General features: G+C 38.0%; 1 protein-coding gene across 2 annotated transcripts; it reads left to right on the forward strand.

Moving 5' to 3' along the window:
* Positions 1–31,020: 31,020 nt before the first annotated feature.
* Positions 31,021–81,221, forward strand: epha4l (eph receptor A4, like). Of its 2 annotated transcripts, none has more exons than XM_087794968.1 (17): positions 31,021–31,160; positions 32,205–32,272; positions 34,491–35,154; positions 52,266–52,421; positions 58,863–59,198; positions 64,885–65,009; positions 65,091–65,250; positions 66,891–67,002; positions 68,943–69,001; positions 69,370–69,483; positions 69,856–70,041; positions 74,744–74,805; positions 75,815–76,024; positions 76,101–76,250; positions 76,316–76,512; positions 79,623–79,787; positions 80,899–81,221. In XM_087794968.1, the coding sequence occupies exons 1-17, from the start codon at positions 31,070–31,072 to the stop codon at positions 81,011–81,013; spliced, it is 2,970 nt and encodes a 989-aa protein (XP_087651094.1). In that variant the 5' UTR covers positions 31,021–31,069; the 3' UTR covers positions 81,014–81,221. The 2 variants fall into 2 exon arrangements, with proteins under 2 accessions (XP_087651094.1, XP_087651095.1); XM_087794969.1 differs by having other exon boundaries at positions 31,022–31,160; positions 79,626–79,787.
* Positions 81,222–144,179: the final 62,958 nt, after the last annotated feature.

The following is a 144,179-nucleotide window of genomic DNA, read 5'->3' on the forward strand; positions in this document are numbered from 1 at the left end:
TGGGGGTGCTTGAGTTTCATCCATCCAGAGAGAGGGATCGATGGGCTGGGAGATTACCCCATTTACCTGCAACCTATGAGGGGGGAACTGGAGAGGAGCGAGGGGCTTGTTTAAAGGAAAGAGGTTGTTGGATGTGGGGGGGGGGGGGGGGGTTCTTTTTTTGGGTCCGATGGGATTCCACTCCAGCGCTGTATCTGAAGGTACAGAGGAGGCTGTGTGGATGGAACCTGCTTTCAGCCGTGAGAGGATTCTGAAGTGGTTTAATGCAGGTTTCACTCTGTGAGGACTGAACAGCCACAATGGTGCTAAAAAAAAGTTGCGCATCTTGGAATAAATTGTTCACAATCTACACCATTAGTATCCCTTGTGTTATCTCAGGGTCAAGGTGACCCGAAGGCCCTGGCTTCCATAAATACATATGCAGTGTTGGAGGTCGTTCATCTTGACCCGGAGACAACACAAGGGATACCACAAACAAATTTATACTCTGACCTTCGGGTCACCTTGACCCTAAGACAACACAAGGGGTACCACAAACACATTTGTTTTCAGGGCTTCGGGTCACCTCAAGCCTGAGATAACACAAGGGATACAACAAACACATTTGCATCCGGTTCACCTTGACCCAGAGACAACACAAGGGGTACCACAAACACATTTGCTTTCTGGCCTTCGGGTCACCATGACCAAGAGACAACACAAAGGGTTACTACAAACACATTTGGTCTCGGGCCAACAGGTCACCTTGACCCAGAGACAACATAAGGGATACCACAAACACATTAGTTTTTGGGCCTTCGGGTCACCATGACCCAGAGACAATACAAAGGATACCACAAACACATTTGTTCTCGGGGCCTTCCGGTCACCTTGACCAAGAAACAATACAAGGGATACCACAAACACATTTGTTTTCAGGCCTTCGGGTCACCTTGACCAAGAGACAACACAAGGGATACCACAAACAAATTTATACTCTGACCTTCGGGTCACCTTGACCCTAAGACAACACAAGGGGTACCACAAACACATTTGTTTTCAGGGCTTCGGGTCACCTCAAGCCTGAGATAACACAAGGGATACAACAAACACATTTGCATCCGGTTCACCTTGACCCAGAGAAAACACAAGGGGTACCACAAACACATTTGTTTTCTGGCCTTCGGGTCACCATGACCAAGAGACAACACAAAGGATACCACAAACACATTTGGTCTCGGGCCAACAGGTCACCTTGACCCAGAGACAACATAAGGGATACCATAAACACATTAGTTTTTGGGCCTTCGGGTCACCATGACCCAGAGACAATACAAAGGATCCAACAAACACATTTGTTCTCGGGGCCTTCCGGTCACCTTGACCAAGAAACAATACAAGGGATACCACAAACACATTTGTTTTCGGGCCTTCGGGTCACCTTGACCAAGAGACAACACAAGGATGCCACAAACACATTCGTTTTTAAGGCCTTCAGGTCACTTTAACCCAGAAACAATAAAAGGGATACCACAAACACATTTGTTCTCAGGCCTTCAGGTCACCTTGACCGGGAGATAACATAATGGTTATGACTATAACAACTTGAGTAGTAAATCTTTTTTGAAAATTGTTTATTTACTTTCTACAAATTCAAAATTGAACAAGAGTTCAAATTTAATTCAAATCATTTATTTTGTACTTTTGTGTTTGTTTGGTTTTTAATCCATAATTTAAGAAAAATATTTTTACTCACCTTCCATCGTTTTGAATATTTAACATGAGGTCGAATCTTATGAATAAATATTAAAGCTACTCTTTGTGAAGTTAAGTTTCATGAAGATGTAAAAAGCATATTACAATTTATAATTAATAAAAAATGAATATATTAACATTATTTAATGAGAATTTTCCCGACCAAAATAACTTAAAAATTCAAAACAGGAACAAATAACTGCAATAATCTGATTATTGTCTCATGAACATGATGAAACTACAAAGATAGATTCAAAATAAAACTATATAAAGTTAAAGTTAAAGTGTTAAGTTAAACATCTGTTGCAAAACACGGGTCATTTCCCAATTTTTCATACTTGGCTATTTTTCTGAATTTAAATATTCACAACAAATAGTTCCCTTTAGGAAATGTATTTTGTGTTTCCCTGAGTCAGTCTTAGCTTAAGAAGATCTTTCACTAAGAAGGGAATGTAAGATCGAGCTGACACATTGGCTCGATCTTAAGAAGGCAGTTAAGAAGGCGTCTTGGAAAACACCCATATATTAGTGCTCCTTTTTTGGCGAAATCCTTCTTAAGAATCTTCTTACGTCATTAGGAACGATTGAATCTTGGAAACTCTGCCAAAATCATTAGACTAATAAAGAAGACGGGCTTTAAGATAAGAGTGGTTAAATGTCAACAATATTTCTAAGACTTACAATAAGTGTTAAATGAATAGATCATTTAAATAATTACAGCGCTCCAAAGAAGATCGTTGCACTTTTCTTATGAACTGTGTGAAAGAAGGATGTTTTTTCCAGAGTCACTCTTAAGATCTTTAACTAAGAAGGAAATGTAAATTGACCCATTGGTTTATTTTAGAAGGCAGTTAAGAAGGCGTCTTGGAAAACACCCGTATCTTAGCGCTCCTTTTTTTTTTAGCCAAAGCCTTCTTAAGAACCTTCTTACGTCATTAAGAACGGTCAAATCTTGGAAACTCTGCCAAAATCATTAGACTAATAAAGAAGACGGACTTTAAGTTAAGTGTGGTTGGATGAAACACGGGTCATTTCTCAGGGTCTTGTTTGAGAACTTAATGGAAAACATGGTGGTGGTCACATGACGAAGGTCAGAGGTCACGAGGACAAGAGTCGATTATTGACCAGCATCACTTCTCTCTTCCATATGCTTTTGTTGACATGTTTCCATCACGTTCTCTACATACAAACATCATCATATGCCGCTTTTGTTTCGCTAAATTGCTTTTTTTTCCCCCTCCTTTCCACAGACACACGACAGGGATTTGATTTTCCACAGATCTTCTCTCGCCGGGTCGCACCTGTCATGGGCGAGAATCCCATTTTCACACGTTTTTTTTTTTTTTTCCCCTCGACTCGAACCCATTTCTATTCTAAATACATGAATCTCTCTCTCCGTCTCTCCCCGAGCATGATCTCCTTCATCACGTCTTTTTTTCTCTCTCTCTCCAATTCCCCGAGAATGAAATGACTGCGAGTATCCCCGGTTGCTCTCACACACACTCACACACACACACACACACACACACACACACACACACACACACACACACACACACTGTAGTCGTACCTTTATCCTCATGCAGATGAAGCTCGCGAACACACACCAACTGTCATTCTCTTCCAAATTGGATGGAGACACTGGCTGGTGATATTTACATAAGTAATACCCGGCAGCTGCTGCAGGCCAGGACGCTTCTCTCTCTCCGGCTGCACAGGTAATTGTTATTTTAGCTCAGAGGTGCTACCTGTTCGCTTTTTTGTTTACGACGATGCCTCTCGCTTGTCTTTTTTGTAGCATCTGGCTCAGAGATTGCTCGTGGTTTTCGGGTTGGGATTTGAAGTGAAGTTTTTTAGGAACTGAGAAATTGTTGTTTTTTTAGGACAGAGTGATGAAGAGCTGGTTGTAAAAATGAGTGAAAACTACACAAGATCCTTTTCAAAACTAAAATATATGAATAAAAATACAATAATGAAGTGCTAATTGTTGTAAGTAAGTAAGTAATATTTATTTATATAGCGCTTTTCCAGACCAGGGTCACACAGCGCTTTAACAATCAAAACAATACTCAAAAAAGTACATACTTTAAAGATCAAGATAATACTGAGAACAACACAGGAGTTCCAGAAATTCAAGGAAAAGCCTGAACAAATAGAAACGTCTTAAGATGTTTCTTAAAGGAGTCAGTAGATCCATCAAGCGCAAAGAGAGAGGAAGATCGTTCCAAAGCTTAGGAGCAACAGCCTGAAAATATTTCTCTCCTCTGGTCCTGAACCGTATGCGTGGAACCATAAGTAGATTCTGATACACAGACCTCAGAGCCCGAGCTGGGGTGTAAGTCTGGATCAGATCACTGATGTAAGGAGGAGCCTGACCATGAATAGATCTGAAAGTAAGAACCAGAATTTTAAAGTTGTCCTGTTGTGTTATCAGTATTATCTTGATCTTTAAAGTATATACTTTATTGAGTATTGTTTTGATTGTTTAAGCGCTTTGTTACCCTGGTCTGGAAAAGCGCTATATAAATAAATATTACTTACTTACTTACGTACTAATTAAAGATATGGTTGGATCAAATATAACTGCTATTTGTTGTTAAAAACAAAACTAGAATTTTTGTTGTTGTTGTTGTTGGGTAGTTTGATCCGTGTCGAGTGTTTTAATAAGATGTGTCTCACTTTTAACTATGGATACAAAATAAATGTATTATTCATCAAGTCCATTTTGTTGCTCAAAACTCTTGAATTGTGGGTCAAAAAACACATAACAGATGTTATATCAAACAATTTTCAACTGTAATCAAACATTTTCAACTGTAATCAAAGAATTTTCAACTATAATCAAACATTTTTCAACTATAATCAAAGAATTTTCAACAACAACCAAACAGTTTTCAACTTTAACCAAACAATTTTAAACTGAAATCAAAAAAATGTCAACTATAATCAAACATTTTCAACTATAATCAAACATTTTCAACTATAATCAAACATTTTCAACTATAATCAAACATTTTCAACTACAATCAAACATTTTTCAACTATAATCAAAGAATTTTCAACTATAATCAAAGAATTTTCAACTATAATCAAAGAATTTTCAACTATAATCAAACAATTTTCAACTATAATCAAACAATTTTCAACAACAACCAAACAGTTTTAAACTAAAATCAAAAAAATGTCAACTATAATCAAACATTTTAAACTATAATCAAACAATTTTCAACTATAATCAAACAATTTTCAACTATAATCAAACTATTTTCAACTATAATCAAACAGTTTTCAACTATAATCAAACAAATTCAACTATAATCAAACATTTTCAACTATAATCAAACATTTTTCAACTATAATCCAAGAATTATCAACTATAATCAAACAATTTTCAACTATAATCAAAGAATTTTCAACTATAATCAAACAATTTTCAACTATAATCAAAGAATTTTCAACAACAACCAAACAGTTTTAAACTATAATCAAAGAATTTTCAACTAAAATCAAACAATTTTCAACAGTAAAATCAGATAAAATCTAAACACATATATTAAAAACGGTTCTTCATAAATCTTCCTTTTAAGTCGTGACTTATATTCACCAGATAAATGGATAAAAATGTGACGCCCGTCAATAAACGTGCAGAAAGAAAGAATGTAAATCCGAGTGTTGTTAGTGAGCGAACATGTTTGAATCCAGCGGGAGAGAAGCACTGCGTCTGCAGAACACAATCTTTCATCAGGAGCCACAGTTTGTTGTCGCTCACTCGCCGCTGAACTTGTGTTTGTGAAGGTGAGCATGACTGGGTTTCAATCCATCGCTTCTGCTTGAATATTCCTATTTAAAGCTAATGTGTGGGAAGATGTCAGTGGTTCTGGTCGATCTGCTGCGGATATCTATCTTTTATTTCCGTGTACTCGGGTGTGTCTTTCAGTATGATGGTGTCAGATCTCAGAGCAGTTACTTTATAGACAAAAGTATTTTGATTATACTGTACATCCACGTACTTTTAGTGAATTGTTGGGGTTTTTGTTCCGACGAGTAAAACATTTTTATACTTGTTTTATTTACTCTTTTAAAAACATAAAACAAGTTGGAAAATAGTCCCTCGTGAGGTCCAGGACTACAAATAAAAACGTTTATAGCAGCAACAATTTATCAGTATTTCACCTGTAAATATAACTGGTTTACATTTTAAACTTTACATTTTAAGTTTGTCTTGCGTTAAGAAAAAAGTAAAAAAAAAAAATCAATTTCATAAAATATATTCACGTGTTTCCTACATTTCTTTTAGGAGTTTTATTAATTTCATCATTCATCATAAAACAACAACAATACAATTATTTTATTTAAAAAACAACAACTTTACTAACATTGTTTATTTCGATCTTTACAATATTTCATTTTATATTCCCAATTTTTCATATTTTTATACTTTTTTTTTTCATACTTGGCTATTTTTCTGAATTTAAACATTCACAACAAATAGTTCCCTTTAGGAAATGTATTTTGTGTTTCCCTGAGTCAGTCTTAGCTTAAGAAGATCTTTCACTAAGAAGGGAATGTAAGATCGAGCTGACACATTGGCTCGATCTTAAGAAGGCAGTTAAGAAGGCATCTTGGAAAACACCCATACCTTAGTGCTCCTTTTTTGGCCAAATCCTTCTTAAGAATCTTCTTACGTCATCAGGAACGATTTAATCTTGGAAACTCTGCCAAAAATCATTAGACCAATAAAGAAGACAGACTTTAAGATAAGAGTGGTTAAATGTCAACAATATTTCCAAGACTTACAATAAGTGTTAAATGAATGAATCAATGAAATAATTAGAGCGCTCCAAAGAAGATCGTAGCACTTAAGAGTTTCTTATGAACGCTGTGAAAGAAGGATGTTTTTTCCAGAGTCACTCTTAAGATCTTTTACTAAGAAGTAAATTTAAATTGACCCGTTGGTTTATTTTAGAAGGCAGTTAAGAAGGCGTCTTGGAAAACACCCGTATCATAGCGCTCCTTTTTTTTTAGCCAAAGCCTTCTTAAGAACCTTTTTACGTTATTAAGAACGGTCAAATCTTGGAGACTCTGTCAAAATCATTAGACCAATGAAGAAGAGGGACTTTAAGTTAAGAGTGGTTGGATGTCAACAATATTTCTGAGGCTTCCAATAAGAGCTATTAATTAAGATGAATTTAACCACCAACAATAAAAATACATTGGCCTGGTTAAGAGTGCTCCAAAGAAGATCGTAGCACTGAAAGAATGTTGATTTCTAGAGTCACTCTTATTTGAAGATCTTTCACTAAGAAGGAAATGTAAGATCGAGCTGACACATTGGCTCGATCTTAAGAAGGCAGTTAAGAAGGCATCTTGGAAAACACCCATACCTTAGTGCTCCTTTTTTGGCCAAATCCTTCTTAAGAATCTTCTTACGTCATCAGGAACGATTTAATCTTGGAAACTCTGCCAAAAATCATTAGACCAATAAAGAAGACAGACTTTAAGATAAGAGTGGTTAAATGTCAACAATATTTCCAAGACTTACAATAAGTGTTAAATGAATGAATCAATGAAATAATTAGAGCGCTCCAAAGAAGATCGTAGCACTTAAGAGTTTCTTATGAACGCTGTGAAAGAAGGATGTTTTTTCCAGAGTCACTCTTAAGATCTTTTACTAAGAAGTAAATTTAAATTGACCCGTTGGTTTATTTTAGAAGGCAGTTAAGAAGGCGTCTTGGAAAACACCCGTATCATAGCGCTCCTTTTTTTTTAGCCAAAGCCTTCTTAAGAACCTTTTTACGTTATTAAGAACGGTCAAATCTTGGAGACTCTGTCAAAATCATTAGACCAATGAAGAAGAGGGACTTTAAGTTAAGAGTGGTTGGATGTCAACAATATTTCTGAGGCTTCCAATAAGAGCTATTAATTAAGATGAATTTAACCACCAACAATAAAAATACATTGGCCTGGTTAAGAGTGCTCCAAAGAAGATCGTAGCACTGAAAGAATGTTGATTTCTAGAGTCACTCTTATTTGAAGATCTTTCACTAAGAAGGAAATGTAAATTGACCCATTGGCTCGATTTTAGAAGGCAGTTAAGAACGTGTCTTAGAAACACCCGTATGTTAGCTGAATCCTTCTTAAGAGTCTTCTTACGTCCTTAAGAACGATCGACTCTGTGAAACATGGCCGATATCATCATCAGACTCACACTTACACTCACATTACAGGTATTTAAAGGTTAATTTGCGTTCAAACCGTCGACAAAACACTTTATTTCTCACCACATCACTGCGTCACAGAGTTTCTACGATCAAGATGTTTGATGTTATTATTGTTTAATGAAGCGACGGATGTCAAATAATGTAATTACTCGTTTAAAACATGAACGATGAAGTGACTTTCGTCTCCTGTCAGCGTTAATAAAAATCATCCCAGAAGATGAATAACTGATAGCAGCGGGTCTTCAAAGAGCAGGAGTCAAACTGTGGTGTGTGTGTGTGTGTGTGTGTGTGTGTGTGTGTGTAGGTGTGTGTGTGTGTGTTTAACACTCAGTGCTCTCGACAGCTCGACAGCTCTCTCCTCCTCTTGCGCAACTCAATAAGCTCTCGCTGCTGTCGCTCCAGCAGTGGGACGCCATAGCAACCATCCCACCTTGAGGTGATTACCATGTTCGACCCAACCTCACCCCCCACTCACTCACCCCCCTACACCCGCCTACACCCACCCTCCCCCATCGACACCCGCGGTGCGTTCGCAGCCCACTCCTGCCAGGACAGGAAGGGGGAGGAGCCAGTGACAAAAAAGAGGAACTGAAAGAAAATGTTTAGTTTCCTGCTTTAGTTGCATCAAGATTCAAATATAATTATATGTGAGAAAATGTATGATATACCAAAGAAAGGTATAATAAATACCTAAAGAATTAGTTTGTTTGTTTAATTTTTAAATATATATTTTTTAAAAAGCTGACGAGTAGAAGTGTAAGAAAATATATCTTTACACTTCAATATCTCAGTATATATTCACGATACTGCATCACTGTTAAAAAGTACTATATCAACTTTTTTTTTGATAATTAACAACACAACATTAAAATCACTTTTGAAATGTGTTGTTTTTTCATTTTGTTAACCAAAACAATTCTGCAAAGGCTTGTATTTTGGTAATGAAACGATTTTAAACTATAAAAAAAAAACCATTTTCTACTATAATGAAACAATTTTCACTTATAATTAAACAATTTCTACTACAATCAAACAATTTTCATATGTAATCAAACAATTTTAACTTTAATCAAACAATTTTCAAAAAAAAATTCTGCATTATTGTATTTATTATCTTATGAAATACAAATATGGTTAATTTGTCGTCTTCTTTACAATGTCGTCCTTAAAAAAAATACTTGTTTTCACTAGAGTATTGCAATGTATTGTATTTTTACATATTATACAGGGACCATCAAGCGAAAATAAAGGAGCGAAAAGTACAAATTGAAGTAATACATCAAGCTGAAAGCAACTTTTTCCGCAGAAAAGTTTTTAAATTCAATTAAATATTTAATAAATACTTTTTTAAAGTAAAATATAATATAAAGGCTTTTCCTTGATTTTCTGGAACTCCTGTGTTGTTCTCAGTATTGTCTTGATCTTTAAAGTATGTACTTTTTTGAGTATTGTTTTGATTGTTAAAGCGCTTTGTGACCCTGGTCTGGAAAAGCGCTCTATAAATAAATATTACTTACTTACTTACTTACAAAAAGAGACAGTTTGTCCTAAAAGAAAAACAATGTATTGTATAGATAATGGAAATAAATGAAAAATAGAATTGTGAGTTTGTACATGAGCTTTGACTAAATGGAGACAATTTATTGGCTGTAGTTTTATTTTGAAACTATTTTTCGGCGTTAGTGGGATTAGGAAGATGTTTTCAAGAAGTGCTTTCGTGATGATAGTTTTTAAATAAAGGAGCAAAAAGTATAAATTGAAGTAATACATCAAGCTGAAAGCAACTTTTTCCGCAGAAAAGTTTTTAAATTCAATTAAATATTTAATAAATACTTTTTTAAAGTAAAATATAATATAAAGGCTTTCCCTTGATTTTCTGGAACTCCTGTGTTGTTCTCAGTATTGTCTTGATCTTTAAAATATATACTTTTTTGAGTATTGTTTTGATTGTTAAAGCACTTTGTGACCCTGGTCTGGAAAAGCGCTATATAAATAAATATTACTTACTTACTTACTTACAAAAAGAGACAGTTTGTCCTAAAAGAAAAACAATGTATTGTATAGATAATGGAAATAAATGAAAAATAGAATTGTGAGTTTGTACATGAGCTTTGACTTTAGGAGTGTCATTCTTCTTTTATTGCGCTTTTATTTTGAACAGTTACTTCCTGTTTCCTTCTTTTCTTCCCACATGAACCTGTCTAATGGCACCTGGTCATTGGCTGCGTTTCTTCCTGGTTGTATTTGGATTTGCCTTCCTAGTACTTTTCAATATTGTTCCTAGGAATGTTTTGACCTCTTTGTTTTTTTTTCTGTCGTTTCCAGTTTTCCCTGTTCTTTCTATTCCTGTTTTATTCCCCGGTTTGCTTGATGTTTTTGGCTTTTGGACTTTTGGACATTTTGTGAGATACTGGACTCTTTTATTTATGAAATTGTGGACTTTTTGTGAAAGACTGCTTTATATACAAAATGATTTATTTATGTAATGTAACAGTAAGTAAATAAGTAAGTAATATTTATTTATATAGCGCTTTTCCAGACCAGGGTCACAAAGCGCTTTAACAATCAAAACAATACTCAAAAAAGTATATACTTTAAAGATCAAGATAATACTGAGAACAACACAGGAGTTCCAGAAAATCAAGGAAAAGCCTTTTTCTCAGTTGAAGGAAACAGTTTCTGGTCAGTTTTCTGCAGTGTTGAACAAGAGACATGTCTTTATCAAATACAACACCCAGGTTTCTCAGGCTCAGTTTGACAGACTGACCTAAGTCACCCAAGTACTGACTCAACCCTGGAACCTTATCATCAGGAGCAATCACCAGTGTTTCAGTTTTGTCCACATTTAGCTGTAGAGTGTTTTCACTCATTGTTTGATTTCTTGCAAACAATTGACTAAGCTGTTCAGCCTCTGGGGCTCAGTTGGATCAAAAGAGCAGTAGAGCTGGATGTCATCAGCAAAAATGTGATAAGAAACATCTGGAAATCTCTGAATGATTTTACCGAGGGGAATCAAGTACAGCAAAAACAATAAAGGACCCAGAACAGAACCTTGAGGGACTCCACACAACAGATCTGCCGATTCAGACCTCATTTGATTGGCAGATACACCAAAACTGCGCCTAGAAAGGTAAGATGAGAACCATTCTATCCATTCAATCCAGTGCAGATTGGAATCCAGTAGGATCTGGAATCCTACTAGTCAAGATTGGAATTATAATCTGATGAGTGTCAGAGACAAACACCAGAAGCTTCAGGTGTTTCCTTCACGACCTGAAGGGCGGCGTCACACGATGAGGATGTTTGAAATCTGTCGGATACACTTCGCCCGCTGACAATATTAGCAGAAGTTGAAAGCAGAAATGAAAGCTGACAACCTGAGTGTGGACTCGCTGAGATGTGACTCAGCTTATTTTTGAGTTTGTTGTGAAATGCAACGTGTAACACAAAATTAACGCCTACAGTGGAGCTTGAAATAGACTCGAAGAACTTTCATTTAATCCTGTTCTTTCTTCATTTGTGAGTAAGTAAGTAAGTAATGTATATTTATAGAGCGCTTTTCTAGACCAGGGTCACAAAGCGCTTAAACTATCAAAACAATACTCCATAAAATATATACTAAAAGGTCAAGATAACACCAAGACAAACACAGGAGTCTCAGAAAATCAAAGCAAAGCCTGAACCTGATGTAAGGAGGAGCCTGACCATAAATAGATCTGAAAAAGGAACCAGAATTTTAATTAATCCTGAAAGAAACTGGCAGCCAGTGAAGAGATTTAAGGAATCTGAGAAATGTGAGTTCTTCTACTAGAGCAGCTCAGAATTCTTGTTACAGAGTTTTGTATCAACTTCAGCCGAGATTGAAGTTCATGTTTATAGGTTTAAGATGTTTAAAATAAGATTAGGAACATATAATCGTGGGTTGAAGAAAATATTTTCTTTTTTTTAATTAAACCTGAAAGAAAAGGAAGATCTGTTAATAAAATGTATTATAATTGCTGTTGAAAATTCTCATATTTCCTGGTTATGTCTTAACATAATATATTATATGTACTTTGTAAAAATATGTGTGTGGTTTGTCAAAAAAAAAAGAAAATGGAAAAAGAAAATTGGGGGGGGGTTTACCAGATGGAATTTCTCAACCATGGAACAAAAATTCTGAGGAAGAAAATTCTGCAGAAAATGACAATAATTTTCCTTTTTAAATAATTGAAGGTCAGTTCTTACAGTGTTAAACAACATTTGTTTTGTGTATTTATTGTTTTTAGTTGTGCGAATTATCTTACTTGTTATTTGTGTATGTATTGTTTTTGTCGTGTGATTAAGAAGAATAATACAAATTGGAACATTGTAATTTTTGACGAAAGTAAAGGAATTTTTTTGATCGGCCCACGACTTACATGGCTGAATTAAAAAAAACCCCATAATATTTCTAAATGATCAACCACTGAATGACGCTAACATTCTTCAACTTAAGTAAGAAATTGTGTTTATTATGCGAGAACTATAGCATTTTTTCTCGACCGAGGGGTTCTAGTTGTTTTATTTTTTCTTTCGCAACACTCCGAAAATTCTCCTTGACACATGTGAAATCACTTTGGTAGCATTTGACACTAAGTTGTGAAGCAAGGACAGCTTTTACTTTTGGCCCGTGTGTGTTTTATTGTGGTTGGAATTCTCTCAAACGGGCCTTGGGCCAGATTTCCATTTAGTTTGTTTTATGCATCTTTTTGAGAAATAAAACCCGGCTCTCTCACAACTGTATACGTCTGTTTTTCAGCTGCTTTTCACGGGAAAAAGGAAAAGTCTATGTGTTTGCACGGGTCATTAATGGAGACAATTTATTGGCTGTAGTTTTATTTTGAAACTATTTTTCGGCGTTAGTGGGATTAGGAAGATGTTTTCAAGAAGTGCTTTCGTGATGATAGTTGTAAATAAAGGAGCAAAAAGTACAAATTGAAGTAATACATCAAGCTGAAAGCAACTTTTTCCGCAGAAAAGTTTTTAAATTCAATTAAATATTTAATAAATACTTTTTTAAAGTAAAATATAATATAAAGGCTTTTCCTTGATTTTCTGGAACTCCTGTGTTGTTCTCAGTATTGTCTTGATCTTTAAAATATATACTTTTTTGAGTATTGTTTTGATTGTTAAAGCACTTTGTGACCCTGGTCTGGAAAAGCGCTATATAAATAAATATTACTTACTTACTTACTTACAAAAAGAGACAGTTTGTCCTAAAAGAAAAACAATGTATTGTATAGATAATGGAAATAAATGAAAAATAGAATTGTGAGTTTGTACATGAGCTTTGACTTAATGGAGACAATTTATTGGCTGTAGTTTTATTTTGAAACAATTTTTCGGCGTTAGTGGGATTAGGAAGATGTTTTCAAGAAGTGCTTTCGTGATGATAGTTGTACGCGAGAGTTAATGTGACATTTTCTGAACCCTTTTTTTTTTTATAATGCAAGATCTTTTCTTTTTACATCCCACGTTGTTTATTTTTATTTCTCCAAGTTCGACTGCTCAGAGCGGCTGAAGCTCTCATCGTGTTCTTTGAGACTCCCACATCCTTCTGTGGCGCTTCTTGCCTCTCGCTTCTTTCAGGAAAGAAATCAATTGGAACAAGAAAACTTCAAATCACACCAGAGATGTTTCCAATTGTGCGGCAGCTGCGACCGAAAGCGACGACGCTGATGACGTGAAGACGGTGGAAGAGAAGATATTTGATTGATTTCAATCTAGTCTTGTTCTTCACTTTAGATGAGATCTGTGACTTATATACACTTGTACTCCTCAAAGTATACAGTACACTCTTTTTGTATCGTCTACATTCTTTTGTCTAATAATTGTCCAATTTTCAACCATAATCAAACAAATATTAACTGTAATCAAAAAGGATTCTAATGAAATCAAATAATTTTTAAACTTTAGTCAAACAATTTTTTAACTGAAATCAAACAATTTTCAACTATAATCAATCAATTTTCAACTATAATCAAACAATTTTCAACTATAATCAATCAATTTTCAACTATAATCAAACAATATTTAACTGAAATCAAACAATTTTCAACGGAAAACAAACAATTTTTAACTGAAATCAAACAATTTTCAACTATAATCAAAATATTTTCAACTGAAATCAATCAATTTTCAACTATAATCAAACAATATTTAACTGAAATCAAACAATTTTCAACTATAATCAATCAATTTTCAACTATAATCAAACAATTTTCAACTATAATCAATCAATTTTCAACTATAATCAAACAATATTTAACTGAAATCAAACAATTTTCAACTATAATCAAACAATTTTCAACTATAATCAAACAATTTTCAACTGTAATCAAACAATTTTCAACTATAATCAATCAATTTTCAACTATAATCAATCAATATTCAACTATAATCAAACAATATTTAACTGAAATCAAACAATTTTCAACGGAAAACAAACAATTTTCAACTATAATCAAACAATTTTCAACTATAATCAAACAATTTTCAACTGTAATCAAACAATTTTCAACTATAATCAAACAATTTACAACTATAATTAAACAATTTTTGACTGAAATCAAGCAATTTTCAACTGTAATCAAACAATTTCAACTATAATCAAACAATATTTAACTGAAATCAAACAATTTTCAATGGAAAACAAACAATTTTTAACTGAAATCAAACAATTTTCAACTATAATCAAAATATTTTCAACTGAAATCAATCAATTTTCAACTATAATCAAACAATATTTAACTGAAATCAAACAATTTTCAACTACAATCAAACAATTTTCAACTATAATCAATCAATTTTCAACTATAATCAAACAATATTTAACTGAAATCAAACAATTTTCAACTATAATCAAACAATTTTCAACTATAATCAAACAATTTTCAACTGTAATCAAACAATTTTCAACTATAATCAATCAATTTTCAACTATAATCAATCAATTTTCAACTATAATCAAACAATATTTAACTGAAATCAAACAATTTTCAACGGAAAACAAACAATTTTCAACTATAATCAATCAATTTACAACTATAATTAAACAATTTTTGACTGAAATCAAACAATTTTCAACTGTAATCAAACAATTTTCAACTATAATCAAACAATATTTAACTGAAATCAAACAATTTTCAACGGAAAACAAACAATTTTTAACTGAAATCAAACAATTTTCAACTATAATCAATCAATTTTCAACTATAATCAAACAATTTTCAACTATAATCAATCAATTTTCAACTATAATCAAACAATATTTAACTGAAATCAAACAATTTTCAACTATAATCAAACAATTTTCAACTATATTCAAACAATTTTCAACTGTAATCAAACAATTTTCAACTATAATCAATCAATTTTCAACTATAATCAATCAATTTTCAACTATAATCAAACAATATTTAACTGAAATCAAACAATTTTCAACGGAAAACAAACAATTTTCAACTGTAATCAAACAATTTTCAACTATAATCAATCAATTTACAACTATAATTAAACAATTTTTTTACTGAAATCAAACAATTTTCAACTGTAATCAAACAATTTTCAACTATAATTAAACAATTTTCAACTATAATCAAACAATTTTCAACTATAATCAATCAATTTTCAACTGTCATCAAACAATTTTGTATTGTATTTTTTAAAATTGTATTTTTAACTGTATTCAAAATGTATTATCAAATGCAAACTTTGTCAATGTTATAATAATTAACATAAAAAGGAATTAAAAAATAATAATGAACATAAAATAGAATAACAGAAGCGGTAAAAGTGGATCTAAAACCTGCGTCAACGCCTCCTTTCTTGCGCCTTCACAACAAAGACGATTCTCAAAAAGCCATAAAAAGTAAGAGGCACCTGAGCTCGGCCTCCCCTCGGTGCTCATCGTTCTCTTGCTGCCAAATGTCTCCGCCGAGCTGTGCTTCACATAAAACTTCCTGGGCTGCCTAGAGATGCTGCTGATTTGTAGCTGCTGTTGATGCTCGGAGCGTTGAGTGACTGCACTGTCGCAGACTTTAAAAGCGTCTAATGGCAGGAGCTTAATCTGGCAGCCAGATGAGACGTCGCTGGATCGTTACCCAGCATCCTCCAGTCCAAAAGACTCACTTTTAACTTTCTTACTCAAGTTTTATGCTTCGAAAACCAAGACCTTCGCTCATCTGGAACAATTTTCTGAAGCTTTTTTTTTCTACATGTAAAACATGTAACGTTAGTCAGCACATAGAAATAGGACCGATACGATTTTTGCGGATTCATTTCTTTTTTCTAATTTTTACTGATCAATATGATATTTATTAACTACAATAAAACTGAACAACAGTGTATCAAAGCACAACTGCCTTTAAAAGAAAATAAAACAAATACAAATTTAAAAATTAATAAAATGAATTGATTATTGATTATTTTAATTGATTATAATGATTAAAATTGATTAAGGTTGAATATTGTTTGATTATAGTTAAAAAATCTTTGATTATTGTAGAAAATTGTTTGATTATAGTTGAAAATTATTTGATTAAAGTAGAAAATTGTTGGATTATAGTTAAAAATTGTTTGATTATAGTGGAAAATTATTTGATTAAAGTAGAAAATTGTTGGATTATAGTTGAAAATTGTTGGATTATAGTTAAAAATTGTTGGATTATAGTTTAAAATTGTTTGATTATAGTTAAAAATTGTTTGATTTCAGTTGCAAATTCTTTGATTATAGTTGAAAATTGTTTGATTATAGTTGAAAATTGTTTGATTATAGTTGAAAATTGTTTGATTATTGTAGAAAATTGTTTGATTATAGTTGAAAATGATTTGATTTAAGTAGAAAATTGTTGGATTATAGTTGAAAATTGTTGGATTATAGTTAAAAATTGTTTGATTATAGTTGAAAATTATTTGATTAAAGTAGAAAATTGTTGGATTATAGTTGAAAATTGTTGGATTATAGTTAAAAATTGTTTGATTATAGTTGAAAATTATTTGATTAAAGTAGAAAATTGTTGGATTATAGTTAAAAATTGTTTGATTATAGTTAAGAATTGTTGGATTATAGTTTAAAATAGTTTGATTATAGTTGAAAATTGTTGGATTATAGTTAAAATTTGTTTGATTATAGTTGAAAATTATTTGATTAAAGTAGAAAATTGTTGGATTATAGTTAAAAATTGTTTGATTATAGTTAAGAATTTTTGGATTATAGTTAAAAATTGTTTGATTATAGTTGAAAATTGTTTGATTATAGTTAAGAATTGTTGGATTATAGTTAAAAATTGTTTGATTATAGTTAAAAATTGTTTGATTATAGTTGAAAATTGTTTGATCAAGTGAATTGAAACTAAATTGGTCAAGTTGTAGTTTAACAAGTCAATTACAGTCATTCTAAGATTAGATGAATTTATAATGACATTATTTTATCATCATATCATGTTCTGTTAGACAGAGAGAAGATATTAAGCATTATATCTCAAATTAAAAGCATCTCATCCCTTCTAAGCTGGTGACAAATGTATCTTAATTAATATTAATGTAAGAATATTTTCCAGGTCACACGTGTCTTATATTAAGTCTTTAAACATTTTTGGATCAATTTACATCTTAAAGTGCAGAGTTTCCTACACTTTTATATTTTAATATAAACTCTTAAATCAACAGTGAACTTGTTCTTCATCCAACAGTTTCCCCTTTTTTTTCCTGCCACTCCAGGGAACTCCTTCTGATGGAGTCGTTCCGAAGATTTAGTTTTCAAATGGATCCTAGAAACTCCCTCCAGAGGAGATGATCACGAAAATCTCAAAAGAGAATTTTAAACTATAAGAAAAACCAGACTACGAGTTGTCAGATTTAAAGTCACCTTCATGTTTCCTGATCGGAACGTTATATAAAAACCCTCGGCGTCAGAGAAAAAACCCCTCGGCTGGAGCTCAGACCTCCTGCTGGTTGTGTCTCCAACAAGTGCCATTTCCTGGAACAACAACCCGGAACGGCGAAGTGAACGCCGGGGCGAACAGCGAGGCGGATACAACAAAAAACCTCCCGACACAAAGGGTCTCTCGCCGCTCTGTCGCTTTTTCCACGACCACACGGAGAGTCCTGCTCCCGCCGGGCGCCGACTGTCCGACCCACGGGAGGTGCATCGACTCGCTGGGGGGAAAAAGTGGGAGGTCGCGCCGGGAATAGGTCACGACTCGTGACGTGGCGTCACAGTTGGCTTCAGATGCGAAACAGTTTTTTCATCGGAACAATTTTCCAACACTGGATTAGTGTCATCAATATTATAACACTGACGAAAACTGACCAGAAACTGTTTCCTTCAACTGAGAAAAATCTCTAAACTTCTGGATTTTATAATCCATGTGTTTGTTTCTTCTCGTTTAGACTATTGCAACAGTTTATTTTGGTGTCTAAACAAGAAGGATGTGTCTCGCCTGCAGTTCATACAAAACTCTGCAGCGAGAATTCTGAGCTGCTCTAGTAGAAGAACTCACATTTCCCCCGATCATTAAAACTCTTCACTGGCTGCCAGTTTCTTTCAGGATCAACTTTAAAATTCTGGTTCTTACTTTCAGATCTATTCATGGTCAGACCTTCCATCAGTGATCTGATCTAGACTTACACCCCAGCTCGGGCTCTGAGGTCTCGCCTCCTGCCCCAGGTAGCTGGGATAGTCAAAAGTAAATAGATGGTGAAATATTTCCTGATTCACCAAAGATCATTTTGAGCCACACTTGATAATAGACGCAGGTGATAGTTTGAAGATGATGTTGCTGTGAATGTGTAGAAACTTTGACACATTTGAACACAAAAAATGCTGAAGACATGACTGTGATGGATTCGTGGATTCTTTTCAACTTTAGAACTGAAGATATTTTTGTTTGTTCGTTCAATTTGAAGTGCACGAGTGGGAATTTTTCACTGAAAAAATATTTGTTATTATTCCTCTGGAAGATGAAGCGTGTGTTTGCGTACGTCTTATTTGAGTATAGTGTGTTTGAAAGTGTGTATATGTGTGTATGGCATATATGTATATGTTTATGTGTGACCGTGTGCATGCGCACATGTATGTGTTCATGTGCATGTACACGTTTGTGCTTGTGTATGTGTGCATGTGTGTGTGTGTTTGCATGAGTGTATTTGCGTGTGAAGCTTGGGTTGGTGTGTGTGTGTGTCCGTGTGTTTGCATATGAGTGTGTGTATGAATATGAATTCATGTGTGTGTGTGTGGCATTTGTCAGTATGTATGTGTGTGCATGTTCATAATAGTGTGTGTCAGTGTGTGTGTCTAAGTGTGTGCATATTTGTGTAGGTGTGTGTACATACATGTGTGTGTGTGTGTGTTCATACTAGTGTGTAGGTGTGTTTTCTTATGAGTTTGTGTATGTGTGTGCATTCATATGTATATGTGTGTGTGGCTTTTGTCAGTATATATGTGTGTGCATGTTCATACAAGTGTGTGTTAGTGTGTGTGTGTGTCTAAGTGTGTGGATGTTTGTGTAGGAATGTGTACATATGTAGATGTGTGTGTATTTGTGTTCATACATGTGTGTAGGTGTGTTTGCTTATGAGTTTGTGTATGTGTGTGCATTTATGTGTATATGTGTGTGTGGCTTTTGTCAGTATATATGTGTGTGCATGTTCATACAAGTGTGTGTTAGTGTGTGTGTGTGTGTCTAAGTGTGTGGATATTTGTGTAGGAATGTGTACATATGTAGATGTGTGTGTATTTGTGTTCATACATGTGTGTAGGTGTGTTTGCTTAGGAGTTTGTGTATGTGTGTGCATTCATGTGTATATGTGTGTGCATGTTCATACAATTGTGTGTTAGTGTGTGTGTGTGTCTAAGTGTGTGGATATTTGTGTAGGAATGTGTACATATGTAGATGTGTGTGTATATGTGTTCATACATGTGTGTAGGTGTGTTTGCTTAGGAGTTTGTGTATGTGTGTGCATTCATGTGTATGTGTGTGTGGCTTTTGTCAGTATATATGTGTGTGCATGTTCATACAATTGTCTGTTAGTGTGTGTGTGTAGTTCTGTTTGCTTATGAGTGTGTGTATGTGTGTGCATTCACGTGTATATGTGTGTGTGTGACATTTTTTCAGTATACATGATTCATACACGTGAGGGTGTGTATGTCTGTGCCAAAGTGTGTGTAGGTGTGTGCATGTGTGTGTGTGTGTGTGTATGTGTGTGTTTGCTAAAGAGTGTGTGTCTGTACGTGCACAAATGTGTATATGTGTTTGTGTGTGTGTTTGTGTGTGTGTGTGGGGGTGTGTTTGTGTGTGTGTGTGTGTGTGCTTGTGTGTAGATCCCAGTTGTGCGATGACACCTCCGAGACTTTCCTTCTCTGCTCCGACTCCCACTCGCTGTGACCTCCAGAGACCCTCTAACTGCCTCCGGAGCGTCCCTGCATGGTGCTGTGGATCCGGAGGTGGTGGGCAGAGCCGCCTGCCTCGGGGGCGGTCACGGGCCAGCAGGGGGGACTCCGGGGGCTTCGGTCCAAACAATGGTGCGAACTGTAGGAAGATGAGGAGGAGGATTCTCGCTGACTCGACTATAAATGCCCTGATGCCCGGTGATTGATTGATCACGAAATGTTGCCGTTTGATTGATGGATCCGCTGTCGGTTCGAAGACGGACACTTCCTGATTGAACCACCAGCAGGCGGTTCTTATTCAGGGATCGGACTGGGATCGGAACTTGTATCGGAGTCGACAGGAGCAGCGGAAGTTACTATCAGATCAACTATCAAAGCACGATCTGACTCACGCTTCCTGTTAAAGACAGTTCGGTAAACATGAAGTTTGACACATGATTGATTGACAATCAGGGAACCGACCCGATAACTTTCAACCTTAGGTTCTATCGACACTGGAACAATTAAAAAATAAATAAATATATAAATAAAATACATTGTTTTTAGGCTCACAAATGTTTTGGCGTTTTAGGTTGAAAAGATTGTTCTGGTTGTTCAATATTATATATGAAATCATATATATTAATACTTTTTTCTAGACCTGGTGATTTCTACACACTTAAAAAATTGAAGTGTACGACTATTATTAATTTAAGAAAATATTGATGATTTATTTTTCAAGTAACATTGTATCAATATGCAGTTTTCCAGTTACAACATCCAAATGTTTACTGCGTTTCTTTATTCAAGTGTTTCAATTTAACTGCAGCTAAAGGAACAATGAAAACCTGTGAGATCCCTGGGGATGAGAGGATACAGTCGACTCCAGCAGATTTTAAAGCTGATGTTTCAACATATTTTTGTTACGTTAAGTTACGACTTCCTCAAGAGTCATGTGGTCTGTAAATTCTGCAACACGAGGGATGTGCCTCAAAAAGCGCACTTCTCTAAGTGCACTGCTTTACAGTACACTGTAAGACAATGCACAGTGCGCACATTTTGACAGGGTAGTACTGTCTCAAATCAAACACTGCTGCTGCGATTTATTGTATCGTTGGACATATTTTGGTTGCAAAACAAACAAAAGCAGTTACGACTTCGTCAAGAGTCATGTGGTCTGTAAATTCTACAACACCAGAGTCAAGTACTCGACAATACTACACATATATACTTGATACCACAGTTTCACTGTATATTTTTTCGTTTCCCCTGTATCGTTATATGTATTGTATCGCTAGATTCTTGCCAATACACATCAAAGTATCAATACAATAACAAATTAACTGTGATTCTGGCAATGACTGAGGACAAGAGGATACAGTGACTGCAGCAGCTTTTAAAGCTGATGTTTGGACATATTTTGGTTTCAAAACAAATGAAAGCAGTTACGACTTCATCAGGAGTCATGTGGTCTGTAAATTCTGTAACACCAGAGTCAAGTACTCGACAATACTACACATATATACTTGTTACCACAGTTTCACTGTATATTTTTTCGTTTCCCCTGTATCGTTATATGTATTGTATCGCTAGATTCTTGCCAATACACATCATAGTATCAATACAATAACAAATGAACTGTGATTCTGGCAATGACTGAGGACGAGAGGATACAGTCAACTCCAGCAGCTTTTAAAGCTGATGTTTGGACATATTTTGGTTTGAAAACAAATGAAAGCAGTTACGACTTCGTCAAGAGTCATGTGGTCTGTAAATACTACAACACCAGAGTCAAGTACTCGACAATACTACACATATATACTTGATACCACAGTTTCACTGTATATTTTTTCGTTTCCCCTGTATCGTTATATGTATTGTATCGCTAGATTCTTGCCAATACACATCAAAGTATCAATACAATAACAAATTAACTGTGATTCTGGCAATGACTGAGGACGAGAGGATACAGTGAATCCAGCAGCTTTTAAAGCAGATGTTTGGACATATTTTGGTTTGAAAACAAATGAAAGCAGTTACGACTTCATCAAGAGTCATGTGGTCTGTAAATACTGCAACACCACAGTCAAGTACTCGACAATACTACACATATATCCTTGTTACCACAGTTTCACTGTATATTTTTTCGTTTCCCCTGTATCGTTATATGTATTGTATCGCTAGATTCTTGCCAATACACATCATAGTATCAATACAATAACAAATGAACTGTGATTCTGGCAATGACTGAGGACGAGAGGATACAGTCAACTCCAGCAGCTTTTAAAGCTGATGTTTGGACATATTTTGGTTTGAAAACAAATGAAAGCAGTTACGACTTCATCAAGAGTCATGTGGTCTGTAAATTCTGCAACACCAGAGTCAAGTACTCGACAATACTACACATATATCCTTGTTACTACAGACGCGATATATCGTATCGTTGACACTGTATTGTGATACGTATCTACCATTGGATTCTTGACGATACACACCCCTCACGACTATACTATCTTATATATTTTCCAGGGCTTTTATGGTAGACTTTCTTGGCTTTCATCTCAAATATTTCAAAGCTATTTCATAAATTAAATCCCATCAACTTCCTCAGTGATGGTGAATTCATGTAAATGACACCTGGTTCCATTCACACGCTGCACATTATATTTAATGATGCGTATATATATATATGGACTGTTGAATTATTCCAATGGCTGACATTTAATAATAAGACATCTTCTGAGGACACCACTGAAGGTCAGTCAGAGGTCAAGACCCAAAAGTACCTGATGATATTTATAAAGTTCATGTTATGTAATCTTCTTGTCGATAGGGTGTATTTATATATTCCGCCATGAAAGTGTTTTTTTGTGTGTGTTTGTGTTTGTGTTGCGTCCAAATGAAAGAACTTAGATGAGTGTGCGTGATTGGCACACAATGCAGATGTGTGGGCAGCAGATGCCATCTGGAGAAAGCGGAATGTGGGCTCGTGCAGGGAGGGGAAGAAAAGGGTGTGTGTCCTGCTCCACTCACACACTCCTGAATAAAAATAAAAAAAAGCCTCCAGGATGACAGCGAGATAAAGGAAACTATGGAAATGTAATCAATCAAAAACACAGTGACACAAACGAAGCGACAGAATCGCTGCCCACTCGCGCCTCATCCCGACCACCGCCGTCGCAGCTGTGCACCAACAGACCTCCACCACTGTGGCTCTGACACACACACACACACACACAACAACAAAAAAAAAACCATTAGAAGATTAGAGGAGATCAAAAGCTCCGTCACTCAGTCCCCCCTCTGGGTTTCTAAGGTTGCCAGGCGTGTTGTCAGGGGGCAACAAGGCTTTCATCTGAGGATGTAGTTTTGGGGCGAATCGTGTTTAGGAGTAAATTGGCCAATTTTGTCGCGGGACCATATGCTGGGCCTGCATCATTAGGTCGGTCTGGATGGTTTGGTTTGAAAGACGGGAGACCAAGAGAGACAAGTCACTTCATCGCTCTTTGATTTTATCTGGGATTATACAAGTCGGACAAGACGATGACAAATATGACATAAGTTTTCTACGTATACAGTCGCCAGTTTAAAGACTGTGGGACATATATTTAGGGTGTGTTTTGGCAGGAATGTGGCGATACAATGCGTGTCAAGATACAGTAGCAAAGATACAATATTTGTTGATACTGTAGGCACAAGGATTTACGTATTGTCGAGTACTTGACTCTGGTGTTGCAGAATTTACAGACCACATGACTCTTGATGAAGTCGTAACTGCTTTCATTTGTTTTGAAACCAAAATATGTCCAAACATCAGCTTTAAAAGCTGCTGGAGTCACTGTATCCTCTCGTCCTCAGTCATCGCCAGGATCACAGTTAATGTCTTATTGTATCGATACTATGATGTGTATTAGCAACAATCTAGCGATACAATACATATCACGATACAGGGGCAACGATACGATATATGGTGATACTGTAGTAACAAGGATATACTTGAAGTATTGTCAAGTACTTGACTCTGGTGTTGCAGTATTTACAGACCACATGACTCTTGACGAAGTCGTAACTGCTTTAATTTGTTTTGAAACCAAAATATGTCCAAACATCAGCTTTAAAACCTGCTGGAGTCGACTGTATCCTCTCGTCCTCAGTCATCTCGCTAGATTTTACTGTTCCTTTAGCTCTGTAGGGCAATATTTGCATCTTAATAGTAAGGTAAGGTAAGGTAAAACTTTATAGTACGGTGAATGTCTTCCCTGGCTTCCAGAAATACATGTGCAGTGGTGGGGGCCGTTCACCTTGACCCAGAGACAACAAAGGGGATACCACAAACACATTTGTTTTGGGGCCATCGGGTCACCTTGACCCAGAGACAACACAAGGGATACCTCAAACACATTTGTTTTGGGGCCATCGGGTCACCTTGACCCAGAGACAACACAAGGGATACCACAAACACATTTGTTTTGGGGCCATCGGGTCACCTTGACCCAGAGACAACACAAGGGATACCACAAACACATTTGTTTTTGGGCCATCGGGTCACCTTGACCCAGAGACAACACAAGGGATACCACAAACACATTTGTTTTTGGGCCGTCAGGTCACCTTGGCCCAGAAACAACACAAGGGATACCACAAACACATTTGTTTTTGGGCCATCGGGTCACCTTGACCCAGAGACAACACAAGGGTCTTGTTAATTAAATAATATACAATAAATGTTTCTAAATGCAGTTTGCCGTGTCCTGTCTTTTATGTTAAATATTATATTTTAAGTTTTTTATATTCCGCCTAATTTGGCTTGATGCCCCCTCTCAGCAGTACTTGTATATAATTTGGGTCCTTTTGGAAATTGAAATACCCACCGCTGGTTGGCTCGCAGCTGGAAAAGGTTGCGGGTTCAATCCCAGCTCTGGATTAAATTTAACCCAGATTGCTGCCAATAGTGAGTTGGCAGTGTGCATCGCAGCCTACTCCCGTCAGTGTGTGATTGTTTGGGTGGATGGATGACTTAGTGTAAAGTGCTCTAAGTGCTGATAAAGCAGAGATAGCTCCGTATAAGTAAGTGCCATTTACCAAACCATTGCATCGCTAAACACTTTTTTTTCCTTCGGCGCCATCTTAACGTTAGAAATGCTTAAGATCTAAAGATCAACTCTTGAAAACTCAACCCTCCTGACTTGATATGTTAAAGTCTTCCTCTCCAAGATGCAGTAAGTCCCTCATCGTGACCATGTTTTAAACATATTACTTTATAAAGTTTGTCTGAAATCTGGGCGAACGAGAGGTTACGAGAGCTGGTGTCCATTATGACGTAATAATGGCTTCACTCCTCCTACGGCCAGCTGTAATCACGCCCCGCTTTGTTTATACAACGAGTCCCTTGGAGGTGGAGACTTCCGGGATGGATGACGCGCGGTGACAAACCTTGAGGCTCGACCAATCACAGCAGAGTGGCCGAGATTTCATCTCCAGGAAGTGTTTTCAGTGGGCGGGACTTAAGATCATTTTCTAATGTAACTATTTAAATGAAAAGAGAGTTTTGTACAAACAAACAATGATAGTACAATAGAGTCTAACATCTATTTAAGACACACTTAAATAACCACTTTAGTTGCATTTGAAACAAAAATTGCTCTCTTTTGATATTGAAATAAACCCCAAAAGTCCATTAGAAACCACAACATTTCTCACCAAATTGCAATGAGACAATTGATGAGAACGAAATCTGGGCGAACGAGAGGTTACGAGAGCGGAGTCCATTATGACGTAATAATGGCTTCACTCCTCCTCCAGCAAGCTGTAATGACAGCCCACTTTGTTTACACAACGAGTCCCTTGGAGAGTTATGGGATTGATGACGTGCGGTGACAATGATTGATGCTCGACCAATCACAGCAGAGTGGGTGTGGTTATGGTCAACAAGATTTCATCTCCAGAAAAAAAAGTGGAGCTTAAGATCATTCTCTAATGTTAATATTTTAATGAAAAGATAGTTTTGTACAAACAGACACTGATGATACAATAAATTTAACACACACTTAAATCAACACTTTAGTTGCTCTTTAATAGAAACAAATATTGCAAAACCTTCATCTTTTGAAGTTGAAATAAACCTCAAAAGTCCATTAGAAACAAGAACATTTCTCACCAAATTGCAACAAGACAATAGATTCGACTTCCTCACTGGATCAAACCATCTTCCCTGTGCGTCTTCAGGGGCCAAAAAAAAAAAAACGAAACCGGACTCTCACACTAACTGTGTCAGTGGTTGAAACAAAGCCCGGTCTATTTGCTCCAAGATCGCTGGTGCGTTGAAAAAAAAAGTCTTGGCCGTTTCCTCGTGTCGGGGAGAGAAATAAATATATGGCCAAGTCCTGGAAGGGCTGAAGGAGGTGCGACAGCATGAGTGCTGCCAGAGGTGGAACAGCCGAAAAAAAAGGGCCAGACACAATATTTTCCACACAAAGACACGTTCATGTACGAGGGGGAGAAACATTCACCTGCTGCCTGTCGTTAAACATTACGACCGGAGCCTGCGTTGTATCAATAACACAAGTAGCTAATCAAAGTTGTTTTTTCATCCCTTTTTTCCTTAATGATCGTTTGGTATTTCGATGGCGTCGTCAAGGACAGCGAAGTGAACTCTTTGGTCGTCTGAACGGGGGATTGTAAACGGTGATGCGTCGGCGTGCTTTTGTTGCCGAGGCCTCACTAACCTGCCCACGCCGAGGTGACCGTTAACCCCTCGCGGGTCATCGAGCGACGGCCGGACTCCCCGCTGCACCGGGCACGTCTCTGGGGAGGGAATAATAGAGATAGCACGGCGGCTAGAACACCTTCAAACCTGGACACAGCTGCCTCTTCTTCACAACAATGAAGCCTTTTGTTTAAGGACACACACACACACACACACACACACACACACACACACACACACACACTCACACTATCACCTCATGATAATATTATCGATCTGTTGAGAATCATCGCCTCTAAGATTGAACGATAGCGACTCTTAAAAAAAAAGTCCAACCTTGGACATTCCCAGATGCTTTTACAATCCCAGAGTCTCCTCAAACGAAAACACGTGTAGACGCAATAATAGATATTGTTGGAACTGACAACCATGAGAAAAGTAAATTGTTCATATTTATCGTAAATTCAATTGAAATCTCCCCCCCCCCCCCTAAATTTTGGGACATTCCGTGTAACACTAGATTGTTTCTGTTTTCGGAACTTTTCAGTGTTGAAGTTGAGGTAAAAATCTGACGATGAGAAAATATGTTTTCTGATACTGGACTAGTTTCTAATACTGGACTAGTTTCTGATACTGGACTAGTTTCTGATACTCGACTAGTTTCTGATACTGGACTAGTTTCTAATACTCGACTAGTTTCTGATACTGGACTAGTTTCTAATACTCGACTAGTTTCTGATACTGGACTAGTTTCTAATACTGGACTAGTTTCTGATACTGGACTAGTTTCTAATACTGGACTAGTTTCTGATACTGGACTAGTTTCTGATACTGGACTAGTTTCTAATACTGGACTAGTTTCTGATACTGGACTCGTTTCTGATACTGGACTAGTTTCTAATACTGGACTAGTTTCTGATACTGGACTAGTTTCTAATACTGGACTAGTTTCTGATACTGGACTAGTTTCTAATACTGGACTAGTTTCTGATACTGGACTAGTTTCTAATACTGGACTAGTTTCTGATACTGGACTAGTTTCTGATACTGGACTAGTTTCTAATACTGGACTAGTTTCTGATACTGGACTAGTTTCTGATACTGGACTAGTTTCTGATACTGGACTAGTTTCTGATACTGGACTAGTTTCTGATACTGGACTAGTTTCTAATACTGGACTAGTTTCTGATACTGGACTAGTTTCTGATACTGGACTAGTTTCTAATACTGGACTAGTTTCTGATACTGGACTAGTTTCTGATACTGGACTAGTTTCTGATACTGGACTAGTTTCTAATACTGGACTAGTTTCTGATACTGGACTAGTTTCTAATACTGGACTAGTTTCTGATACTGGACTAGTTTCTGATACTGGACTAGTTTCTAATACTGGACTAGTTTCTGATACTGGACTAGTTTCTAATACTGGACTAGTTTCTGATACTGGACTAGTTGCTGGAACATCTTTTATTGGGTTGTATTATGCTGTCGCCCAGTGAAAATAATTCATATATAGTTTGTGTTTCACTCATTTTAACTAGTTTACTGGTTTATTTTTTGGAGTAAACTTGACCCAAACAAGTGTCAAGAGTCACAAAATGATGTAACTATAGAGAAAAGACCGTATTTTCAGACAGTAATAATCTACAGAACAAACTATATACATGTGTTTTTCTTTCTGTATGGCCTTTGTAACAAACGCCTCACGGACCAGTACTGTGGTATATTTCTTCAGGGCTATAAGTTAAGAATCATAAGAGAATCCACAGTCATGTGTTGTCTTGCTAATGGGTCGGTTTCGTTGTCCTACATATATATATATATATATATATATATATATATATATATATTTGTAGCGTAAGTAGTGATGACTTCTATATACTGGCTCCTAACCCCAGCTCATTTGGAACTGAAGAAGCTTCTTCCTAGAAAGTCTACTCAGTCCAGTTGACTCATTTTTGAACCTCTTGGATAACCATGACCTGGATGAATTAGAACCTTCACGGTTAGTGATAACTTAAGTTGAAAGTTAACAAGGTCATGGAAATAACAACACATACGTTTTGCTTTTTCATCCTTCTTTGGCGAGAGGTGAGAATGAAACCATTGAAAATCTGATGATAGTGTCGAGGTCTGTCTTCGGATTTAACAAAGATATGCTTGGATTAAGTTGTTGTAACTTTTATATTTCAAGATAGTCAGTTAACCCAGTATTCTTTGCATGACAGTATTTGTTATTCTTCGCTTCAGGATCGTGTGTTTAGTTTGAATGTGTAATTTGAACCGTCATTCTTGTTCAAATAAGCTGCACATGCACCGTTACACATCATGACGACCCCAAAACTATCAGTATTTTTCTTTTTTTTTTAAACAATGCTTGAAACATACACCAAAAACACATTAATATACCTCTTGTTGTATTAAAGTAAAAATAACTTAATTAAAAATAAAAAAAAGTGGAGCAGAGTCTGATGGGTCGATCTATAAAACCAGTGCATTATTACTTCCATTTTTACCCATTTTTATTTAAAATATTTACCCAGACTTTTCTTTACGAACCACCAACAGAACTACCTCACATAATGACTTATCCACCAGCTAAGCTAGAAAGTATACCATTGACTTCACGACTGACCACGCATCACATCAAAAACACTTTTTGCATCCGATACAAGGTAGTCAAGTTTAGCTTAACGGACACTAGCTACTAAAAAGAGCAAAAAAAATGTGTGTGTGTGCTTGAGACCTTGGCTCCTGTAAGGGTTTGAGTGATGTCATCTGCTGTCAGTGATGTCTTTGTGATAACCTGAGATATACAGGGTGTCAAACTGTAAAATTAAATTATAATTTGGTGGGAAAAAAAGAAAATATTGAAGGCTAATGTATATAGGATTGTCTAGACATGGGACCGTAGTTCCTGTTTTTGTTAAAATTGAAAAAAAACCCCGTTGAATTATATAAATAAAGTTATTTAAGACACAGTATTTAACCTTTTAAATACATGTTTTAATTATTTTTGAAAAGCTCTTGAAGTCAACCAGACGTAAAATGTGTTTCATAATGTCACCCAAATAAAAATGCTCAAATTCATTGATTATTTTTCTCAAGCCACTGATGCATAAATCTCCACTAGAGCAAGAGAAACCTGCTCAAAACCAAACACTCAAGTGCTACAAACAAAACCCCTCTCCATCATTAACACCTTCAAGTCCTTCACCTCCGGCCCCGACACACGGGCCCCTGAACCTCCTCCCCGTAAATCCCTCGCTAACATTGAAATAATGCCGGGCGACAATAATCTAATACTGACTCCACACCGATCACTCAATGGACCCTCGTCAATCCCACAAAGTGCAGGAGCATGTAATGGTGACGACGGGGTCACGCTCTTAATCCAATCTCAGGGCCCGGGACAGGAGTCGACGCTTCGCCGCTAGGTGGCGACCTTGGTCCGGTGTGGGTTTGACGCGGACATGAGGCTCCAGCGCTTGAGTTTTTTTTTAGTTTTTTTTTTTTTAAGAGAAGCAGCAGGACAGAAGTGATGCTTTGGATTCTGCTGCAAAGTGATTCTATAGATCCAAGGAACGTGCGTAAAATTCTTTAAAACTCAAGCCTACGTGACGCATTTTCTGAGGCAAGGAAAACTTGGATTTTACAGGAGTTGGAGGGTGAAGTTGTCGCTTGTGTGTGTGTGTGTATTGGAAGTGTTAAAGAAGGGGTTGGTAATGATTGCCCCCCCATAGACCCCCCCCCCCCGCGTTTTCCCATATGGATTGACGCGTCAGAGACCACTCACAAGACCCGCCTCCAGACTCTGGTGCGCATCGTTCGTGTCTCTCTTTCTGGTCCGCTTCAGTCCACTGGGATAGTAGAGAGAGAGAGGGAGTGCTGGAGAGAGTGTGTGTGTGTGTGTGAGAGAGAGAGGGAGAGAGAGAGAGAGAGAGAGAGCAAGTAGGACCTGGGAGAAGAGCAACCCAAAAGGAAGACCAGGAGAGAGTCAAAAAACGACGCGCAATAATGGCACTCATGGCAGGGATTTTGTTCGCGGTTCTTATTCTGGGGATTTATACGATTGTTTCCACGGCGCGGATTTACCCTCCGAATGAAGGTAAGGAAATGCTGCGAGGATCGTGGACTTGTTGGCTGCGTTTGCGCTCCACGGTGCGCGCCGACTGCGGAGATCCACTTTTTTTGTACCTTAAAAAAAAAAAAAAAAAAACTCTGGATGGATTGGAAACGACCGAGAAAAGTGTCTCAGGTGATCGCGATGAGACTTTCGTGGAGGAAAATCTGGACTGAAGTGGATGTCCGAGCGTTTTTTTTTGTTTTGGTTTTTGCGCACCGTCGGACTTGGAGCTGTCGCGGGCACCGGGATTGAATACTTGTCCCGAGCTATTTGAATGTATAAATCGTCCTGGAAAATAAGTGCACCTTGACTGTATTTCAACGCGAATCCAACTCCAGAACTCAACTTGATCGATTTAAATAGTAAAAAAAAAAGGAAAAAGACGCGGAATAAATTGAAATCAGTTCCAAAATGACGCTCGCTCGGACACGAAAATCTCTCTTCTTCTTTTTTTTAAATAAATCAATCTTTGCGAATTTCAATTGTGTATAAAACGTCTAAAAAGTCTGACTACTATGATTTTTTTATAATAATGTCGACTTTTATTTTTACAATTTTCAACGCGTTTACGCACTCAAATTTAACCTTTAATAAAACATATAATTCTTCTTTTTTTATAGTCTGTAAATGTGTTGGACGTGGACTGTCTTATTTTAGAGGAAGAAGAAGAAGAAGTGAAAGCGATCAAACATCAGGGCATTGAGAACAAATGTGTTTGCGCTTCAGCTTCACACCGACGGCGCCGTAACGGATTGAAACCACATCAAACAGACGCAGATCTTATGGCGATTTAAAAAAAAACAACATTATTTTAAAGCCACAGGAGGATGAAATATTTGTCGTAAAGAAATGTTTTTCTTCAATCAATCAATCAATCAAAAAGACACGCGTAAAGATCAATAGGCGATTACGCACAGCGTCATATATTGTGGTTTATTTTAAATGAATTTTTTAAATCTCTGTTTTTCTCTTCATATCAATGCAGACAGAGTTCTTACTTCTGCTCCTTTTTTGTGTGTTTTCCAGTCACGTTACTGGACTCCAGATCTGTACAGGGGGAGCTAGGATGGGTCGCCAACCCGACAGAAGGAGGGGTGAGTACGAGCGAGAACTGTCTCCCCCCTTGTTCGGGCGCATGATCATCCATTGAGCAAAAGTGGATAGATTATAATCCGAGTCTGGCACGATGTCCTCACTAATATGAGGGTTTAAAACCGATTACTGTGTCAGCCTGAAAGAGTACGCCCAGAGGGGTTATAATGTGTATTCATAAATGGAATTTGTGTTGATGATATATTTTTTATTTAGATTTATGAAAAAAACTATGATGAAAATAGTTGGATGAAACTGAGCAGGGTTAATTTGATTTATTCATGATTTCATAGATGATAGTCACGTCTGAGTTAAGGTAAAATGATTCTGTGTTACTGTTTGAATAAATACAAATAATGTTTATTCTGTTTTAAGTATGTACCTCTAATTTAAGTGAAACTGAAGTTTTGAAATGACCAGATTTCAAATTAAATATCGCAAAATTGTGCATATAATGGTATGAGACTTTCATAAATGGTTAGTCCTGATTTAATTCTCTGGGGAAAACACAGAAGGAGTAGTTCAGATGAAAGTTGTTAAACCTTGCATTTTTATAAGACAAACCAAATAAATAAGGATTTTGGCAAAATCTAAATCTTCCTAAAAGTCCAGGACTCAAGTCCCTGCCATCTTTAACCCAAATATGAACCAATAAAAACGCATTTCGGGACTTGGCGACCTCTTCAAATCTCCATGGGGTCCTCAGAATCCACCTTAAGAACCACCAGTCAACAGGCACCCCATCGTCCCCCCCTCCACCCTCGCTCCCCCGTCCTTCTAACTGCTCTGTAATGGTCAGATGCAGGGGCAGATACTGCAGCGGGCGTCAGGTTTCCTGAATAGCCGGTGGGTTGAATCGGCCTTTGTGGAGAAACTTTATATCCCTTTCCACCATTGAGTGGAAGAGCGAGAGAGGAGGGTGAGAGTTGCTGGTATGGGGGTGATCCTGGCAGCTGAGAAAGGGGTCTCCTGGAATGGCTGAATAAAAACTGGAAAGTGCAACAGGGTTCAAGCTCATCCCGGGCCGGCGACCGCATCCAGAAGTAGACATGAACTCACATAAATACCAGGCTTGTGTTTGATGGTAGAGCACGAGGAGATCCTTCTGGACGTCGCCACCGACGATCAATCCCAGGCAGCATTTGGCGTCCGTCACAGTCGTGGAAAGGCGATGCCGCCCCCTGTCGAGCAGCCCCATGTTTAAAGAAAATCAATTCAAATTAGTAGCAATTACCTTGTCTAATGAATACGCCGTCGTGGGATCCGAACTACATATTGTGCGTCTGTCGCAGTATCTGCTGCCGAGCCTCCACGTTAATGAACTTGGCTCGCCGTTTTTTGTTCTGTTTTCCTGCTCAGGTCCTCCCCTCAGCCATTTTGTTAGCAACAAGTGAGTGACAGGGTCCTGGCAGCAACCGGCAAGTCTGCATTCACCCTCTCATGACCACCAATTGGTTTTTTTTTTATCCGCACTCTTTCCTACAATCGGGGTGAAGCCTTATCTCAGTGCTGCTTGATCACACAACAAAAGAGAGAGGGATGGCCCAGAACGAAGCAGTAGGGAATGACGGACAGTTCGCTTTTTTCCAGACGAGAGAATATGCGTTTTATTTCTTGCGTAAAGCAGGGGTGTCGAACTCTATCACACAAAATATCCTAGCCCTCAGGATACCAATTTTATATTTACCTGGCAGTATCATATTCCATTCAACCCCAGTTTCTTCTCATAATAATAATATACTGGCATCTAAATATGACACCGAAATAAACCATTAAATACTTTTATTTTGAGTCAATCATCCGGCGGGACACATAAAAATGACTTGGCGGGCAAGATTTGGCCTTAAGTTTGAAACATATGTTGTAAATAAATCAAATGTAGCACCAAAATTGTATCGTATAATTAAAACTCTGGAGCAAAAAAAACGACTTAGAGAACATCCAGATCTCCTCCCGTGTGTTAATGTGTTTCTATCATTGCACCACAGTTATTACTCAGCTATTAAATTCATTTTCCTCCTGCAGTCATGAGCGAAAACATGAATATTCATCTGTCTCCGGTTCTATGTTAAGATCTAACAAGGCTATTAGGTGCTCCTCATAAAATATGCATGTAGTTTAGGCATCAATTAATAGCTCTACTGAGACTCAAATATTGATACTTCTCCCAGCTTCCTCTTGAATTTTCATGATGAAGTTTAAACGTATTTGTTTCCCCAGTGGGAGGAGGTGAGCATCATGGACGAGAAGAACATCCCCATCCGGACGTACCAAGTGTGCAACGTGATGGAGCCCAACCAGAACAACTGGCTCCGCACGGACTGGATCCCCCGCGGAGGGGCTCAGCGCGTCTACATCGAGATCAAGTTCACGCTCAGAGACTGCAACAGCCTCCCGGGGGTCATGGGAACCTGCAAGGAAACCTTCAACCTCTACTACTACGAGTCCAACAACGACAAAGAGCGCTACATACGCGAGAACCAGTTCAGCAAGATCGACACCATCGCGGCCGACGAGAGCTTCACCCAGGTGGACATCGGAGATCGCATCATGAAGCTGAACACGGAGGTGCGGGACGTTGGCGCCTTGAACAGGAAGGGGTTCTATTTGGCCTTCCAGGATGTTGGAGCTTGCATCGCCCTCGTGTCCGTGAGGGTCTTTTACAAGAAGTGCCCTTTGGCCGTACGAAACCTGGCCCAGTTTCCGGACACCATCACTGGAGCTGATACCTCCTCGCTTGTGGAAGTTCGTGGATCGTGCGTGGATAATTCCGAGGAGAAGGAGGTTCCAAAGATGTACTGCGGAGCCGACGGCGAGTGGCTGGTGCCCATCGGGAACTGCTTGTGCAACACTGGATATGAGGAGCGCAATTCCGAATGCCAAGGTACAGAATTGATCACTAATCTGCAGGTTTCACAGATTTTCAACTCTTTGTCTTTAACGCTATTGTTCTCTTTGGATCACTGCCTGGTACTTTTCTCCTTGCTTGCCTGCTTTTGTGTCTCCAGTGTGTGGTTGGGTGATAGAACCAATGATGGCTGTAAATGAAGTAATTAGTTGCCCCGGTGGGAGGTGTTGCTCAATGGTATGGATCCCATGAGAATAGAGGACACCAGTAAAACAATCATCATGCCTTTCTCCTTGGACGAAGGTCTAAAGAATAGGAGGATTTATCAGTGATAGTTGTGAGGGGTAGTGAAAATGTGCTGCCCTGAGATGGAGGTGAAATTGCAAGCTTGCTCTTCTTTTAGGCCATTATTCTTATTCCGTCCGACAGATACTTAAGCAGGCTATTTTGATGGAAGAGCGAAGGAAACCTTATCCGTTGATCCAAGTACCGCCGTGGTGTCAAAATCAAACTTTTCTATTGACGTTTTGAATTCAAGAGGATCCATTCAACTTGTTTCATCTGGTTATTTGGCAAGTGTGAACCGCTCAGCCCCGAGCCAAGGTGCCGTTGTTCAGCGGCCAGACCTTAAGATGCCGGTCTGGGTTTACCGATACACCCTCTCCGCCCACCCGCCACCCACCACCTAAAAGCAGTGAAGGGGTCAAAGGCTGGGCATGGGTGATTAACACAAGGACAGACAACTACACCTCTCCTAATTTACGAGGGAAGCCTTTATCTTGGACGACTAATTGCCTGACAAACCGGGGGCCGGTGATTTAGGGGCGCTGCTGGCTGCTTGGGAGGCAAACAGGGCGAGAGCAAGCGCAGATGGCGCTGTGTTTTTAGTTGTGTTTGTTTGAGAAGACGTAACATTTCAGTCGTAAAAATTCTCCAAGAATGTCGTCTCCCTCTTTCGGACACCAGGCGGTGGGGGGTTGGGGGGGGGGGGATGGTCAGTGCCAGGAGAACTTCAAGGAGGGAGACCATGAAGTAGTTTGATTTCTATCGTATTTTCAAATCAGAATCTGAGCTCATATCCAAAACTTTAAAGTACGCTGCTTATCGTGACTCTTTCGCTACAGTTAAGAACATGGTCAACGTCTTCCAGCAAAGCAATAAAGGCTTAAATTTTAAATGACTAATGCAGCCCAGTAAAATCTGCCAGCTTTTCAACTGACAGTTCAGACTTTGAAGCCAATATATCCATTTAGGTCTTGTATCGCTGCATCTGCAAGAGTTTGTTTAAGAGCGACTGGTGCCAGTTTGAGCTCGAGATCATCTGTTTAGAATAATCCCCCAAAACTTCTCACCCTTTGGTTGGAAAATAGGGGGCTATTTTTTTTTGTTGGTTAAAGCTGGGGTGACTTGCCAGAGGCGCCGGCCCCTGTGGCTCGACAGTTCAAAGGTTCCGACCACTGTCAGTCCTCAAGTGCACTAAGAAGCTGGTTAATATTCTCAATTTTGACAGGCTTTATTTGAGGAGGGGGGTGTTTTACCTCTTAACGTTAAGCCAAGACAGAAGCCTGACTGAGTGAGGGGGTAGGAGGGGTCCTATCAATAAAGGGAGATATGGAGCTTTTTCATAATAGTCTCAGACGAGTCGTTGTGGGTCTAAATCTGTCTGTTCAACTATGTGCGTCTGCACAAACATGTGCGTCCGCATTCGGTGTTTTGTATCCCTGTGAGGTTACAAGGGCACCTTGGCCCCTGGTTCCCAGCCCAGGATGAATGGGCTCTCCTCCATCATTGTTCCAGACAGCCGCAGAGTCGAATGAGCGTGGCGCAGTATTTGGGGTAAAAGAGGTGCAAGGGTGGGAGGGGGGGCAGCTTGGGGTACCTAGACCATTGCATTCTCCGCCCCGGCAGAGGTCACAGGGCATCCCCTCCTGCATCCATCTTAGCGCTTTGCCTGACAAGGTTGTGGATCCGGGATTGATTAAGACATCAGGGTTTTGACAGCTGCGGAGAGCGCATGTGTGTGCGAGAGTGCACGAGGTGGGCCAAGGGTGTTCACCCTGGGCCAAGGAAAGAGAGGCACTAGGGTCCCAGGGCCCCCCGATGGAAGGTGAAGGGACTCTGTATGTTTGCATATAGGATCCCTTTCCTTGTTAATGTGCTATGTTGGGAAGGGGGCCGGGGGGGTCAGGGTGTCTCTCGCTCCTCATCTGCTGAGGCGATCCCCTGCTGAGTCGCGGGTGTTGATGAGCCGGTGGGGGAGAGTCGGTGTTGGGTAACAACAATTATAACTTGGGGGGTGGAGGAGAAAAAAAAAGCGTTGGCTGCAATTTTTAAACTTTTTTTTTTTTGTTTTGCTTTTTGAGAGAGTTGATGGGCTTTGTCTGACTAAAAGTGTTCTCGGGTAACACTTTGACGAAGTGTGACGGTGGCAGATGCGCTCGACGCCGCAGTATTAATCTGCGAACAAACCCCCCCCCCCCTTGAACATGTCACCCACCAAAGCGACTAATCTTACCGTATATTTGGAGTTATACAACAAGACTCAAATAAACAAAAATGTTTGAGGAATCACTTAAGACTTTGAAGAGGGTATTTTTTTTTTTTTTTTAAATGAACCTTTAATATTATTATACATTTAGCTGTAAAGTGTTAAGGAAGTGTTAAGATGCATTAAATATGAAGCTGCTCCCCTTTAGTCCAGCCATATATACCTGGGTCCAAAATTCTAGCTTTGTACAGTGCTAAATGTGCGTTATTATAAATACTAGATAACAAGTAATCTTAAACTGAATTTTTAATCAAATAGTCAAAGTTATCTTATTAAAGGAAGGGTAGGTATTCTTTTCATCATATTGCCTGAATCCTATTCAATACATTCTTTTTTGTTGGAAAAATAAACCTGTTATTTTGTAAAAGAAAAGTAGTTCATAGAGAAGTGAAGCACAGTGTGTATTTGTAATCGCTCTTAAACTTTATGTTCCATTGATAACTATAAAAATAATTAAAAACTTCCCCGGTAGAATATCAATACCTGGTGACTTGAAATATTTATACCTTTGAGCTTCAACTTGGCCTCCTTCTGTCATGAACATCATCATCGTCATCATCATCGAGTTAATTTTATTCCAGTCTGCTGCTTCTACTTTCTACCTGGGCAGTCGGCTGGAACGTGATGATGACATTGAGCTCTCCGGCTCCTGTCCTGTTTCGACCTCTGCGATGATTATCAGGCAAACCTTTGGCGCCTATAAAAAAAATAAAAAAATGTTCAACCTCTTATATTAATTTCACGCCCATATTTGTGCAATATGCAAGTCTAACCATCGATCTCTTTTATCTATACACTTGTATTCTCTTGGCGTTTGTTTCCAATGAATGAAGTTTTGTAACTTATGGAAGTAGTTTATTCAATTTAGAGAAATCAATAACCACTGACAGGAACTTAACTTGGGTATGCGTTACATACTCTCACAGCGAAGGTAGATGATCTCATCCCGGACTCATTTTGTGGCGCTGGAGCAGAGAATCTGTTGCAGGAAAGAACAACAAATTTAGAAAAAAAAAGGTGTTACAAAATGTCTCCCAAGCAATAGTTTTTTGTTTTTTTTTCTACTGCTGTAATTTCTGCACGTCTTCAACTAGCTTCAGGATCGGGGGAAGCGTCCAGAACTCCCCGGCACGCTCCGGCTTTTTACTGGCGCTGGTGAAAGAGTAAAGTCAAGAGAGAAGGGGTTGGTAATTCACTCGCCATTAGCCGAGGTGCTGAAATGCTTTTCCTGCTCGGGCTGCCGTCCTGCCACACTGTTTGTTCCCCGAGCAGCTCTTGACACTCATCGCCCTCTTCTCCGCTTCCTCTGAGCGCCCTGGTCGGGACAGGAAGCCATTGGTGATTGAGCATGACCCCGGGCGGACGGCTATAGTGCCGCAGTGTGTTTGTAGAACAAGCATTTGTCTTTCCTCTTGGAATGTCTTCCTCTGAATATTTCCCTTTTGTAAATCATTTCAAGGACAGTAGGTTTCAAAGAAAGCCAGAGGCTGGAATGAAATAATTGGAGCGGCCTTATCTTTGGGCAGATGATTGGAAAACACTGTTAGGCCCATACTGACCTTGCATTACAAAAAATACTAATTATTAAACTATCTTTCAAACTTAAGGAGCAGTAGATACACACTTATTCTGTGTGAACTAGAATGACTTTTGTTGGTATTTCTGCATTTATTTAAGTTGGAAATTCTAGTTAATTCTTTCTCTACTGGTCTTTGCCACCAACATAGAAATGATGAAACATGAAGTACAACTTTTCCAGATATTTCTACCCAAGAAAAACAAACTTAAAGTGTATTTACATTGAAATTAAAGTAGTTAACAAAGGGTTTTACTTAACCAAGTAAGTATTAAGTGTATTTTCAAAAATCTGGACATAAGATATGTATCACAATCCAGAGGTAGTTATATAATATATTGTGATATATTTTGATAGTTTAGGAACAAGGATGTATTTGTAGTATTGTCATGTACTTGACTCTGGTGTTGTGATACTGTAGGAACAAGGATGTATTTGCAGTATTGTCGAGTACTTGACTCTGGTGTTGCAGATTTTACAGACCACATGACTTTTGACGAATTTGTAACTGATTTCCTTTGTTTTCAAACCAAAATATGTGCAAACATCAGATTTAAAAACTGTCACTGTATCCTCTCGTCCTCAGTCATCGTCGGGTACTTGCATTATTTCATTGTTCCTTTAGCTGTGGAGGATGTAATGACTGCTGCCATCTTGAATATTTAAATGGTATTGTGAATAAAAAAACGTACACGATACAGTATTGTGGTAAAGAATACTACGATATATCGCCGTATCAATTTTTCTATATATTTGGATAGATCTTTTTCCTACTATAAACACATGTTTTTATGGTGTTTTTGAAACTGTAATTGCATTTAAACAGTCAAAACCAATTAATAAGAATAATTGTAACTTTTTTTTCTTTTTTTTTAAACTAAGCGTCACGTTCCTTCTTCATGAGTTCATGTATATAAAATAGTAAGACAAACTAAACTTTTCATAGTAAGACATTTAAATAGTGATTAAAATAAAAATAAAAAACCTTTGTTGAAAGAACAATGTGAGAAAAGCTTATGCTGGTTCAAATGGTTTTATCCTGGTTTGGATTTGCTGGGCTTGAGTTAGTCTATCCTCTTTAGAGGGTTTAAATCCCAAACCTGAATAATCAATTTAAGAGCCTGTTGGAGGCTGATAAAGCTGTTCATTAAATTAACCAATAATAGATAGAAATTATGTTAATATATGTTACAAGTGATAAAGACTTTGTTTGGTTTGTCCTTTAATTTATTTATTTTTCCCTCAGAAGCAACAAGTGTCTTTCGAATAAATTTTTTAAGCAAAACATTCCACATGGCAGTTTTGAACAGATTGATGTATTTAAAAAAGTACTTCAGTTCTCACACAAACATGTATGTTTCCATCTGTTCTGTCCATCCAAACAAGGTCGAAAGAAAGTAGGACGAGTGTCGGGACAATTCAGTCGTCAACTGTTACACAGTTATTACCAGTTTTAATACGGTCCTCTACAACGCCATAAGTGACATAAACTCAGTTGAGCGATGGCTTTTAAAGAGTTCTTCTTTGCTCCTCTTCTCTTTTTTTTTTTTCAAGACGCATCCTCTCTTTGAAGCCTGTGAAGGGAAGAGCGAACGATAAAAGCAGTCAGCAAGCAAATTAGCATGTCAAAAGGCCCTGAATCAATACCCGGCTCTACCAACACAACCCCGGACTCCTTTCACCCCCTCCTCCCTCCTCCCTCCATCCATCCTTTCCCCGCCGTTCTCCCATTCCTCCGGCTGTTTCCCTTCTTATCCCTCCATTTTTTTTTCTGCAGCACACTCCCCCCCTTCTCTCTCTTTTGCTCTCTTGCCCCCTTTACTTCTATTTAGCTCACATTAAATTTTCTTCCCCTCATTCCGCAAACATCCTATTCCCCCCCCCGACAGCTAACAGAGCTGCAAAGAGAGATGGACGTATGTATAGGCAGAGAAAGACGGACTGAACGAGGGAAGAAGAGCGGTGATTAAGTGGGCTGTTTTAGGGAAGCGTTAAAAAAAAAAAGAAAAAAGAAGGGAACGCGGCCACCGTCTTTGTGCCGCACAAGAGGCATAACAGACCCTTCTCGTCCAAGGAGGGCACGAGATGGAGATGGGGAGGTAAAGGAGGGAGGGAAATGGAGAGAAAAGAAAACAAAAAAAAAAAAAACGAGAGGAAGTGAAGTGTAAAGAGATTTAGTTCCAGTCTGGCAACAGTGTTTTTTCTTTTTTTTTTTGCGCTTCATCTGTTGGTTCACAATTGCACCGAAATCCCTTTGATCCCGGGCGATGTGTTACTTAAGGGTCCGGGCGTCCATCTCTGGTGTGAGCATCCACACTTGTGTCACATCCGTATCATAAACTTCCATTAAAGTATCAATCTGGATGTTTGATCCGGGCCGCTCAGATGATGGACAGGTCGCTATCTGACCACGAGAGGCTGATTGCGAACACCTTTTGAGTATATATTCCCTCGCTTTCCTTCCCCTTTCCCTCTTATGGCTGATTTTTATCTTCCGCCATTCCATGCCGAGGGAGATGGTAGGTGGTCTCTCCTTCGGCGTCGCCGTCATCATCCTCCCTTCTCGGGGTGCAGAGTTCAGTGGCGGAATCAAAGGCTGCTCCGTGGCAATCAGTTTAGGGGTTATGACAAAGAGCCCTCGGAATAAAAGGGCTGCTCTGTAATCAGATGGGCCCTGTGACAGGACGCGGTGCCCATCTAAATGAGCCCCGGATCACCCCTTTTATAATCACGGCTGGCGGAGGGAAAACGAAACGCTGGTTTCGTTCTGCTTGGAAATGTAAAGCGTATGTAGGTGTGGATAGAAATAGAAATTATAGACTATAGACTATTTTTTCTGTATTTCAAAGGCAGCAGTTGCTGTTTTTACTTTTACTTGTCTAATGCAAATGCTTATTAACTGTCACTAAACATCCCATAATGCACTGCAGTTCAAGTGCTCATGTGAATTGTTATGTTTAGAACATTTATTTCAGTTTTTTTTGTCATTATCTTGATATTTGATTAATCCATCGTGCCATCAAACTCCTGCAGAAAGCGAAACAACACAATACAATATATTAAGTTAAGATAATCCTTAATTTGCTCCACAATAGGGGAAATTTGGAATTTTAAAAGGAGAAAAGATTAATCATAAAGTGCAGATATGAAAAAAAGAAAGAATACACAATAATAAAATAATAATAACAAAATAAAGATAATAATAACACACAATAATAATAAAAATGCAGTAGAACTACAATAACAGTTGCATGATAATATTCATTTTATTGATTGTATGTATACATTTTAATATTGTCAATCAAATATTGTACCTGGCAACACTTCATTGTGTTTACGTTTTATCTATATATTTTTTTTAATTTATCCTTTAAAAACATCTTAAAAGCAAAAATTCTGACCCATAATGTATCAGATAATTGACAAACTTCTGTAATACAAAGATAGGAACTCTCTGTTCTTTATCTAACGATCTCACGCTTAAAAGCCGCTATGATGTCAGAGGTTACGACCCCTAAACTGCATGGCTGGTAAACCGCGGTGACTCACGCAACATACGCTCATATATAGAACAAGTAGCTTCATGTTTATATCCATGTTTATACTCTCATTGCAACAGCGTCTCTATAAATAGTGAACATGGAAATGACCTTTGGTAGCTCCAGACTCGAGCGCTTCCCCCTTGTTTTTATACTAAAATAAGAAGACCAGCTGCTTGCTGTCACTTCCCATTTAGCATCCTGGATCTTACTCGCTAAAGTAGCAATGATCTTCTCAAGACACACTCTGGCTGGGAAGCTGTAAAAGTCAAACTGGGATTTGTGGCGAAGTCCGAAATGAGAATAGATTCACCCTCGTAATGCCCTTTTGCTACGTTTTATGAACCCCGGGTGGAAGTTTTGAGTTCAGGTATCGGAGCTCACGCTGTGAATACATGTGTGTACATATCATCACGCCGAGCACATGTGATTCAATCGCACCTCCGGGGATGCAATGGGGGGGTTTGTGGGGGGTGACGTGCCGCCTCTCGGCGGGAGAGCTGAAAATGTAATTTGCCCAGATCTCGTCAAGTCGGAGAGCGGCGGATCTTTTTCGGCCCGAGAGGCAGAGGTGTGTCCATGCAAGGGCACGTCTGCGGGATTAGAAACCCTGATCCCCCCTGATCCGCAGTGAGCTGTCAAATACTACTGGAAGGGGGAGCGAAAGAGAAAGACACGATCGCTCACAGACTCTTACCACGGATGAGGGTGAGGGATGGAGAGAGGGAGGAGGAGGAGGAGGAAAACAGAGGAAGTCGGATTGAGGATTTGAAATTTAGAGAGAGAGAGAGAAGTGATCGAAATGGGGTCACGTCGATTCATCCCGTGTGTGTGTGTGTGAGTGTGAGTGTGTGTGTGTGAGAGTGTGAGTGGAGGCGGCGGATAAATGACTTCCCTGTCCGGAGTCTCTGATAAACGGCTGGAGATGTGGAAGGTGGTGTGGGGGGATCACGGGGTGCAGACGGTGATCACTCCTGGAACAAGGCGAGCGTCGACCTCCAGCAGCTGGGCTTCATATTACTGTCAATATCGGGGGGTCTGTGTGTGTGTGTGTGTGTGTGTGTGTGTCGCACATCAGCTTCAAATCATCTCGCTGTTAGTGTTGGAACATCTTCCCACTGGAGGAAAAGTGCCAGAGGAGTCTCTTGACGGCGTCGTCTTTTTTCTAAAAACATGACCTCTTTCTTCTTCTTCTTCTTCTTTTTCTTCTTCTTCTTCTCTGCGTTTCATTACACGGTGGAATAATATACATTCATGCCATAGCAAAAGAACGGACGCAGATGAGTTATTTTAAGATATTTAAGAGACAGGAAAACTTGTATTTTACTTGTAGAAACTTCTCATTTTTTACAGATGAAAATGTTTTGGGCTCTCAGGTGAAATATATGGAGTCGTAAATAACAAACACATGTTAGTTTGGTTTGCAGCAGTGATGCGATGTATCATTAGAACAGCCAGAAATAAATCTTTTTTTTTTGACAGCACCTCTGGGTCTTCTCGGTGAGCAGTGAAAAGAACTTTAAAAGATATAGAGAGATACGAGGAAAAGGCAGATTTATTTCGAAAAACGAGAAAGAAATCTTAATAATGCTGCCTACTGTTTTACTGTGGCTCTGAAAAGGAAGCTTTTTTAGTATATTTTCCGTGAAATTTACAACCAAATATGGCTTAAAAAAAACTTGTAAATGCAATTAAAAACTCAAACTTTATTTAAAAACTCAAACCTCAAAGTTTAATTAAAATCTTCAAATTCAACCTTTATTTAAAAACGTCCAACTAAACCTTAAACCTTTATTTGAAAACATTGCTTAATCCGAACAACATTTCTTTGTTTTTTCTTTCTTGTTTTAAAAAAAAAATGCTCTCATTCCTTTTGTTATGATAAAGTGTATGCATAGTATTTAACTACATAATCATCATGTGCTTTGTATAACCTTTCTATATTTATCTTTCCCCACGAAAAACCTGAAAAAAAGAGTAAAAATCAACTTTTATTTGAAAACCTTAAACTCAGCTTTAAATTAAAAGTAAAATCCCTGATGATACATTTATTTTTAAATACATATATGTATCCTAGCTTCAGCATCGAAGTTGAATTAACATTTGAACCACATGTAACAACTGACGAAATTGAAAATCAAACCTGTTGTCCTTTGTCTCGATACGTAAAGCCCGGAGCTAAAATGCAACACGACCTTTAACCTCTCTTCGGGGAAGGCTTTGACTCGTCTCAGGTTAGCAAGAGAAGCACATCAACACACAAAGTTTATGGAAACACACACTTGGAATTCACATTGTAAAACCAGCTGATGAAAGCAGGAGCCAACACCAAGCCAAAGGCCGGGGGTGCGGGGGGTTGAAGCAAACCTGGTGAGTGAGGTTTGAAAGACACCTCCAGAGGTCGGAGGTCGAAGCATTGACAGCCAGCGCCGCGACCTCGAGAGCCGTCGCTGGACAGTCGAGAAGCCGTTGACCTGAGAAGGATTTGCTGTACGCCGGGCCGAGGGCCGCTTATAACTTCGGGAGCTCACAATTGCCGGGACACAATGGTGTGTTCTCAGGGGCGCACACCCTGACGTGCACGCGCACACGCACAATAGGTGTTTTTCGGAAGGCCCCAGACAGGCTGTCGTCTCGGCGCGGCGACTAGATTACCTAAACAAACAACCTAAAAATACCTTCGCTTTTTAACCCTCGAGTCCTGCCTAACTCTGAGGAGTCAAACATGTTAAACTTCCTCTTGAGACGACGATTCAGATGCTTTTATACGATATTTAATTATATTATTATATTTTAATTGAGAAAAACACTGCTTTAACTTTAACCCCAACATTATCTTTTATGTGCTTGAGAGTATAACATTCATGACACGAAGAACTGATAGAAAGAACATTTTTAAACATCCAGAATTCACTTGAGTAAAGCAGGAATGAAATGGGGCTTCGTTTATTTATTTATTTCCTTAAATATGAAGCCGCAGACTTTATGAATTGGCTGGATTTACTCACATTACAGTGATTCCAGATGGCCTGGTATCATTAACAGAGTCATTACTCCAATTAATTGAGCCAACATGCAAATGGCAACACATGGACTGAAGCATATATCAGTTCATCTTTTCTCACTGTTATTATTTCATAAGCAGGTCCAGTGCTCAATGTTGGAACTCTTTCTTTTCTTGTCAAATGCTTTTTTTTTCCTCGAGATTTTTAACAAGTCAATTTACGAAAAAGGATAGGAAAATCAACCCTGAGACGAAATTAAAACAACTATATTTACTTAACTCTCTTTTTTTCTTAAATAGACACATGATTTTATTTAATTATTGTTATTTTATCTACCATTTTGGATCATTTGAAAGTCCAAGCCAACAAAAAAATGAGGCTGAAAATAAACACTTCAAGCCCAAATCATTAACTACCAAAAACCTTTTTTATTTATATTATTTCAGGGGTCAGCAACTTTTTTTTGCACCACGGACTGATTTAATGTCGGCAGTTTATTCATTGAAAGTTTGTATTTCCCTCATTTTCACTGGTTTACATGTTTCTTTTTTGAGTAATCTTGACTGAAACACGTGTCAAGAGTCACAGACTAATGTTACTTCAGAGAAAATATATATATATTTTTAAATGTTACACCTTTCAGACACCTGTGTTCACCTGTGTCACAGTTTAAACAATCATAAATAGTGAATGTCGTCGCCACAACAATCCAAACTTCTGTACGGCGTCTGTCGCAGTTATTTGTTATGCATTTGTGCGACACGTGCTTCACATTTGTTTACAGAATTGCATTCGAGGGGCCTGTTGAGACTCCGATCGCTTCCTCTTCCTCTAACCTATTCTTAGGGTTCGTGTGTGTTCCCCTCACACATCCTCAACTGCTGCGAGTAGAATGGTTTAACGCTCCCTATTGTTTTGCGGTGTGTGCGCCTGATGCTGAGTGTCCCCGTCGCACAACAACATTAGCATACTCACCCGTGTCCCCTTTCTTCATAATTGAATTGAAATGAAGCTCTTTTTCCTCGTAAACAAAGTCAGGAAAGCGCAAAGTTCACTCCCTGCTCAAAGTCACCCCCCCCCCGCCCCCCCACCGGAGAAGAAGTCGAGTTTGCAGATTTGTTTACCTTCCACTGCCTGAAACTAGGCTCGCGAAGTGAGTCGGTGTCTCCGCCAGAGGACGTTTGAAGGGCGTCTCGCGCTCACCTGATACCGTGCAGGTGTACGTCGAGGCTTGTGTGTGTATACCCACGTATTGTATTAAAACCATTACCCACCTGCTGTGTGAATTTTGGGTCACAAAAGGTCCTTGGTGGCTTGGCGCCTTGCCTGGCTTTCAGTCCAACCACCCTCTGGGAGCTGGCATGGGTGCAAGCCTGGAACCTGAGTCGCCCCCACCTGCTGTGGCCAAGTTAAACAGTGATTCACCCAAACAAAGACGGATCTGTGCGCACCTCTTATCTCTATTCTGTCCATTCTGAAGCGGTTTCTCATTCACTGTCTATTTACATTTTCTCTCTCTCATGGCTTTATTTTTGGTATATAAGAGCGGCTGTACCTTTTTATTATCCTCGGTGCCCCTCGCCCTGGTCCCGCTTGGGCGGAATGCTTGAGATTTTTTCTTATATAACTATTGTGCGAAGAAAGCTCGAGCTCTACGTGTCGCTCGGAACGTTGAGACTGTGCTGCACAGGAAGTCCTTCTGAACAATTTTGCGCTTATTCAATACGAAGCGTAACAATATAGGTGGTCCCACGGAGAAATATCTCGGCCCACGACCGGTCACTGCGTTGGGCGGAACCTTTCTCGTACGTCAGAGATGGGAATCTAAAGAAAAAGCCCCCGCAGATGTAGGTGCCTCCAATCATTGGCAACCGAAGAATTTCCTTCCACACGTTTTAAGGAGAATAGACCCTTAAGCTAACAATCAGGATTGTTATATTTAAGTGTAACAGAAAATCTGTTACACAATACAGGGCGAGGTGCCTTGGCTTGTGTCCCGTCGTAGGCATTTTAATTTGGTCGACCCTTTTTGTGATTGATGCGAAAACCATTGATCAGCGCCGGTGGTTTTAAAAAAAAAGACAAACCGTGACACCGCCGACATCAGCAATGATCGTCGGCGTCAGCCTTCGAAATCCTTCATTAACTTTCCTTTCCTTTTGTTCCTCTGCGTTCATTAGCGCTAACAAGGATGTCAAACCAGATGCTTCTACCTGACTCGGCTTGGGTTTTGCATCTTGAAAAAGACGGGGCCACCGGGGTCGGGTCAAGGTCAAGATGTGTCGAGTGGACGACATCAATCACGGCGTTCATCTTCGGTGGCCGTGTGTTTCTCATCCATCACGATGATGGTTTTTTTTTCGCTTTTCGGGCGAGGGTCTTCGTGTGGGTAATTAATAACCCTCGGTGACAGGATTAATGAGTTAACCTGCCCCGCTGTCCTGCTGTTCGAGTGGCAGACAGCAAATTGTCAGCTAGTCTTATTTTTTTCGGCGACTCAGGTGGTTAGTTTGTCTGTTTTTGAAAAGACATGGCAAAGAAATGTAACAGTATCCCACCTGGCCCTGGAAAAAAAAAAGGTTTCTTCCCACAGGGGTTGAAATAAAGATAGATGAGACGCAAGGGGGCGGAAGGATGAAGTAGTAAAGCGTCCTCAATAGAGAGCTCCGGCTCCTTAAGGTGTAGGGGAGGCTGGCTGTGTTCCCTGAGGTCCTGAAATGTGAGCGCTTCGCTTCTTGTCGGCGTGGCTTTGTTTGGACGCCTTTCACTGCTCCTCTGAAGAGCTCTCACTGTCTGTTATGACTAAAAAAAAAAAAAGTTTTCATCAACCAAAGAAGATAAAGTACCGCCATGAAAGGAGGCAGTTTGAGCTTAATTCTTTTCCATTTTCTTTTTTTCAGAAGAGAGGCAATTGTTCCGCTCGGGAAGGCCTAGTTACTGTGCAACGTGTGCTGGGTGTTATTTTCCAGGGGATTTTGTGAGGCTTTTGTAGCACAACTTCCCTCACCTGCTTATAGTCCCTGGAGTATTGGAGCACTGAGTTGCAAAAAATATCTTGGTCCACATAAGTACCAGTGGACGGAAGAACTTTCTCTATCAAACCTTTAGTCAGACTTTTTTTTTTTAACCCTTATATCTGACCTTATAACAAAAACAATCAGGTGTTTATCATGAAACCCCATCAATCCTATCGTCGTGGTTAAATAGGCTTTAGAAAAAATCGGAATAAGTTAAAGAGGAAGTGTATTGGGAAGAATCTGTCGATAAATAGCAACTAGGAAAAGCCGGTTTGTTTTTTTCACTCATCCAAGTCATGGTTATCCAAGTAATTTTGGCAAGACGTTACAACTCTTATCCAAAAAAGCTTCATCATTTTTTTGGAGAGCCCGGAGTTTTGATTGCAACACAAAAAAGGAACACTGTGTGAATTTACATGTTAATTGGTCTTTAAAAAAATAAAATCTATACCGGGCTATTAAATATTGGTATTGTTAAATAATATATCCATCAAGGGAACAATTTAGCTCCCTAACTGTTCAACAAAACTGTCATTATTTTCCCAATGAGCTGTCCTTGTCATCCACTTCCTGTGGATTTCAGGGTGATGTCATTCACTGCAATTCCTGCTTCCTTTTGACTTTTGCGGAACAAAAAAAAATGCCACAGCAGAATCCACAGGACATGGGTACAACTACTCATTAAAATCCCACAGACTTCTGCCTCCCCCTACATTGTTACCATTCCTCAAATTGTGATTAAAGACAACGGGGATGAGAACAGGGTGGAGGGAGATTCTGACAAAAGAGGGAAAGAGAGAAAAGACTTGAGCCATAGAGAATGACTGAATGAGTGAAAGAGCCACAAGGTAGAAGGTATGTCCCTTTTTTCTATAAGGGATTCTATCTTTCTAGCTTTTTTTTCAGAGTGGAACAGTAAGTCACCAGTCTTTTGTACGTCTTTGATCTCTCAGCGCCAGGATTTGGCACCTGGCTGACTCTGTCTGAAAGAAGCCCGCCGAGTGAATGCCCAGGATAGCGAGGAGTTACGGAGAGCTAAAAAAAATGGAGACTGTGTGAATGACTTTGTAAATTGAAGACATGATGGAAAAAGTCTGTCAGGAAAAAACAGGGCTTGACTTCAGAGCCCGGTATGAAGGTATATGATGAAGGCTCTTAACTCTGATCCCATAAAAACTAAACACACGTGGGTCCATGTGTCTATGCATTTGCATCTGGGGGTTTACCGCAGCTGGCCCGGCCAGTGATAAATCCAGCAGGTCTTAAGTGAGATTCTTCCCAAAAGCCGTGGACTCCGGGACCACCCACTAATGTGGTCTGCTGCCTCACACAAGCTCCTAATAGAAAGCAATTTCTGGGCCTTACTTGGATTTTCTCGTTCCTTTCCGCAGGGCAGTCGGAGCCATAAACAATTTCTCCACTGTTGACATCCCACTTTTATACCGTAAATCTGTGATGTAGGTTTTTGCGAAGTAAAGACGCCGAAGCTCATCAGATGGCTGAGAGAGATTCAAAGTTTTAAAAGGGACATCCCGTGGGGACCCCGGCCTGGGATGGTTTAATAATTGCCAAGTTAAAAAACTCATCAACTCCACACAGTTTGACGTGGCCTCGTCCTTAACTGTGTCCCTCTAAAGAGGCTCAGACCCGGATGCTGTGAAGCATGGCACTCAATTAACTCTCCCTCCAGCTTCCAGATAAGGGGGCATCCTCTTTAACAGCTGGTTGACCCCAGTCTCAACTCTGGCCACTTTCCTGGTCAGCGCACATGTACAAACCCCTTCCAGCAGCCTATAGTGTTTTTTCACTTCAAGCGGTCACAACCTTCAAAACAATACCAACAAAATCCCAGTGTCTTTCTGTCCTCGGTGGGGAGGGTGGACATTAAAAACTGCTTGGAAGATAGAGAGATAAGACAAAGAAACTCCCAACTAATCTCTTTCTTTTTTGCATCTGGGAAGAAAAGAATGGTGCACCCCCGCAGGCTACATCCAAAGACAACCGTAGCTTAGCGTTAGCGAGTGAAGCGGCAGGGATTTTGCCCCGATTGAGTGAGCGGGATAGGCCTAAGAATAGCTCAGCAGGTAGCTGCTAGCCCGGGACAGTCTACGCTATGCGATGATAATCCAGCGGCAGGAAAGAAGGCGCTGTGGGGCGAAAAAGACCCGACTTCATTACGCCCCCAGGAGCGGGAACTGGTGGTATTTCAGAGCTTGTGGATTGAAAAGCCCGTTTGAATGGTTGCTGGAATGTGTGTTTTTGTTAAAGGGACGGACTTTCCTCTTAGTGTGGCGCATCTGGAAAGGGACTAATCTAGTTTTCCGTGTGGTGAGCACATGTGGGAGTTTGTTTTTTTGTGTTGCTCCTGTTGTAGGTAGGGTTCCCAGTTTTATCTATAACAGTACACAACTCTAACCGTTCAGTTTGAGGTAAGATTTTCTCACCTGTCTACCAAAAAAAAAAGAGCCACCAAAACCCAGCTCATCCAACCAACCGGCATACGTTACACTTATTGATTTACATGCAATTTGGTCCAATCACTGTTGCAACATTTCGACACCGCACCTCTTTAAGAATACTTCTATTGTTCCCTCCTACTGGTTCAGCGCTCACTGGTTGAAATCTAACTCCCTCGCTATTATAGCGACAGAATGACGAACGAGAAACTCCTTGAAAGACGAGCCGTCCAATCAAACTGTCACTCAGGAAGAAAAAAGGGGAAGTGGTAGCCAAAAAAGTAAGAAAAGTGTCACTTCCATCTTGTGATCACCGCGCATGGTTTTGCGTTTCGGCACAAAGAGCACAAACAGGTTCCTGTGAGTGACGGATGGCCTGCTGTGCCAATTGTGCAGGCAGTTGTTGGTTAAATGGTCCAAGAATGCCAACAGGTCTGATTTCATCCAGATCCAGATCTCGTCATCAGGGGCATAGCTTACATTTCGTGAGGCTAAGAGGTAGTTACATGATCCTCCCACTCGTGTGAGAGGATTGATGCTCTTTCCCTGCATCCACCTTGAATAATAAAGTGCATGTTTGGCAGCGTGGACAAGTGTGGATGGATAGTCGAATAAATAAACCTCAGTATTAAACATGGAAAGAAAAAAAAAACGCATGAATCTCTTGTTGTGCAACAATGAAAAATGAATATTTACCCGCTATTGTGTTGCCACGGTTACGTCTCCCGACTGTCAAACTGAAGATGACCAATGATGTAAACACGCTTTCTGATTAAACAGAGGATTGGCAGCGTGGATTAGTCGGTTGGCTCCAGGATGATAAATAATCCTGATTTACCTGATCCCTCGACATTCCATCAGGAGGTCAGAACTTACCCCGCTTGACATCAAGCCTTGGCAGAAGTCTATAAACCCACTTCTGTATTCACTTTCAAAACATGCGCTTGCATCAGCGCCAAGTATTCATGTGATTAAAACCTGCCTTCTCTCCGTTCGCCCCTTCCAGCCTGCAAGATCGGTTACTACCGCGCTCTGGCCACAGACGGCGCCTGTTCCAAGTGTCCGCCTCACAGCTACTCGGTCCGAGAAGGATCCACTTCCTGCGTCTGCGACAAAGGATATTTCCGCTCGGAGACGGATCCGGCGTCCATGCCCTGCACCCGTAAGTACCTTCGCAATTTATTGTAAACATCAACATTTAGTGGGGGAGGGCAACTGCATCGGGTCAAAGGAAAAGGGGGCACAATGGGGGCGGAAGAACCCCATGGAAATTAAATCACATCCAATTTCAATGACATTTAAACCATATTTAATAGCAAAAGAAATGGAGGAAGACCTCCCATATCTTCTTAATTTCAATTAAATATATACCATTTATAAACAGGTTTTTTTGTATTTCCTATAATCTGCATGAACTTTCTCTCTTTCTTTTGTAAAAAAACGAAACTTTATCATGCATTTTATATAATTTTAAATACAATTTACTTAAAATAATAATGAAATAAATTAAATTGAATAAAATGCTGGCATAATAACACCTTCTTTGCATTAAACGTATTTTACTTTCAAGATATATGAAATATTCAATCTTTTTTAAAATCTTAAAATAATAGGAATCATAATACAATTATATGCAATCAAATTAAAACCTAAGCTTGTTGAAAATGTTACCATCATATACATGTCTTTATTTGTAACGTTCCATCTTTTGGCTTGACGGCCCCTTATAACAGCCATGTATATAATGTGGCCCCCGAGGAAATACAATTGCACACCCCTGACTTAAATGAACAGATGTCAAGTTGTTGTTGTCACTTCTATAATGAACCCCACATTTAATCTTTATTTATTTGAAAATATAAGTACTTATGTCATGAAGAATTAAGCTTTTAGGTTGATCTTCCAACGTTTGTCTCAGTGATGGTGACAGGGTAACTCTGATTGGTGTCATATAGTTTGGTGTTTTAACAAATATATGAATCACAATGACTACACAGAAAGTGTTATGAGCAGCTCTGCTGGTCGATGCTGCTTCTATTGCCTCTGAGTCATGGCACCGACAGAAAAAAGTGAAGGCAGAAATCACTTGTATAACACTCCAAAGAAAGTCGACACTTACTTTCCTCGGGAAATCACAGCGATCATGTATTCATAAAAGCAGTTATGCGTGAGTGACTGAGTGTCAGAATGCAAATCTGGACAACTAAAACATCTGTTAAGCTGCTTAGCTCATAGTTGGCACGCTACGAGGCCCAAATGATCTGTCAAATTGCTGCGGATTCATCACTCACGCGAAACTGTTTATTGAATCGGACAAATCCACACGGATTCCACCGCCGAGCGGTGACAAAACAGAGCGGCCTCTAATTATCAACTTGATAGATTGTATCCAGACAGAGTCGTCCAGCGTGAGTCTGCACTTGTGTGTGTTCTGCTGTCAGTTTAAGGCCACACTCGATACATTGATGCAAACAATGCCGTTACACCACAAATGAGTGTAAATAATACGTCGGTTCCCAATGTCTGTGGTGTCAGTAGGAAGTGTAGAATACTTAGATCAGTATAAAGTATTACAGAATAAATGGGTCAAATGGTTGAAAAGTCCATTGTGATCATTTCATACCTCAGTTTTGATTCATGTGCCATCATAACACTTAAAAAATGACCTTTTTTTGAGGCTTAAATAAATGTTCTGAGTCCTGAGTATGGTAAAAAAAAAAGGATAAACAATACCATTATAGTGGAAAAAAAATCACTTGTCGGTCAGAAAAACCCAACCTACCCAGAAGTCGATATATAGGATATTTAAAAGCCTATAAAGGTGAATTTAGGAATGCTAGAGTCAACTTTTGCACTAATGGGAGAAAAAATAATTTCCTGTTACTATACTGCTGTATATTTGTGAGTTTATAACAAATAAACAGAATAAAAAATATGTATTTCCCAATGTTTAAAGTGATATTTTTCTAGTTATGTGTTTGGATCCCCCCTAATATCAATTTTTGTTTAAAATAAACACTTATTTTCTCCCCTTAAAATGTATTTGGCGACAACGAAAATCAGACCCTTAATGAAACTATCATGGTTTTGATCAGTTTCTATAGGAAAAAAGTTAAAAAAAAAAACACAAAATATGTTTTTTAATGAACTGAAAAAAAAGTTTTTCTTCCAGCAACACGGGCGACAGATTCCAAAAAGAGAAGCATGGTCATCTTTTGAAGCGTTAAATTGTCGAGACAGTCGTGATAACTCACCAAAACGGGCGATTAAAAACATGCAAATGTGTTCTACCACAGCAAATATTCCAGTGAATCAACGTCGTGTCCCACAAGAACGACGGCCTGCGCTTGTGTCTCCTGGCACCGTGTAAATTTCAAGTGTCCCCATTATCTTGTTAGTCAGTGTGGCGTTTAACTACGGCGGCTGCTGGCAACAGCTGCCAAAGCTCATTACTGGGCGGCGTTTTTATTGGATCCCACGTCGCGATCAACGCCACATTCCTCGCGCTATCGTAACTAACCCGGCAATGGTGGGACTCTCCGGCCGACCTTTGACCCCTTGCCTCGTCAGCCGGCCAACATTTGATCTCTGAACTCTTGCGCGGGTTCTTCGTCTGCTGTTTTTCTTTTTGTCTGTGTCAGTCCTCTCTTATTATGGCTGTCGTTCACGACTCTCTAGTTTTCATTTAGTTTTGCAACCAAATCTTTCTTGTCTCATCGTGATCGAGGGAATTTAATAAGAGAAGTATTGAAAGCTGTTTACTAGAGGGATTGACTCTCAAATATTTTTTGTTTTTTTGGTCTGTTCGTGATAAAAAAAGGAATATTGATTTAGGCATTTTTAACTTTTTAATATAATTTTGATAAAAGAGCATGAGTTCAGTTCCAGCCCAGCCATTATTCAGCAGGTTTTGCATCCATGTATATTTGACTGTATGCCGATGATGGTCTGCTGTACTTGTGTATCTCCTAAATTTTAGATTTTATTCAATGGCTCTTGTGAGGAAACATCAAGCAAAAAACAATGAAGGAGAAATGTTGTAATAAAACCAAGCTAAATTGGCTAACTAACTATTATTTTTTGTCATTTTTATAGTGTTTATATTTGATTAACTTATATAGAAGGTCTATAAAAGTTCAAAACAAAAATCCTATAGTCATAGATTATATTTAGAGTCCAGTAAAAAAAGAGGTTGAAATATAGAATAAATACAACATTAAATGGTTATTTTCTGTCATCTTTGACCTCATAAGGGCCACAGAGATACAGGAGCCACATGTGGCCCTTTTTTACTTTGCCCAGGTCTGTTTTTATGACTTAACTAAGTACATTTTTACAGAATTCTTAGGATTCTAGTTTACATTTTTGTCTTTTTTAAGGCAATTTGCAACTAAACCTATTTAGTTAATTTCAGAACCAAAATTGATGCTTACTTTCTTTTTGGCTTAGTTTCATATTAGCGTCTAAAAAACTCATTTTCTGCTTATATCATATTATAATATTTTTGATGAATTTCGACACATTTTTAATCTTTACTGATTTATTCTTTCTATCATTTATTAGTACTGTTTATTTTCACTTAACATACCAAAAGGACAGTGGGTTGCACTTTCATTTAGTGTCCCTAATATCCTATTATTTATTTTAGCGTTTAATGAACTGAAATGGAACGTGTATCAAACTGAGGGATGTTAAAATCTAGTCAAAGTAGAAACGACAGATAAAAGCCAGAAAAAAAGATCTTGGTCCCAAACACAACTGTGTTCCAAACTTCCCGACTCAACCCTTCAGATTGACGAGTTTGAATTTTAAGACCATGTTGAGCTAAAGCGGCACCAAGGCTGCGAGCGCCACGCTCCCATTTTTCCTCCACCGCTCGCTCTCTCAGGATTAATTACCTGGTGTCAGTCACAGCCGACAGCTCTCCCACGCTCCCTTGCTCCCAGCGGTGCATTCTGGGAGAGCGACAGGTACAGCCGAAAGGTAATTTGTGTGTGCCGCGAGGAACGCAGACGCACACTGGAATGTGTTTAAGAGTCCATATAGACATAAAAGTTATATTGAACCAGAGCGCGGGTCGTCATGGCGACAAAACAGACGACAAAACACAGTGTAAATACTTCGATAAAGTTGCTCAGTTTCCGTCCTTTTTTTAATCTGTAACCAACACTAATATTGTCTTTGTTATCTTTGGTTTATGACCTAAAGTGACTTGGGCGTCAAGATAGCCGGGTAAAGATAAAGGTCAGCATTGTTGGTCAATTTATGAAACTAGATCCAGTTTTTCTTTTCAGAAAAACGACAAAATCTAATGTAATTTAACTTTTTTTCTTGCAATTTTTACATATAAATTAGACTTAAACTTAGACATACTTTATGGTCATCCTAGATATACAAAGTGTACACAGAACGAAATTTTGTTTGCATTAATGGCTCAGTCAAGTCATAAAGTGCAAAGATTTAGAAATAAATACTGTCTACTGCGTCTACTAAAATAGGCGCAAGAAGCAGTTTTTAAATGAACACGAAACTGCTAAATACTTTTAATGTACAAAATATATATTGTAAATAAAAATATATATAAAACATATAGTTTTGTCCTATAATAGAATATTTTAAAGCCTGCCAAGGCAACTTAATAAAAGTATTTATAGAATTTAAAGTATCAATGAATCCTCATCAACACAGCGTTGGTACTTTACTCAAAATTATCTAAGATAGAGAAGAGCCAGAGACCCTCTTTTCGGTACTTATTCCATCGTTATTAAAGCATCTGGCGTCACGATTAGGATGTTCGACCACAGAAATCGCTATGGATAGTTGAAATGATCAAATTTGACCTAATTAGTCAAAAAACATTATTTATTTACAAATAAAAGAGAAAAGAGCTGAGCTCGCCTGCTCTGTATGTCATTTAAATAGTTATTGGACCGATTGGTTGATGTCCAGTCGTAAAAAGAGATCTAAAAAGTACCATTTATTTATTTATTTTTTACATTTTGGGTGGTGGTGTGCCTCATTTTTTTCTTAAAAAAAAAGTGTACCTTGGCTTGAAAAAGGTTGAAAAACACTGCGCTAGAACACGACTAACCCTTGACATCTACACGTCCGGTCTCCGACGTAACCAAACCATCATGGGATGGTAAAACTACAAAAAAAACTTTCTTTTACCTCCCCCAGAGGTGGTTGGCGGGGGGGGGCGCTCACACCTCCCACACTTCTGCGGCGTCTCCGCGAAATCATTCATCGCCGCTCGGCTCCTCCAAAAATAACACTGATAATTAATTTCCGTTGCGGAATCATCCGTCTGCGGGGCCGACGAGCTTTTTCATATCATTAGTCAGCGCGCGAGACAACACAGGCAGCGAGAGTTAAGTCAATTACTGCATCTGATGTTGGAAGGCGACTAAAAAAAAAAAAAAAAAAAACCCTCACATTAATTACAATCCAGCTGACAATGGAAATTGGGATTGATGAGTAGGAGGAGCTTGTGTCACATATCTGCGGCGCTCTGGATCTTCTAAAATCCACAGTGGGGTAGGACTTGGATCAAAGCAGGAACTTAATAACAGGCCCCAAAGCAAACTGTCTAAGGTTATTGAGCGGGTGCCATAAAGGCCGACAGTTAGCAGCAGGCCCGGGCGCTCTGCCACCTCCACATGACTGGATACATGAATGGGGGAAAGAAAGCTGCTAGATTGGATTTCCGTCATCGTGCGGAATTAACAGAGGAGGAAACCCGATCTTCTCTTGGTAATAAGCTGGACATTAAAAGGAAATTTAAGACGCTTTAATAGTTGATGAGGGAAAACACCAGGTTTTAATCTTTTATGTATTTATGCGACCCACCCAACTGCTGGAGTGTTCCCCAGAATCTCGAGATGTAAAGCTCAGATAGAATGTGGCAGGAGTCGCGCATTCTCTGAATAAACCCTCGCAGCAAGAGGTAGAAATTCACATAACTTCATGTCAGGCATTTTTTTTTGTGGGGGGGGATTGACTTTTTCTCCCATTGGTTTCACTCTGAAGTTCAAAGGTTCTTAAATCTGGAATCCAATAAAAGCAATGTCCAATTTTATAGGCTTTCAAATCTCTTTTTTTTCTGGTAAGATTGTTTTTCTCTGGTTATTAATGCTGTTTTCTTTGACTTTTTAGTGTTTCTGACTAGTGTGAGGAAAACTGAGAAACACATAATTATTCAATTTATTTTAGGAATAATATCCAACTAATTATGATTAAGATAGATAGATAGATAGAGATTGACTTTATCAATCCCTCTGGAGATCCTTTTCGGGAAATTGTGTTTCCTGATATCATAAGAACAAGAACAAAGTGCAAGGGATGAAAAGTGCAACAATAAAGAACATAGATCAAAATAAAGAAAATAGATCAAAAGGTAATTAGTAAAGGATACAAAGGAAAAGGGATACAAAGATGAACCTAAAATACAATACAGTCTAATATCACGTGGAATGAATGAGTCCCTGAGTCTATAAGTGTTGCATTATGGGAGGAGCATTCCTACATTTAACTTGAAATAGTGACGAATGACTCCAAACTGCTCTCATTTCGTCTATTAATGATCGTTTTTTCTCCTTTATAGGACCTCCGACGGCGCCACTTCACCTCATCTCGAATGTGAACGAGACGTCCGTGAACCTGGAGTGGAGTCCGCCTCGCAGCTCGGGCGGACGCCAGGATCTGACCTACAACGTCGTGTGCAAACGCTGCGGGCCGGACGGCCGCCGCTGCCAGGCGTGCGGCAACGGAATCCACTTCAGTCCCCAGCAGCTGAGTCTGAAGGGAAGCAGGGTGTCCATCAACGAGCTGCAGGCTCACACCAACTACACCTTCGAGGTTTGGGCGGTGAACGGGGTTTCGCCTCAGAGCCCTGGACCGGAACAGGCCGTGTCGGTGACCGTCACTACCAACCAGGCCGGTAAGAGGAAGAGAGAGTGGGATTGCTAGTGCAAGAGTGGAGTGACTGTTGGTGGATAAAATTGTATTTTAAGAATGATCATGAGCCATAAAGAAATGTAATTTACAAATGGAAATTGACATAGGTCTCTTAAATTACTTGTATTGTAAACTGTATTTCTCAAAGGATTTTCAAGTACTTAAATGAAAATAATTAACAAAATTATTATCAAAAACAATACATATATGAATGTAGTAAAGATCAATATGTGTCAACATTTATTCAGTCATGTAAATTACATAAAATTTGAAAGAAGGTAGTAGGGAATTTCACAATTGAAAGAAAATATTGGTTGTATAACAAAATATATAACAAAAATATATATTTAAAGAAATATATTAATGTAAATTGCCTTAGAGAGGACAATTGAAAATGTAAACTAGAATCTTAAGATTTATTCAGCAACAACATTTCTGTTTCACAGTCCTTTTTGCTTTTGTTTTCTCAAAATCTCTAAAACTTAGGAGACACACATATACAGAACACCATCGTCAGCATACAATTAAATACATACATAAATAGACACTGATCACTGTATGCAAAATAATGGCCAGATGGGAAATAAACACTTAATTCTATATTTTAATTCTTCTGGAAGCTAAAAATCAATCTAGGATCTATTTCTATGTGTATGATTGTAATGTAAAGTGTAGAAAAATCACACAAAAAAATAGATTACGGTTTCCCCGCTGCCTCGAAGAAATACAGGATCATTTTTGTATCCTGCTGTTTGGCTTTAAATCTGCACGCCCAGATATGTTTATTCGGAAAATAAAAAAGAAAGAGGGGTTATTACTGTGGAGAATGATGATGGATTCTGTGCGTGAGGGAAATGGATTTCTGTATTCAGCATTTTCCTCCAGTTTTGACATAATTATGCTAAAGTTGCCCATGGTAGCAGAATAAAGGGTTAGCCTCTAAATTTAGCTCTTGAGCTAATGAATTGTATGAGCTCTATTGATCCACTGAGGCTTCATTACAAATCCTGCTGGATTATCCAAGTATTTTCTATAATGATTTAAGTTGAATACACTGGGATGCGGGAGAAGCTCTTACAAACTTAGAGGTACCTTCCATGCCTTTCTTTGTTGCTGTTGGTTGTTGTCCAACCTTTTTTTTTTCATGACCCCGGTCCTTTCTTCTCAACCCTCCTCTTATGGCTGATCATTACTATCCTCTTCTTTACGGCTCCACTCTTGGGTGGCGAGCTAAGTGCTCCTTTGTGTCGTTTTCATTGCTAATTTCCGTCCCTGGGAAAAGCGAATATCGTGAATAGGGCCCGCACCAGCAACTCGAGGACACAGTGGGTTGATTTATCAGCTGAGGTCAGGAAGGTAGAGATGAATGGATGTGCTCGCTGCCAGAGAGAGAGCGGTGAACACTGCCGGACAGGCATGTGTGGGAGCTTTAATGGAGCACACCCTTGAGTCCAGACTGAGGCCCTAATAGTATGTCAGGATGGCCACCCAAAAAAACAACCACCGAAGACGTCGTATCACATATGCGGCTACGTCCCCCGTGAGGTTTGCTGCGGGCTAACGTGCTGACTCCAAGTTGTAAGATATAAATGATGTTGCCTTTGGCCCGTCACTGGTGCATGTTTCACGACTGTTCCTGGGGATTAGTTGTGCGACGCCTGCAGCTGGATACACCATGTGTGTCTTAGCACATATGAAGGACTCACTCAACATTTATATCGAAGAAAAACCTTTGCAATCCAGATCATCTACGTTTATCTTTAACAATGTCCTTTATGTGTCTCGTAAAATTGTGTGTGTCAAAGAGAATAGCTCCAGACTGATTGGATTTCTACTTGCTAATGCTCTGTAGGGGTTTTGGAATCTCTGGTTTCAGCCCCCGGTAATTCCGCCAGTCATCTGTGGCTGTCCCTCCCCTCATCCAGACACCGTGGATTACACATTTATTATGATAGATTTATTAGGATTTACTAAGACCGCGGAAAAGACGCCTCCACTGCAGCCCATAACGGTTCAGGTTTCGGGGAGAGCCCGGGATGGGATGTATAGGCAGGTTGGAGGAGGGAGGTTTTTATGGTAGTTAAATTGATGATGTTGCCCTCAACCTTACTAGAGGACAATACATGCTTGCAGATCTGTGACCAGCTAAACATTTGTGTCACTATCGAGAGGTCATATTCCCCACGTCTCAACAATTGCCATAAATCAAGTGGGGAGTAGCCCTTTCAACGGAGGTCTGTACGGAGAGGGCGGAGAATCTAAAGGGGGGGCAGTCCAAGCTTTGAAGTGACCCCTGGCTGTAAATGGATGCCCCTTTACAGCATGTGTGTACGTGTGAGAAAGTAGAAGACAGAATTGGAGACCGAGGCGTTAATGTCCCAATACAAAGTGCTTGGCAGGCTTGAGTGACGAAGAGTGAGTTAGTGCCGAGGAGGAAGATGTGTGTGGGCAACACATGTGTCTGAGTTTCCTTTTTCGAAAGTGTGCTAATTTCCACCCCTGTGTCAGAAGAGACGCCGTTTTATATGATGGGGTTTTTGAAAGAACAGCTTTTGATACGCTTAAACTCCAGCCCCATGTTTTTTTTTTTCTCTGCCTTATATCTGGTTTCAATCTGGCAACCACATGTGAAAGCGGACATTAGTCTCTTAACTATTATCGACCACATATTTGCACGAAGGCGAGCGCTGACCATTGAAGGGCTTGGCCAAACAAGAACTCGCCGTAGAAAAAAAGGTTGCCAAGTTCATCTTTTAGTATGACTCTGAAAGTAGAACTAGCAGCCACAGAACGTCCAGACAGTTCTTTATCATATTCTTTTCCCGCTTATCTGAGGTCTGGTCCGCTTATACAGGTCCAGCTACATCATCCTGATCTTCACGGTGACCCCCAAGTTGTCCCTGTTCTAGCTGCCCCCCCTTCGAGTCCTGGGTCTTTCCTGTGGCCTCATACTGAGTTGGACATGCAACGACCAGGATGCATCCAATTCGACGCCCAAGCAACCTCAACTGACTCCTCACTATGCAGAGGAGGAGGCGCTTGACTCTGAGGCTTTTCTGGGTGGCCCTGCTTCCCACCCTGTTTCTAAGGGCCATTCCAGTCGCTCTGTTGAGAAATATCTTCTGTTGTTTCATGACCAAAGATGATGTAAGGAACGTACTATACATTGACATACTGGGAGCTCCACCCCAACCCTATTTAAAAGGACATATTCTCTATTTTTCACAGTTCCTATGATGTGAATTCTGTCCGTCCAAAATAATGATTCTAGCTATGTTTGGTGTAATGAGGTGTTCGTGTTCCCGTCCCCTTTCTTTGCGAGAGCATTGTTATGAAATGGGGCTTGAATATTCATAACCTCCAGGCTTATTATTTCGCTCGCGTCTCGAGCCCACACACTGTGGAGGCAGCGAGAAATTACACATCGCATTCATTCACGGGGGTGCCAGCTAGTCTAGCATGGCCGACACCAACCGCCGCCTCAGGTGAAGATTTCCTCTCTTTACAATAGACGCTAGGTTTAGTCTTACATCGGCCCACTGCATTGACGGTTATCATTATCCCACACAGCGGCCTGTGGATCTGTTTTTTGTTATTCGCCTGACTAATTTGTCTTAAACACGTAGTAGATCCTGGGCTTGATGGATGACTTGTTTGGAGTCTTCCAGGGAACTTTAGAAGGGACCACTCTTAGAATCACTCATCTTTATCCCCACATTAGCTAAGGCAGGAATAATAACGCAACAAGAGAAGCAGAACACAATTAAATCGCCATATCTGTCATCTTTGGGGGAATGATGGATGTGTGGATTTCCTAGAGGGAGTGGAAGCCTGTGACCCTTATGGGTTTTTACATGGAACATCCTCAGTGTGTCCCAGGGGTGCCTTCAAATAGGCTCTCACTGCTGGGTAAGATTGATCGCGGGATCCGAAATGGCTGCCGTCTAATTGTTTAACAGAGACGCAACACATTAGGCCAACGGGATGACCCAACCTCGGGTTAATCCATTTACCAATAGATGACTGCAATCCCATCCCTCTTCATCCCCAGCTCAACCATGACCAGTTGTCCACCCTCCCTGCTGTCCCGTCACCCCTTTTGAAACCCAACCCAGAGCCGGGTGCTTCAGATTGCAGGCCTGTTTGAACTCAATCCTCAGCTAAAAGCCCGGTTTTGTCCGTGCTAGCAAGAACGCTAGTCTCCCTGGAGCCCTGGCAGTGGAGATGTCTATAATGCGTGAGATAATCTAATAGTAGTTGTTGAACCAGAACCACTCATTAATCATTCCACAGTCTTTTCTTTTAAAAAAAAAAGAAAAGCAGATGGTCTGAAACACGGAGGGTTACAGTACCACTGAGGTCACATGCTTCCTCCTTGTGAACTTTAAAAGTCCACAAATAAGGGCGGCAGTTTTGTGTTGTTGTTATAATCATAACAAAAGAAAGCTTCTATAGGATCTTAACAGGAAGTGCTAGCGATGGCAGGAATGTTGTCGTCTTTGGTTTATTACGTCGACACCTGCCGTGGCATGAATTTTCTCACTTGTTCAGTTTGGCTCCTTTTTTTTTCTCTCAGTTTGTATTTCATCAGCTTCAATACTATGTATTTTATGGGTGTGTTTTTTACCCTGTCAAGGGTGTCTGTGACCCAATTTGAGCCGTGGCACTCTCCCTGAAGATAGAAGTTTGATTTGCGCAGCAGTGACACCCCCGTGGGAGGAGACGAGTGTAAGCCATTATCTGTGCTTTAACCTTCACATGTTAAAGGCGGCCGAACGCAGATAGCAAGGCTGCTTGAAATATGGCCTCATTATCAGCGGTAGCAGCGAGGGCTCGCGATAAGATCGCTCGCTGGGGCTTTAATGAAAACCAATTGATTTGCGCTCTGAAGACTACAGAAAAAAAAAAGCTGCTGCGTTGAGCTCATTTTGTGATTTCAGAAGCAGACGTGTTTGTAGTGTTTCCCAGGGTGACCTGGAAATCTGCTGAAAGTGAAGTTTGATATAATCGTAGACTGTAAAAGTGTGAGCTACACATGAAGAATACCATCAGCATATCTGCCAAGTATTGGACTAGAAATATGTAACTATTCAGACTCTTTTCTGCTGAAGCAAATATTTCAGTTGTGGAACTTCACATACTAACCTAAAAAGAGGGTTTATATTATTTAAATAACACTTTACATTAAGCTGAAATATGGTGCTTGAATGTTTATTGTTTGGCTCAGATATTTCCATTGATTGAATGTTTAAAAATTTAGATTTTTCTTTTACTTTACTTAAATGAAAATGTCTGTGTTATTAAACAGAAATAAACTTGTGTGTGTAATGTGGAGAAATGGATCACCTTAAACTTATATTCAATAGAATATCGTTATTTAATTATTTAATGTAATGTCACTTTTGAGTCAGATGTAAGTAAATTTTCCAAATTTTATTATTTTTCTTTATGTTTTCCTATGTTTGCAGCAAAAAAAAACGTAGCAATTGTCACAGTGTCAATATAGATATTGTATTTATTCATTTTGATATTGTGACCTAAAGAAATGGAATTTATTGGCAGTAAAGAAGGACAACCTGTTGTAATTTTTTGTATTTGAAACTGTGTTAAGAATATTTCATTTGACATCTATTAAGTACTAACCATAGCTCAACCTGTCGCCTTCACAGCTCCATCTCCCGTGTCGTCCATCCAAGCCAAGGACATCACGAGACACACCATCTCCCTCGCCTGGCAGCCCCCAGATCGAGCCAACGGGGTCATCCTGGAGTACGAGGTCAAATACTATGAAAAGGTACGTCGGTCTACTTCGACATAAACACACCCCTTTTAAAGATAAAACTGAAATTACTTAACCTAAATAATATGCTTTTAGGACCAGAACGAAAGGAGCTACAGAATCATCAAAACCGCATCCAGGAACGCCGACATCAAGGGACTCACTCCTTTAACGTCGTACGTGTTTCACGTGCGCGCTCGTACGGCAGCCGGCTACGGGGAGTTCAGCGGACCGTTTGAGTTCATGACCAACTCCGGTGAGTAAAACCAGCGTCGTTTCTCCCACTGCTGCACCACACCATTCCTCACAAGTCCAGAATTTCTTTTTTTCATAAGTTGGTCTTCTCGATTGTGGAGACATCCGTCAAAATTGCTGTCGTCCGCGAACGATAAATGATAATGGTCCTCCGGTACCTGAATGGCAATTTAAGGAACCTCCATTATTCAACTTGGAATGGGTCTCAGCGGATGTGCTGGCTTTGGAGTCATATTTTATGGATTTTTTGAAGAATGATGTCATTTTTATTCACAGTTAGAAGATGCTGATTGCTGCATTTCTGTGGTGTGACTTTCATGTGGTTATGCTGCTGCCCAAAAAGTGACCTGAAAAAAGTCTCAATACTGGGATTCAATTGGTGAAATGTCAGCAACATTGATCAACAAATCAAACTAATCTTTCTCGATTATGTTTCATTTTTAGGCTTTCTCTTTTGATGGAATTATTTAGAATATTCCGTTCAAAGTTAGCTACCTCTGAATTAGCTTTTGCACATTAGCATGTAGGTCATGATACTGAGCAGTGACTCACACACACGCAAATCGACGACTCACACCAAGAGCGTCGTGGAGTAAGTGGCGCAACTGGCGCTTTGTGAACAATCCCAAGATTCTTGCTGCAATTAAAGAGAACAATGCCTGCGAAAGTGTTCATTAACAAGTGCAAAGACTTCCCCAAGTTAACCTCTCCTTGTCCATGTTGTTGTGTGACAAAACACAAGTCTCAGAGTTTGTGTCCTGGTGTGACTTAATATGCATATTTCAGTTTGTGTTTACTTTAATTCGGATAGCGTTTTATTTATGGAAATTGACAAGACACAGTTTACTTTTATAACTGGTTTCCTGCTCAAACGTTCACAAAGGTCCTGCGAGATGGCACTAAAATAGGATTGAATATATAAACATATATAACTTTGTTTTTGCGCCATGAAACCGCTACCTCGCACTTTGTATAATCATCATAAAAAATGGCCTTTATTTAATTTTCATGCGGCAAAAACAAAAATCGTGTTCCGTGTTTGGTAGGAATCACGAGTGACTTCCTTTCCAGGATGTCCCAATCTCCTTATATATACGCTTTTAGCTTTTCTCGTAAACACATTTTTGGAGCAATTAGGGTTAAGTTTCTTTATCACGGACGACATAATCTTATCTGGAGCTGGTATTGAACCCATAAGCTTTGCCGCCCAGTCTCTCCCCTAATGTCCTCTAAATGGATGCTTGAAAATAACATGTATTTTAAATTCTATTTCAAAGTCATGGCAACGGAAGCGTTTCTTCCATGAGTTTTGATAACAGACGCGCTAATCGCTGCAAGAAAAAACAAGGCAGGATTCAGGGTTACACAAGCACACTTGAAGACCAGGTGTCTCTTTGTAATGCAGATAGGACAGTTCCGCATGATAATGACGCGGTCAAGCACACATCCTAATGGGCTGCTGTTGTGTTTCAATGAGGCGGCGACAGTCGATCTTTACTGCGGGAATCGTAAACTGGAGGAGAAAAAAAAAGGAAGCAAACACTGAGCGTGTTTGAAGAAAGCGTGGCCGAGGTCAATGAATGACAAACAGTGCACACTTTCATTTGATATTCATTTCTTCTCCTTCCTCCTTCTTCGCAGTGCCGGCCCCCATCATCGGCGACGGCGCCAACTCCACCGTCCTGCTGGTGTCCGTGGTGGGCAGCGTGGTCCTCCTCCTCATCCTCATCAGCGCCTTCGTCATCAGCCGGAGGTGAGCGCTTCATCTCTTCTATCTGCTTCCTGTCACTTCCTCCTTTTTCCCGCCCCCACCTTTTTCGAGACATCTTCCTTCGGGCGGCGAAAAAAAAAGTAGCTTTTGGGAGAGATTTGGACGTCACTCACAAACAAACACAGACGGGATGAGTGACGACTCGCCACCCTCCGAGCCATGATGGACAGCTCAGACGGGCGGAGGAGATGCAATCAGCGACCCCCGTTTTACTCGCTACATCCTTCCAAGTGTTTTTTTTTGTTTGAGATACCAATGATCTGCTCAATATTTCCACCCGTGGCGAGGACAAAGGAAGGAAGTGAGGGAAGGAGGAGAACGAGTTAAGTGAGCGAGCGGAAGCAGGTGATGGACAGAGACGGAGGCATCAGGTGGATTCGAGGCGACCCAATCTCGGGGTGTTAACCGGCGTTGCCGACAAAAGCGGCCGCCCGCACAGCCGGGATTACATGCAGATGGATCCGCATCACCTCGGGGTGCTAACCACGAGAGGACTATAGGAGGGAGTGAATCTTTTCCTGTCTCTGGAGCGTTCGGATGACGGGGGAGTGTTGATTGCAGCCGTGTCCTTATTTTCCACGTGATTGCTTCGCTCGCCGACCGAAGCAGGTGGCGCCGTTTGACCCCCCTTTTTTTTTTTTTGTTCATATTCATGTGACACTCGATTGTCATTGTGCCGCCGAGGCCGTCCTCCTGATTGCGGGGAGGGACGGTAATCACGTCGCCGTCGTTTACTGTAGAGAAAAGACAATGTCTGCCAGATGTGCTCTGCTTCCACCCGTGACCCCCAGACATCGATATGAGAACAGGTGCCGGACTTCCTCGGGGATTTGAGCGCGACGTTAAACTGTTGCCGGTCGATGAATCGATGGCACATATATTTTTTAAGGAAGTTAAAGAGGAGAGACAATTTACTTTATAATGAATGACCGACTGGTTTTTCATGTACAGATGGTGGTTTTGGTTCAACTATTATCAGCGTAAGGAATTAATTAAGATTAAAGGCAAACACTTTAACTTAAAAACCTTTTATTTTTGTTTTGTGCTATATATTTAGTTTGTGTGAAAGACAATTAAAGAGTAAAACATGTTTTCTTTAATGAACTAACATAGACAACCTTTTTTTTTTAAATAAAGCTTTTAGGTATAAAAACATGCATTTTATTTTGTTTTTGATCAAATAATTTAAGTATTTTGTAACCCCTAAAAATGAAGCAGTTGAATATATCCAACAAATGCCAAAATAGCAATTTAAAATATAAAGATCACATAGGTCAGCTCATGTTCATGACTCATGATATTAATAATAATAAAACTTATTTAAAAGTATCGTTTTCGAGACTCCAGGTCACTTTACAGACACATTCAAAAACAGTAAAACACATAATAAACAGAAATAAAACGCACTATAACATAATAAAGCAGCAGCAATGGGAAGAGGATAAATATCAGATAAGAATGAAGATTGAAATCAGATGCAATAGGCAGTTTTAAGTTGTGATATCAACTGTAACTACTACTACACTGCTGTTGGTAAATATGATGTTTCGTCTGTTTTTATCTCAGATAACTTTCAGAAAACATTGACAATCTGACATGAAACCAATCCGTAAATATTTATGGTTTTCTGAAGTTACATTTGAATCTGAATTTACTTGAATTAAAAAAACAAATGAAATCGCTAAAATAAATCAAATTCCATGAACTGTAGTGAACTTTTTCTTTTAACATTTGATCCAACATGAATTCAGAACGTTACTGGTAAATATTTCAACTCCCGGTTCACCCCTGAAGATCGAGTGCTTAAATTATTGAAGATTTCATCGTATTTTGTGTGTTATAAAGTCATTTGAAAATAAGATTCCTTGTTGTTCGAGTTCACTCTTGACTCCCACTGACCATCCTCCTGTCTTTGCCCCTAGAAGGAGTAAATACAGCAAAGCCAAGCAGGACTCGGATGAAGAAAAACACCTGCATCAAGGTGAGAGACGCACATCCACGACCATGAAATTAAAATATGTTATTCCTCTGTGTGTTACCAACTGCAAATGAAAGTCGGGGAAATAATGAAAGGGACGGAGGGAGGAAGCTCATTATGAAGACATCAGCGTTGGTATTAGCATTCGCGAGAACTTCACCTTAATGAGATCCACCTTCATCAGAGTCACGGACATGAAACGAGTGCGAGCTGAGTTATGGGCGGCGGAGAGGATATGGTGGATTGAGACGGGTTGGGGCGCAGGGAGGGGAACGAGCCGTAGCCTGCAGCACCGGAGAAATAAAGACCAGATGTCGAAAAAAAACTTTCCAGAATGAATGAACCTTCATTTTTTTTTTCTCTTTGTTCAGGAGTTCGCATTTACGTCGACCCGTTCACCTACGAGGACCCCAACCAGGCCGTCCGCGAGTTCGCCAAAGAGATCGACGCCTCCTGTATCAAGATCGAGAAAGTCATCGGGATTGGTAAGAACATGTCGAACATAAACTTTTTACCGTCGCCTTTATGTCGTCAACATTTCAATTATTCACGCCGCCTCTGTCGAAAAAAAAAAGGGTCATAAAAAAAAAAAGCTACTTTAATGGGCTGGATGTGTTGTCTGGGCTTCAGGATGGCCAAGAAAAGTCATCCAATGACAAAATAATAAAGAGGAAGAATCAATATCCATTTCCCGTCTCTCTCTGCTTCAGCGGTTCGGGCGGGAGGGGAGCGCGGGGGATTAGAGACCCTGATCAATGTTTAAAGTGGACCCCGATAATCTACACATGCATGAGAACGCACACGGCTCCCATCTTGATTTGATTTATAACCCCCTGCTCGTGTATCCAAAACAAAAGGGGAGTTCGGCGAGGTGTGCAGCGGTCGACTGAAGATGCCCGGCAAGAGGGAGATCTGCGTGGCCATCAAGACCCTGAAGGCCGGCTACACCGACAAGCAGAGGCGGGACTTCCTGTCCGAGGCCAGCATCATGGGCCAGTTCGACCACCCGAACATCATCCATCTGGAGGGCGTGGTCACCAAATGTGAGTCGACCACTTTAATCGAATGAAGTTTTCTGTTCTGCGGTTTCCATGATAGCGCCGGTGGATTGTGGGAACTCGGAGTGTTTTGTGGGAAGGACGACAAAACAGGGAGAAAAAAATTCAACAGAGGAGCCACGAAAATATTAGCTTTAGCTCACGTGCCAAACTTAAATAACCGTAAAACTGTTGTTAAAATTGACGGAGGATAAACACTAAGGTTGTCCAAGTATGAAAAGACAAACCCAATCTGAATCATATTTCCTGTTATGGACAGTTTAGTAAATACACATTTAGTTTGACCCGTGAACTCGACTTGCTAAAAGATTTTGGCCCCGTGTCCTGGAGGAGGAAAAAATACTGCAGTTTCTAAGATATAAATCAATAAAATATGAATTAATAAAAAATAAAAACACAAACATATATCTTAAAAACATGTTATATGATATAGTAATCAACAATTAAACCTTTTATACTTGTACAAAAATCTTACAATCTAAGCAAACAAGGGCCAAATAAACCAATGTTCATATTAATTAAAACAAGATTAACATTTTACGTTTTAATGGGAGTTCAGTTCTTACCAAAGTGTAAGTATATCGTGAATATTGCACCAAGTCCTACAACAAATTGTGACGATAACTGCTAAATACAAATATCTCAATTTGTAAAAGTTGTTCTGTTGATCAATGCTGAACTTAAGATATTGACTTTTTTCACTTTTGCAAAATGTGACTCTTGGTATGATATTCGTGTACATGTGTTTTGAACTAAAGTATTTTGTTTTGTTTAAAAGTGGGGGAAAGGAATAGCACTATTCTTATTTTTGGGTCACCATGACCCTGAGATAACACAAGGGTTAAATAAAACACCAAAAAAAAGTAAATGTAGTTGATAAAGAAGAGTTTAAAGTAAATAGTATTGTAAGTTATGGTGATTAAAATGGCAGAAAAAGTGTTTTTTTTCCATCATTGATGGCCATCAAAACATGTGACTTATGCTAACAATTAGACCATTACATGTTGTCTGGATGTCCCAGTCACGGTGTCCCCAGGTGGGATCTTGTCCAGATGGAAAAGGGTCCGGCATCTGTAGGATGTAGTAGGCGGTTGATAGCAAGGTGGGCAGTTGAGAGGGGGGAGGCGGGGGGTTCTAATGGGTCCAGAAACAGGCCCTCTAGCACAGCACCAGACTCATTAATCATGGTGTCAGCTCTAAATGTGTTTGGGGTTAGGGAGTGATACCCTATCCCTCCTCTATCTGCTGCTGCATTGACACAAAACGCCGGCCAAATGTACCACTCTGCGCCCTCGGCAACCTCGTCTGTTTTCCTGTTCTACCTTTTATTCCTTCTGTTGGACGGACTCGTGGCCCGAGATTGTGTTGTCAGCACATTATGTCGGTGCTGGTGCGTGCATTCTTGACTGCATACACACATGTGTGTGTGTGTGTGAGACCGCGATCTAAGTGTGCGTCATATCGGGGTCACCAAGTTTTTTGTCGAGACGAGGAACTATCTTCAGGGAGAAACACAAAATGAAGGATGATCTGTTCGTTTTTTTCTGATTTTATGACAACAAGTATTGGTCAAACACCCTATTGCACATTATTTGGCCGTTTTGCCAAAGTTCTTGGTCACATCTTGTTCTGGTTTACTATGATAATGTTGTCGCTACACAGCAACTACCAATGAGTATTGAGTAGGGTGAACATAGGGTCACCTTTACCCATACCCTTTTGGGGGGCCTATCTGGTAGAAAGTTATATCTTTTGAGTTTGTGTAGTGTGTACCTATACATTTGTATCTGTAAGACTATTGCATTTATGGTAAATTCAATAAGCTATTCTTACTTATCTATCTTTAACGAATGAGGTAATAAGAATGAGAGTTATCACTATGTCGAGTTATTATTTTGAGTATTGGGCTAGCTAACCATAACAAATGGGCTACTTTGCTATGCAACTTTGAGGCCTGATTAAGTGTCTTTTGGGGTATTTAGAATATGTTTAAATGAGGTACAAGCTCATACAAAACACTCAACCTGACCCTCAAAACCCTCAGAATTTTGGTACCACCTCTTCTTTGTACAGATTCAGAATATTGTCACCCTATGTTAAAAAACCTATCAGTACAAATGACTGACGCTTTCCAAACGGGAGGTTTTGACAGCGGCCCCTCAGCGCAGAAGTTGACCCCGAGGACCTCAGCGAGACACAGATAGAAGGACGTCGAACCGGCAGATGGACAGGAGAGGAAGGGTGGGAGAAACGTGAGACGAGCGGCATCTAAGGAAGGCGAAAATAGAGACGTGGAAGGAGAGCGGCAGAGACAGCGAGGCGGTTGGATAGTGATGGATTAGGGCGAAAAACAACGGCGACACAAGCGTTGGGCGGGAGAGCTCCTGAACCGGGAGGCTGGAAAAAGAGCCAGATGAAGGAGAAGCAGTCAAGAGTCAACATGAAAGGACATCTGACGACTCCTTCCAGTTAAGAGAGGCCGACTCAAGACTGGGGTGAAGGAGTCCTTCACACTTTTCAGAGGAGTCTATTAAAAACCCATCATTTGAAGAAGGGGGTTTTTGGCGGGAGTTTGTTGGCATGTCCAGCCCGAGCCAATTACGGCTCATTAATGATGAATTTAAGCCAAACAGGCGGCGAGATACATAATTATGCAGAATTCTGGGTAATCCCTGCCAACTTGAGGGTGTCTACCGCTTCCATGTGTGAAAAATCCAGTGAAATATATATATTTAGTACAATAGATCATCTTTAAAGAGCTTTAGAGTAGGCCTCTGAGGAGCGTTCGACCAACCGTCTCCAATATTGTCCCCCCGCTGGGTCCTTGTTTAGTTGGCAGGTGATAATCGGCCCACTGGCGGGGCCAATGCCCAGAGTTCATTGCCAAAGGCGGCGGGACGCATTCAGTAAACAAGGAATTAGCATGCAAATAAGCAGGGAGGAAGAGGGCGGGACGGCGGAGGCGAGAGCTTGGGGTCGCAGGTCAGACGCTCCTCAGACTTGATTGGGGAGCTGTCAATCACTCGCCGGCCCGAGGGCAGATCCGCGCAACAAAGGGAACAAAGATGGCGGACAAAGAAGGCCCCAGCGCTCCCCCAACTTTAAGCCCGCTTCCTCCTTTTCGGAGGCCACGGCTCGGAGTGCCCCCGTGATTAATGGCGTGCCAATCAAACGGCGGGGCGATGCACTGACTGACGGCCTCTTGGCAGGGCGGGCGGTCCTGCTGCGGAGTGAAGGAACTTCACCTCCAGGACCTCGGCTGCCAACTGCCCGGATCTCTCCAGACTGACGGCAGTGATATTACAGTCGACCCAGGATCTGATCCTTGCGCTGGATCCACTTTGTTTCCCATGACGATAACTTCGTGTCGGCTTGATGAATTAAATTAAATCGGTTTTATCATAAGTTCCCCCAATGGACGTATATCAGTGCCATCAGAATATAAACATTTAAAATCTTTAAACTTTTTTATTTTATTTCAAATTTTGCATTTCTTGCATATTTTTGTATTTTTTCATAATCGAATTAAATTATTTATATATTGAAAGTTGTAATTAGAATTTTTAATTGAATTTAAATTGTTCATATTAATGCATTAAAAACATTTAAATGTTATATAATATATAATATATATAAAATAATATTATTTTTACACATAGAGTTTGATATTTGAATTCCAGATTAAAAACAATTAAATGTTATATAGTATATAATATATATAAAATAATATTCTTTTTACACATAGAGTTTGATATTTGAATTCCAGAAATACAAAAATAAAGGTTCTAAATTCAAAATGTTTTAATTCATAGCTCTTTTAAATTCAATATAACATTTGTTTTGGTATTTCTGTGTTAAAAGCAGGACTTGTGTTTATGTTATTCCAAAAAAAAAAGTGACATTTATTTTGGAAAAAGACTTGCTTTGACCTCAATAAAAAGGCTTGGAAATCCACCTCCAAAGTAGCACTCGAGTTGGAACGCGACGTGCTCCGAGGAATCGGCGGCAGCACTTCTCGGCATATGTCGCTGCCACGGCTGGTTAGACACCGGCTCGTTGGAGTTTGGGGATAAAAAAAAAAACAAAACACAACAATCCCTCGATTCCATCACCTATTTTCGGCTCTTTCTATTCGCTTCACGCTTTTTTCCCTCCGCCGTCCTCCGGGGGGAGGGAAACAAAGACAAGTCAGAGCCACCGGGGGAACGTCATCCCCGCCGCCGCCTGTCCGAGTCAGATAAAGAGAGGCAGGAGGGATGGGGGTGAGAAAGGCCAGAGAGGGATGTCAGGGATCTAGAGGGAGTGGGAGCTTGAGAGAGTGGCAGATGTGTCCAAAGTTGGCGGCGGACTAAAGAGGGCAGCGAGACAGGGAATGACAGAGTGAGTCGCGGGGAATGCTCGTGGCCGCGATGAGGCTTTAGATAATGTGTCCACTGTCACTTCATATCTGCATGAATCGCATGATGGTGGGATGTTTTTTCTTTCACTGGAGATGCCTTTGCAGGAAGGGGGTGTCAGGGCAACCGTTACACTGAGCTAATTAAATCACCGCGGGACAGAGATGGATGGACTTAAACACACACACATGAACACACACTCCCTCGAGAACATCCCTCCTGCTGTGATGTGCATCGTTTACCGCCATAATCACGAGCCCCTCACTCACTCTCTCCCTCTTTCTTTCTAGGTAAGCCAGTGATGATTATCACCGAGTACATGGAGAACGGATCGCTGGACGCATTCCTGAGGGTCAGTCTTGTGTGTGTGTGGGTGTGTGTTATTGGACTTCAGGTTGCTGATCCTTATCTTATCTCTTCCGTGTCACTAATCAAAACGACAAGTGTTTCCGTGCGAAAACTTCCTCTTATCTCCTTGTTTTTCTTGTTCATCCGAGCACGAGCCAGAATTCCATCTCAAACTCAAAACTCGACATTTAAGTAGATGAAAGTTGATATTTTGACCAATAAGTTGTTTTACACTAAGATAAAAACATATATTATCAAAGAAAATAACTTACAACTTACATCACTGGAAAGGAATTTGATGGTATCTTTGGTGAAGGAGGACTAAAACACTTTTATGATGATGTTTGAGTGTCTTGTGACAAAATTAACTCAATTTAATGTTAGAAATGAAACTGTTTTTTAACTAAAGATGAAGTTGGAAGTAGGTTCTTCAAATATACCAAGGAGGTGCTAGATTTTAGCTCGGAACGGCTGCAGCTGGCATTATAATCGAGTTTGAGTCTGGTTCTGCTCGTGGTTTCTGCCATTTAATAGGACTTTTCCTTCGCCACTGCCCTGCTGTGATTTACTGATTGTTATGTTGCTTGATCACTCAATCCCCAATATAGTCTTACTTAAACTATAAAGTGTCTTGAGATCATTTTTTTTATGATAAGACACTTTAAATAAAATCATATTGAGTTTAGCATGAAGTTAAAATGATAAAAGTTCAATAAAATAATTCAAGTTTAATACTTAAACATGTATATTTACCAAACTTCCTTTAAAAGGCAGATTTTTACATAGTTTTTCATGCTTGGTGACACAATTGATCTAAATTATATCTTCACTGAGCTGCTCTTACAGTTTGAAATATGTTTTTAATGGATATGTTTAGTACTAACTGTAGTATATACTAAGAAACTTAACTGAAACACAATTCAAAATGAAGTTTTTTTCCTTTTAAAAGCAATAATTGAGCTCTGGGAAACAATGTTTTGAGATCACACCAACGTGGTTTTCGATCCCTGCAGAAGAACGACGGTCGCTTCACGGTCATCCAGCTGGTCGGGATCCTACGAGGAATCGCGTCGGGGATGAAGTATCTCTCCGACATGAGCTACGTGCACCGCGACCTGGCCGCCCGCAACATCCTCGTCAACAGCAACCTGGTGTGCAAAGTGTCCGACTTCGGCATGTCCCGCGTCCTGGAGGACGACCCCGAGGCCGCGTACACCACCAGGGTGAGCTATCAATTTTATTCTTGTCTTTGGGGATTTATTCGTTTTTAAATTAACCGGACAATGTTTTTAATCGCAGGGAGGTAAGATCCCGATCCGCTGGACGGCCCCGGAGGCCATCGCCTACAGGAAGTTCACCTCGGCGAGCGACGTGTGGAGCTACGGGATCGTGATGTGGGAGGTGATGTCGTACGGCGAGCGCCCCTATTGGGACATGAGCAACCAGGACGTAAGTGTATGAAAGAAGGCGTACGACGGCCGAGCGGGAGCTGATCTTCCCCCTGACTCCCGCAGGTCATCAAAGCGATCGACGAGGGTTATCGGCTGCCGCCGCCCATGGACTGCCCCGTGGCGCTCCACCAGCTCATGCTGGACTGCTGGCAGAGGGAGAGAGCCGACCGACCAAAGTTCGGGCAGATCGTCAACATGTTGGACAAGCTGATCCGTAACCCCAACACCCTGAAGAGGACGGGAGGAGAGACCACCATCAGGTGAGGGGGTCTGAGATGACGGTCTTCGGTCGACGACGCAGGACGTGAAATAAACTTTAAATGTCAAGAGCTGACGAATGATATTTGACGAAAAAAAAAACAACAACGAGAATAAGATCCCACTCAGTCTGCATCATCAAAACCGACAGCTCTTGACCCTTCTTTGTCGAAAACACTTTCCAATGAAAAATACATCACAGTGACTAATGAGCAACTGTTTCCACTCAGCGAGACAAACAAACACTTTAATATGATGATGAGTTTTTTTTATATTATTCCTGTCAGCTGCGGCCCAGCTTCGTGTTTGTTAGAATCAAGATCTTTTCAGTCAACAGTCATAAAAAACACATATAAACATATATCAAAAAGCACTAATACCTCTGCCACAGGTCATTTCTGAATTTCTGTTTAAACAGGTTATACAATAAAATAATTCAACTTCAAGTGATAGTTCCCCCAAGATTCCCTCTTTTCTTTGTCCAAAAATACTCTTAAAAACATCCAAATACCTCCATGCTGCTCATCTATAATGTCCCTCCTGTATTGAAGCCTCAAAATGAGAACTTGTTCTCAACAAAAAAAAGAACGTCATGTTCAATTGCAATCAATCTTCATTTTTTTGTCAATATTTTACATTAAAATGTGACATGGTATTGGCAGATTCAAAGTTCCCGTAACTGTAAAACAATAAAGTGTACAAATTCAAATATGAACATTTTTAAGTCATAGATATAAGAAAAATCCACTAGAAATGATTAAAAAAGTTGTAGATGAAGACGGGTGGCGTTCAAGGGTCCGTCCTCAAATGAACGGAAACGTTGCTTTTTACGTGTCATAGTTGCTGATTGGATTCCAAAACTAACGATTGAGAAAAATCACTTACAACTTACAACTCTAAATATATAAATATAGTTTTAAAAATGTTTTGCAAAATATTTTAAAACTATATTTTTATACCTCCATAAACACCATATCTTTATCACTTCTCAAGTACTCATCATGATCTCACGGAAATTAAAGGTTATTTAAAAATTAAATTGGTACATATTTTCATTTAATATCTTTTAATAACTTAAAATCTTCGACACCGATGGACAAAACATTATGTTCTTCTAGCTCTAAACATAGTTTGACTTTTGACAAATTGAATTTGCTTATGGAAAGAAACATTTTTAACCATTTTTTAGTAAAGAATAAACTTTATTTTACCTATTTAATGTCTTATTTGTATGTTTTACATCCATCTATAATCCATCATCTCTGAAGTTTCAAACCAATCCATAGAAGAATTCTCCTCAGGATGTTCTCTTGTAAACTATGACCTCAACTCCAGTTAAAGACCCTTTTAATGCACGTAAAAGTCGAGTGCAAGCCGGACGCCGAGGGGCGCCGCCCGTGGCACAGCCAGAGTTACGACGTAACGCCGAGTTAAAAAACAAACACGACTCTCTCGCTCCATCACTCCTGAGCGGCTCGGCGTGTCAGGAATGACCCGCTCGCAGTTTAAAGACTCAAACCCCGGACCGCCGGGAGTCTGTTGGACTTTTTAACGAGTGTGTTCGCGGCACGTCCCGCGACACGAGCGCGAACACACTTACCTAATGGCCGACTTAAAGGGAGGCTCTTTTTCTTTTTTCCCCTCGACGTAATTAGTGGATCTTGTAAATGTGGCTTTGAAGGTACACGAGGGGAGGCAGGATGATGATTAAAGAGTCGTGTTCTCGCGTGTTCGACTCAACATCTTTATTCAGATGATGGAGCGAGAGAACAGGAACTCCAGACCCGGTGTAAATGTTTCATGGCTGACAAGAGTCCCGGCAGAGAAGCGAGCGCGTCTGATTAATGCCGCGGGACGTTCTACGAGCCGAAGGGTTCAACGACATCACGAGTTTTAAATTGGTTAAGGACTAATAAAGGGGGAGTCGGGGAACAACCCCGGAGGATCTTTGTTTGACTTGTTACCGGGGTCTGAACCTGTGGCTGCAGAAGTGTCTGTGGTGGATCCGACAGCTGGTGGGTCAGTGAGGTTTCAGGCGAGGAGTTGACTGTTTATTTCCATTTTTATAAACACTAGAAAAGTTGTGTCAAAGTCTCTAAGGGGCCAAAATCGTTAATCCGTCTCAATCGTAGGCTGAAAGAAATGTAAACCAAACTTTCCGTAACAGTTTCCATATTGAGTTTTTCTCTCAATATGTCTTCATTTTTTTCTGTGTTTGTCCTCCTGTATCAAACACTCACCAGGCAACATCATCCTTATCTTATCTTAAACACTTGCATCTCTATAGTTCACGTTATAAACATGAACTTTAATCCACTTTGATTTGAGTCAACCATCCAACGAGCTACAGAATATGACTTTCGTGGAGTATGTAAATCTGTCGTATCTCTATCTTTAACCTCCTTTACTTAACACTCACCAAGTAATTTTCTTTGGTTTTTAACTCGTCTTAAGAGGTGTCTAATCAAGAAGGATCTGTCTCGCCTGCAGTTAATACAAAACTCTACAGCAAGAATTCTGTCCTGCTCTAGTAGAAGAACTTACATTTCCCCGATCCTTAAAACTCTCGCATTGGCTGCCAGTTTCTTTTAGGATCAATTTTTCAAAATTCTGGTTCTTAACTTACAGATCTATTCATGGTCAGACCTTCCATCAGTGATCTGATCCAGCCTTACACCCCAGCTCGGGCTCTGAGGTCTGTGGATCAGAATCTACTGATGGTTCCTGAACACGCTTCAGGACCAGAGGAGAGAAATCCTTCCAGACTGTTGCTCCTTAGCTTTGGAACCATCTCTGTGTTTGATGATCTACTGACTCCTTCAAGAGACATCTGAAGACACTTTTATTTGTGCTTTTTTTTAAATGTGTTGGTATTTTAACCGCATATCGCTTTTGATTGTTTAAGAGCTTTGTGACCCTGGTCTATAAAAGCGCTTTACAAATAACTATTACTTACTTATTAACTTATTAAAAGTCTGTGTATAATTGTTGACATCAATAATCTCTGTTCCTTATATAATCTTATAAACACATATATATACATATTTTAAAAACCCTGTAAAAACATAGATCATTTTTCATTTATTTACCTTTTTTCTTTCTGTCTTTCCAGCAGACCCAAAACCACCCTGCTGGAACCAGGGAGCCCAGAGGTTCCGTCCACGTCTATCGGGACGGTGGAGGACTGGCTGCAGGCCATCGGCATGGAGAGATACTGCGATAACTTCACCGCGGCGGGCTACACCTCGCCAGAGGCCGTCGTCCACATGACGCAAGAGTGAGTGGAAATTCCGATGTTTAAGATTCTTTATCGTCAAGCACGTCGACGAAATTTATTTTCTTTTAGAGTAAGAGTTATAAACGTGACACGAAAAAATAAGATATAACCTGTGAACTAAATAATAACAATTTAAAAAACATTATTTTATTTCAATATATCTTATTTAATTAGGAAGAAATTTGCTAAAAAAGCAACAACCATTGGCACTTGTAGTTTTTTTTATATAACTGGCCCTTAAGTAAAGAAATCACTTACAAAAAACCCCCAAAAAACACGATAACGTGGCCCGCAAATCAGTTTGATGTAACGACCTTTGAAGATGCTAGTGTTTAAGATAAGCTAAGATTGCTGAACTGAATTTGCTTAAAAAAAACAAAAAAAAAACAATTTGGACTTTTAAGACCTTGGAACGTTGTCCATGTTCTTGGTAAAAATGACTTGACTAAATTAACAATGACATTAAAATATGAAATTTGAAATCAGGAATACATTTTTATACATGTTTTTGTACATTTGACCTTTTTAAGAGCTTTTTAAATAAAACTGGTACCTTCGGTTTTGTAGAACTTTTTTTTGTGTCTTTATACCTGTCATTTTTCTGACATTATGTCAGGAAATCCCTTACAAAAAACAAACAAAAAAACATGGTAACGTGGCGCGCAAAACAATTTGATGTTCCAGTTGATATAAGGACCTTTGAAAATGCTAGTGTTTAAGATAAGCTAAGATGGCTAAACTCAGCGATTATCAATGAATCTTAAAGAAACAAAAACACAGATAGTTATGCTAGATTCATCATCCAAGAATTAAAAAAGAAAATGGAATTAAAACTTGTATTTACTGTTTAATAAGTGCCTGTTACAGAAGGTTAACATTAACGTGCGATTTTTACTTAACTTAAAACCACCGCTTTGAAATTTATATATATCCTCTGTTGATTCTATGAAGAGTCAGTACATTAAACGACTGACTTTGAGGTCAAAGTTGCCGCTTCATTCTCGTGTTTTACTTCTCAAAAGCGACCTGGTGGAGCCGTCAATCTGTCACGTCGCGTCGTTAAACCTCACGTCCTCGTCTCTAAAACGTCTCGTCCTCTCGTCTCTTCCAGGGATATGGCCCGCATCGGCATCTCCTCCGCCGCTCACCAGAACAAGATCCTGAGCAGCGTCCAGGGAATGCTGTCCCAGATGCAACAGATGCAAGGACGGATGGTTCCCGTCTGAGGGATTTGGAACCGGGGGGAGAAAAAAAAAAACAGACGTTTCTTACGAACAATTCAATCCATAACAAAAAAAAAGATTCAATATAAAAGAAGAGACAAACTGACTGATAGTTTACCTCATCCGTGCACTTTAAATTGGATGTAAAAAAAAAAAAAAATGAAGAAGAAGAAGAAAAAAAAAGTGGTGAAAATGGCACTTTTTCAACAAAAATATTTAGAACTTCATCGCCCTTTTCCGTTGTTTTGGAGACCAGGACTCTTCTGTCTGCAGCATTTCTAGACAGACGCGGGAACGGCTGGAAAAGAGAGACCAATCTGGAGTGCCTTGGACGGTTTGGAAGGAAAACGAAGCGGGAAAAACTTTCTTCTTCCTCTCGGGCAGAGTGTTGTTTCTGGAACTTTCTATCTGGAATAATCCGCAGAATTTTCTTCTTTTTTTTTTTTGGACTGAGTTTTATTGTACATGACTTTTTTCTGTTGGACTCGCACGACCGGCCCCCGGCCGCCATTGCTCGCTCTCTCTCCGTTCGAGATCTCACAGACAAAATGGAGGATTCCGAAAAAAAAACAAAAACTCGCCTTGATATGAACATTGAGACGTCGGGCGCTTGGATTCTTCTGGGAGACACCGGAGCTTATGTCGAGGAGCTTATTGTTGTTCCTTTTTGCGCTGTTCTGGCCTCGTTTTTTTTTTTTCCTCCCAGAATGCTGTATTTTTTTTGCCCTCAGGACTTCGCTGAGAATGTTTTTGATCTTCCGGAGGATCCTTTTCACTCCCCCCCTGTCTTCCCACACACTTCCCATGAACATTTGGATCTTCCCATTATCTTCCTATCGTCTCCTGGCCCTCGGACCTTCAACCTCTTCTACACTTTAAAAAAAAAAGAAGTTTGGACCAGTTTGATGGACACAAAGATGAAAGAATGTACCGCTGCTGGGATTATACCGACCGGGACGGAGCAGGACGGGTGGATCACCGTGGCGGAGATACGGCGTCCGGATCAAGGTGAGAATCTCGATCGTTTATCGGGCCGAATCCGAAAAAATAACCAATGAAAGGGTTCGATTATAATTGAGATCTAATATCGCCTCTCGCCCGACTTTCATTTCGGAGGCCGCTGGAACCGTGTTCATTAACGGGCGGGTCGCGTCATCATCGGGCCGACGGCGCCGATCAATAGCCGCTGGTCTCAGATCAGTCCGGGAGGAATTAATCAGCCGCTGACACCGGCACCTCAGAACCGCCTCCGGCGCCGAGTAACTCTCGGGATACGGTCGAGACGCACAATGAAGTCTTAACTACGTTGAACATGAACAACAGATTCTGACTCTTTAGCTTCTGTTCTAAGAAAAAGTGAATCCAAAAAACACTCCTGCAAATCCTATTAGTGGACAAACATTTATTGGGGTCCATTTATGTCCCACAAATGTTCGAAGGTCTGTCGCAGGTCTGTGGATTGCATTAGTGGGAAGTTTTACTCGTCCTCGGTGTCCAGTAAAAAGGTATCGAGGTCTAGGAACCGTGTTAGGATGTAATCGGAATAAAAGTCCAGTGAATTGAGTCCAAATAAAAAAGTTCGACTGGTCGGAAAAAAACGGTCCAAACTCAACAATATCTTTAGCGTCACTGCAAATATGATATGATATGATATGATATGATACACCTTTATTGTTCCCACTTTGGGGAAATGTATTGTTGTCACAGCTACACAAAAAAAACAATAATAAATGAATGAAAAAGGATAAATACTGATGCTAAGAGCAGAATAATAAAACAAAAACAAACACAAAAACAGAAAATAAAGACAGTAATACATCAGCAGAAATAAACATTAGTACACAAACACAAAACTACAGGTGTAACACAATACGATCCAATGAAGTTCACCTGTGAATTAAATGGAATCTAAAGTGTATTTTACGATAGAATTTTCCATCAGAATTGGATTAACTGGTGGATAAAGGTTTATATACGATTGAATAACAAGGTAGTAAATAGTCAAGCTAACAAGATAGAAAGCTGCTAATACTATAGTGACGGATTAAGCACTTTGAACTGATCGGAAAAACAATTTGTGAATAAGATCGACAAACTAAACACTAAATATTTGTAGCATTCATATCCAAGATTTTTAATTGGCTCATTATAAAATGCATTATTCGACCAGATTTATTTAAATAATGGTAAAAAATAAATGTTTAAATATGAGTTCCCGCAAATCATATGGAAAGAACGCAAGTAAAGCTAAAGGTGTCGATGCTAAAAGAGTATTAAAAAGAAAAAAGTTTTGTGTTCAATGGGTTGAAGGTATAGAAGCTTTTATTTTGAAATTGCGAATGGATTAACTTTCGTTAAAAGACATACGACTACACAATAGTACAATACAGTTACAAAAAACATGCATAAACACTTGAATAAGTTATAATTGTTATGAAACAAAAAATGGTTTCCAGGTTAAACTTCCTTTTCTTTCAAATAAAAAAGTATATATTACTTGTTATAGTCAAAGTACATCCTCCCACTTCATAAAGAGCAACAAGGAAGTATTTTTTTAGACAGTGCATCTTAAAAATCTCAAATTTTCATCACTTGTTTCAACAAAACCACTTATTGAACTTGTTTTCTTGGTTGTTTTTATTACATGACTTCATCTCCAAACATTCTTACTTTTTACAAGTGTAAAGATTCAAGACCAACGTTCATAAACGCCTAAAAATGCGATCCACGTGTGTCTCCTCACGAATCCAAAGCCGGTCCTATCGTCTAAGTGCAGTTACTTCCAGACGTCTAATCTCGCCACATTTCTTCATTTCATTCACAACAGCATGTGGCCGAGTTAATACCTTCGGTGCAACAGTATCCACACATGTGGGCGGAGGCGCTGCCGCTCACCCTTGTCTTTGACGCTCCCGCTCTGTTTTCCTTTGAGAAGACGAGTCGAATGTTCCACGGAGCTCCGTTTGCAAGGACTTTTCGAAAAAGTGGTTGGAAATGGTGCGGATTCAGAACCGCCGTGACTGATGCAGACTCTCTTGTTTCTCCGCAGCTGCCGCCGTCCATAACAAACAATCTCCCGACCTCGCTCGCCTCCACAACAATCTCCTCATCCGTGTCTTCCTCCTCCTGGATTTCCTCGGAGATGACGAATCCGTCCCTGAGCGTCCGAGACATCCACCCCCCCCCCCCCCCCTCCACTCCAACACCCCCCCCTTAAGTCAGCTTGACAAACTGGCCGCCGCGGCTGCAGGCTCTTCAGCGACGGAGTTACCCCCGGAATGCTCTAGAAACATTAAGAAGAATGTAACATAATCAAGAATTCTTACTTCAGAGGATGTTTTTTTTGTTTTATTTCTTAAAAACGACAAAAAAAATAAGAGTTGGCTGTTTGCATGCTACGGAGCGAGTGAATGTGTGAGAAGATGAATGAAGTATTATCAGTAACTCATGCCACTGTGGAGGAGAGTCGTATTGTTTTGATATACAATTGTTTTTTTTTTAAAACCTCTGTTTTTGATGACGCATCAGAAGAAGAAAGGAAAAGGAAGAGAAAGAAAAGGGAATCTTTTTTTTTTTTTTTTTAACAACAACAACCACCTTCAATGGACCATCATTTCTAGGGTTTCATCTCTTCAAGAACTCGTGAATGTCTTCAACTCCAGACAAATCAAACACACCTCCGTCCTTAAGATCACAGCTCGACCGCTTTTCGTTTTTTTTTCTTTCGGTTTTATCAAAGAAGAGATGAATTCTATGGAAAAAAAAAAAAAAAAAAAGAAAAAAGGACCTGTTTGGAAATATGCAAGAAGTTGTGTGGAAGGAACGAGAATGTACTGTACAAATACTTGGATGAAAAAGGAAAACAAAGGGGGGGGAGAAGATAAAAAAAAAGAGTTTAACAAAAGGCAATGTTTGTCATTGTATGCCTTCTGATGCCATACGATCTAGTCACGTAGATCTAACATTCTTTTGATTTAATGGTCCCTGAGTTTTGTTTCTGTCGAGGAGCTATAGGTACATGTAACTTATGTCATTTATTTATGTCCTTTTATATCTAGTTTGTAAAATAATAGCCTAAAGTGAAGAAAATAAAGAGGAGTGCGAAAGGCATTCTTGAAGTAGAAACTGTGTGTTGTCGCTCTTGTTTACACACACACACACACACACACACACACACACACACACACACACACACACACACACACACACACACACACACACTTGGATACAAGCAAACACACTCACAGACACAAACTAACAAACAAACACACACACACACACACACACACCCGGATACAAACAAACACACAGACACAAACAAACACACACTTGGACACAAACAAACACACAAACAAACAAACACACAAACACAAATAAACAAACACACACTCGGACACAAACAAACAAACACACAAACAAACACACTCGGACACAAACAAAAACACATTCTGACACAAAAAACACACAGAAACAAACAAACACACACACTAACACACAAACAAACTGAGACACAAACAAACACACTCGGACACAAACAAACAAACACACACTCACTCAGACATACACAAACATACACAGACACACTCGGATACAAACAAACACACACACAGACACAAACAAACACTTACTCAGACACAAACAAACACACTCGTACACAAACAAAAACTCACACTGTGGCACAAACAAACAAACACACACACACTCACTCAGACACACAAACATAGACAGACACACTCGGATACAAACAAACACACACACAGACACAAACAAACACTTACTCAGACACAAACAAACACACTCGTACACAAACAAAAACGCACACTGTGGCACAAACAAACACACACACACTCACTCAGACACACAAACATAGACAGACACACTCGGATACAAACAAACACACACACAGACACAAACAAACACTTACTCAGACACAAACAAACACACTCGTACACAAACAAAAACACACACTGTGGCACAAACAAACAAACACACACTCACTCAGACACACACAAACATACACAGACACACTCAGATACAAACAAACACACACACAGACATAAACAAACACTTACTCAGACACAAACAAACACACTCGTACACAAACAAAAACACACACTGTGGCACAAACAAACAAACACACAGACTAAGACACAAACAAACAAACGCACACTCTGACACAAAAAAGCTCAGACACAAACAAACACACACATTGGGACACAAACAAACAAAGACACTCTGACACTTCAGTCCCTTTATCCATCTCTTTGTTCCTGCCGCCACCCCTCTGTCTGTCTGACTATCCGTTCATCAGTCCATCCATCCATCCATCCATTTGTCCCTCCATCCTTCTGGCTTTCTGTTCCGTCATCCGTCCATCCCTCCTTCTCTATATCTGCTTGTGTGTCTCTCTATTTCTTTACTCGTCCATCCCTCTGTCTTAAATGTTCCTCCCTCTATCCGTCCCTCCATTTATCTGGCTTTCTGTTCATCCATCCCTCCATCCATCCATCCCTCTTTCCCTCGCTCCATATGCCAAGTTGAACGACCTCCACCACTGCATGTGTATTTATGGAAGCCAGGGAGGTCGTTCGACTAAACCAAGAGACAACACAAGGGATACCACAAACACATTTGTCTACACAAGGGATTAAGGGATCTGTGGCCAAAGAGACAAGGACACCTTCAAGAGGCTGGAGTGTTACGGCGTAAGTGACTCACTTTGGCGACATATCGCTCCTGCTGCACATGTTTAGTCGATATCATGAATCTGGACGTGAGATTTGGACCCTCAACTCCTCCCGGGGCCCCGAGGCGGTGGCGGCGGCGGCGGCGAGCGCCTCTCACTCGGCCAAGTGTGTTTAATCAGAATAACATCTGGTTCCTGCACTCGTTTCCAGCCGCGATAAAGCGCTGATTGTCCGGAGTCTTTGATAAGAGCCCGGGCGGGTGAGGAGGAGGGGGTGAGAAAGAGAGAGAGAGAGAGGGGTGAGAGAGAGAGAGAGAGAGAGAGAGAGGGGTGAGGGTGAAAGGACAATTTTTGGAAGCTGGAGCCAAACGGTGATTTACACGTTTCCTGAGAGATTTGCCAGCACAAGACGGAAAGGGGGAGGAAAGAAAAATTTGAGAAGATATTTATCAGCGTTGATAGAAAAGAGTGACCCTCGTAACGCCTGCAGACCCGATGATGACATGGTTAGCAACGGTTATTATCCATGTGGACGTCAGAACGTGTCACCAGGACACACTGTAAACGCTCTTAATAGAGGAAAGATGCTAGAAAAACTACTAGAAATTGCATTAGGATTGTTTTTAATTCTTTATTTAATCATTTAAGTGGATCGATAATGGATTTAATTCTAAGAAACAATCTTAAATCAGATAGAGAAAGGAAAATAAACAAGTTTTTAAGATAGAAATTCAAGATAACAAGTCTATTACGTTCAAGTCCTCTACATAAAAGATGAATAAAACGTTCTTTAAAGTATGTTTTTGATTATTAAATGTAAACTTCTATCACAAACCTAACAATTGATGTGTTTCCTTGAGCTTTAACTTTGTTTTCTCACAAATAACGACACACATCTAGTTCCAGCACCGTGTGTCAGATTGTTCATGCTGCTGTGTTGATAAAGTTGTGTTTTCTCTTAGTTGCTGCTTGAACTTTTTTTAGTGATTTTTTGTTTTTTTTGCGTTACATACTTTCTTTTTTTTTGCTCCCATCATTCTGTCGTACGCTTGTGTTGACAGCTACGTTGTTCTTGGAATGTTCCTCATTTGCAGATGAAAGCGCAACAATTTTACAGGAATTTAAAAATGTGATTGAAGTAAAACTGGATAAATTGAGCCTCAAACTAATTATTTATAAGTTAAAGGGTAAATAAACATTTAACCATGAAAGGATTTTTGTCCTTAATCTTTCATTTTTTCTTTGTCATGTTTTTCTTCAGTAAATTATTAAAATATAAGTCAGTTCTCCAGCCAAAAAAGACACTTCCGTCCTCACAAATTGTCTATTTTATAGAAAGTATTATGTACTATTAGACAGTCACAAAAAAAGATCACATATCTGTTAATATAAGAATGTTATTGTTTTTTGTGTAATGGAGTGTTTGGTTTCATCCGTGACAAGGTCAGGTTTTGATTATCCTGCTTCAACCTTATTAAAGATTCTTCCGTTATAAACAAATGTGGTGTCGATCGCGGGGGATGAAGTAAGAGGCTTTGATTGAAAACATACGAGCGCAAAAACAAATCAAAAGACGTGTGAATATATTAGTTCACTCCTCATGTTGCACATTTGCAAACAAACAAATCAGTTCAAGCTTTTCTCAAGGAAGTATAAAAAACATATGTGCACTTTTTTACAGTACACTGCGAGACAGTGCACTTACTTGCGCACATTTTGACAGGGTAGTATTGTCTTAAATCAAACACTGTAGATACACACTTAACTGAAATGACTCGACAGCTTCTTCTTCTACTACTTTTGAACGCTGGTCGCAACCGTTTGAACGCTATCGCAAGTTATTAAGTTGTGTTTCATTGTGTTATTACTGTTGTTTTGTGGTAAAATAAGTGTTTTCTGGAGATATTTACGCCGGTATCTGTCAGTGACGTATCTTTCGTTTAGCGACCTCTATTTCACTGGCGCCAATGACGTGTGAACGCACTTGTGTACTCAAAATATTAAGTGTGAGTCATTTGGGACGCACCACTGAATTATGGTCACATTACTTTCTAATGACAAATCGTATCGACAATAGATGATAATCTATGTATTTCTACATACTATTCTCGGACTGTATGTTCTGAGCTTTTCTCATTGCTCCATCACACAAGAGAGGGACAAATGGAAGTAGAGTTTGATTGACATATCACCACCGAATCACTCTGAAGAGGCCGCTTAATATGATTGGGTGGCATTTCTCTCTTTTTTTTTTTTCAACTGTACGTTACACGGACGAATAAAAAGTGTGTTAATCTTCAATGAATGGCTGTAATCGTTGTGAAGTTGATTTTAAGCAACATAGTAACAACTATAATAGGGAAAAAATATCTTTAAGTCTATTTTTGACAAATGGCGTCTGAAGTAAAACTGTATATATGAGATGATCTACTTATTGGGTTTCATGGAACCAGAGAAGTAAATTAATAACTCAATACAAACTGATTTAAAAGTGGACAATGTTCCATTCATGGTCACTCCTACGGGAAGTGCAAGGTTTAAAAATCAAATAATTCAATCAAAGTGGTAAGTTTGTACACATAATTTAGGATTTTGTATATTTTTAACTATATTTTTCATAAGCGTATTTACTGCTGTATTTGCTGCAATACGACACAACGAATCTCTCATGAACGTAGCGTTTAAATAAACACGGATAACCTGGTTTTGCTCACGATTCATTTGTAGTCAATTGTATAACAATAAGATTGACACACTCGAAGAGAACGGCTCTCTCCTCCCGTCGACCAATCCAATTAGAAAACCTCTGGGTAAAGAATCGTCTCAATCCGAGCGGCTTCAAACTGTCACCGTGGCCCTTTCACGGGGCCACTTTGCCTCATAATTCAATTTCCCTGATCGGGAGATAGACTCCTCCTCTAAGCCGAGCACAATGGGGTGCCACCCTTCACACTGACATCATGATTGACTCTGTCTTTTGTGTTGTCGTTCTCCAAGAGCCGTACAATATAATCCAAAATCCCAACATTCATGCTTAATCCCCAGCTGCTTCCAGTCATGTCGAGTCAAGAGTCTTTCTTTTTTAGTTTCCTCACCAGGTGATTAGTCCGCCGTCTTGTTGACGGACGGAAAAATGTCTCCCTTGTCTGTAGAAAACACACTTCTGGAAGGAGGAATATGTACACAATTACCTTTTTCAATGTTTTTATTGTCAGCGTTTATTGCTTGAGGTTTTACTTCTGTTGTTCGAAGGACAGAAATAATGTTCACGTGACTCATATAAATGATTCCATAACACATATGCGTGTTCAAAGGACAGAAATAATGAGGTAAATAAGATAAATAACACATCAGTATGAGTTAAATACTTTGTTCAATGAATTAAAAGTATACATTTGGGGCAGAAATAATAAACTGTTGTTTTCTGCACCTTTTCAATCACTACAAAAACAAGATTGCTGTTGGAAATGGTTTCATGACAGATTTGAAGTGTACAATTTTAATGTGGAATACCCCAAAAATTGACTTGGTAGTAGTATTAGGAATATGTGTAAATAGTCTGGAAAATTATTAAAGAAACTGATCATTATTATTAATAATTAAAAAACTTGGCAAAAAAGACATCATTATTAATCATCATGCATCATTAGCTTTTGTTAAAGGAAAAAAATGTACTCCTCACTCACATGTTTCAAATGTGAAAGCCTCTCCAAGATGAAGTTCCTCATCATGACCATGTTTTGAACGTATTACTTTAGAAAGTTCGTCTAAAATCTGGGCGAATGAGAGGTTACAAGAAAGAGTCCATTAGAATAGAATAGAATAGAAAAGCTTTATTCATCCCCAGAGGGGAAACACACTTTCACAACAGCGCAGTTTAAAAATAAAGTGCAAGGAAAAAGAAATAATAAAAGAGATAATACAAAATAAAATAAAAATGATCTTAAGAATATACAATTATTTACAAAAATTAGAAATTTAACACTATTAACAAAATAAAATAGAATAAAATAAAATAAAATAGAAATAAAAACGGGAAAAAAATAAAAATAAAAAGCACACAAGAAGAAAAACACACTACGGATTAGCATCAGTATATTTAAAGTAGAGAGTTAAATATCCTGACACCAGTTGGGATGAAGGACCTTCTATAACGCTCCGTCCTACACTGGGGGTAATAACGTCTTCGCTCCTCCTCCTCCAGCTGTAATCACGCCCTGCTTTGTTAATACAACCAGTCCCTTGGAGGTGGAGACTTCTGGTATTTATAACGTGCAGTGACAAACCTTGATGTTTGACCAATCACAGCAGAGCGGGCGTGGTTATGGTCAACAAGATTTCCTCGCAAGAAAAACAGTTTTCAGTGGGCGGGGCTTAAGATCATTTTCTAATGTCATTATTTCAATGAAAAGACAGTTTTGTAAAAACCATAAGAGTAGCATAGTATGCATATGATAGTGTAGGTACTAACTAGTACGCAAATTCTCAACAGATAGTATCTCAAATCAAACACTGCTGCTATGCAATAACAGGAAATGACGCGACAGCTTCTTCTTCTACTATTGAATGATGATTTCAACCAGCTGTAGGAACACTATCGCCACCTGCTGGCAGCACGTTTTGTTTGGATAAAGAATTATGAGAAAAAGTGATATTGGCGAGATATTTACGCCGGTATCAGCACCGAAGACGTGTCATCCTCCTACTGCTGCTGAAAAGCACCTGTAAGTACATAAATAAATATATATACTGTATACATATATGACGTAACTTCAGTTTATAACGTCAATGTAACTAAGATGGAGCCGTTTAGGGTAGAAAGTGTTCATCGATACATACTTTTGTAGTTTTGTGGGCGTTTTAGTGACAATTTAGTGTGTATGGAGCACTACATTTCACATACTAAGAATTGAGACACACTTATGCACTAAAAATACTAAGTTTAAGTACGCAAGTATTCCATTGTAGACACAGCTCCGGTCTTTGATCTCACCGCACCAGGCCTCCTGAGGAGATTTTACTCTGCCATGTTTTATCATTCGTTATGTTGAATAAATAATGTTGCTTTTTGAGGAGCCGCAACAAAAAAGCAGGTTGCCAATGGTTACAAGGTGAGATATTTTCTTAAGCAGGTCGACATCTTCTCTTCTCAGCATCTCGTCCAAACTGGTCAGAGATTTCAGGAACATCTTCGAGAACTTGACCAGACATCATCCTGTTTCCTCCAAACCCCTCAAATTGTTTGTCAGATTTGTTTTGTTGTTGTTTTTATACCTTCAGGCCAACACTAGTCCTCAAGTACTGTTGAGCGTCGCTCCACCTGCTTTGACTCCGTCCAGGAGCGTAATCCTCCGAGAAGCTTTATCAAGACACGCCAGACTAATCTCACCTCCGGGCCAGAGGTTGCCGGCGGGTGGCCGTATTTTCCCCCCCGAACCAAGACCGAGGGAGGTCGCCTACTTGACCGCTCAATTGCTTCTTATCCGGGATCCGCCCGGGCCGCGGCGCTGCTCCCGTCTGATAGGCCGACCTTTGACCTCGGGCGCCCGCTCCCACACGGACGTAAATACATACGCAAACATGCTAATCTCAAGAGCGACTACCGGATTCTCAGAGAATCCCCGGCACAGTTTCACGAGAGGCTGCGATCGGGAATCTTGAATTTCAGCTCCGAGATGATTGCTAATCACCCCCCCACCCGTCACCCCCGCCGACCCCCTCCAACTCCGTCTGGCCTGATGGAGGTTCAGCAGGCTATCAGCTCCAGCAGAAACCTGGTTATCACAGAGAAAGTCCGCTGATAACACGCCGGCGAAGGAGACGGACAGCGAGCCTCGGTGCGTATTTATAGCCAGATGGAGAAATGAAAAGTGAAAGACGACCTGAAAGAAGGACAGTGATTCGAATTGAGGAGAAAGAGAAAGAAAATGTAGCTACAAGTTTAATTTAAGAGAGTGATACGTTTTGTGAGAGGTTATAGAACATCGAACTGAAAACCCTGTTGGGTCACTTCATGTGTCTGGATCCAATTCAAAGAAGATGAATGTTCATGTTCATATGGTGACTTTTGAAGAGATTATCCAAGAGTTAAAATGACGCCACTTTGGTGAAAGAGAAAAAACTTTATTGGGATGAATTGAACTTCTAATAATAAAAAGTTAATACCACAATCTGGACATTTACTTCCTGTTACGGAGAGTTAAAAGTACATTTTTTTGGCACTTAATGTTTGATTGAGATTGAAAACCGTATTAATATTTTTTTAAGCATAACAAAATGTAACGACAAATAAATGAGTTTAACAGTTAGACTTATTTAGTTGTTAAGCTTTACCGTGAGAATTACTTAACAAGGGGTGTTTAAAAATATTATATGCGATATATCGCAATTTATTTTTCTTTCCATAAAACCATGTCGACATTTGGCACTAATATATTTTTTACTATTGTCCTTTTACGGTTTACAGTTCAAAATAATTAAATGTAAAATGTATATCATTTTAATTAAAAATGTTTATGCAAATGTTTACAGCGATGACTGAGGACGAGAGGATACAGTGACTCCAGCAGCTTTTAAAGCTGATGTTTGGACATATTTTGGTTTGAAAACAAATGAAAGCAGTTACGACTTCGTCATGTGGTCTGTAAATTATGGGTATGACTGAGGACAAGAGGATACAGTGACTCCAGCTGCTTTTACAGCTGATGTTTGGACATATTTTGGTTTGAAAAAACAAATGAAAGCAGTTACGACTTCGTCAAGAGTCATGTGGTCTGTAAATTCTGGGTATGACTGAGGACAAGAGGATACAGTGACTCCAGTGGCTATAAATCTGATGTTTGCACATATTTTGGTTTAAAAAAACATATGAAAGCAGTTACGACTTCGTCAAGTGTCATGTGGTCTGTAAATTTTGGATATGACTGAGGACAAGAGGATACAGTGACTCCAGCAGCTTTTAAAGCTGATGTTTGGACATATTTTGGTTTAAAAAAACATGTGAAAGCAGTCACGACTTTGTAAAGAGTCATGTGGTCTGTAAATTCTGGGTATGACTGAGGACAAGAGGATACAGTTGACTCCAGTGGCTTTTAAAGCTGATGTTTGGACATTCAGGCGAGTCAAGTACTCGACAATACTACAAATATATCCCTACAGTATCGCAATATAACGTATCGTCGACCTTTATCCTAATGCGTATCGTATTGCCAGATTATCGCCAACACACACTCCTATTTACAAGTATCTACTTTTTTTTTTTGCTTGTTCAAAGGTCCAATGAAGCAAATCAAAAGCAGAGATCTGTAGAGAACGACCATCCATCATTTCAGCGCCTTCACAACAACAGCGAGGAAACAAAGATTAAAAGTCCCGCTCGCTGCTGCAGACAGTGCCAGGAATTTTTCCCCAGCTTTCGGCTTCACACCGATGACAGAAGTGAGATCCCAATCGCGGCTCACATATGGGCAGCAGCACATGCGAGACGGCAGCGACGCTGCAACATGCAGACACACAAGTACACACACACACACACACACACATGCACACGGTCTTAATCCTGGCTTTTCAGCAGGTTGGAGAGGGGAATTAAAATACCACCCATGTCAGGGGACCGCGCTTCAACAGTCGGCGATAAGATCAGGAATAAAGAGGTACAGTATGAAACATCCCGACTCTTTCTCCTCTTTCATGTCTGGATGTGTAGTTTTCACAGAGGATTGTGAGTCTGCTTGATGAAAGATTATTCAGCTTCACCAGGAAACTGAACTTTTTTTTAAAAATTGTAACCCTGTGAACAAGAAGCATGGAAGTTATCATGCTGATCTTTGCTAAGTACAACTTCACATTTGTGTTATTTAATCTGGTGTGAAGCAGTATTGTGTCCATTCGTGGAATCTTATCTTAGATTCCTTTCAAGTAGCTCCACACAAGAGTGAGTTCTTTTTTAATTCTCTGTATTTATGACAAACTCAATTACACAAAATCTTTAAGTAGTCTCGGTGAACAATATATATTTATCAAGCTGTCTGAAACAGACATTTTTGTTCTTCTAAACCAAACTCACATTTGTTCAACATAAGTTTGTTTTTGTTAACTGAAGGGTGTTGCAAAATATTGATACAGTGATGTAACACAATTTTATACCATATCAATATTTGGCAGCACCATAAAAAATGTTTTCTTTACAAAAAATATACTTGTTTAAATGTTTTCCTATTGTTCTTTTACGATTCACAGTTCAATAAACATATATGAAATATGTATTTTTAATTAAAAATAATATTCACAGCGTTTGTTCATTTTTGTCTTGCAAATTAATTGTCATGACGTCCTCCGCAGCTAAAGGGACAATGAAATCCCGCAAGATCTCAGCGATGACTGAGGACGAGAGGATACAGTCGACTCCAGCCGCTTTTAAAGCTGATTTTTGGACATATTTTTTGTTTGAAAACAAATAAAAGCAGCAGAAACTTCGTCAAGAGTCATATGATCTGTAAATTCTACAACACCAGAGTAAAGTACTCGACAATACTACAAATATGTACTTGTTACTACAGTATCACGATATATCGTATCGTTGCCCCTGCCACTGACTGAGGACGAGAGGATACAGTTGACTCCCGCAGCTTTTAAAGCTGATTTTTTTGGACATTATTTGGTGTCAAAACAAATCGTCAAAATGAATGTGGTCTGTAAATTCAGCAACACCAGAGTCAAATACTCGACAACACTACAAACATATCCCTACAGTATCGTTATATAACGTATCGTTGACCCCTGTATCGATACAAACAGAACCTTCCAATTTATTCAACATCATTTTCATTTTTTATAACTGAAGTCTGTATAGTATCACATGTATACTTTATGTTTCTGATCTTATCCCAAACACGGACGTCTTCATAGGTCACCATATCAACATGGACTTTAATCTACTTTAATTTAGAGACAACTATCTACTGGGGCATTGAATTTGTCACATCATGCAAAAATAGCAACTAGTTGAAAACAAGATGAAGGTAGTTTTCTACTCTCCTGTTATTCATTGTTGGACGTAATAAACAGTGTCTCTATGATCGTGCCACAGGGTTCACAAAAGGGCCGAACACAACCTCATCTTTGGATCTTCTCCCCTCCAGCTAAATGATTGATGCTAGGCTCTGCTAACTAGACTCGGGAGTCGAGGAAAACAAGCCGAGCAGGTCCACTGCTGGGTGTGTGAGTGTGAGAGTGTGTGTGTGTGTGTGTGAGAGAGTGTGTGTGCATAGATGATCGACCCAGGAGAGCCAGACGGATGCAGAGGAATGTTTGTGTCGTAGAAATGATGTAAACAGGTGATGAAATGTGTGTGTCGGTGCAATCCCGGTGATGGCTTCACGTAAAATCTCATCTCATGTCTTTTGCGTATAAATAGTTGGTGTACGATGAGTTTAAAGCTACAGATAATTGACCTGTTGAAGTATTTGGCGTATCCTGTTTATAAAAAAAGTCATTTTCAAAAACCAAATGACAAAATAAACTGTCGAGAGAGAAGAGAAAAGAGAGAAGAAAACAAATTCGGTGGATTACCTGGTTTCCTGAAAACAAATGTGTTTGTGGTATTCCTTGTGTTGTTTCTGGGTCAGGGTAACCTGAAGGCCCGAAAACAAATGTGTTTGTGGTATCCCTTGTGTTGCCTCAGGGTCAAGGTGACCTGTTTGCCTAAAAAACAAATGGTATTGTGGTATCCCTTCTGTTGTATCAGGGTAAAGGGGACCTGGTAGCCTGAAAACAAATGGTATTGTGGTATCCCTTCTGTTGTATCAGGGTAAAGGGGACCTGGTAGCCTGAAAACAAATGGTATTGTGGTATCCCTTCTGTTGTACCAGGGTAAAGGTGACCTGGTAGCCTGAAAACAAATGGTATTGTGGTATCCCTTCTGTTATATCAGGGTAAAGGTGACCTGGTAGCCTGAAAACAAATGGTATTGTGGTATCCCTTCTGTTGTATCAGGGTAAAGGGGACCTGGTAACCTGAAAACAAATGGTATTGTGGTATCCCTTCTGTTGTACCAGGGTAAAGGTGACCTGGTAGCCTGAAAACAAATTTGTTTGTGGAATCCTTTGTGTTGACTCCGGGTCAAGGTGACCCAGTGGCCGGAAAACAAATGTTTGTGGTATCCCTTCCGTTTTCACTAGGTCAAGGTGAACGAGCTCCACCACTGTATATGTATTTGTTGACGCCAGGGCCCTCGGGTCACCACGACCCTGAGAGAACACAAAAAATGGAGCTGAAATTCTGAAAGTATCTCTTATTAGTTGTTATATATTTGGTTGAAATTGAATGGAAATTGTTGGACGGATTTTCATTTTCTACCTCCTCTTGTTCCCCCTTTACTAGACCTGATGGAGTAGACCTCCCCCCTAAACCATTGAGTACATTATCATTTTCAAGCAATTTTGTAAAGATTAAGTTGCTTCTCGATTTGGATGTGAAGAAACTTCTAATGATGTCTTTTTCTTAAACATGTCAATGTTCTTTACAGTTTATTTCGCTCATTTAGTCTGTTTAGATTCTATAAGAGTGAGGACCAGAAATGTGTCGACAAGTATCGTGGTCTGCACACATAATAATCCAGCTGCGTGACATCCGTCGTCACAAAAGTGGCATTAAACTTAGGGCGTTCGTACTCTGACTCGACCCGGGTCACACACCTTTGTTCTCCTATTATAGTCCGAACACATCTGTGAACTTCATCACTTCGAAAAACAGGCTCCTCAGTAGCATTTGTGGTCGCACCAGGTTCAAAATTAAATTTGCTATTAAGAGGCAGAGATGTGATGGAAAACATGCACCGGGAGTGTAAGACTTCAACACTCTCAATGATGCCAACACCACTTCGGTATTTCTGGTTTTTAAATGGGATTTTTTCTCGAGTCGACAGTGATTTTTTTTTTTCTACCTAAAGTTGTTGACATCTGCGCGAACTATTGCTGCAAATGTGTGAAATAAATCCATCCTTGTCAAAACATCCGTCTCGGGAGTATCACGAGTTTTTCACTGTTTAAATGAGGAATTACGTGAGAAAAATATCCTCCATAATGCCTTTCAAAATAAAACTGAAGAAAATATATTTTTGAAACTCTGTCAGACTTGGACTGAACTTTGTCCTTGTGACAAAATATTGTTTTTGTTTTCATTAATTTATTATTTATTTCAATATTGTGATGAATCCAATCTCCAAGAAAACCAGTTTTTTTGTTTTTTTTAGCAAAAAAACGAAAACTCTTTGGCAAAATCTTAATGACCAGGTAAATGGTTTGTTTTTCTATTGTTTAGTGTAAAAGAAATACATTTAAATGTATCAATATATGTTTATTTGGCATCGCAGATTTGGATGACACACTATTGGACTCACTTTTTTTCACTTTACCACAAAAAAGGCTGTTTCTAAGATCTATATATACATATATATACATATATATATATACACACACAAATATATGGATGAATGATACATAGACTTTAGACTTTTTTTCATTGTCATTGCAGAGAAGAACCGGCAGTGAAAAACTGGCAACGAAATTTCTTTGTTTGGAAAATGTTTAAAAAACACAGCATAGGGTGATTGTATAAATATAAATATTAATAGGTTATAAATAGTGCAATATAATATAAACAGAATAAATAAATGTTTTAAATATTGCATATAATTAATGAATATAAAAGTATAAATATAAATATAAATAAGTAAAAAATAGTGCAATATATATCAATAGAACAAATAAATAGTGTAAAGAAATAATAAATATGGAGATATACTTTGTCTGATACTGACTTTAGATTCAATTCAAATTACTTATTTAAACTAAAACTTACATGGAACCATAATTGTTATCTGCACTTTTATTTTGAAACTCCAACCCCGCTTTTTTGCATTTTTTCCAGAGAGCTGGTAAAAGCTTCTAATGTTGGTTAATCTGACCCTCATACTAAAAACAAATGTATCCCAGTATCTGTTTTCTTTCTAATTCTAATGTTACTCGTCTTTTTTTAATTCTGTCTAATGCAACCTCTTGATACTTTGATCACCTTCAGTTTCTTTCTCTTGTTTCATTTCTTACTTATTGAAATTTGTCTCTTACTTCATCTGGTAAACTATCATCATAAATTGCTTTATTTTTGCGATACTTCTGCGTCTCCTCCTGGTCCTGAACGTGCCACATGGACCACACGTACTCGGCAGGATTCATGGATTATTTGTCGGCGTTTCTCGAACGGAAAAAAAAAGAAAAGAAAAGCATTAAGTGCTTACGACGAACTAAACTATGAGCACGATGTTGATTCATAATTGTATAAATTGGAGAATCATAAAACGAAAATGTCTTGGAAAAAATGTCTCAAACATTTACGGTCACTGAAAGAGGAAATGAAACACCCGTCGTGAGTCTGGTGTTTGTTTGGACATTGAACCCACCACCCACCGAGACCCTGTTTCTTTCATTACTTTTTGAGGAACAGATGCCTGAAATATTCCAAATGTGACAGTTTTTTTCTTTGCTCATTCGCTTGTTTGGTGTTAAAATGTGGGCGTGGCTACAGATCTGTCGCCCGGTTTTCAAAAACTAATCAGTCTCTGCTCGCGTACGACTCCCCGGACGACGACGGAGCTCATGAGCTCATGTGTATTTCGGTTCGACACGTCAGTGAAGTTCTGCTCATTTTCAGGTTCTCACTTCATTCGAGGGTTTCCATGCGTCCCTCCGAGGGTCAAGTACACTCGGTGACCCCTCGGAGCTGATGAAACACTTTCCGACCTCCGGCTTGGATCCGTTTCGCCGACGCCATCGTGTCACAGAAGGTGCTGAAGTTTCAGCGTTTTTGGGATTTCACACCACAGACCTGACAGTACCAGACATTTTTTGACGCTTTTAATGATGTCATGGCTACATTTAGATCAGGGGTTGACAATTTTAATTCTTCAAGGGCCTCATTGAATTCTGTGAATGTTGTTAGGGGCCGTCAAACAAAAGGAAAGCTGAGAAAATCCCCCCCAAAAAAAGGACTTGCATCATTAGACCATGACTTTTATTAAGCTAAATAAGCTGCAATTTTATTCTTGTATATTTAAGTTTTTTTCAAAACATTTCTTCAAAACGTATAATTATTTTTGAGGGATTAATATATACTCGAAAAATGACACACACGAAGTAAATAAGTGTTATGTTGAAATGTAAATGAATAATAAATACAAAATACATTTGTTAATGCATTAGAACCATTTATACATGAGCATACTTTGACATTACGATGACCGCATAAATACAGTCAAAGGGCTCCATGTGGCCCCCGGGCCGTTTGTTTTTTTTTAAAGAAGAAATCAACAAAAAATAACAACCTTTAATAAAAAAAAAAAACTGCTACATTTCTTAGTTTTTGTCCTTGAATTGGCCAAAAAAAAAATGGATCTAAATTTATAAAGACCCTTTTATTTGTATTATTATTGTTATTATTCATTTATATATTTTTTCTAAAGTTTTTTCATAAAGCCTTTCATTATTTCAAATGAAACACTGATTAAAGTAATTTATATTCAGTTAAATTATACTTTTTAACAGTTTCTCATTAATTCAATGTCGAAATGAGAAGAAAATAAAATCCGGTGGTTTGAGGGAACAGATTGTTAAAAGGTTCAAAAGGACAAGAAAACCCCCAAAGAAACATCTGTTTTTAATCCACTTAATGAGTTTTTTTTTTTTATTCAGCAACAACCTAAAGTTAAAGGTCAGTTTAATTTAAAAAATATAAAAATCATTCTCTGTAATTTATAAAACACTTTAAGAGCCTCTCGACATCTTTTCCGACTTATTTTCCAGCGACTGTCTTTCATAAGCATCGGTTACTCATCTAATTATCTTACCTTCTTTTCTCTCGTCCTCTCATGGTGGACGGGGAAAAAAACTCTTCAGTCCCTGAGCAATGAACTAATCTTTCTAGACCAATGTGGAGCAAAATATTTACCCCAGCAAAACCCCCTGAAAAAGAAAGTACAAACGAGAAACTCATTGATCTCATGTCTAAATATTTACAAATCATACGATCGGCTGTTGTTTATTTATTCAGTAATTCTTGCAACTAATTCCAGATAAAGGGATCGTCCTCCGGAGGAGAATCTCTTTTCCATCACCATTAATTCTAAACGTTTGTGAAAACTCACTCAAAATGGAAGATGTTCTTCTAAACTTGAGCTTTTTTTTTTTTAAGTTTCTTTTTCAAAATGACCACAAAATTAAAAACAGAATGATGCAAAGATTGACCTTATCGTCCTCAAACGGTTTTGATAAATGCATTCTCGTCACATCTGCTTGGACTTCATTGGTTCGTCCAACATATCCTCCATCTCTTTATTCATCAGTCAGGGCAGAAACCTCAAGCAGAACCAGACTCAGTGGGAACAATCTTCTACTAGAAGAGAAGTAGAAGATTAATTAGAAGAGGAGTGGATCTGCTTGAAGGCAATATGTAGGAGATCTGAGAGCACAAGGTATATTATCGTCAATATTTTTTGGTAGATGTATTTGTTATAAAACTCTAGTATTATTAGAATCACAACCATTATTTTAACACAGCACAATAATTTATTGTTGCGTTGACAGTATAGAATAACATGAAATACATACTTTATATATCAACACATTTAAATGAAATAAAATACAATAAAGTGAGCATATGAAAACTGAAAATTACATTAAATTATATATGTCTGAAGTACTCCTGATTTGGACCCGGTAAAACAAGTTCTTAAAGTTAAACTAATGTATTGATGTAAGTGTGTCATACTGTCACCAGTATGTGTCTGTTTGTACAAAACTCTCTTTTCATTGTCATCAATATTGACATTAGAAAATGATCTTAAACCCTGCCTACTGAAAACACTTTGTTTTTTCTGGAGATTAAATCTTGTTTACTATAACCACACCCACTCTGCTGTGATTGGTCGAGCATCAAGGTGTTTAACTCCACATCATCAATCCCGGAAGTCTCCACCTCCAAGGGACTCATTGTATAAACAAAGCTGGCGTGATTACAGCTGGATGGAGGAGGAGTGAAGCCATTATTACGTAATAATGGACTCCGCTCTCGTAACCTCTCGTTCGCCCAGATTTTCGGATGGAGGAGAACTTTATAAAGTAATAAGTTCAAAACGTGGTCATGATGAGGGACTTACTGCATCTTGGAGAAGACAAGTCAGGAGAGTTGGGTTTTCACATAAGTTTATCTTTATACCATGATCTGGTCCAAATTAAATAATTGTTTTTTTTTCTGAATAACTATTTTTATATTCCAGAACTACCTTCATTGGTAAAGTTGAAAAAAGTAATTTTTCGTAAAGTTACAAATATATCACTTATCTTCCACTTTACCACAAACTTTGTTTTTCAACATTGCTCTCAAAAAATATGTTTTCACAAATCACCTTGGAAAAATTCCAAAACCACCTCCAAATCATCTTCAACCAGAGGAATAAATAAAGTCTATCTCATCTAATCTGACCTCCACACCTAAAAAAACCCCACATTGAAAACAGATGAACAGACATTTCTTATCGTCAGGAGAAAAGTGTTCATCATAGATTTAAACATTCAACAACAGTTTCCAGGTTTGAGTTTGTCCGACCCACTCGTTCACTGTCAGAAGCCGTAAATAGCCACAAGAACCTCTAATTGAGTCGACTGTTCATATTTCACTCTTACATATTCTCTGACTCGTCGAGGTAATCGCACTCCGGAGCGAGGCCGCCCGTGCATAATGGCCCTTCTCCACGCCCGGGGTGTTAAAATGTTACTCCTCTAACAGGTGGTCTCCTCCGCGGCAGCACAATCCTGGTCATCCCGGGTAATCAAACGAGCAGACCCCGGCAGACAATCCCCCCAATTTATTCTGCTCACGGTGCGACCGGCGGAAGCTAAAATGGAAACTTAGTAAGTGACCTTTAATGTAATACGGCGCCGACGGCTCAGCGAGGAAAGCCTTGGGCGAGCATGTGTGTGTGTGTGTGTGTGTGTGTGAGATGCGGGCATGTGTGTTACAGAGTGTGTCCGTGATGAGTTATGAGCGTCTCTAATGTCGACATTTGGGAAGTTGAGAGCCAGAGCCAGGTGGATTAGGACTAAGGAAGCATATGTGTGTCCGGGTGTGTGTGTGTGTGTGTGTGTGTGTTAGACAGGTTACAAAACTATATTATTTGGTTTACGGCCAAATCCAGGGGGGGCCAAAATCCGGCCCTCTACGTCCTTTCTTGTGGCCTGCAAGATTTACAACTTAAAAAGTTTGGCTCAAAGTTAAAGTCTTATCTAGTAAACCGTTTGAAATTGAAAGTTTTACCTGTTAAAGACGAAGCAAATGTCAAGAATTTTTCTGGAAAATTCCGAAAAAACAAGATAGAACTTGATAGAAAATGTACGTAGCAAACTGCAAAGATGTTAAATTTATGGTATTATTGGCCTGAAATCATTTGAAGTTACACCGATATCACATGGATGTGGTCTCTTTAAAAAAAAAAAAACTGCCTCTGTGGCGCATAGGAACATGAACGTCAATGTTTTGACATGAAAATGAGGGAAATAAACGCACAAAAGACACACTTGAGTACAAAAAAAAAATCACCTGCTGAAGAGAAAATTGCTCAAATTATTGAAGGAAACCGCTCTGTAAGGAAATGTCATCATATTTTAGCTTTTTATTAAAAGCATATTGTAGTATTTCCTTAATTACGTTTTATTTAAAAAAAAAATGAATCGTGTTGAAAGAACATGTGACCAGTGGACTCTACAAACACTCTCCGTAGATTTTATCAGTAGCTATGGAAATATATCTATCTATCTATCTATCTATCTATCTATCTATCTATCTATCTATCTATCTATCTATCTATCTATCTATCTATCTATCTATCTATCTATCTATCTATCTATCTATCTATCTATCTATCTATCTATCTATCTATCTATCTATCTATCTATCTATCTATCTATCTATCTATCTATCTATCTATCTATCTATCTATCTATCTATCTATCTATCTATCTATCTATCTATCTATCCATCTTTCATCTATCCATCTATCATCTATCCGTCCATCTATCCATCCATCTATCTGACCATCTATCTGACCATCTATCTTTACATCTTTCTTTACATCTATCCATATATTTATACATCTATCTATTCATTTATCTTTACATCTATCCATATCTTTATACATATATCTATTCATCTATCTTTACATATAGCTATCTATACATCTAGCTATCTATACATATATCTATACATCTAGCTATACATCGAGCTATCTATACATATATCTATACATCTAGCTATACATCGAGCTATACATCTAGCTATACATCTAGCTATACATCTATACATATATCTATACATCTATCTATACATATAACTATACATCTATCTTTACATCTATCTATACATATATCTATCTATACATCTATCTTTTCATCTATCTATACATCTAGCTATACATCTATCTATACATCTAGCTATACATCTTTCTATACATCTATCCTTACATTTATCCATTCATCCATCTATCTATACATCTATCCATCCATCTATCTTTACATCTATCTTTACATCTTTCTTTACATCTATCCATATATTTATACATCTATCCATATCTTTATACATCTATCTATTCATCTATCTTTACATATAGCTATCTATACATCTATCTATACATATAACTATACATCTATCTTTACATCTATCCATCTATTTATACATCTATCTATACATATATCTATCTATACATCTATCTTTACATCTATCTATACATCTAGCTATACATCGATCTATACATCTAGCTATACATCTTTCTATACATCTATCCTTACATCTATCCATTCATCCATCTATCTATACATCTATCCATCCATATATCTTTACATCTATCTTTACATCTTTCTTTACATCTATCCATATATTTATACATCTATCCATATCTTTATACATCTATCTATTCATCTATCTTTACATATAGCTATCTATACATCTAGCTATACATCTATACATCTATCTATACATATAACTATACATCTATCTATACATCTATCCATCTATTTATACATCTATCTATACATATATCTATCTATACATCTATCTTTACATCTATCTATACATCTATCTATATATCTAACTATACATCTAGCTATACATCTAGCTATACATCTTTCTATACATCTATCCTTACATCTATCCATACATCTATCCATTCATCCATCTATCTATACATCTATCTATACATCTATCCATCCATCTATTTATCCTGATCATGATACGACCTCTGATTCATGTTCTAATTGTGTATTCGGGTATAAATCAAATCAAGTCTCTGCAGGCAGAAACACAATTTTCTCATCAGTCTCTTGTGCTTTCATGTTAAATAAGATTTATTGTTTGGATGACCCAGATAGAGACGGAGAACTTCAAACAAGTGAATAGATTAAGATGCTAACTTCACACTTTCCTGTCTTGATCACCTCCTGACCTCAAAATAACAAAGAAAAAAAAAAAACGTCTGGAGTCAGCGCGAGCCCCTACAGTCCCTTGAGTGTGTTGAAAACAAACACACAAAAAAACACTCTGAGAATCTACAAAACAACATGTTTAAATAAGCATCAGCGAAGTGGAAAAAGGTTGAGTTTCCATTAGCTCGAGAGGAAAAAGTGACCTGAAACACTGAGAGAAAGAAAAACATTAAGTGGCTGCTAATTGTCTCCTGATAGAATTGAACCTTCAGTGATGCGACTCAACCTCAAGTAAACTGGACATGCTAAGTGAACATTTCCTGGTTTAGAAATCATTCAATTAAAAGGGATACGGACAGAATTACGAGACGTTTTTTTCTTTTCAAAGACTGTAAAATCCATTCAATTAAGCTTCTATTTAATTAAAAGTATAGAAAGTATCTTCATGGATTATATTAAGAAAGAATATAAAAGCACTTAAGTCAAGCACTCACATTTGTTAAAAATGTCTGTTTTTTTATGAAAAACCTTCACGGTGTTTCGCATGATGTGACTTTTTAAAGACTTTTATCGTAGACTGTTGTGAAGATGGTTGCGGGTTCACTTCCAGCTTGATGCAACCCTTGGCATTTCTGTGTTGAGTTTGTATTTTCCTTCCTGGCTAGCGTCTTTTATTAAAAATAAATGTTCTTTTTGAAGTAATAGTTGATCCTAAATGTCACAAATGTTCTACTCACTCTGATTACCAAGGGTTGGGATTATTTTCAGAGTAAACCGTTAATTTTTTTAAGTTATAGACACGTGTGTGTCCATATTAGCGTTGCCAACAGAGCTGAATTTTCTTCGTCCAAAAAGAGACTTAAAAATATCCAAATACCTCCACACTGCTCGTCTGTAACGTCCCTCTTGTATTGAAGCATCAACATTGTATATTGTTACGAAAAATAAATCAGTCTTTATTTTAAGCTTGTTTTGTACAGGTTGTCTATTGTCTACACTGGGAGCTTGTGTGTTTGCTGTCCGTGTAGCATGTTAGCCTTTTAGCTGCTACAAACAAGCTTAAAACATAGACTTGTTTAAGTTTTTCCGCAACAATTCCTCTTGTCGAGGCTTCAATACAAGCTTGACGTTACAGACGAGCAGTATGGAGGTTATTTGGATGTTTTTAAGTGTCTTTTTGGACGAAGAAAATTGAGCTCTATTCCTCGACATGTCGACCTAGGGCTGGAATTATTTTCAGATTTTAATGTAGAAACTGATGCTAAGCTATCTTTGTGTTCGTCCAAAAAGACAATAAAAAACATCCAAATACCTCCGTACTGCTCATCTGTAACATCAATCTCAGATTTAAGTCTCGACATTACGAATTGTTACGAAAAAACATAAACAAGTCTTTCAAACAGCCAGTACTTCCAGTGTAGACAGTAAACTGTATACGTTCTGGATGCAATTGCGATATTTACCGGGAGTAATTCCGGGCTGTTATTCTTTGAACTTCTGCTACAAAAAATAAAATACAGACTTATTTAATTTTTTCCGGAACAATTCCTCATGTCGAGGCTTCAATACAAGAAGGACGTTACAGACGAGCACTACGGAGGTATTTGGATGTTTTTAAGTTTGTCTTTTTGGACGAAGATGAAGTCGAAGACAAGTTAGCTTCAGTTGCTACATTAGCATGGAGTTACTTTTTTCTTCTATTACTCTAAAAAGGAACATTTGATCTGAAAATGATCCCAATCCTTTAGTGGACATGAGGGCGAGTAGAAATTGAGTGACGTGTCATTTTAACTGGTCTGAACAACGGACCTCAACCACAAAGCCACTCGTGTATTTCGTATTCCAAAAACCTCTGAAAGTCTTGAAATAAAAACCTTTTGAGCGGCGAGAGAAAAACCTGACCTCAGGTCTGGAACCTCCGTCACTTGGCTCAACTCTAAGAGCCGTAAAGCAGAACACGTTCCATCTCCTTATCTTCTGGCTCTACGCTGCACTTCACACCTCATCGGGCGTTACGATGAACCTCAGGAGATACTTTCTGTTTCTACTCTGGAGAAACTATTTTTCCGTGCTGGCGGTCGAACACGACGGCGTCGCCAAGAACAAAAAAAAAAAAAACGAACTCCATTCACGTTTATTTTAAAATGAAAAATGAACATTTGAATCGGCTGGAAGGGTTGAAGCGAAGACATGAATCAAGACTTTAATGCTGTGTCAACCCTGTAAACATGATCATCCTCGGACAAGGTGTAAAATGACAGCAGGGGGCGGGAGAGAGATGGGGGGCCGGGGTGTGGGGGGGGGATCATTCCTGTCAGTCCAAGTGAAAGCCTATCGATTTACATCCGGCACTCCTGCGCACAACACAATGAGGCCTCATGTTTAATTCATGCGTATGAAAGAGTCATAAATACAGTGGCTGGGCTCGGGCGGCACAACACACGGCACTTAAGATCGCCCGCATGGCTAGTTAGAGGCGCTGATGAGGAGGAGAAAATGCACCTCCAGTCAGAATCCCAGTGATATAATGGTTCTGGTTCTTTTCAGGTGCAGAAGCACACTTGTGTGCGAGCGAGCGCCACTTTAATAAAGCCGGAGCTGCAGGAGATTTTTGACGGTCCCTGGAGGAGGCTTTTTGTTTAGTGGTCTAGCTCAAGGAACACGGAGCCCCCTCGACCGGAATTTACATCCCTTCGCCTCATGATGAAACTCTTTCATTCCGCTCCCGCGTCACGTTTACGATCAGGTATATACAAAAAAAGAAAAAGAGATTTATAGCCTTTGTTTGGGGACAGATGTAGAATAAAAATGCTATACTGCATGTCACGGATGTCAGTGGGGTCTAGGTCTCGGTACGTTTGATGGAATAAAGGGACAAACAAGAGACAAGATGGTCAAAGTTTTACTACCTGAGTTGATAAATCAGACGAATACGCAGAGTTCACACGCATGAAACACGAGATTCCCGAGAAAAATATACTGCCATGTTTGGATCTATAGGTTATGCTGACCCATAAATCTCTACAGTAAGAGGGGTCGCCTCATAGTTAAACTATTTTTTAATGATTTTATCGGTAATTTAAATATTTTAAACCATAAATAAAATGTTTTTTACTTTAATCAAACAATTTTAAACTATAATAACATGATTTTTAACTATAATCAAACAACAACTATAATCAAACAATTTTCAACTGAAATCAAACAATTTTCAACTATAATCAAACAATTATCAACTATAATCAAACAATTGTTAACTATAATAACATCATTTCTAACTATAATTAAACAATTTTCAACTGAAATCAAAAAAATTTCAACTATAATCAAACAATTTTCAACTGAAATCAAACAATTTTCAACTATAATCAAACAATTTTCAACTGAAATCAAGCAATTTTCAACAGTAACCAAACAATTTTCAACTAGAATCAAACAATTTTCAACTAGAATCAAACAATTTTCCACTGAAATCAAACAATTTTCAACTGAAATCAAACAATTTTCAACTATAATCAAACAATTTTCAACTGAAATCAAACAATTTTCAACTATAATCAAACAATTTTCAACTATAATCAAACAATTATCAACTATAATCAAACAATTGTTAACTATAATAACATGATTTCTAACTATAATCAAACAATTTTCAACTATAATCAAACAAATTTCAACTGAAATCAAACAATTTTCAACTAAATCAAACAATTTTCAACTGAAATCAAACAATTTTCAACTATAATCAAACAATTTTCAACTGAAATCAAGCAATTTTCAACAGTAATCAAACAATTTTCAACTATAATCAAACAATTTTCCACTGAAATCAAACAATTTTCAACTGAAATCAAACAATTTTCAACTAGAATCAAACAATTTTCAACTGAAATCAAACAATTTTCAACTGAAATCAAACAATTTTAAACTAGAATCAAACAATTTTCCACTGAAATCAAACAATTTTCAACTATAATCAAACAATTTTCCACTGAAATCAAACAATTTTCAACAGTAAACAAACAATTTTCAACTATAATCAAACTATTTTCAACTGAAATCAAACAATTTTCAACAGTAAACTAACAATTTTCAACTAGAATCAAACAATTTTCAACTATAATCGAACAATTTTCAACTATAATCAAACAATTTTCAACAGTAAACAAACAATTTTCAACTAGAATCAAACAATTTTCAACAGTAATCAAACAATTTTCATCTGAAACCAAAAAAAAATTAAACTATAATCAAACAATTTTCGACTTGAATCCAAAAATGTTTGGAGTCAAACACTGGAGTCGAACACAGTTTACTGTAATAAACCTATTTAAACAATAATCATTAAAGGGATTAAAAGCTGAACCTGGATTCAAGTAAACTTCAAAACTAAAAGTATGAACATGAATAAAAATCCTATTGAGCGTCAGATCAATTCAACTCTATCACTGAGGCAGAAATGTTTAATCAAACACATAATTCACCGACTCACAAACACAGAAGATAAATGAACGTTACGTGGCACTGAAGTGATTTCATTAAAGGTACGAAGCACATCAAACCACACCAACATGTTGCCGTGATGAGCTGCAGATCAACGGGGCCGAGGGTAACCACTCCAGATTAAAAGAGAGTCTCTGTGCCCAGATGAGCAGAACAATTTCAAGGCCAGGAAAGTGATCCGTGCGTGAACGAACGAGCTCCTACATTCATCCGCGAGGACGTAATGCAAGGTAACTGGAGTGGGATTTAAGGAAGAAGAAAAGGTTGGGGGGGAGGATCCCTTGGATTTACATCCGAGTGTTCTCGGCGCCGAACCTAATGCGCTACAAATGATGTATGAAGGTTAAATTCCATTAATGAAAGTATTTAATCCCGGTTAATTCGAGGCTCCAACTTTAGAGGGTGCTTGGAAGCTGATAATTAAAAAATCAAAATGACAAATGAGGAATGTTGTGCAGCTGTATGGTTGATCATCGGAGGAAGTTCATCTATCATCGTGATCAAAGGCTTCTTCTCCCCTTCGCATAAAAACCTTTTTTTGTCTCAAAACATGTTATGTCCACTCAGAGCATTAATGCTGCTGATCTTTGAAGACTTTTGAAAAGGGAAAAATGTATTCATCTTTTAACAAAATGTATTTATTTCTTCTCAGAATTCTGCCTTTAAAGTGGGAGTTCTCACTTTGTTCTCTGACTTTACTCCTACTTGTGATTCAAAATATAAGGGATTTTTACGGCTACGTTAAGAATAAATTTACAGTCTTTCTGAGTCTTACGTCTGAATTATGACTATATAATAATTCTGTCTTCTCTATTCAAGAGCCAGAATTCTGACTTTAATGTCTGACTTTACTCTCAAAAATTCACGCCACAATCTTTGAATTATGGGAGAAAATTCGGATATCAAGAATTTTGAGAAAAAGAGAGAAGGTCTTTATGACTGTAATCAAACAATTTTCAACTATAATCAAACAATTTTCAACTATAATCAAACAATTTTCATCTATAATCCAACAATTTTCCACTATAATCAAACAATTTTATCTATGATCCAACAATTTTCAACTATAATCAAACAATTTTCAACTATAATCCAACAATTCTCAACTATAATCCAACAATTTTCAACTATAATCAAACAATTTCAACTTCAATCCAACAATTTTCAACTATAATCAAACAATTTTCAACTATAATCAAACAATTTTCAACTTTAATCCAACAATTTGAACTTTAATCCAACAATTTTCAACTTTAATCCAACAATTTTCAACTGAAATAAAAAAAAATTCAACTATAATCCAAAAAGATTTAAACTATAATCAAACAATTTTCAACTATAATCAAACTGAATTATGACTATATAATAATTCTTCTCTATTCAAGGGTCAATATTCTGACTTTACTCTCATAATTCACGCCACAATCTTTGAATTATGGGAGAAAATTTTGACTTTACAGTCTTAACGTAACTCTGAGAATTTAGTCTTTAAAACTTTAATGTTAACTTTAAACTGACTTTTATATACATTTGAATTATTACTTTAAAGTCTGTCTTTATACTAAAGTCAAAACCCAGATGTGCCTTTAATGGTTATTTTCCCAATTTACACCTGAAATTCCTGCCAAAATAGTTACGTTTGTTTCTACTCACGCATTAAAAGAGGAGTCACATGGTGACTCAGTGTCAAGGTGACCTGAAGGCCCCAAACAAATGTGTTTGAGGTATCCCTTTTTTTTGCGTCTGGGTCACCTTGACCCTGAGACAACACAAATCTCAAGGACAATTATCCGATTCCTTCGTACCAATGATTTTTTTTTAGCGTTTTCACGATAACTTTGCTGGACAGTGACTGTCAATCAAAGTCGAGAACATAGGTTTTGTTTTGGCTCAAAGATCGTGTCTATGAACTTTTTGTTCCAACTACGTGTCGAAGGATAAAGTTCAGCTTAAAAAAAAGTTGGACGAAGCATCCCATGAAGTTTTTACAGCTTTTTCTTCCCTCTTTGTTTTGTCTCCTTTCCACCACGTTTATGTTCTGGGAACCTCGGCGATGACTTTTCCATACTCGTTCCTGGACCGTTTATTAAACACAGAATCCCAGCGTTCGGCCTTTTGCCCCGAAGGCGACGTCTGAGTCTCATAACAAGAGCATATAAGAGTCAGGATTTAACTGAGCGCTGCGTTCATGACCGCGTTAAACCTCGACGTGTCGCAGCGAAACCAATAGATTTTCCCTCTGACGCACTCAGAGCAGGTTGTTGTGTATCAATCACACACATATGCAGACAGAGTCGCTGCCAAACACTTTTGCCTCCTAATTTTTCCAGAATAATTTCTATATTTTCTATTTTTTTTGGTTCATTTTGTTAGTTCCACCAACAGTCGACTTTGCTAAACCCACCAGAAGAGCCTGTAGTCCGGAGCCCCGGCTTGATGGCATGCTTTGGTAAAAGGAGTAGAGTCGGGCAGAAGGTTAAGGAGGTGAAAGTGTCGTAAAAACACAACCTTTTGACTCGAGGCGAGATCTTAAGATAACGTAAATCAGTCATGATTTTAACGTGTACAGAGCCAAGAGATCGGATGCTGGAAAAACCACGTAACAACTTGAATCACAGTTGAAGTTCAAAATCATTTCATTGCAGAATGAGTGCATGAATGCTCCTACCCAGGTGCAAAACAAATAGACTCAGGGACTCATTCATCCCTCGGGCTATTAAATTGTACAATTCTGAGTTCGGGGTGCAGGAGTGGAGTGAAAGTATCTGGATGTTCTGTTCCATGTTAGTCTTTGTATCTTTGTCTTTGTTGTTTTTCTTTGACCTATGTTCTTTATCTTTATCTTTAGACTTAGATTGTATCATCTTGTTCTTCCTCTTTATGTTCTTCTTCTTATTTTATTTTTTATGTATTATTTTTTATTGTTTATGAAAAATTGCTGGCTATTGGTAAAAAACAATTTCCCAAAGGAGACCTCCTGAGGGATCAATAAAGTTGTACCTTACCTTACCTTACCTTACCTTATTTCATTATTACATTTTCATTTAATTGGTTGATTTTGATTGGGCCAATTAATTATATTTGTTTACTTTGTGTTCAGTTAACTTTTACTGATTTCGTTCAATATATTGAACTTGATAGTTTAACATGATAGATGATTTTTGAAGTGACCCTTTAATTTATACGACAAAGATTAGCTGGAATGTAGAAAAACTCTGAGGTGAAAAGCTGAAATTATGGAAACTATCCCTTTTAATATTGATTAGATATAGTATGAATTTAATTTAAATTGGATAAACCTTTCAGGGGGGTCTTCTGCCCCCTTTTTCCCCCTTACATTTGAAAGAAATAACGTGAAAATCCGTTTTTGAATTTCATTTGGTGTTTTCCGTGCCCCTTTGCGCCCCCTTGCAATTAACAATAATGGAGCGGAAGCTCTTAGTATGTTATACATTTTTATTTAATGGGAAATTGATGTATTTATATTTCATGGGGGTCTTCTGCCCCCCTTTCCACCTCCTTTAAATTAAAAAATGAGCTCATATTCTAGAAATCTTTGTTACTTAGTTTGTAATATGGTGATATGGTTTGAATGTCATCGGAATTTAACTTATTACAATTTTCGTGAGGGTCTTGTGCCCCCCTTGTGCCCCCTTTTCCTTCACCTGATATGTTGCCTTAATTTCTGAAACCTTCACTGAGAGGTAAGTAGTTTACATGCTCATTTTTAAGCTATTTTGTCTTCAATAAATTGGGATGTTTTTTAATCTTAATGGAGGTCAAGTGACCCCCTTTCCACCAATCAAAATTGGAGAAAAGAGCTAAATTCCTTAAATCTTTCTTATGTAGTTTTGAATACAGATGGTTTTAAGTTTAATCAGTTTAACCTCAGTAGGTTATGAATATGGTTTTAATTATAATCAAATATTTTTTAATTTTCATGGGGGTCTTCTGTCGCCCCTTGCGCCCCCTTACAATTTACAAAATGATCGTACATTCTGGAAATCTTTCTGCCTTAGTTTGTAATTAATTAAATGTCATGAAAACTATAATTATTTTTCAAATGTGATGGGGGGTCTTCCACCCCTCCTTTTGCCCCCTTACAATTAAAAAAAGAAGCTTAAATTCTTCTCTTATCAGTAATGTCATAAATATGGTTTAAGTAATTCAAATTTAAAACTTTTTTTCAATTGTCATGGGGGTACTCTTCCCCCCTTTATGACCCCTAACCATTACCAAAAGGAGATGAAATTTTGGAAATGTTCCCTCCTCAGTTTGTTTGTAAATATGGTCTAAATATAATCAAAATTACAGATATTTTCTAATTGTAATGGGGGTCTTTTGCCCCCCTTTGCGCCCCCTTACATAAAAAAAATTAGCTGAAAATTATTAAATCTTTCTTCTTCTGTATTTAAAGATGGTTTTATTTGTAATAAAAAAAATTGAACATGTTTTCGTGGGTATCTTCTGCCCCCCCTTCCTTTGAAAAAGGCAGGAAATATCAAGTAAATATTATTCACCAAATAAAGGTCAACTTTGCCTTAATTTTATTGGCATCTCTAGGCACTAAAACACTTCCAATAAGAACGTAGACGCTTAATATTTTGACGGCTGCTGGTTCTAATCGAGCATGAACCTCCTTCCATCCCTCAGTGGCCTTCACCTTGAGCAAGAGAACTCTGTGGTCAGTCTTCCTCAATCCCAGATGAAAAATCAAAAGTATATTTTTATCTCTGGTCCCTGAAACACGATGACAAAGTGTCTCTGGCGTGAGTTTAATTCCAGGCTCACGACAGAAGCGTCGTAACGAGCCGTCGCTCCTGCTAATCCGAACCGACGAAGAGGACGACGGAAAAAAACAAAAAACAGGCTCGACCGTCTCGACGAAAAGAAACATCCGAGATGAAATATGTCAGCGGAAGGGTGAAGTTTTTCCAAGCCGGGTCCATCTGATGGAACACTTATCCATCTGATCCCACTCGCTCTCATGCTTGGAATCCGTCCAGCGTCCCTGAGAGTCGTCCAGCCCTGGAGGGCCGACATCTCCTCGCCTCCTCTTTCATGTCTAATTGACTTTTACAAGTCTCGGGCCGGAGAGAGAGGACGTTTACTGCGCCGGCGTCTCATTGGTGGAGAGTTCTGAGGGCAGGTGTAAAACATTAGTGCCGTGCACGGGGCCTGATGGTTAACAGGTGTGGGAGTGGAGCTTCTGCGGAGGACGGGGAGTCGTAACAAACACATGGACACGTTTTTCACCCTCTGACCTGGATTGTGTTAATACGCTCCGAGGTTTTTTAGTTAAGTGTGGCTTCGAAAGTATGTGTGTTTGCACACGATGATGATGACTCCGCTTGTTTGGAAGGAAGAGCGAGACAGGAAATGGTTTCTCCTTTTACAGATGTAACAGTAACGTTATACTCTTTTAAAATTATTTAAATATTTGTTTACAGTATATCTGTAAGTGTATACATTGTATACATCGTACAAGTTTTAATTTTCAATTTTAATCAAACCATTTTTTACGGTGATCTAAGACATTTTAACGGAAATCTAACAATTTAACTGTAATCCAACAATTTTCAACTGAAATTCAACAAATTTTAACTATAATCCAACAATTTTTAAATGTTATCCAACATTCATTTTTACTGGAATCCGACAATTTTCAACTGTAATCCAACAATTTTCAACTGAAATTCAACAATTTTTAACTGTAATCCAACAGTTGTTTTTACTGGAATCCAACAATTTTCAACTGTAATTCAACAATTTTCAACGGTAATCCAACAATTTTCAACTGAAATTCAACAATTTTTAACTATAATCCAACAGTTGTTTTTACTGGAATCCAACAATTTTTAACTGTAATCCAACAATTTTCAACTGTTACCCACAATTTTCAACGGTAATCCAACAATTTTCAACTGAAATTCAACAATTTTTAACTGTAATCCAACAGTTGTTTTTACTGGAATCCAACAATTTTCAACTGTAAACCACTTTTTTCAACAATTGTAACTGTTATTAAACTATTTGAATGGAGTCCAACAATATTCAATTGTAATCCAACAATTTTCAGATGCAATCCAACCATTTTAAAATATATTCCACGTTTTTTTTTACTGGAATCCAACAATTTTCAATTGTAATTAAACAATTTAAATGGAATCCAACAATTTAACTGTAATCAAACTATTTTCAACTGTAAGACCAATTTTTTCAACAATAATCAATCAATTTTAACTGTTATTAAACTATTTGAATGGAGTCCAACAATATTCAATTGTAATCCAACAATTTTCAGATGCAATCCAACCATTTTAAAATATATTCCATGTTTTTTTTTAGTGGAATCCAACATTTTTCTACTGTAATCGAACAATTTTCAACTGTAATTAAACAATTTAAATGGAATCCAACAATTTAACTGTAATCCAACATTCATTTTCAACTGTAATCCAACAATTTTCAACTGTTACCCACAATTTTCAACGGTAATCCAACAATTTTCAACTGAAATTCAACAATTTTTAACTATAATCCAACAGTTGTTTTTACTGGAATCCAACAATTTTCAACTGTAATTCAACAGTTTTCAACTGTAAACTACTTTTTTCAACAATTGTAACTGTTATTAAACTATTTGAATGGAGTCCAACAATATTCAATTGTAATCCAACAATTTTCAGATGCAATCCAACCATTTTAAAATATATTCCATGTTTTTTTTTACTGGAATCCAACATTTTTCTACTGGAATCTAACAATTTAACTGTAATCAAACAATTTAAATGGAATCCAACAATTTAACTGTAATCAAACTTTTTTCAACTGTAAGACCAATTTTTTTTCAACAATAATCAATCAATTTTAACTGTTATTAAACTATTTGAATGGAGTCCAACAATATTCAATTGTAATCCAAAGATTTTTAAATGTATTCCAACCTTTTTATTTATTGTAATCCAACAATTTCCAACTGTAATCAAACACATTTCCACAGTAATTAAACATTTTTTTTAAAACTATAATCAACCATTAAACTGTAATCAAAGAGAAATAAAAAGGTTTTATTTTATTCAAGATATATAAAGATATATATAAAAAAATATTCTCTTTACTCAAAATGAACATTATCTTCCTATTTGATTTTTTTGATGGAAAGTTAATAATGGATTCAATTTACTGCAGAGATGTTCAACATTTATTCAAACAAAAACCTTCCGTTACCTAAATCTCCATCCATCCCAGTGTTGACGTCGGTAACACAACACACTGGCCAGAATAACAATGGGCCGTGGATTGTTAAAGCTAAGTGAGTGTTTGTGCATTAACTTCATCGGGCGGCGCTGAAAGCTCACGGGCTTTATTTATGCGTCTGATTCTTGAAATGTAAATAACTCAGCTGGAAACTCCTGCGGGAAACACTTTTGAAACTCACTCCGACTGAAAAACAGCTTTGGGTTCCATTACTTAATTAATTTGAGGCAATATCGCAATTTATGATGTGACAGATGTTAAATTGCTTTTTTTTTTTTTTCAAATCCCCTCCTTCTGAGGCGTCAAACAACAGAGTGAGTCACTGACAAAAGGCCGGCGGGAGTGTAAGAGCGAAAGAGCCTTTTTTTTTTTTCCCCGAAGATTGATTAATTCTGATCCTCTCGAGCGGAACCGATTGGACCTGAACCCCGGGTCGGAGGAGTCGCTGGTGTGTTTGAAAGTTCTCCAGTAAAAAAAAGGACGGAGCGGTGGACTCAAATAAACAAAGCAACAGTGGCCGCAACGTTTCTTCCTCTCGCCGCCAAAACACTGGGCTTCTCATCAACCTTCCTTGGAAACCGCAACGGGCTTTCGGCGCACAAACACTTCACAGTGGGAGTGATAGTGCAGAGTCAACTTGCGGTGAAACGCCGAGGACTCGAATTAGAGAAACACTCGGAGAAAACCGACCTCATCGCTCGCTTCTCATTTCGAGGCAACCGTGTGATAACGTCGGAAACAAGGGTTTTTTTTTATTTTCGAAAGCTCACGTGTCGGGTTGTTAAAAATAAATAATGTGAAACACCTGAGGTGCAAACAGGAGACAGACAATCTTCAAGACATGTGGTTCTGGATTGAGAGATGCTGGAAATCCCCCGGAGTGAGAGGTGAACTCTGGAGATGGAGGGATGGGCGGAGGAGAAAAGAGGGAGTTGCTCGAGGCCTTATGTATCCATCCAAGGATATCCTGGGACAGGAGATACGAGCAGGGAGGTGGAGGTTGGAGAGAGTTTTTTTTTTTTTTTTTCACCTTGAAATTCTTCCAACTGCGATCTTGGCTGGGAGATCAGAGAGTTGGTTGAAGGCCCACAGGAAAAGATCTCAGGCCTGAAGGTTTCTGTGATTGAACGCGATCGTCATCTTGAACCTACGTGACGGTTCATCTGGTGCTTTACGGTTCAGAGGACATGTGCGAGTTTTATACAGTTGTATACTTCGAATTATACTTGCCTTTGTTTATGATCTAACATTTTTCAACTAAAAACAAACAATTTTCAAATGTAATCAAACAATTTTCAACTATAATCAAACAATTTTCAACTATAATCAAACAATTTTCAACTATAATCAAACAATTTTCAACTATAATCAAACAATTTTCAACTATAATCAAACAATTTTCAACTATAACCAAACATTTTCAATCATAATCAAACAATTTTCAACTTTAATCAAACATTTTTCAACAATTTTCTACTAAAATCAAACAATTTTCAACTATAATCAAACAATTTTCAACTTTAATCAAACATTTTTCAACAATTTTCAACTATAATCAAACAATTTTCAACGTTAATCAAACAATTTTCAACTATAATCAAACATTTTTCAACAATTTTCTACTATAATCAAACAATTTTCAACTATAATCAAACATTTTCAATCATAATCAAACAATTTTCAACTTTAATCAAACAATTTTCAACTATAATCAAACATTTTTCAACTTTAATCAAACATTTTTCAACTATAATCAAACAATTTTAAACTTTAATCAAACATTTTTCAACAATTTTCAACTGTAATCAAACAATTTTCAACTATAATCAAACAATTTTCAACTTTAATCAAACAATTTCCAACTATAATCAAACAATTTTCAACTATAATCAAACGATTTTCAACTATAATCAAACAATTTTCAACTATAATCAAACATTTTCAATCATAATCAAACAATTTTCAACTTTAATCAAACAATTTTCAACTATAATCAAACATTTTTCAACTTTAATCAAACATTTTTCAACTATAATCAAACAATTTTAAACTTTAATCAAACATTTTTCAACAATTTTCAACTGTAATCAAACAATTTTCAACTATAATCAAACAATTTTCAACTTTAATCAAACAATTTCCAACTATAATCAAACAATTTTCAACTATAATCAAACGATTTTCAACTTTAATCAAACAATTTTCAACTATAATCAAACATTTTCAATCATAATCAAACAATTTTTAATAACTTGAAGTGACACACATTAGTCACTGACCTTGAATATTCTTTCCGTCACCTTGACATCCATGTTAACAACCACACGAGAAGTTTTAAACTAATAATTGTTATCCAGTTAGATTGAATGTGTCGTATAAAAAAAAAAAAAAAACACACGGAAGAAACTTCTGTCTAACGCCGATAAAACTCAACCATCAGTCACTGAATGTTCCTCCGTTTATTTGCTTTCATTCCATGGTCCAAGTACCTCTTGAAAAAGTGTGTGATGGACAGAGCGATCTGGTCGTTCTGCTCGGATGAACGCCGTGATCTCATTTCCATTTCAGCTTAATTACTTGAAAGACCGATGGCCAACAATATTAAAAAAAAAAAACTCCGACCACGCTTTTTAATAAACTGCATCCTCCTCTTCGCTCTCAACGCCTCCGTTTCACCGAACCGTTTGGATGAGTTTGATACTGACTTTGGCCACTTTTCTCTGTCCATCAAAATGATCTATGGATTCACTCCTCCGGGTTTTTCTCTCTCCGGCTTGATTTTTCCTTCTATCTGGGCGAGTGTGAGCGTCTGGTGGAGGAAGCGATGCGGTCCATCTGGGGGATCGTTACGGGGCTCGATGGAGACCCAGTATTTAGGAGGACACACGTGAAAACTTGTGCGAAGCCAAACCCTTGGGTTTCCTCTGACGGGAAGAATGTTTTGGAAGGACTACAAAGAGTTTTTTGTTTTTTTTCATGATAACCGCAATGACTTTACTTTCTTGGCAACGTAAAGATTTAGTACACGTTTGAGAAAAAGTAGTTTTTTAAAAAAAGAAAAGGTATGAATACTCTGAACTTTACTCTGGACTTCATTTCTCCACTGAGGTTTATCCCAACAGACTGTTTTTAGATTATATCTATTAATTTAATTTAAAATTTAAATCCAAATGTATGAAAATACATTGTTAAATTCTCCATAGAGTAAGACATTTTTGGATTTTTTTTTTAACTTGGTTTTTGGTGAATATTAATCTTTGGTAAAAGACATTTAGATCATTTTTCAACTTAAATCAAACTATTTAACTATAATTAAACAATATTCAATTTTAATAAAACAATTTTCAACTATAATCAAACAATTTTCAACTATAATCAAACAATTTCCAACTACAATCAAACAATTTTCAACTATAATCAAACAATTTTTAACTATAATCCAACAATTTTCAACTATAATCCAACAATTTTCAACTATAATCCAACAATTTTCAACTATAATCCAACAATTTCCAACTATAATCCAACAATTTTCAACTATAATCCAACAATTTCCAACTACAATCAAAAATTTTTCAATTATAATCAAACAATTTTTAACTATAATCCAACAATTTTCAACCATAATCAAACATTTTTCAACTATAATCAAACAATTTTTAACTATAATCCAACAATTTTCAACTATAATCCAACAATTTTCAACTATAATCCAACAATTTCCAACTACAATCAAACAATTTTCAACTATAATCAAACAATTTTTAACTATAATCCAACAATTTTCAACCATAATCAAACATTTTTCAACTATAATCAAACAATTTTTAACTATAATCCAACAATTTTCAACTATAATCCAACAATTTTCAACTATAATCCAACAATTTCCAACTACAATCAAACAATTTTCAACTATAATCCAACAATTTCCAACTACAATCAAACAATTTTCAACTATAATCAAACATTTTTCAACTGTAATCAAACAACAACAATTTTAAAATATAATCAAACAATTTGACTATAATCATAGAGTAAGAAATTTTGTTGATCTGGATTTTTTTTTACTTTTGGTGAATATCAATTTTGGTCTGGTTCAGTGTATTTATAATAGTAGGTTTCGCCCATAAAAAAATATATACTAATGAAAACCCAACCAGAGAAAAGAGGGATTAAGAGGTGATAATTACAAAAGTGTTCCAGTGGATCAAACACAGACATGATCTTTATCTTTACTTAATATTAATGGTTAATAATAAATGCAACAGTTTATTTTCATGCAATTGACACAAAACTCTGCAGCAACAATTCTGAGCTCCTCTAGTAGGAGAACTCACATTCCTTCCTCTCCAAGATGCAGTAAGTTCCTCATCATGACCGTGTTTTAAAGTTATTACTTTTTAAAGTCAGTCTGAAATCTTATGACATAATAATGGCTACACTCCTCCTCCAGCCAAGCTGTAATCAAACCAGCGCTTTGTTTGTACAACGAGTCCCTTGGAGGTGGAGACTTCCACGGATGGCTGACGCGCGGTGACAAACCTCACACACACCAATCACAGCAGAGTGGTTGTGGTTATGATAAACAAGATTTAATCTCCAGAAAATTAGTCAGTTTCAGTGTTTCTTGTGTAAATATTTCAATATTGCATATATTATGCAATAATAAGTAAGTAAGTAAGTAAGTAAGTAAGTAAGTAATATTTAAGTGGTTGTGGTTATGATAAACAAGATTTAATCTCCAGAAGATTAGTCAGTTTCAGTGTTTCTTGTGTAAATATTTCAATATTGCATATATTATGCAATAATAAGTGGTTGTGGTTATGATAAACAAGATTTAATCTCCAGAAAATTAGTCAGTTTCAGTGTTTCTTGTGTAAATATTTCAATATTGCATATATTATGCAATAATAAGTGGTTGTGGTTATGATAAACAAGATTTAATCTCCAGAAAATTAGTCAGTTTCAGTGTTTCTTGTGTAAATATTTCAATATTGCATATATTATGCAATAATAAGTGGTTTTGGTTATGATAAACAAGATTTAATCTCCAGAAAATTAGTCAGTTTCAGTGTTTCTTGTGTAAATATTTCAATATTGCATATATTATGCAATAATAAGTGGTTGTGGTTATGATAAACAAGATTTAATCTCCAGAAAATTAGTCAGTTTCAGTGTTTCTTGTGTAAATATTTCAATATTGCATATATTATGCAATAATAAGTGGTTGTGGTTATGATAAACAAGATTTAATCTCCAGAAAATTAGTCAGTTTCAGTGTTTCTTGTGTAAATATTTCAATATTGCATATATTATGCAATAATAAGTGGTTGTGGTTATGATAAACAAGATTTAATCTCCAGAAAATTAGTCAGTTTCAGTGTTTCTTGTGTAAATATTTCAATATTGCATATATTATGCAATAATAAGTGGTTGTGGTTATGATAAACAAGATTTAATCTCCAGAAAATTAGTCAGTTTCAGTTTTTCTTGTGTAAATATTTCAATATTGCATATATTATGCAATAATAAGTGGTTGTGGTTATGATAAACAAGATTTAATCTCCAGAAGATTAGTCAGTTTCAGTGTTTCTTGTGTAAATATTTCAATATTGCATATATTATGCAATAATAAGTGGTTGTGGTTATGATAAACAAGATTTAATCTCCAGAAAATTAGTCAGTTTCAGTGTTTCTTGTGTAAATATTTCAATATTGCATATATTATGCAATAATAAGTGGTTGTGGTTATGATAAACAAGATTTAATCTCCAGAAAATTAGTCAGTTTCAGTGTTTCTTGTGTAAATATTTCAATATTGCATATATTATGCAATAATAAGTGGTTGTGGTTATGATAAACAAGATTTAATCTCCAGAAAATTAGTCAGTTTCAGTGTTTCTTGTGTAAATATTTCAATATTGCATATATTATGCAATAATAAGTGGTTGTGGTTATGATAAACAAGATTTAATCTCCAGAAAATTAGTCAGTTTCAGTGTTTCTTGTGTAAATATTTCAATATTGCATATATTATGCAATAATAAGTGGTTGTGGTTATGATAAACAAGATTTAATCTCCAGAAAATTAGTCAGTTTCAGTGTTTCTTGTGTAAATATTTCAATATTGCATATATTATGCAATAATAAGTGGTTGTGGTTATGATAAACAAGATTTAATCTCCAGAAAATTAGTCAGTTTCAGTGTTTCTTGTGTAAATATTTCAATATTGCATATATTATGCAATAATAAGTGGTTGTGGTTATGATAAACAAGATTTAATCTCCAGGAAATTAGTCAGTTTCAGTGTTTCTTGTGTAAATATTTCAATATTGCATATATTATGCAATAATAAGTGGTTGCGGTTATGATAAACAAGATTTAATCTCCAGGAAATAAGTCAGTTTCAGTGTTTCTTGTGTAAATATTTCAATATTGCATATATTATGCAATAATAAGTGGTTGTGGTTATGATAAACAAGATTTAATCTCCAGAAAATTAGTCAGTTTCAGTGTTTCTTATGTAAATATTTCAATATTGCATATATTATGCAATAATAAGTGGTTGTGGTTATGATAAACAAGATTTAATCTCCAGAAAATTAGTCAGTTTCAGTGTTTCTTGTGTAAATATTTCAATATTGCATATATTATGCAATAATAAGTGGTCGTGGTTATGATAAACAAGATTTAATCTCCAGAAAATTAGTCAATTTCAGTGTTTCTTGTGTAAATATTTCAATATTGCATATATTATGCAATAATAGTAGGAGACCCTGGTCTGGAAAAGCGCTATATAAATAAATATTACTTACTTACTTACAATAGATGTTGAAATAAAAACATAAAACATTGGTTCGCAAGTACAATCAAACTTACAGGTAAATACATTTAAAAAAAGATTGTTTAAAGACTTGTGGACTCATTATTGACGACTCAGTACTTACAGGAGTTTCCACCGTTTTATGATCTCAAGAGCCACGTATACATAGGTAGTTATAGGTACATATCAGGGTCATCTGGGGTCATTTTCTACTTGTATCCTTCCAGACAAAAACAAGCTCAGACAAGAGGCGATAATTACAGACGTACTTGTCTAGTGGACGTTATTAAGAAGCTCACTAAACTGGTCGTCATAAACGGTGTAACTATGTCTAATGTTGCCGAGTCACGGTATCACCAGCACCTGCACGTGCACGTGAAAGAAAAAGAAAAAAAGCCTAAACGATGCACATTAGGATGTAAAATATGCCGCAGTATCTATTTTTATGAGCTCAAGTAGCTGTTACTGCTTGCTAAGTGATTCATTTATACCACAGTTGGAACGGCACTTTCTGCGCCCGGGGGGGACGCAGTGAATGTAAAATAAGCAAACGAGCGAGTTCATGTCCACACCGGCACACACACACACACACACTTCCACAGGAGGTGCACAAATTAACCTCAAAGTATCATTAGTCACAAGATGCACATTTGCAGGGAGAGCGCCGGCTGATTAATTGTTGTTCGCGTCGGAGTGAAGAGAATGCATTGGAGGTAAACACCGAGCGGCGAGTGTGGGCGACGGCGCCGGAATAACAAGAGGAATCTCCTTCAGTCCGGTGAAGTCCCCGAGGAACCTGCCGGAGCTTGATGTTAATAGAGCGAGGCGACGAGTCTGGCGTCGGTCCGAGGGTAATGAAGAGCCTGGAAAACAACTTCATTTAAACACAAAATGTCATTTAACGAAAGTTGCTGTGATGTTTTTTTGAATATTGATGATGTTAGAAAAAGTCATAATATTAGAAGCAAAAAACATTTCTGTTCCTTGTAAGTGATATAATACAGGATATAAATAATAATGTTTTACCTACTCTTAAAAAGAGAAAATAAAGTTTATTATTTCCTGATTTTCTTCTTAAATTCTTTTTTTAAATATGTTAAAATTTAATGTAAAATTCAGAAAAAAAGAAGCTCATATTTTACTGTAATTTAACAGAAGAGTTCTGACAACTAAAGCTGATGGTATTTTCTGGAATAATATCTATATAATAATAATAATAATAATAATATACAATATTATATATATTTATATTATATTGTCATTTACATTTCATTTAATAATGAATTAAACACACTTTTTCTATACGAACGACAACTTGACATGTTAATTTTCAGGTAAAACAATAGTTTTTGCTATATAACATTTGTGTTTTTTTACTATGAAATTCTGAATAAAGAACTTTTTTTTATTGCAAAACTTACATTTTCCATTTAAAACAACCTTTTTAAAAACGTAAAAGGTTTATTGTAACTACAAAAACTACATTTGTAAACATGTACATGTAAATTATCCCATATTTTTACGTTTCAATTGTGTTTTTTACAGTAAAAATGTTGATTTTAGCTCATTTTTTAAATATAAATCAATGGTATAGATGCATATTTTCAAATGTAACTTACAAAATGTTTATCTGCGTCTGCTAATATTTGAAATCATTTGATATTAAACTAAATAAAAGTGATTACAATACACGATCAAAGGCGTAATATAAGAAATAAAGAATAATTTGGAATATTTTGAGTCAAAAGAAAATTACACTTGTTTTTCTCCAACATCTATTTACTAGCAACCAATTTTCTCCCATATGACTATTTGATAAGATTTATCACTTGCTGAAAGGAAACAAGTCACGATGATGTACATGCTTGGTAAGCAGGCTATATTACGGTTAAAGTGTCAAAAGGCTCTGCGGGACAAATTGAACCCCCGGGTCTGAATTGCTAAACATTCTCTGCATGAGCAGAAACCTCAAACTCAATCAGTCACAAGAGTTTTATAACAATTTCGGTCTGTAACGGTAAAATAGTGATTTAATTTGTCATCCATCCAATCACATCTTCAACATCGATTTCCATGACCATGTTTTCAAGTTATTACTTGCTGAAATCTGGGCGAATGAGAGGTTACAAGAGTGTACTCCAATATGACGTAATAATGGCTTCACTCCTCCTTAAGCCAAGCTGGAATCTCGCCCCGCTTTGTTTATACAACGAGTCCCTTGGAGGTGGAGACTTCCGGGACTGATGACGCGCAGTGACAAACCTCAAGGTTTGACCAAACACAGAAGAGAGTTTTTTTACAAACAGACACTAATGATACAATAGAGTCCAACATCTATTTGAGAGACACTTAAATCTACACATAAGTTGAACTTTAAAAGTACCGAAGGATGTATGACCCACTGACCTCCCACACAGGACCGTTTTAATTAAATCATCATCCTGGTCCTCACTGAACGGTCTTTGTCAGACTCTACGATTGGTTCCTACATTCGTCCCAGCCCCCCACTCGCCTCGCCACAGACTCGATAATCTTCTTAAAAACCTCCGGGATGTGCCGTCTTTGCAGTGCGACCGACCATGGTCAGACGCACCGAGAGGGGTAGATTTCCATTTAAATACGTCTTACTCGGTAGGATTTAGAGGGTTGTTCCCATGGCGATGGTTACTCATCTCTGGGTCGTGCATGCGTGTACGTTTGAAGGGGTGACCTCATTGCTTGACGCCCCGGCTCCGTGTTGGGATCTTGACGCAGCCGTCAATCTTCGGATCTTATAAAACCATGATGGTGAGCATTGAATCGGGTCATTGACACTAGAATTGAGGTATTTTTCACAAAATTAAAGATTATGTTTTGAGGTAACATCCACTTAAGAATCGTGCCAGTGTAAGAATGACAAACAAATACATTTTTTATGACAAATGTATTTCAGTAAACATCAAAACTTAATTTATCTTTTGAATGACAAAACACTTTTTAGTCCACATGGACATAAATCAACTCTTAGTCTATACCTTTTTTATCACTTAAATGTGATTCTTTAATCTAAAAACACTTGTTTTTTAATTGACCTACACCAAATACATGACTATAATGTAATGTATACTTAAAATTATCTCCAAAGTATTTTTTTTAACCATGGTCCATTTGCAAGGCTTTTTTCACCCAGAAAATAAAAATAATTGTCTCTTTTCGGTTGTCAAATTTAGCCATGGGAAAAAAAAGCTGCATCAGCGAAAATGCAAGAGACATCAATGGCTTGTAAAGCATCATGGTCCATTCCATTTAATAACCTTGATCACTCCGACTCAAATTCCCGTTACACGTTACTGGTTCACTTTCCTTTTTCAATTTTTACTTTCATAATGTATAATTCCATTTTTTTGTTTATTAATGTCTTAAAGTTATTATTATTGGTATTCTTTTTTATTATAAGTAGTATGTGTGTGTGTAATCTTTAATCTTTTGAATATCATCTATTTTGGGGTTTCTGCCCTGGAAAAAAAAACAAATATTTTTAATTAAAAGTCTTCTAAACTACACATGAGTGAACTTTGTTTATTAGTGTTTCAATACAAACATAGTCAAAATAGCACCTGAATGTTTCATTTTGTATTTTTATTTATATGCATATTTTAAAATGTTTTATGATTCCGAACGTTTCTGCGCCAGCAAATGTTTAAAAAAAATCAAGATTACCTATCAGTTTATTAAAGTCAATTTCATCGGGTACTTAATAAATATCTCATTCATTCGTGCCTTATTACTATAAACATCTATTGTACCTTGTAAACATGCATTGTAAATGTGTGTGTTATCTTTTGATATGATCTATGTATGTTGGGGTATATGCCCTGGAAAAAAACGAATTTTTAATTTATCATTATTATTATTAGTCATTTAAACTACAAATGATTGAACTTTTTGTTTATTAGTGTTCAGTACAAACATTGTCAAGATAGCACCTTTAAGTTTTATTTTAGTTCATTTTAATTTACTAGTCACTTGTATTTATCCATCTTTTAAAATGTTTCTGGCAATTCAAAAGTTTTATGATTCCCGAAATTCACTTATTTTGCGCCAGCAAATGTTAAAAAACCAAGATCACCCATCAGTTTATAAAAGCCAATTTTGTCTTGTACTAAATCATATAGTTCATTCATTCGTGCCTAATTACTATAAACATCTATTGTCTCTATAGAGACTTTCTTACTTAACATGATTAAGTAAAAACAAACAATCAGATTTAAATATATATTCAGGAATCTTTGGTCCATTTGCAGAGAATGCATTCATCGTTATTTCGGTACTGATAATCTCCGGCGCCTCAAAATGGTGAAAAACTGAAAACGTGGGTTGCGAGGGGGTTGCGTTTGTTGCCGTATGATAAAAGCTTCAAAATAGAAGCCGCGTGCAGGAGCTAAATGGATTACTTCCCCTTAAATTGAGAGATCATTCTGTGTCAGGAAACATGTACCCCATGCTGGTTTTCGGGTCAGGCGGGGGGTCTCTCTGAGAAATGGGTTTTCGGGTGAACTGGTGGGGGGGGAGGGGTGGGAGAGAGAGACCGCCGATTCGCAGACGTGAAGGCATCTGACAGACTGCGAGAAAGAAGCCAACCTGAGCGAATCGCTCAAACAGAAGAAAAGCTCATAGATCCGGGGCTGATTGAAAAAAATCCGCTGATCCTTCCACCCTCCCTCGTCCTCACCCGTCTCCCATCTCACAGTGTGGGTGCAGCTGTGGTGGTGCATTCAAAGACAGGAGGGGTGAGACAGGGTGAATTGACGCCATGCGTGTTGGATTCTTTTCTCTCTTTATAACTGACATTAATTCAAATTACAAAGCAAAAGTATCATTACAGTAGCTACTCTTTAGAAATCTAATCGTGGTGCTTGAACTACACCTTGTATTAACGCGTTGAATAAAAGGTTGAGATCCGCGGAATGCTAACGATTTCTATGAGGGTTTAAGGTTTAGCCACGACAAGGCACGTTCACTGTCATTACATATTGTCACGGCATGTAATTCAAGTGTTTGTCGGATCACGCAGTTGAAACATGCAACAGATAATTACAGCTTTGGAAGCAGATTTGATCGAGATCCCTCGGGCGTGCTAACTAGCACATGTGTTTAAGAAGCTTTGATTGTGCATAGCATCGAGTGAAGAAAGATTGTGCAAAGAAGTGTTCAAAACATAGAGATTTGGACCAGAACATCCGGATTTGGGGGCATAGGCGAGCCTGGAACACCGAAGTAGGACAACAAGGAAATGGTTCACGATATTTGACGGTATAAGGAATTCATAACAAAAAGAAAGAAACATAGCAGTTTATATTTCAGACTCTTGGGGCTGGTAGTATCTGGGGCAGTCGACTGGTTTCATATATTTTTTTTAGGGACCACCATAATCAGATGACCCAGCTTATCCCGGGCTCAAACCAATAGGAGGACCAATTTGGTGCGGAACACAAAAAGAGTTTTTTTGGTCCTCTTTTTTCTTGTGATATTTCTGTTGGTTGGTCTTAATGATATGCATATACAATTTTATTGACACGGTCACAGAAACCCGATGTTTGTGAAGGTCCAGCTGATTGGACCAGACTTGGCTGCTTCCTTTCATAAGCCCCTCCCATTGATTTGAAGCCCCTTTTGGAATTCCCTTTGAAGAAGTGAAGCATGACCTTCATCAATGGTAGTCGTTGATGTGTTATTAAGTATAAACTTACTGAATTAACTTTACTTTTATCACTCATTTCTAGATGAAAGGATCCGATCAGCATCAGCGTTGCCCTGCGAATATAAAATAGAACACAGGGCACGCGGAAAATCATTAGATTCTTCTACTGGATTTTCATTACCCTATTTTTCGGACTATGTGGTGCACTTAAATTTTATATGGCCTTTTTTTCCACCCAGAAAAAAAGGCCACAATGCCGCTCATGAATAATTTCTTGTTGTGCTTATTGAACCGATTTTATGTGGTTACTACGAAGCAGCGCCGTCAATCATTCAAGGCTACCAGTAACGTAGTAGAACAAATTGCGTCCTATACATGTACGTATGTGTGTGGATATGGAGGGTAGAAATCTAACTTGTGTCGCTCTGGTAAGATACATGTCGTCTTGTAATGTGTATCTGCCAATCAAATGACGTGTGGATCAGCGGATCTGTTGTGTGGAGTCCCTCAAGGTTCTGTTCTGGGTCCTTTATTGTTTTTGCTGTACTTGATTCCCCCTGGGAAAAATCGTTCAGAGACTTCCTGATGTTTCTTTTCACATCTTTGCTGATGACATCCATCTCTACTGCTCATCTCAAGACACTTTTATTCGTGCAGGCTTTTCCTTGATTTTCTGAGACTCTTGTGTTCGTCTTTGTGTTCTCTTGACCTTTTAAGTATTTATTTTATTGGCTTTTTATTTTTTTTAAATTGTTTAAGTGCTTTGTGACCATGGTCTAGAAAAGCGCTCTATAAATACTACTTTACTAAGTTACTTACTTATAATCCAGTGCACCTTACGGTCAACTAAATACAGTGGTTAAATTTTCCAGGCGGGGGTTTAATGGGACACAATGTCTACACGTCCCCCTAAAACACACACACATGCATCTCTAATTCCCTTGCGTCCAATGACAATTGCACTTTTCTGTCGACAGCTTTCCCTGAAATATTACCTCATCCGACCCGATGTTAGCTTCAGTACCTCCGGGCGAGTCCGCTTCCCCCTGATTGACAGCGATGAATACACGGGAACAAAAAGGCCTCCAGATAAAGTGTCTGTGTCTTTGGAGGTCACGGGGCCATGCGGATAGGCCACCTGTGTGGGCCGGTTGTGATTTTTTTTCGTGGGGGGTATCTTTGCCCCTCCTGTGCACACGCAGTGCCGCTGAATGACATGGTTCCCTACCTCCGTGGAATGGCAGCAGACAGCGGTAAATTAAAAAAGCTCTTTTTCCTAATAATTAGCCCCTTCAGTGGGGGCGACCTTTGTTCCTCCCTCAGCAGGGGAAGCGCACAGGTAATTAATGCCCCCCCACGACTCCCAGTGTTGCCCCTCCGCCTAATTGTGACACACACATACCCCAGCCTATGAAAACCCTTCTGAAAACGATACCCTGCCCTCCGTGCACCCTTCGGGGCGACCTGACGGAGCATGCACGAGGGAACTTGTTTTCAAATCTAAAAGACTACCTGTGTGAAGTAGAAATGACTGCAGCTTTGTGTGGAACAGCAGGGGTCTGCATTTTTTGTGTGTCTTTGTCATCCATGTCCACAAACATTTGTTTACGTCCGTGGCCATATGGTCCGTGAGTATAAAGGATCCATCTCTGTGATGGCCCGAGCAGATCCAGCGAAGCGTGAATCCATATGGGCTGTGCACAAATCCTGTCATTGTGTGTGTGCATTTTTTGTAGGTAAGTGTGTGTGCGAGCGGGTAATGGTGGGTTTTAGGCTGTCAAAATAGCTGTGTAATGGTGCATGGGCCCCTTTTGATAAGTCTTACAGTTGTGACCGGGGCCCTCTCCTCTTATCTCCAGAGGACAATGTTCCACAGAGAGCAGCTGCCACCGAAAATACACACAAAAAAACACACTTTCAACTCAGACTCACACAAATCTAAAAGTGCACAACACACACATTTAAAAGTACCCAGAGAATACACAGCTCCATGCATCACTGCGAGCCTTCCACGCTCAACAACAACAGTCTAAACAACTTTTCTTCTTATCTTAACATTTCTCCTTGACTTAAATCTCGGCACAATTATTGGACTATTACAAATAATTGTTAAGATGATTAAGAACGCAATTACTGGAGGAAACATTCTTGACAATTTGCTGATTTCCTATTTATGCTGATAATTTATCGCAAGTTTGGCTCAATTAATTATAGAAAAACTGAGTCTGCCGGAGAAACTCTGCAGCTCGGGACTGGTTTAAGATCGTAAAAGAAAAGTTGCTCTTAACTAAGATATATGTAATATTATTCTGTCCATCCATCCATCCCTCAATGAATCCATAAATTCCTTCTATTTTATCAATCCATCTATGCATCCATTCAAACATCCACCCGTACAATACATCCATCTGACCATACCTCAAATATACTGTATCCATCAAACTATCCAACTACTGTATTACTCCTTCTTTTCATCCATCCTTCAATTTATCCATTCATCTACCCAATATACCGATCCATCCATTCACCAATCCACCCAATATGCCGATCAATCTATCTATTCAACCGCCCATACCTCCATCCCTTTGGTCATCCAACAGATTCAACCATCCATTCATCCAACCATCCCTCAATGTAGCCATCGATTGCTTCTTTCATTGATGCATCCACCCATTCAATACATTCATGCTTCTGCTTAGCCATGCATCCATTCATCCATCAATCCGACCATCCAACTATTCATTTATCCACCCATACCTCATTTCATCGACCCAATATACCCTTCTTTCATTTCAGACATACATCGATTCATGCATCCAACCGATACATCCATCCATACCTCAATGTATTCATCCATTCATCAACCCATTATAAACCATCCTTCCGTTCAGCCATGCATCCATCCATCCATCCACTCAATACATCCACTAATCCACCCACAACTCCATCCCTATGGTAATCCAACCATTATCCCTCATATATTCATCCATCCATCCATCCATTTATCCATTCATCCACCAAATATACCAATCAATCCATTCAGCCATCCACCCAATATGCCCATCAATCTATTTATTCAACCACCCATACCTCCATCAATTTGGTCATCCACCCAATTCACCCCTCCATTCATCCAACCATCCCTCAATGTAGCCAAACTTTCCATCCATTGACCCATCCACCCATTCAATACACTCATGCCTCCGTTTAGCCATGCATTAATTCATCCATCCACCTAATACATCCATTAATCCATCCATTCATCCACCCATACCTCATTTCGTTGACCCAATATACCCATCTTTCGTTTTAGCCATACATCAATTCCTGCATCCAACCAATAAATCCATCCATACCTCAATTTATTCATCCATTCATCCACCAAATATACCCATCCTTCCATTCAACCATGAAATCATTCATTAATTCACCCATACCTCCCGCCCTATTCCATTCATCCAACCGTCATTATCCATTCATCAACACACCCTTCCATTATTCATTTATCCCTCCATCTATCCACCAAACTAAGCCTCCTCAGGAAAACGTAACCAGAATTAGCACTTGATTGCTTCATTCAAGGAAACTTTCTCCGTGTGTTCTTTAAAAAGTTTTTACGAACATTTAAATGTAAACTTCTGGCAGAGATTATAATGCCCCACCATTTTTTTCCTTCTCCTTTCCAACCAGCGTTTCGGTCGTTCGGCATCCCGGTCAACATGCCAGCCATCAATGGCCCTCTGTGCTGTCCCCCTGTTTGCCTTAGGGCTTCCCCTTTTGCTCCACGCAGCCTCTCTTTGTGTGGGAGAATCACAAGCAAAGAAAGCAAAGATGACGGTGGGGGGGCGGGGGGGCGAGGGAGAGTCTTGGTAAACAGTGGCCTGTCACAGCTCAGCAGGAGATGCTAAGACCATTGCCTCTGCCACTGCCACTGGGGAGATTTTGAATCGCTGGGGCGTCTTAAAGAGCCGACCGGACAAAGGAGGGTTTTGTACGCTCCGTGCAAGAGCGGCTGTGAGAACTTAGAGATGTTTGGGTCGGGCTGAGACGAGGTCTGTTATGGTCAAGAGCCGCCTGATTAATTCCTCGTTGTCAACTGTACCAACAGATGGGCCGGGGCAGCTTTTCCTGCCGAGCTGGGGGTTTTCGGGACGGAGTCACTGAAATAAAATCATGTGAAGGTTTCTTTTATTTTCCCCTGAAGCCTTGCATCCAGGATTGTCATGGAGACGCATATGAAAAACAACACCATCGCATTAAAAACACATTTGATGTTCGGGAAAATAGCGACAAATAAAAATAGGGCAGAACAGAAAACCTGGACGATGACTAAAGGAATTTGACAAAGTAAATGTTTGATGTGCACTCTGGTTTCCTCCCACTACCAATGCTTATTGTAAAATTACTATAAAATGTCTGTAGGTGTTATAGCTGGACACCTTTCCAGGGTGTCCTAAGCCTCTCTCTGTAAGCGGCTCAGATAGACTTCAACCCCCCATGACCCCAGATAAGTAGGGATAAGTGGAGAAGGGAAATAGAAAATATTTTTATGCAAGATTCTTTATAAGGGAAATCAACAGAGATACATTTTGGGATCAATTGTTGGAAACAACAGCCTTAAATAAGACACACAGGTGATCTTGAAAAATTGAGATAGCTAAAAACTGTCCTGCTTTCTTCAGACTTTCACCATCCAGTTGTTTTCAATGAGTCAATTCAAAACGTTTACATTCTTTTTATGTGAGTTAATTTATTAATGGGAAGTTGATTTTAGAGAATATCGTAAACAAATATATCTGACATGTCACATTTAAGAGTTCCTTTGCACAAAATCCAATGTACAAAAAAAGAGCGTTTTTATGGTCCTTTATCCTGAAGCACCGTCTTATCAAGAATAAGGTCATCATAGAACAATTTTGGGAAATGAAAAGTAGAATCCTGTGGTCGTAGCAACGTAACAAACGTTACGAACTGTAAAAAAAGACCACAACAAGAAATCACATCAACCACTCCTAAAATCGGACTTTTAGCTGTAAAACGTCGACACATATAATCACTGATAGTGTTCTTTCGTGATGGTAACTGTTGTAAAAAACTAATAAACCAGGTTTATTCAAGTTTGGAAACTCCAGTAAAAATTCCCTGCTGTCTAAAGTAGCAGTTTATTACCTCTTCTTTGACAAAACTAGCCAACATCGTAAACATGAAAATCAAGGACTCTGTTAAAAGCTGCTCTTTCGTCCAAATTAAATTTGACTAGGTTGTGGCAGACCTACTAATTTGTGCTACTCAGGCAGGAAAGGTTGTTTTTTTTCGACGGCATGTCCTTGTTGCTGCTGAAATAGGGCACTCGGACGGATTTATCTGACATAAAACAGGATCCTATAGGTTACCCAGAGCTCGTCATACAGTAAAAGGAGATGTCAGACGTCTGACTTTTTCCCAGACACCAGGCCACTGCAGCCAAGACAAGTCTCCATTGTCATTAACCTACATCGTTCTAAATTACCTCCAATTCCCAGTGAGCTGGAGTACAGTCGGGGCTGCACGGGAAGAAAAGAAAGAAGAAACCGGCAGACAAAGACAAGGGGAAAGAAGCAAGGTTGGCATTCAGGATGTGAAGGCAGGAGAAAGGAGCGCAGGATAGATGAGGACAGTTATTGAAGCTGACAAGGAAGGGGGAAAAAAAGAGTGAATAAAAAGAGGTAAGCCCTAAACCATTAGGAAATGAAAACCTGACATAAAACTTTGTCATATTTTGTCACCGGATTTTTCATTGAATGTGAAAAGCGTGATTTATTGGTGTTGTGGTTTCAGCGTGAAAATGTAACTCATGGGATTGTAAATAAAGTCGGGCAGCGTGTCACTTTCACGACACATGGGTGTTCCGGCTTTTAATTAAAATGCTGATGAGGGGAATAAAAAAGAGGGATATTGGCTTTGATTCATTCATTGTTTTACACGGTATGTGTGCATCCATGTGTCTCTTCACACTGCATTTAGGGTTGTGTAATTACAGGGGATTTTTATTTAAATCATGTTCAGAACATAACGCTGAGTTTGAAGCTATTTTGTGGCGAGTCGACGCAATTAAGTCGAGCAATTTTCAGCCTGAGAAACGCAGAAATGAATATAAATGTGAAGTCATTTGCAGCTGAAACAAACAAACAGGGTCGGTCACAGAGTAATGGGTCATGAAATGATTCAGTACCAAATAACGTTGTCAATGTGAAGAAGTCTGGAGGCTCCATTGACCGACGTTTACTGAGCTAGTTTAGCTTGTCCAGTTGGATCTGATGATGAAGAATGAAAGAACTGATTCCGCATTGAATTTTGTACTTCTATGGTATGTGGTAGTGTATTCAGAATTCAGGGAACCAAGTTTTTTTTACTACTTTTTAATGTAGTTTTGTAGCTCTTCTTATTCGTGGATCGTTTTTTTTGGGTTACAAAAGGATCTTCACTATCGTCTTGGCCGATAATAAACATATAATCTGAAGGGTTTACTGGGAAACTTAATTCCACATTAACACATAACAGTAAATTAAAATAGAAATGTTCCCATTAAATGTTCGAGTGATTTTTGAAAAGTCCCTTAAATATTGCTTTTATTTACTCAATCAGTTTGTAGATTTTGGGTCGACAAAGTTCACTTGTCATGGTCAAAGTGGGGAGTCAAGCGCTTGAAAAACAGGCTGATATTTTACACAGATATTTTAAAATATACAATATTTCCAGGTGTAAACTTACTGTGTTGGAATAGTTTGCGCAGACAAATTGAGGATTTTATTTAAAATTTGTCATGTTTTTATTTTAAACTTTCTAGCAATCTGTTTTAAACAAAACATCATTTTATCTTCTCTTTCTTTAAAAACAACATGCAGTATTATAATGTCATGAACTGATATTCAGGGAAGAATAAAATCTTTTTTAAAAGACTTTACTACACGTCAAGCATATTAATTAAACATTATAGCAAACTTAAAAAAAATGATCGTTCATTTTTCCATCTTCATCAAAATGACCACTTCTACCACCAAGTCACGGTTTCACTTGATTCTTACCACCATTAACAGTGGTCACTGCTCTTAAAACTCCCAAGGAAACTTCACACTCTTCTAAATTCCCATTGGACAGATTGGAAGACCAACTGAGCACTGATTGGCTGAAAAGGAGTTGGCGTGTTTGGCCGAAATAAGAAAAGAGTGATGGATCTTGTTGCAGTTTAGGGATAAATGCATGTTCCAGTCCTGTTGATTGACAGATAAGTGAGTAAGTGAAAGAATTGCAATGTAAAAAACCTAAATCAGGTAAAGCAAACACTATTTAAATGTTTAATAAATGTAAAAAATATATATATAAATGGTTATACATCCATTTAAATACTAAACTAACAAGGAGTTTAGTATATATTACTTTAGTATATATAGGTTATAAACACTATTTATTTATTCTATTTATACTATATTACAATATTTTTTAACTTATTTATATTAATATTTATACTTCATATACATTCATTCTATACTGGGTTTTTTACAATTGCAAAGCACAGAAATTTAGTTGCCAGTTTCACTGCAGTGTTTTTCTGTGCAATGACAATAAAAGAAAGTCTAAGTCTATATTAGTAAGTAGAAAGTTTTTTCCCTCTGAATGTGTTCAAGTGGTCATGAAACAGTGATGGAGCACAAAAACAAAAGTCTGTCTGTTTTGAGGGTAACAAAGCCTTTCGAGGGGCGGAGTGATGTGATTGACAGCTATTGACAGGTACCGAACGCTCCCATGCACCTGGAGCCCGAGGGCCAAGAGTCCGGGAGAGGAAGGAATCTGAGGTCAGGTGAAGTGAGATTTCAAACTAAGATACAAATCACATGGATCTTGACCACACATGACGACGGGTCACAAATGCGACTCCCTTGGTCACTCATGCAAGGACTCACACAAACATTGTCGCTCATTCTCTCCAAAGTTGTGTTTATGAATCGGTTCTTAAGTATCAATAGGCTCAAAGTTTTCTAATTCTAAAGAGATAGTTCAACCCCAAATTTCACTTATTTTCTACTCACCCTCATGTCGACTAAGGGTTGGGATTATTTTCATAGTAATCTGTTCCTTTTTAGAGTTATAGACAAAAATGTTTGTTCATTTTAATGTAGCGACTGGAGCTCAGTTGTCTTTGTCTTAATAGTCTTAAAAGTTTATATTAAGATAGTATTTCAATGAGGATACACTGGAAGCAGTTAGGCTGTGATCCTCCACTAAAAACGAACCTAAAATATATATATATTTTTTACGTTTCTTTATGGAAAAAATTCTAAGGCTTCAATACAAGATGGACGTTACAGACGAGCAATATGGAGGTATTTGGATGTTTTTAAGTGTTTTTTTGGACGAAGATGAGTTAGCTTCAGTTGCTACATTAGCATGAACATGCCTTTTTTTTCATATAGCTCCAATTATTATTCTGAAAATAATCAAAATCCTTAGTGAATGAAAGGAATAAGTAGAAAATGAGCGAAATTTGAATTTTTGGGTGAAACCACCCTTTAAACCAGGGGTGTCAAATAACACAGGGGCCAAATTATTTTTTCAGTCTGATACTGATATTGACTTTTTTTTCTGGCAGTTTGTTTTTTTCGTCCTCTTTTATGAAAAACACTGCCATCAGGGTTTCAAACTCAATCACACAAAATCTTGCAAAAGAACCCTAATTACCAAACTCTTTTTACTAAATCTAACTCAAGTCTAAAATCTAACTTCCATTTCTTCAACATGTATAATTTCCGACTGTAATCACGCGCCGCTTTGTTTATACAATGGGTCCCTTGAAGGTGGAGACTTCCGTGATCGATGACACGCGGAGACCAACTTTGATGTTTGACCAATCACAGCAGAGTTGGTGTGGTTATGGTAAAAAAGATTTCATCTCCAGAAAAACATGTTTTCAGTGGGCGGGGCTTAAGATAGTTTTCTAATGTAAATATTACATTGAAATGTATACTGATGATACAATAGAGTCCAACATCTATTTAAGACACACTTACATCAACACATTAGTCGCCCTTGAAGTTTGACATGTGACATAAAGAGTAAGTATTGTTTGATACACTGAACTCTAGGCTCTAATAGATGTTCTAAATATAATATAATCACATGTTCTCTGATCTCTGTTTGCTCAGTGGAAGCCATTCTTCTCGCGCCGCTGTGAGCTTTCACGGAAATTGAACCTGATCTACGACCACATGTACATAAACAGATTTTCGAATCCGATAGCGGCAACATGCTGGAACTTAACGTGAAGTGAGTCCGTGTAAACACAACCTCAGGTTCCGTTTCAAAAGACAAACGCAGGATTCTTCGACGGAGTGCTCGCAGACATAACACACAGGTTTCCAAACGTGCATACCAAGAGTGCCATAAACACTCTTTGAACATATAAACACTGGGAATCACAGACCCACTCCACGCTCTTCCCTCCTATTTAATTAAAGCCTGCTAAACGCTGCTTGACGTTTAGCTAAATGAAGACGATGTTTATCAGTGCCAAGGTTGTCTTAAATCTAGCAACCCCCCCCTCCACCCCTCTCTGGAGGATAACCAAGACTCTTACATCTCCTCAAACAAGCTCCTTCAAAAACATCTCATCCTCTGAGCCTCTCCAGTCGCACACTTCTATCAAAGAGGGAGATGAAAAACAGTCGCAAACATATGGAGGATTTATGTTGCTCAACGTTTCTTGAACTTTCACACTTTTTTGGTGGACTTTATTTCAACTAGTTTTCAGTTGTGTAGTTATTAATCCATTTTGTTAGTGGATGATATTTTTAACTAGTTGTGTAGTTTTTATTCCATTTTGTAAGTGAACAATTTTTTCAACTAGTTGTGTAGTTTATATTCCATTTTGTAAGTGAACAATTTTTTCAACTAGTTGTGTAGTTTATATTCCATTTTGTTAGTGGACTTTTTTCCAACTAGGTTTCAGTTGTGTATTTATTAATCCATTTTGTTACGGAACGTTTTTTTTCAACTAGTTGTGTAGTTTTTATTCCATTTTGTTGGTGGATTTTATTTCAACTAGTTTTCAGTTGTGTAGTTATTAATCCATTTTGTTAGTGAACATTTTTTTCAACCAGTTGTGTAGTTTTTATTCAATTTTGTTAGTGGACTTTATTTCAACCAGTTTTCAGTTGTGTAGTTTTTAATCTATTTTGTTAGTGAACATTATTTTCAACTAGTTGTGTAGTTTTTAATCCATTTTGTTAGTGAACCTCTATTCAACCAGTTGTGTAGTTTTTATTCTATTTTGTTGGTGGACTTTATTTCAACCAGTTTTCAGTTGTGTAGTTTTTAATCTATTTTGTTAGTGAACATTATTTTCAACTAGTTGTGTAGTTTTTAATCCATTTTGTTAGTGAACCTCTATTCAACCAGTTGTGTAGTTTTTATTCTATTTTGTTGGTGGACTTTATTTCAACCAGTTTTCAGTTGTGTCATTTTTAGATCCATTTTGTTAGTGAACGTTTTTTTCAACTAGTTGTGTAGTTTTTAATCCATTTTGTTAGTGGACATTATTTCAACCGGTTTTCAGTTGTGTAGTTTTTAATCCATTTTGTAAGGGAACGTTTTTTTCAACCAGTTGTGTAGTTTTTATTCCATTTTGTTAGTGGACTTTTTTCCAACTAGGTTTCAGTTGTGTATTTATTAATCCATTTTGTTAGTGAAGTTTTTTTTAACTAGTTGTGTAGTTTTTATTCCATTTTGTTAGTGAACAATTTTTTCAACTAGTTGTGTAGTTTTTATTCCATTTTGTTAGTGGACTTTTTTCCAACTAGGTTTCAGTTGTGTATTTATTAATCCATTTTGTTAGGGAACGTTTTTTTTCAACTAGTTGTGTAGTTTTTATTCCATTTTGTTGGTGGATTTTATTTCAACTAGTTTTCAGTTGTGTAGTTATTAATCCATTTTGTTAGTGAACATTTTTTTCAACCAGTTGTGTAGTTTTTATTCAATTTTGTTAGTGGACTTTATTTCAACCAGTTTTCAGTTGTGTAGTTTTTAATCTATTTTGTTAGTGAACATTATTTTCAACTAGTTGTGTAGTTTTTAATCCATTTTGTTAGTGAACCTCTATTCAACCAGTTGTGTAGTTTTTATTCTATTTTGTTGGTGGACTTTATTTCAACCAGTTTTCAGTTGTGTCATTTTTAGATCCATTTTGTTAGTGAACGTTTTTTTCAACTAGTTGTGTAGTTTTTAATCCATTTTGTTAGTGGACATTATTTCAACCGGTTTTCAGTTGTGTAGTTTTTAATCCATTTTGTAAGGGAACGTTTTTTTCAACCAGTTGTGTAGTTTTTATTCCATTTTGTTAGTGGACTTTTTTCCAACTAGGTTTCAGTTGTGTATTTATTAATCCATTTTGTTAGGGAACGTTTTTTTTCAACTAGTTGTGTAGTTTATATGCCATTTTGTTGGTGGATTTTATTTCAACTATTTTTCAGTTGTGTAGTTATTAATCCATTTTGTTAGTGAACATTTTTTTCAACCAGTTGTGTAGTTTTTATTCAATTTTGTTAGTGGACTTTATTTCAACCAGTTTTCAGTTGTGTCGTTTTTAATCCATTTTGTTAGTGAACATTTTTTTCAACCAGTTGTGTAGTTTTTATTCAATTTTGTTAGTGGACTTTATTTCAACCAGTTTTCAGTTGTGTAGTTTTTAATCTATTTTGTTAGTGAACATTATTTTCAACTAGTTGTGTAGTTTTTAATCCATTTTGTTAGTGAACCTCTATTCAACCAGTTGTGTAGTTTTTATTCTATTTTGTTGGTGGACTTTATTTCAACCAGTTTTCAGTTGTGTCATTTTTAGATCCATTTTGTTAGTGAACGTTTTTTTCAACTAGTTGTGTAGTTTTTAATCCATTTTGTTAGTGGACATTATTTCAACCGGTTTTCAGTTGTGTAGTTTTTAATCCATTTTGTAAGGGAACGTTTTTTTCAACCAGTTGTGTAGTTTTTATTCCATTTTGTTAGTGGACTTTTTTCCAACTAGGTTTCAGTTGTGTATTTATTAATCCATTTTGTTAGTGAACGTTTTTTTTAACTAGTTGTGTAGTTTTTATTCCATTTTGTTAGTGAACATTTTTTTCAACTTGTTGTGTAGTTTTTATTCCATTTTGTTAGTGAACAATTTTTTCAACTTGTTGTGTAGTTTTTATTCCATTTTGTTGGTGGATTTTATTTCAACTAGTTTTCAGTTGTGTAGTTATTAATCCATTTTGTTAGTGAACATTTTTTTCAACCAGTTGTGTAGTTTTTATTCAATTTTGTTAGTGGACTTTATTTCAACCAGTTTTCAGTTGTGTAGTTTTTAATCTATTTTGTTAGTGAACATTATTTTCAACTAGTTGTGTAGTTTTTAATCCATTTTGTTAGTGGACATTATTTCAACCGGTTTTCAGTTGTGTCATTTTTAGATCCATTTTGTTAGTGAACATTTTTTTCAACAAGTTGTGTAGTTTTTATTCCATTTTGTTAGTGGACTTTTTTCCAACTAGGTTTCAGTTGTGTATTTATTAATCCATTTTGTTAGTGAACGTTTTTTTTCAACTAGTTGTGTAGTTTTTGAATCCATTTAGTAAGGGAACGTTTTTTTCAACCAGTTGTGTAGTTTTTATTCCATTTTGTTAGTGGACTTTTTTCCAACTAGGTTTCAGTTGTGTATTTATTAATCCATTTTGTTAGTGAACGTTTTTTTAAACTAGTTGTGTAGCTTTTATTCCAATTTGTTGGTGGACTTTTTTCCAACTAGGTTTCAGTTGTGTAGTTTTTGAATCCATTTAGTAAGGGAACGTTTTTTTTAAACCAGTTGTGTAGTTTTTATTCTATTTTGTTGGGGGAATTTATTTCAACCAGTTATCAGTTGTGTAATTTTTTAATCCATTTTGTTAGGGGACTTTATTTCAACCAGTCTTCAGTTGTGTAGTTGTTTAATTCATTTTGTTAGGGAACGTTTTTTTTCAACCAGTTGTGTAGTTATTAATCCATTTTGTTAGTGAACGTTTTTTTCAACCAGTTGTGTAGTTTTTATTCCATTTTGTTAGTGTACTTTTTTCCAACTAGGTTTCAGTTGTCTATTTATTAATCCATTTTGTTAGTGAACGTTTTTTTCAACAAGTTCTGTAGTTTTTATTCCATTTTGTTAGTGTACTTTTTTCCAACTAGGTTTCAGTTGTCTATTTATTAATCCATTTTGTTAGTGAACGTTTTTTTCAACAAGTTCTGTAGTTTTTATTCCATTTTGTTAGTGGACTTTTTTCCAACTAGGTTTCAGTTGTGTAGTTTTTGAATCCATTTAGTAAGGGAACGTTTTTTTTCAACCAGTTGTGTAGTTTTTAATCCATTTTGTTAGTGGGCTTTTTTTTCAACCATTCTTCAGTTGTGTAGGTTTTATACCATTTTGTTTGTCGACTTTTCTCCAACCAGTCTTCAGTTGTGTACTTTTAATTACATTTTGTTTGACGACTTTTTTCAACCAGTCTTCAGTTGTGTATTTTTTATTCACATTTTTTATTTTTAGTCGACCTTCTTAAACCAGTCTTTTAACTGCCTCTACAGGATTTTTTTTTAATTGTCACCAATAAAGAAACTCAACTTATTATTAAAGGAAAAAAAAGGGAGCGTTGATAGATAAAAATCAAGTTATTACCTAGTTGTCTTATCCTGTTATCTACTCTCCCTCGCTACTCACTTCCTCTCTCTTGTTGTGAAGCCATTTGTGTTTCTGTCATGTCGACTTCCTCTCGTGCTTCTGAGCTGATAACTTTGATCCGTATCACCTGATCATTAGTCTCACCTGATCCTCGTTCGTCTTGATCGTGATCTGTGTAAAACCCGCCTGTGTGTGTCGGTGTGTGTCAGTGTGTGTCGTTGCTGCATCTTGTCGCAATGATGTCTGCGGTAGAAGGAAGTGGTGGTAAATAAATGAATGACTACTTTGTTGTACAACATTCATAATCAGTCACCACTTGTGATGTAAGATCAATTCTATACAATCATTAACTTGTAACAAAATGATAACCCAGTCGTGTCAAACTCCTGCAGGCCTGGTAACAATGATACGTTCCAGAATTTCATCCTGACTGTTGCTATTTGCAAGAAAGAAAAACTCTTCTCGCTTCCTTCAGTTCCTTGTGCTTTATGTACAGTATATTTTAAGTCATCATGTCCTATACATCAGTATATTTGTTTATATTATTGCACCTTATTTAAGTTTTTCCGCAATCGTAAACAACTTTTTTTTTTAACATCATACGCATACAATCATTTACTAACTGTAATCCAACAGTTTTCAACTGTAATCCAACAATTTTAACTGTAATCCAACAATTTTTAACTTTAATGCAACAATTTTCAACTGTAATCCAACAATTTTAACTGTAATCCAACAATTTTTAACTTTAATGCAAGAATTTTCAACAGTAATCTAAAGGTTTTCAACTGTGATACAACAATTCTTAACTGTAATCCAATTTTTTTTAACTGTAATGCAACAATTTTCAACTGTAATGCAACAATTTTCAACTGTAATGCAACAATTTTCAACTGCAATCTAAAGGTTTTCAACTGTAATCCAACCATTTTCAACTGTAATGCAACAATTTTCAACTGCAATCTAAAGGTTTTCAAC

Source organism: Callionymus lyra, chromosome 7, assembly GCF_982586985.1.
Source record: "Callionymus lyra chromosome 7, fCalLyr1.hap1.1, whole genome shotgun sequence".
NCBI lineage: Eukaryota > Metazoa > Chordata > Actinopteri > Syngnathiformes > Callionymidae > Callionymus > Callionymus lyra.

Coding starts and splice junctions, on each gene's coding strand:
- epha4l (XM_087794968.1), top strand. CDS start 31,070: ATGGCACTCATGGCAGGGATTTTGTTCGCGGTTCTTATTCTGGGGATT. Junction 69,484..69,855: donor CGAGAAAGTCATCGGGATTG/GTAAGAACATGT, acceptor CCAAAACAAAAG/GGGAGTTCGGCGAGGTGTGC. Junction 76,251..76,315: donor GGGACATGAGCAACCAGGAC/GTAAGTGTATGA, acceptor TGACTCCCGCAG/GTCATCAAAGCGATCGACGA.